Here is a 106,500-nt window from a genome sequence, read left to right on the forward strand (position 1 = left end):
TTGTAGACAACTAAGCTCACTGTTCTTGTAACCTATGTGGTTTATAAACCAGAACATCAAGAGGCATAGCAGGCTTCATAGCAGCTGCTGTTAATCCTTTATGCCAAAGCCATTTGCTCATTGGATATTTAGGACCCAAAGCGTCCAACCTCTGTTCAAAGCAAGATCAGTGGTGGGGGCAGACCAGGCTGCTCAGGGTTTTGTCCAATCAGGACAAGAGGTAGGTAAGAAAGGAAACTGAGAGCGCTTTGGCTCTTGTCCCAGGAAGGTACCTGAGGTTGCACGTGCAGGAAAATATCTTTTTGAGCAAATGGATTAATTTTCCCTCAGCCTCAGAAGAGAACAAAAGAGGCATTGCAAATACTTCTATCATAGTTCATCCTCTGATAGAGCTTTGCAGCAGCGTAGCTATTCCCTGTTCCTTCTGTGGGGCTATGAGTATAGGATTAGCTGATTTCAAAGCTTAATTTAGTGAAGAAACAATGTTGAGAGAATTAAGAAGTATTGTCAAGTATTGTTCGGCCAGTATTACAGAACAAAACCCATTTTGCTGACCCAAGGCAGAAAAGCCATACCACACTACAACTGAAAGGGATGAGGAAGGGATGAACCTTAAGGGGAAGTCAGTTTAAATATAAGAACTCAAATGCAGTGATCAACAAACCTGGATTATCTTTCCAGATTCAGCTAAAGTCAAGTGGAGTTCCATGTAAGTGATGGATCTCCACTGCAGAGCCCTTAATGTAATAAAGCAAATTGGCCTGTAGAAGCATAGGGTATACAGAGCCTAATCTGTTAATCTCATCTGTTACACCAGACAGGGTTCTTGACTCAAACAGAAGAAAATCTTGTTTCTTATTGAGGTCTAAAAGAGAGATGCTGCTATCAGGAAAAGGAGCCTGGGAGACTAAGTTCTGGATGGACAACAACCCTTAAGTTGGATAACTAGAGCCTGGGAGCAACCGACAAGATGATTGTAGAAGTTGCATTTGCTGGGGCCCATCTACAGAGGACTTCAGAGAACTCAGGGCTGGATTTGGAGACTGCCATAACATGGACTTTTAAGAGTAAATAAGAATCAAAAGGAAGCAATAAATAGCCTGTTTCTATAGGGAACCAGTAAGGCTCCACAGGAATCTGTCATGGACCTGTGGTGTTCAACACATTCAGAAACCATCTGGGTAAGTGGGTGAGCAACAAGGTGGCAAAATTCTACAATACCAAATTGTTCAGAGTAGTAAAGATCCACTCACATCCGAAAATGACTAAGCAATAAAATGGCAGGTGAAATTCGACATAAATAAAGGTCAGTTTAAGCCCAAACTCGCAGAGTCTGAATCTGAAGGAGAATCCTATCCTAGCTTTTCAGAAGTTGAAGATGCCAGACATGAAAGTCTAGAAAGCCTGCTCTTTAAATTCATCCATTGCCCTGCATTTATCTCACTAATTTGAACTTACGCCTTGTTAGTGTTAAGAGAAGTATAGAAAATGGTGGGATCTTGCAGATGTGATAGTACAGAAAAGTCAACGCTAAAAGGGCTTGTGGAAAAGGAAATGTAGAATGCCTGTTTTCCCCAAGGCCTTCTCTTCATAGTGCAAACACCGTAACGCAAAGCTAGAGGCAAACCTGGGCCCACAATATCCATGCATTTGAAATGACCCACCCTGAAATAGTGTATTGGGGCTGTTCTCAGCTAACAGGTTCCTGAGAAAAGGAATACAAAAACACATGTATGAAAAAACTGAGAGCTCAACTAAAGCACAGAAGGGATGGGGAGAAATGACTTTAATTATTTATTGTCAGCATTCCCTGTTCTGAAGGAGAAAGCACACACATTGTTTGGTAGCAAAAACTTTCAATGAAATTTAGTCAGTAAACTGCAAGATGACTCATAGCATAATTTCTTGGACAGCATCTATCTTCAAATGCTCTTCATGTGTAGGAGGAATGGTAACCAAGGACTTTCAAAAGACGGCTTTTTAAATGACATGTCACACAAAGAAGAAAATGAGAAGATGAACAAATTGAAAGATAGATGGAACAAATTGTAAGGCAGTATAGATGGACTACCAACCCTGAGGACTGATTTTCCAGCTTTCTTGTTGGAAAAGTCAGTAGGTTCCCAGATCAGTTCTGTACCTCCAGCTTTGTTTGAAAACCTGGGTGCAAAATCTTCAGGCTTTTCCTCATGGATTTTAAAGAGCACAGAAAGAACACAAAGACAACTGGATTAAGCTAACTGAAATCAAGTACCTATGACTTGCTATAGGAAATCTGAGTCTAAGATTTCCAAAAGTATGAGTAATTGGGGGGGGCAGGCTTCATCATGAAGTCCACTGACATCATTCAAGTGGGAAAAGACTATACAGGAGTCCATATTTCAAATGATGCTCAGAATTCCTCATAATGGAAGAGAGTGGTGAGGATGTTCACCTAGCACGATGAATGGCTAAATGACCAGGAAAACATGCCCAGTGCTCCAGAGTTAATCACTGAACTCAGAAAAAAAAAAAAAATCTCTAAATTTAAAGCCTCCTATTCTGAGCAAGTATAACAAATACTATAAATGTATTGCAGGATTTGTATCTCCATCACCAATCTTCCCTATCCCAAAACCATCATCATAAATTCCAGGAGGATAAGAACATGGATAGAATCTCCCAAGCGATTGTTGCTACATATTTTTCAAAGAATTATGAAGAAATTAATAGTTTTTATTTACACAGATGCTTTATAACTCTAGCTTTAATGATCTCAGATGTATTATTGTCATATACATATGACTAATATATGCCAATTCAAGCAGAAGAAGGTAGAATGACCATAATAGGCTTAGAACAGATAACAGCAAGTGTTCAAAACACCATAATTGCAATACTTTTTACCATTATCATCGTGTAAAAGTTGGCCATATGTTCATTATTTATTCCATCTGTGTACAATAAGGAATACACATTAACTTGTTTTTGGTAAGGGGACAAAGAGGGCGTAAAGAGACAATATGTTTAGAGAATATGCAAACCATCTGTGATCCTAAGACATCTAGTTCCTCTTTTGAGAAGAAAGCATGGTTCCAAATTGAACACTGAGATGCCTTTGTAAACAAAGGTTCACATTGAAGTAATAGCCATATGCTGTTTCTCTCCCACCACAGTATTATGATAAGCAAGCTGAAACCCCCACACAGATAGGTAGACTGTGGCCACATTCTTCAGCCCAGATGTAACCTAACCTGGAGGTAGCGCTGTGGGAAGGTTGTAGGCCCTCCAGAGGCCAAGCATAGCACAGGTTACTGCTTAGGACCGAAAAGACATTTCTGCCTTGCATACAAGGTATTTTGGGGAGTCTTCAGGCAGGTCATGACTATGCATTACACCACTCTTGAGAGGTTAGTTCTCCTCATTCCAGCCTGAACTGACATGGGAAAAAAAGGCACTCAAAACAGGAGTCCTGGTGGTACAGACTAAGAATACAGCTCAAGTGTTAATCTTTCATTTTCTATAGCCAGACAGTGAATAGTTCAGAGTAAAGCAAGAATCTTTTCCACATAATGATAATCTTTTTGTGAGAATGGACAGGAAAATGTGTCATTAGCTATATTAACTAAGCCTTTGGATAGGAGGTCTTATGAAATGCGTAGCTCTCCTGCAGCTACTCGGGTTGCCATTTCTCCACTGTGAATCCCTGTGGGACTTTATGGCATTCAGCACATTGGCGCAGAGCTGCTCTCAAAGGCTGCACCACACAACCCAACCGAAGGCCTGCTCAGATCGACACTGAGCAGTGACAGAATGTGCAGTCAACTAAGGGTTGGCATCGTGGCCACCAAGCTAGACCATGGCAACAAGAACATGTTGTCAGTGTGTGGATCCCTCAAAGGGGATGGTGATGTTGCTGGGCAGAAAGAGGCTGCCTGATTACCCCAAGTAAAATATAACAGAGTTCAAAAACACAGGAACTTTCTGCACATTGCCACTCTGGTGGTGAGCCAACGCTCCACAACGTTGCTCTAGGCATCAGATTAAGCCGAGATGAAATGAGATTTAATTTATGCCGGTATTTTGCTATGTTCAACTCTGACTAGTCATATTAAAATACAGAAAGTTACAGACTTAAGCAGGAATAAAAAAAATATAATTAATCCTCTCAAAACAAAGCCTAGCTAACAATTTACCACTCTCACATTCCCAGTGTTCTTCAGTTCACAGAAAAAAGTGACCAAAAATGGCTTTCATAATGACAATTATGTTCTCATAACTTTTTTAGTTACTGCGTAATGTGAAGCAGATGGCATACAACACAGAACTATAGAAAAATTTAGGTTGAAAGGTAGTCCAACTGCCTGCTCAAAGGTGGGCTAGCTTCAAAGTTGGACCAAATGCAGCTGCAGAACCACTGTACCATGCATCTATTAGGTGCCTGGATGAGTCCAGGAAGAACTGCCATCTACTCCTGGACCAGGATGGGATCATGGTCATCTCTTCTCTGGTGTTCAGGAACAATGTGGGCTCCTGACAAACCATTAAAGTAGCCTTTCACATGCTGGAATTAGGTGCCCATCTTGTTTATCCCCACATCTGCAGAACACTGATCCCATCAGAGGTTTTTACTGTATGTACTGAGAACCTCTGAGAGACTCTAGGCATCACCAGCAATTATGACTTCCAGCATTTTGGCTATGCTCTGAGTGTGAGGTGCAGAGGGGCTAAGAAGAATCTGGTGCTGAAACCGAAACAGTGTCAGCACCAACAAGATAGAGTACCTGGGTGGTCCTACAGGAAGCACTCCAGCATCACTCTTTGCCCAGAGCTCCCTGGAGCTCCCCATGACTAAATTTCCCTGAGTTTTCAAGTCACCCCTTCTTAGGACATGTCAGTACTGTAAGGTTAACAAACGCATTGAAGGGTAGTGTTAGGTGTGGTCTTTCATATGGGCCTGGCTGCTGAATCACAGGGTAGCACACTTGCTCATTGCTATGAACAAATAAATTGTGACTCAGCCAGAAGTGCTAGAAAGGTCTGGGAATAACAGACAACAAGTCGGGTAAGTGCTGTGCCCAGGGACAGTATGTGCAATGTATAGTGTAGATGTGTCTGGGAGAGCTTGGAAATACTTAAGAGTATGGATACCAGGAGCGCATCCCAACCAGGAACCCTCCTGCCAGGATGCCCATAGAAGCAACCCAACACAGCACTGTAGGCATCTCATATGAACCCAGCAGTAGTGTATTTTAACCACACCCTTTGACTCTCCTTTCCATGCTGAGGGATGATGAATTTAAAATATTTTCTTTCCCAATCCTTATGATTTTAGGAATACAAATCCTACTTTAAACTGTTTTCCTAACATGATGATGTTTCAATCCTTTAGCACAAAGATATTTTATCAAGTAATCCGGATATTTGTTAATCTGTAACATATTATTTAACTTTACTTGCAGACAGATCTGATCATTATTAGACAAGTATCTGCAAAGGCAATACAGGCATTATTTAACATCTCTGGAGGGAGAGGTCACAGAAAATTTCTTCTCAAGCTGCCTCCAATCCCTTTGTTGTCAACTATGTAATTAAAAGAAATTTCCAATATGTACATGAACATATATATACCAAATCTGCTGTGCAGTTCTGCTTTATTTTGTCTGATTTTACAGAAAATTGAACATTCCATAAAAAACGAACAAACAAACAAACAGACAAATCCCCCAAAACAGGCAGTCATGTTTTCACTTTACAAAGAGCAGGCTTTTAATGCAATTTCAAAATTAGCTTTTATCACTTCAGACTGATGGTTGTTTGCATAATGATCTGATGAATCACCTAGCAGCCCTAGCAAGCTAGCCAGAAGCAGCTGCTAAAACACTCACAATAATCTGTTACAGAGAAAAGAGGCTTAAATGTTCCCGGTATCATTCTTTAGAATAATTCCTGTATACCTGAAATGGGAATTATGAAAATACAGAGCATTTTGACTGAGTAAAATTTACATTCAGGCACTCAGCTTATACTAAGCAAAGCTTCCTCAGCCATGTGTCCACCATACCTTTCCCAACTAATCCTTCTTTATCCTTGAACTGCTGTCACACCGCCCACCACCCAACCTTTCCTCTCTGCCCTCAGAGAAACCAGTTTCCACAACGCACTGCTGCCCGGGAGTCACACATCAAAAATTTTCAAATATCCTTACGACATCCCTGAGACACAAGGAAACCTATTCAGATCTTCACAGCGGCGTTAAACCTTCGGCCTGCAGAGGTATCCAGGCACTTTACCACCACTTGGACCACGATCATCCCGCAGCCACCGCCCGCCTCAGCCGCCCCGCCCCGCCCCTCAGCGCCCAACCGCTACTCCTGGCGCGAGCGGGGCCCGCGGGTCGCCCGCGAAGGGGCGGAGCTTAGGAGCCCGCCCTCCTGTCTCTATGGCGACGGCGCGAGTCGCTTCCCACCCTTCGTCGCTAACCCACCTCGTCGCCATGGCGACTGGCCCCGCCCCTTCCGGGAGCGACTCGGAAGCGGCGGGGCGGAAGCGGCCGGGGGCGCCGCGGTGGGCTGAAGCGGGGGCGGATGAGCGGGCGGCGGGGGCAGCTGTGCGGGGGGCAGGGCCCTGCGGGAGGCCGGCAGGTAACGGCGCTCGGCGTAACGGGTCTCCCCCGCCCGCATCGGGGAGGGGGCGGTTGGTCGGGTGGCGGCGGCCCCCTGCGCCGGGCCGGGCCGGGCCGGGTGGGCCGCGGGAGCTGGGGGCCTGGCCTGCGCCCTTCGGCCCGGCCGCAGCGCGGCCTGGCGGCTTGGCCCGGCCCGGCCCTTTCCGGCTGGCTGCTGCGGTCGGTGGCTCCGTCCGGTCGCTCTCCGCCCTCGCAGGTAGGCCCGTGACCGCGGAGACGGCGGCAGCCCCGGCGGGCGCGGAGGTGCCGTTGGCCCGTCTGCCCGCCTGGCGGTGCTCGGCGGATCGGGCTCCCCGCCCCTCGCGGGGCTTGCACCTGCGCCTCGCTCGCGGTCGGGCTGGGTGCTCTCTCGGTCTCCCACTTCTATGACCTGGCTTCAGCGTGAGCTGGGGCGGCGGCGGAGGGGCTGCTCGGAAAGCAGCTGGCCTGTAGGATGGCGTGGATGGACGCCCCCCTGGGCCGTCCTGGGCAGGCTCCTGTTCGCCCACCACCTCGCCATCTGCCAGAAGCCAGCAGGTTTCAGCCTTGCGGGGAGCTCTGAGTCATCGTCTGTGTTTTTTTTTCCCTATTGAAATTGGTTCCACGCTGAAACAGCTGAGTAAGGTTTAGGGAGGTGTGAGGTAGCAGGCATATGTCATCTGAGATCTAGGAAGGTGTTTGCCAAAGCCATGGCTGATGTGGAATGTAGCTGCAGCAGAAGTATTTCCAGAAACTAATATTATTTGTGGTGGAATTTCTTAAGTGAACGTTTGAAGTATAGTGAGGCACTGTAGTGTTCAAATGTGAAAGCAAAATTAACTTGAATTTTCACATCTCCTCACTGGGAATGATATTAAGGACAGGATTTAAAGATGGGAGGTGTTGAGCTAGGTTTTTTTTCAAACAACTATCTAGCTGAGTTTTAAAATGAAATGGCATAGGGACATGGTATCTGAGGGCAAGGACATCTAAGGAACATGCTAGTGCTGTGCAAATTTTATTCACTTCATAATTGACAGCCTACTGTGAGTCAGTATTAAACTAACATCTCAAAATAGTGCTAGAAGGCACTGCTAGTGGAATTGTTGTCTGTGGAATAATACTTTCATAAAAGCAAAACAAAAAACCTAGTGGCGTATACTAAATGTTCTGACTGCTTGTCATTAAATATTCTAGCCTTTTGTGGATGTGATGTTTGGGGTATCTAGGTAGACTGCTGCAATAGAGAAGAGTATTTGGCAATATAATTTCAATTATATGCTTATTGTTACTTTACTATTTAATATAACTAATGTAAAACGATTGTGCAAAGTAGTAGTAACTAGAATAGGAACCTCTGCACTTACATTGAATGGAACTTTCTTGTTTCTACTTTTGGAGGAAAGGACAGTATGCAAGTTAAATTTAAGTACAGTTAACCACTGAAAATATTGTATTTAAATAAAATGCTTATTTAGTTTCTTAGCGATATTTTTTTCTGCTTGATTTTTTTTCAGTACCCCAAGTGTGACCATAAAATATGATTCTTTGCCTACTGCACCAAATTTCTTAAGTACTTCTTTTGCCATTTGGTCACCTGGCTTCAACTACAATGGTAAGTTATGATTCAGGTAATGTATTTTCATAGAATCATAGAATAGTTTTAGTTGGAAGGGGACCTTTAAAGGTCATCTAGTCCAACGCCCCTGCCATGGGTAGGGACATCTTCAACTAGATCAGGTTGCTCAGAGCCCCATCCAACCTGACCTTGAATGTTTCCAGGGATGGGGCATCTACCACCTCTCTGGGCAACCTGTGTCAGTGTTTCACCACCGTCATTGTAAAAAAATTCTTCCTTCTATGTAGTCTGAATCTACCCTCTTTTAGTTTAAAACCATTCCCATTTGTCTTGTCACAACAATCCCTGCTAAAAAGTCTGTCCCCATCTTTCTTATAAGCCCCCTTTAGGTACTGATAGGCCGCAATGAGGTCTCCTCAAAGCCTTCTCTTCTCCAGGCTGAACAACCCCAACTCTCTCAGCCTTTCCTCATAGGAGAGGTGTTCCATCCCCCTGATCATTTTTGCGGCCCTCCTCTGGACCCGCTGCAACAGGTCCATGTCTGTCTCGTGCTGAGGGCTCCAGAGCTGAGCGTGGTACTCCAGGTGGGGTCTCACCAGAGCAGAGTAGAGGGGCAGAATCACCTCCCTCGACCTGCTGGCCATGCTTCTTTTGATGCAGCCCAGGATACGGTTGGCCTTCTGGGCTGCGATCACACACTGCTGGCTCATGTCCAGCTTTTCATCCACCAGTACCCCCAAGTCCTTCTCAGCAGGGCTGCTCTCAATCCCTTCATCCCCCAGCCTGTATTGATACTGGGGGTTGCCCCAGCCCAGGTGCAGGACCTTGCATTTGGCTTTGTTGAACCTCATGAGGTTCACACAGGCCCACTTCTCAAGTTTGTCCAGGTCCCTCTGGGGGATGACATCCCGTCCCTCAGGTGTGCTAACCTCACAATTAATCTTGGTGTCGTCTGCAAACTTGCTGAGTGTGCACTCGATCCCACTGTCTGTATCATTGATGAAGATATTAAATAGTACTGGTTCCAATACAGACCCCTGAGGAACACCACTCGTCACAGATCTCCATCTGGACATTGAACCGTTGACCACTATCCTCTGGATGCGTCCATCCAACCAATTCCTTATCCACCGAACAGTCCATCCTCAAGTCCATACCTCTGCAGTTTAGAGAGAAGGATGATGTGGGGGACCTTGTCAAGGCCTTACAGAGGTCCAGATAGATGACATCTGTAGGTCTTCCCGTGTACACTGATGTAGTCATTCCATCCTAGAAGGCCACTAGGTTGGTCAGGCAGGACTTGCCCTTCGTGAAGCCATGCTGGCTGTCTCGAATCACCTCCCTGTCCTCCATGTGCCTTAGCATAACTTCCAGGAGGATCTGTTCCATGATCTTCCCAGGCGCAGAGGTGAGACTGACTGGCCTGTAGTTCCCTAGGTCTTCCTTTTTTCCCTTTTTTAAAAATGGGGGTTATGTTTCCCCTTTTCCAGTCAGTGGGAACTTCACCAGACTGCCATGACTTCTCAAATATGATGGATAGTGGTTTAGCAACTTCATCCAGCAGTTCCCTCAGGACCCACGAATAGATCTCATCAGGTCCCGTGGACTTGTGCACCTTCAGGTTCCTTAGATGGTCTTGAACCTGGTCTTCTCCTACAGTGGGTGGCTCTTCATTTTCCCAGTCCCTGCCTTTGCCTTCTGTGGCTTGGGCAGTGAGGCTCGAGCACTTGCCGGTGAAGACCGAGGCAAATCAGATCTCTTCACTCTAGTCTGCTAGTTGTCTGGCTAATGAGGAGAATGCCATTAATGTTTCTCATTTTCTTAAAAAAACATTATTTTACTTGTCACTCCTGAGTTCTGATAATTCTTTTTTCAGGGATGTCTTCCTTCATAGCTTGTAAATACTTCTAAACACTTAGTCACTGTCCAGTGCATCATAGGAATTATCATATTAAGCTAGTGGTGTGTTTTCAGTCATGACTGGTGTTAGACAGTTGAGTACGAAGTATAAATTCTGCCTCCATATAGTATTCTTCTAGTCACAAGTGACAATATTGCCATGGAGTTTTACCAATAGTTAAAATTAATTGAATGTCTGAAATCATACAATTATCCACTAGACCTCTATAGAAAGCATGAGTATTTGACATACTCATATAAACACCTAAACACTTTAAAATTTTAATGTTCTGCAGTGGCAGGTTCTAATGAGTAATAGCACGTCAAGTGCTTTTTTTTCCAAGAACAGGTAAGAAATTTAGAGACACTGTAGGTGAATGGTAAAAAGCCCAATTATTTTTGCTGTATATTTCTTTGTTGTTACTATAGTATGCTTTTCTCCCCTGAATTCTATTCCAATCTATGAAATAACTATTACTGCCATGTATTGCTCGTGGCTCATATGCCTTCTGTTCCTTGAGGTTCGAGTAAAGGTATTTGCTTTCATGAACAGCTGATAGGGATGGCTTAAACTGAGGAAACAACACAAATATATACGTGGAAAGGAATACCTATTACAAGTGTTTCTAAGCTTTGCTGAAGAGTGGAAGATTCTTCAAAAACACTTCTCTATATTTTTTTTGATTAATGTAGCCTAGATTTTCTATTTGTCATCTCTAATTGTTTTGGTTAATATGTGTTATTACTTTTATTAGGTGTAATTTCTATTCCTACTTTTAATTCTAATTGCCTTTCATTGTTCTAAGACTTCATAATTTAGTCAAAACCTGTTTAAACAGTTAATGTACTTTCTAAAAAAAACTTTGTAATTCTTGCAGCAACAAGCTTTAGAACTGGCATTGGATCGTGCAGAGGTAAGGAGTAGCTACGTTATTTTTTTGCGCATAATATATTGGTCTCACAGTTAAAAAATAACTATTGTATTTTTATATTTCTCCTGAAAAGCAGTGGAGGAGCATGTCATATAAATATATGTGTGTGTGTATAAATAATCACCCATATGTGTAACACTGGTTTTGCAAAATTCTCACTAAAATTGCTATGTCGCGTATTTGTCTCTTACTTGTACTGAGAACTTCATCAGGTGCAATGATGATAGACTCTGTAGGACTTCAGTTTCCCCTTTTAAACCAGCAAATCTGTGTGCTGTGAAATAAGCAGAGCTGTATAGTAGTGATCCAGGACAGCTGGCAGAAATATATGGCAAAAATCCTGTTTGTGTTTTTAATGGTAGCCCAGTTAGAACAAAGAGACAAGTGCCTTCGCATTCATGTTCTCTCATGCTGACATCTGATATAATGGTTACCTTGAACCCTATTCTATGGGAGAACCTCTCTTCATTGAAATTCTGAACTAAGCTGTTAATCAAAATACTTCCGACAAACAATAGAGATTTGGAAAAACCTTTTTAGAATATAAGCTACATTTAATGTAGGATGGTATCTTTCTTCTTCTTCTTTTGTAATTCAAATATTTAATGTACATGAATTGTATTTATAATACACAGCTCTATAGAGAAAACTAGTGTAAATGCAAGAAACAAGGGGAAAATTAAACTTCCTGAAGTTGGTTATGTTGAGTACTTGATTTGTAAATATTATCATAGAATCACAGAATCATTAAGGTTGGAAAAGACCTCTAAGATCATCGAGTCCAACTGTCAACCCAACACCACCATGCCCACTACACCATGTCCCTAAGCGCCTCATCTACACGTCTTTTAAATGCTTCCAGGGATGGTGACTCAACCACATCCCTGGGCAGCCTGTTCCAAGGCCTGACCACTCTTTCAGTAAAGAAATTTCTCCTAATGTCCAGTCTAAACCTCCCTTGGCGCAACTTGAGGCCATTTCCCCTCGTCCTATCGCTAGTTACTTGGGAGAAGAGACCAACACTCAGCTCGCTACAACCTCCTTTCAGGTAGTTGTAGAGCGCGGTGAGGTCTCTCCTCAGCCTCCTCTTCTCCAGACTAAACAGCCCCAGTTCCCTCAGCCACTCCTCATAAGACTTATGCTCCAGGCCCTTCACCAGCTTCGTTGCCCTCCTCTGGACACGCTCCAACACCTCCATGTCCTTCTTGTAGTGAGGGGCCCAAAACTGAACACAGTATTCGAGGTGCGGCCTCACTAGTGCCGAGTACAGGGGCACGATCACCTCCCTACTCCTGCTGGCCACACTATTCCTAATACAGGCCAGGATGCCGTTGGCCTTCTTGGCCAGCTGAGCACACTGCTGGCTCATGTTCAGCCAGCTGTCAATCAGCACCCCCAGGTCCTTTTCCTCTGGGCTGCTTTCCAGCCACTCTTCCCCAAGCCTGTAGCGTTGCCTGGGGTTGTTGTGGCCGAAGTGCAGGACCCGGCACTTGGCCTTGTTGAACCTCATACAGTTGGCCTCGGCCCATCGATCCAGGTCCCTCTGCAGAGCCTTCCTACCCTCGAGCAGATCAACACTCCCGCCCAACTTGGTGTCGTCTGCAAACTTACTGAGGGAGCACTCGATCCCCTCATCCAGATCATTGATAAAGATATTGAACAGGACCGGCCCCAGTACGGAGCCCTGGGGAACACCGCTTGTGACCGGCCGCCAACTGGATTTAACTCCATTCACCACAACTCTCTGGGCTCAGCTGTCCAGCCAGGTTTTTACCCAGCGAAGAGTGCACCTGTCTAAGCCGTGAGCCGCCAGCTTCTCTAGGAGAATGCTGTGGGAGACAGTGTCAAAGGCTTTACTGAAGTCCAGGTAGACCACATGCACAGCCTTTCCCTCATCCACTAGGTGGATCACCTGCTCATAGAAGGAGATCAGGTTGGTCAAGCAGGACTTGCCTTCCATGAACCCGTATGGCTGGGCCTGATCCCCTGGTTGTCTCAGACATGGCTCGTGAGTGCCCTCAAAACGAACTGCTCCGTGATCTTCCCCGGCACCGAGGTCAGGCTGACCAGCCTGTAATTCCCCGGATCCTTCTTCTGGCCCTTCTTGTAGATGGGCATCACATTGGCGAGCCTCCAGTCATCTGGGACCTCCCCTGTTAACCAGGACTGCTGGTGAATGATGGAGAGTGGCTTGGCAAGCTCCTCCGCCAGCTCCCTCAGTACCCTTGGGTGGATCCCATCTGGCCCCATAGACTTGTGAACGCCCAGGTGGTGTAGCAGGTCATTAACTGCTTCCTCTTGGATTATGGGGGGTTTATCCTGCTTGCCATCCCTGTCTTCCAGCTCAGCGGGCTGAGTACCCTGAGGATAACTGCTCCAACTATTAAAGACTGAGGCAAAGAAAGCATTAAGTACCTCAACCTTACCCTCGTCCTTGGTGGCAACGTTCCCCCCGGCATCCAATAAAGGATGGAGATTCTCCTTGGCTCTCCTTTTGTCATTAATATACTTGTAAAAGCATTTTTTGTTGTTTCTCACGACAGCGGCCAGGTTGAGTTCTAGCTGGGCTTTTGCCTTTCTAATTTCCACTCTACACGACCTAACGAGATCCCTGTACTCTTCTTGAGTTGCCTGCCCCTTCTTCCACAAGTGATAAACTCTCCTTTTTTTCCTGAGTCCCAGCCAGAGCTCCCCGTTCAGCCAGGCCGGTCGTCTTCCCCGCCCGTTCTTCTTAGGGCACATGGGGACAGCCTGCTCCTGCTCCTTTAAGACTTCCTTCTTGAAGAACGTCCAGCCTTCCTGGACCCCTTTGCCCTTCAGGACTGTCTGCCAAGGGACCCTCTCGACCAGTGTCCTGAGCAGGCCAAAGTCCGCCCTCCGGAAGTCCATGGGAGCAGTTTTGCTGGCCCCCCTCCTTACTTCACTAAGTATTGAGTATTCTATCATTTCATGGTTGCTAAGCCCAAGCCGGCTTCCGACCCCCACATCTCCCACCAGTCCTTCTCTGTTTGCAAACAGCAGGTCAAGCGAGGCACCTCCCCTGGTAGGCTCGCTTACCAGCTGCGTCAGGAAGTTATCTTCCACACACTCCAGGAACCTCCTCGACTGTTTCTCTCTGCCGTGTGGTATTTCCAGCAGATGTCCGGAAAGTTGAAGTCCCCTACGAGAACAAGGGCTAGCGACTGTGAGACTTCTGCGAGCCTCTGGTAGAATATTTCGTCTGCCTCCTTGTCCTGGTTAGGTGGTCTATAAGAGACTCCCAGCAGGATATCTGCCTTGTTGGCCTTCCCCCTCATCCTTAACCACTGTCGAGCCAGTGCGCATGAATTTGGTGGTATCTTGGCACGTTGACTTCAATATGTTACCATGTTAACTTCAGTAACATTAACTACTACAGTAGTTAACTAAATACAGTAGCGTTAACTGCTACAGTAGTGTTATTTTCTACTGTAATTACAAAACATGAATGTAAAATCTCGACTTTGTGTGCAACTCCTGCCATAGCCATGAAATGCTGTGTTTCACAGGTAAATTGGGATGTGTCCTTTTTGATGACTGTAACATACACCAGATCATGTTTAGTACACTTTTGACACAGTCATGTACCATAACCATTAATTACTTTCTGTATCCATAGAACACTGTCTGGTAATGAACTAAAGTTGCATGGTAGTTAGAATTAAGTTTCTTTGTAATATGTATGTTATTTTTTGGTTTACTTTTCTCTTCTAGTATATCATTGAAAGTGCCCGTCAGAGACCCCCCAAAAGAAAATATTTATCCAGTGGAAGGTAGTAAGAGTTTCAGTATTTAGCTTTTAAATAGCATTTCTTTGATTTAATTTTGTTTACATTTTAAGCTTTTATATTTTCAGGAAATCTGTATGTCAAAAACTCTATGATTTATATATAGAAGAATGTGAAAAAGAGCCTGAGATAAAGGTAAGTGGAAATTGCTGAGCAGCTTTTCATTGCTGTCTGAACAGGCAAGTTCAGAAAATAGGGTTTTTTTAATTTCACTTAATTCCCTTGTTAAAAAAGAATAAATTCTGGTTACTGTAGTAGTTACCTAAGGCTAACACTGCAGGAGAAACGATTGTTATGACTCTTGTGGACTAAACTGTGTAATTTAATAGCATCATCTTAGTTCAGCTTGAAATAAAAACAACGTGATGGGAGGGCCAATGGCTACCTGGTAACCCTAAATCTGTTTTTACAGGTAATAAGGTAGATGCTGGCAGAGGATTGTAAAGATTGTGCTCTTGAGATGCTTTTCTGTATATGAAAAGAGAGAATTTCAGAAGAATGGTCTAGAATGCAGAGGTGTATCTAAGAAGTTTATTAGATAACAGTACTACTAAAATAACTGCGTGAGATAATATGAATAGTAAGGCCTAGACTGGCTTGAGTGACCTGTTATTCTGACTTAATCCTATGTCACTGAAGTCAGTTGTGGTCAAGTTCAGGGCCAGTGTCAATGCCACGTGCATTGTTGTCAGGATCACTGTTTCAGAATCAATTGCTTAGCATGACTGCCATGGGAAAAAATGCGGAGAATTTTTTAGAATCTGTGCTTTATTGTAAATTCAGACTTATTCCTCGGATAACTGATGAACTGCTAAGGCGTTTTGTGAAATTTTTGAAGCTCAAACAGGCTTAGCAACAATAAATCTAAGGTGTAAAAGGCACAAGATACTTTGCTAAACTGTGAATATCAAATGGAATGAGAAGAACAAGTGTGGAATCTGCTGTATTGCTGCTTCCCAAGGAAGTAAAAACCTATGAGAAGACAAATGGGAATGATATGTTAGTTACTAAGCACCTGTAATTCTGATGTAGTTGGTTTTATTTAGCGTATGATGCTGATTCAAATCACAAACATGAGTAAGGTGTTAAGCAACTTACAGACTTTAAAAGATAAAAACATCAATAGTGAATGAGTAACAAGATATTTGAGCAGCAGGGGGAAGATCGGGCTTGCTAGACTGGAATCTGGGAAAAAAGTATGATTTCAATGCGATAGTTGTTGCTAAACTAGAAGGCACTCAGCAAACTTACCCAACTATAATAAAATTAAAGTAGTGAAGCGAGTTATAACATCACAGTAGATGAAGTGGATTATTGCTGATCTAGATTTGAGTAAAAATTTAAGTTCTTCTTTACTGAAGAATTGGAAGCTTATTATGATAGAAACATTTGTATTTAGAGCCCTTATTCACTGAACTAAGATGTGGGCAGTTAATAGATATCTTGGTCTTCTGTAATGGATTGTAATTATTGAAAATGAGAAGCTCAAAGATCGAGGTGCAAAGGTTAGGAGATACTGCTATTGTGAAACTTCATCCATGAGCATAGGACTGCTTATTTGTCTCTTAATTTGCACAATAAAACTGAAGAAGGAAATAGTATTCTGACTAGAGTTTGGCCAATGACTTGAATGTAGCTTAAAGATTTTAGTGTACAGAACTGTCGAAGCTTCTATTCCAGTATTGTATCATTTTGATGGTACAAGTTGTAATTATGTTGTCCACTCAGAAGCAATTTTTAAATTGAATCTGAATATTATTTTTCAGTCTTAACTTTCTCCCTTTATCTTAGCTCTTGTAATACTGCATCTCTCCCACGTTCCTATTTTCTACTCTGCAGTTTTCTTGGTCACTCGTATCCTTGTTCTTGGTGTTCAGAGGCAAGACCAGGTTTTCACCATAATTCACAAAGGACTAATTAATTATTCATCCTCTATTAGTCCAGCCTGCCCAGTTTCATTACTTCTCAGTGTCTCTTCTGTTTGTGCACATGCACACTAAAGAGAGAACTAACTATGTTGAGGTGATTATCTAGAGCAATTTGTTTCACTCTAGTGTGCAGCATTCCTATACCTAAAAGTTGAAAGAAATAAAAATCAAAACAATCATTTTGGAACCAGTCTTAAACACGAATGTGGAAGCAGACCTGTCTGTGGGCTGGAAGTATCTGTGCTAGGCAGGTAAATCTGAGGGGCTCCACTACACAAAAAAAAAAAAAAAAAAAAATTAAAAGTCATGCATCAGTCATGGATCAGTTGCCTATTCTCAGTTGGTGCCTTCTGGCAGCTGCACATGGTAGCATCAGTGTGCGAGCATGAAAACATCTCAGAGTAATGAAAGTTTCAGAACGCTGTTAATGAAAGTCATTTGAGTTCCACGTTGGACTAGTGCAAAAATACTAAAGCACATATCTGCTGCTTTGCTGTAAAAGTGCTTCTAAGAGGTACATTGGTAGCTGTGGGGAGTGAGTAATTATGATACATGAATAAACCAAATGGTGCCAGATAACAGTGGGATTTTTGTTTGTTTGTTTTGGTGGGATTTTTTGTCCTTGGTTAATCTCTAATGGTGATGAATGATATGCAGGGTTGGATGTATTTGGGAAACTGTATAAAACATCATCTTGCATGCATCTTTCTGTTCTTGAAGAAAATATAACTAACTTGCATGTGTAAGGTGGGGAAACAATTGACTGTAAGAATGCACTTTAAAGTAAAGCTAACCTCATTAGGGTGAAACAAGCAGACTTTGTTCACACCACAGTATTCCTGAAGTTTTATCTGCAAAAACTTACCTTAGGTGTTACTTACGAAACAAATGTTTTCTTGCCTCCACTACAGAGGCTGCATGGCCCTTGTCTTTATGAGCTGCATTACTACTGGTCTGTATTAGAATGGCAGCCTAAAGATTGACACAGCCAGTTACATCCTAGAGGAAATTACAAGTTGCAGTCTTCTCTTAGGATCTGATTTCGGTTCAGCTAGGTCACATCTTTAGGCTTCTGTTTATTCCTTATATTTTGTAACAGAAAATGATGCTTCCTCAAGTTGTTTTATTGAGTTGAGTTTTATTTTTCAGTCAATATATATAAAATTTGGCTTTTCTTTTTCTGCTTCCTGAAAGAACAATGTTTAGCGTTGTTCATGAAGTTAATTTTCAAATAGTTAATAGTTCTATTGAAGTTGAGACAAAATTGCACCTTCCAAGGTGCATTTCTATGCATTTGTAAAGTGGTGCTGGGATTAATGAAATGTGTCCGAAGTCAAGGGAAGAACCTGGGGTGATGGGTTTAGATTTCCATTTCACAGAGATATAGTAAATAGCTACAAGAGCTTTTTTTAATGGAGGTGATCTGTTTATTTTATGGTTTTTGACCAACTTTTGAGTCATAAAGGTAAGTGGGAAAATCGATTTAAGATGCTACAGTGAGGGACAAGAAGAGCAGTGATAACATGATAAAGATAAAATCATAATTTTGTGTAACACCAGTGCACTGCTGGACAACTAGGTATTAAAGTTAACATTTTGCTCATAGGTAAGGACAGAGGAGTAACAAACAGAGCATAAAATCACTACTTCAGTCTTGTTAGGCAGGAGTACTCAGTATTCTTTATTCGGTGGTAGTCATCAGAAGTCACTGGGAGCAAAAGGAAGCACCTGTACCTTCTCTGTACTGCTTCCCAGCCATCCCGCAGTCACTGCAGTGCGTGTTCAGGAGGGAGGAGTGCCGCTTTTCTGTGGCTGAAGTCAGAGAGGGTTAGGAGTTTTAGCTGATGTAACAGAGCAGTTGGCCTGGTTGCTTGATATCTGAACTCTTGCAATATACTGCGATGAACGCTTAAGAAATGTAATACACCTCAGGCCACTCCTTCATCTTTAAAATCTTTCCAGACAAGACCTGAGCTAATGCTTAATATCAGCTCTGAGCTGGTATTTCTTAATAGCCAGGTCAAAGGAGAAAGCTGATTTTTGTAGTCATAAAAAATTTTTATGCTTCGTGAAATGTGACTTTACCTGCTTATTGAAATGTTTGCAATTAAAATGCTAATTTATTCCAATGTCTTAGAGAGGCTTTATATTTTAATATGTGCTTAGAATATGTCTTAAGAAGTTCAGGTCATATGAATGCAGTGTCAAAAATGTGCTTAGGCCTGTGTTATTGTTCTCTCCTCTTTCCTTTACTTGTTTTCCCCCTTCAACATCCTAACGCCCAAAAAAATGAAACAAGCAAAAAAAACCGCAAGCTATAACTGGCCAACTATTACTGAACAAAACCTAAAGATTAAAAAATAAAACTAACATGTCATTCACCAAATAAATTTAAATTAGAGAGTAATGTGATTAATTCAGTTTAATTACATTTACAATTGAATTATCATTATAGATTTTACTTATGAGATGTTTAAGGAGCAGAGGCCTTTCATAAAAATACATCTCATGGCTATTTCTTGCATGCATAGACAGATTTCTGGGGGAAAAAAGATGAATTGTTTATTTAGGAATTCAATGAGTGGTTACTAGTTAGTATAAATTATTCAGTACCTGTGTTTTGGATGGAGTAATGCCCTTGATTGATCCTTTTTCTTCAGGTCATGAAAATAGTAAAGTTCAATTAGAAATGTTAATAGTATTATTAGTAACCACTTCTAGAAGCAGTATTAATTCTGTCCCAATGATAGAGGAATAGAATTGGTTTTATTTTTTTGATTGCTTTCTTTTTTATTTTTAAATATAACTTTAGTAAATAATTAATTTCTTCTTAACCTCTCTTACATAACCTGATGATCCTTTTTTAAATCAACTCTTACAGAATTCTCATATTCCTTTCTGTCCTCCTAATGCCATTGCATAACTAAATATGAAAGTGTTAATCTATCCAACACTGAAAAAGAACTTTTCCTTCAAAAGATGACAATATCTCAATTCTTAAGAGAAAAGATGTCAGAGTAGTTGAATGTTGACTTCGCTCTCCAATGGCTGTTACTGTACCCCGGATTGCTTCATACTGTGTCTAAGTGAAAGCCCAATAGCTATATCCCCTACTCAGCAATGTGTCTGAAAATTGAGGCAGTGCATGTGCAGTCTCTTGTTCTGGGGTAGATGTGGGGGGTGGTTAAAAGGAGTTTTAACTGAAGAAGGTTTTGCATAACAGGCTGCGTCACCAGAGTCCTGTATGAGGAACTGGCTTTCCTGAGTAGTCTCTACCTTTACTGTTGCCATGACATGTTTTCCCCCATTCTTCCCTGCTCCTCTAGTTCTTTCCCCATTAATTCTCCAGGATTTATGTGCTACTTTGTCCTTTTCTTTGTGTTAGTTTCCACAATTTCTAAACTGTAAAAAGCAGTATATATAGTCACTGTCATTCATTATGCATAGGGAAGAGTTAACTTCGGGCAATGGTTACAAAACTACATAGCAGGAGGTGAAAAAGATTTTCCTTAACAATACCTGTTAAAATGATTTTTTGGATTATATTGCTGTGGGATTTGGAGTTTTGTTTTCAGTATTTTTCTCTTAGGAACAGTTTCTCTACAAGTAATGATTCTGCTTTCTATCTTCCCAATATCTCTGGAAAGATAAATTTGTTCAAAAAGAGATAGCCCACTACTACTTAGTTGTATGTATGTGAAATGAATAGTTGGGCAGTCTGAGTGCTAGGGTTGACTTCCAATGAGTGGCTCCACCCAGACCTGGTATTCAGCTATGAAATCTACCCTCCAACCAGAAGGTGTAAAATTGTCTGAGGTTTAGAATTCATTGTTCTAAGTTCTCAGGGGGCTTTTAAAACGTTTAAATTTGTAGGATATATAGGATATACATGAGGTCTTTGAAACATGCTAATTAATTTTAAGAATCTGTTATACGTGGAAAAGCTCATTCTTACAATTAAAAAAGGGAATAGCCTCTGCAGCTGCTGGATCAGATTTCAGCAAATACAGACAAGGCAATGCAGTTAAGAAAGCTTCCAAAAGCTGTAATTCAATATTTTAATCCTGGAAAGAAATATCTGCTTCTGTTAGGAATATTTGAAAGTACTAAATATTTTGTTGTTGTTATCAATGTGTAGTGTATAAATAAGGGTATAAATGATGTTTATAGAAATGATTCGAATAATAGTGCACTGTAGATTTACAACATTGTAGCATAGGGTCATTCTTGTTGAATGTCATTCTTTACAACTGTGTTGTCTGTGGACTTATAATTCAAGGATTTTTTAATTTAAATGAGTGGTTTTTTTTTTAATCTGTGCGTATAAGTATGTATAATAATATGTAATGAATATACTCTGCTGAATATAGGCCAATTAAATTTAACTGGGCTTGTTTAGCTATATACTTCAACATTAATCTAAATAGTACTCATATTCTAGCAATTGTTTTTATTGCTACTAATTATTTGATAGTATTATGTTCATAAGCAATGTTTACTTTTAAAGCAGAAGCTGAGGCGAAATGTGAATTTACTTGAGAAGCTGGTTATGCAGGAGACGTTGTCGTGTCTGGTAGTGAACCTCTATCCGGGAAATGAGGGTTATTCACTTATGCTCAGGGGAAAAAATGGTTCAGGTAATATTTTTGCTATTTACTTTTACAAATACTCAGAATGCTCTATAAATAGTTAGAATGTGTTGTTGCTTACATCTAACTGTTTTGCTTCTAACATAATCCCTGGTGAGGGGAAAAAAAAAAAACAAACACAAACAACTGTACTTTAACTAAAAATTTGCATAAAGCTGTGAGGTGCTCAGAAACAGTCTCTAATGGTGCAGCGTAAATCAGTAGATATGAGTCTTTTTGATAGCCTTCCATTCTTTTATTTCCCCTTAGCTTCCCGAGTTGCTTAGCGAGTTTCTCTTGCTTCAGGTTCCTTCTGTGAAATTGTTTCTTTCACTGCTTCCTAAATCTAGGTCTGACTAAAGGCATCTGTCTTCCAGTTTAGTTGCATCTTCATGCCACTGGTACTGTGACATGCAATAGGAGCATACAGTGTATCAGCTGGGAGCAAAAATTTCATCCCATTGAGCTGTAAAGGCATGTTGCCTTTTGGCACAATAAGAGCAAAATCAAGCTCTGGGAACCGATATGGATGTAAAAAATTATTACTGTGCAAAAAAATTGCCTATTTGGATACGTTTCCACTGGCCCTGCTTTTTCCTGTGGCAAGCTTGTTTTAGATTTCACATTGTTGGAGTTTGAACTTGAAAGGCAAAAGAAAAGCAATATATTTTGTTTAAATTCAGATTCTGAGACCATTCGGCTGCCTTATGAGGAAGGAGAGCTGCTTGAATATTTGGATGCAGAGGAGCTGCCACCTATTTTGGTTGATCTTTTAGAAAAATCTCAGGTTTGAAAGTTTTCTTTTCAAAAAGAACTTATGTTTTGCACCTAGATAGACCTTAATTTCTTGAATGCTTCACATAAGTGATTCCAACGAAAAGACGTAAAACGCTTCTGCATTTGGAACTGTAGTATTTAATGCCCCAAATAAATAATTTATTGATATATAGGGAAAAGAAAAATAAATATTGGGGAGAAAGGGATAGAAGAGAGATTGCTATGGTTAAGGCTGCCAAACAACTTCAACTCTGTGCTCTAGGAAAATATCCTTTGTTCTTTGTCATTATGAAATATTTCACATGGGAATTTCTTAAAACTACATTGCTGGCATATGAAAACACTACATTTGAAGCTTGTGTTTTCGGTATGTCTAGGTATGTAGTAAAGACCACTGGTCTGACAAAATTAGTGATCAGTTTTATTCATAATATCACTGAATATTGTATGATATATCACAAACTTGGTTTTGGAGGCAGGGGCTGAGGCAGATTGGTAAATATTTGTTTATTTACAAGTTGGTTTTTTTGTTTCAACTAGGTTAATATTTTTCATTGTGGATGTGTCATAGCAGAAATACGTGACTATAGGCAGTCTGGTAACATGAAATCTCCAACGTACCAAAGCAAGCACATTCTTTTGCGTCCTACAATGCAGGTAAGAAGAGTTTTAAGTCATTCCTCACTGTTACAGTAGTTCCTAGACTGGATATGAACCATTACTGAACATACGTTAAGAAATCTTATTATTTAGTTGAAAGCTAATTACTATTATGTCTTCTTCCTCAGACTTTAATTTGTGATGTGCATTCTATAACAAGTGACAACCACAAATGGACACAGGTGGGTTAGCAGTTGTTTTAAAACCTTACAGTGATATGGTAAATACACAATAAAATAAAATTTATTTAAATTATTTATTTGTTTAATAAAATCTGATAAACAAAACTGATTATGTTTTTGATTAATTCAGTGATGTGCATAGTGCTGCATGGGACACACTCCAGAGAGCTGCCAAATTAACTTGTTAATAGCATCTTCCCACAAGATGCCATAGAAGACAGTAGGATTTGCTAAAGGTTTTGTAGAATCAGACCTTAATTTTTGGTTTTGCAGAATGACAGTATTTGAGTTACTCTAACTAGTTTACCTTATTTTATTCATCTTCAGCAAAGATCCCCAGAACAGCAGTTGGAGTCTAATGACACAATTGCTTCTCTAGCATCATTTTGCTATTGATAATGTTACAGTAAAGAGAATCCTAAGTAACTACGGTTGTACAGTTACAGCTAGTTAAACGCTGAATATCGTGGTGTACTCAATGTGGTCGTTTGTATTTTAGAGCCACAATCGTGCTCAAATCCATTTCAAATTCTAATCTGAAGTCCCAGGTAGATCATCTGTATGGCACTGGTTGCCAGTCCATCAATATAAATCACTGACAGAAAATGGATTTCATTGCCACAAGTACTGTGTTTAAAACAAAGAAAACACAAACAAAAAAACAGAACATGCCCTCTACTTTTAAGAAGGATTTATTCTCCTATTGGAAACCCCACCCAAAGCTGTGTAACTCCTAATAATGGTTAGTGATACTGAACTGTTGAATATTTTCTTTTGTTGACTATCCACATGCAATTTTTTCAGTTTTCTTTAACATAATGTGCACATATGCATAGGTATGTATCAACTTAATTAATGTAAAAGTCTTCATATTTTTACATTTATTAATAGCTGTGTATATTACAGGAGGACAAACTCCTACTTGAGAGCCAACTTATTTTGGCTACAGCAGAGCCTTTGTGTCTTGATCCTTCAATAGCAGTGACCTGTACCACAAACAGACTCCTGTACAACAAGCAGAAGATGAATACTCGCCCCATGAAACGGTACTTTTCAGTGTGAAGCAAGTTGAGACTTTCTTTGAAATTTTATGGAGTGTTTCAAAGAAAAATATAAGCAATGCTTTACATGAAAATTTTGCTTCTCATATGCAGTGCTCAAAGTAATATCTACTTAAATATTAGGAAGATGAGGAACAGTCAAGAAATTATATCTTATTTTTAAGTGCTCAATATTATACTGTATTTCAATTAGTACTAGATACTGTAATATGCTTATTTTTGTATGTCAAAAGAATGTGTGTATATATATTATTTTCTTAACATAATACGTTATTGCAGTTTTGATTTTGTCCTTTTTTTGCATAATTCATATGGAAGCTGAGTCAGATGGCAGCTCAGTAATGTAAAATATATAAATGGATATCTTGCATATTGGTCTCTGATTTGTTAAAAGCTATGTGCAAGTTTAACCCTGAATGAGGAAATCAAGGGAATTATTTATATGCTTGGCATTTAGGCTAAACAGAAGCGTAGGCATATTAGAATCTTAGAAAACTTAAAAATAATGTGGAATGCACTTTATACAAAATGTTGAAATTGTTTCACTTTTGTGCATGGTTGTTCACTTTTTCCCACAAAACCTTGAAATGATTCACATTCGTTCTACTAAAAGAGTTGTATTCACTCTGTAGAATGAAAATGTGCTAATGGCCTGTCAGAATTACTGAAATATTTAAAACTAGATTTGCATTGAAATACTATGCTAATGTACAACCAGTGGTAATGTCTAAAAAAGTATAAATAATGAAATTGATCAAGCTGTCCTTAAAATTAGAGTTTGGTGGTTAACCAACTTTCCACTAGAAAAATAGGCAAAGGTGTTAAATGAATGTCCAGAACAGCATTAATGTACCAATGAGTTTGGCATGAGATAAAAAATGGAGGGTTGTTACTGTGTTTATAACTTTATAGTTACATAAGCAGTACACAGATCTTTTGATAGAACTGAAATCTGTGATAATATACAAATATTTTAAGCTTGGCAACTTTTCAGTTAGTTACTCATTTTGACAATGTACTTCAATTATGCATTTCAAAAATAACCCCATTCTTAATGCTGAAACACATGAACAGAATACTAGTATTTTTAAAAAATATGAAATCAAGAGTTTGAGTTGTAGAGTATAATCCAGAACAGCAATTTTAAATTAGTATCTCAAAACCTGTCTTTTAGTCTCAATGTAAGTAGCATTTCCCTGCATATTTTGTGTTTGTGCCTGTTCCCCACAGGCAGTGGGGAATTTCATTTTGATGGTTTTACAAGTTTATCTGTCATTTTACCATAGGTGCTTCAAAAGGTACTCAAGGTCATCTCTGAACAGACAGCAGGAAGTAGCTCATTATTCAACACCACCTCAGCTCAGACTACTTGACTACTTACAGAAAAGAAAGGAGAGGAAAGGAGCCCAGCAGTATGACCTCAAAATTTCTAAAGCTGGAAATGTAAGTGTTCTGAGACATAGGTGGGTATACTTCTAACTGTTTATTTAAAACTGTCTATTTAATACATTAATGCTGCTTTTTCATCTTCCAGTGCGTAGATATGTGGAAACAGAACCCTTGCTACTTGACTGCACCTTCTGAAGTGGATGTAAGTCCAGTTGTTACCATTAGCCATTATTAGCAATTGTATTGAACATTGTATTCTATGAAGAAGTGACTAAAGAGTATCCAGTATCAAAGACTGACCTTTAAGAAGTGGGAGTGACTTTAACGTTTAAAATGATTTTTCTGTACTGTAAGGTATAAACACAAGCTAAAGCACATTGGAATACATTGCAATTGTAACATGACAGTGCAAACAGACCGTTAGTATTGTTCATCTTTGGGTTCAATGTGCACATGTCTATTTGAAGTTGTCTGGTAATATAAAAAATAGAAAAAGAAATGATGTAAGAAAATATTTAAAAATTAGTCATTTCTAAGCTTGGTAGAAATTCCTCTTTTTTTGACATGTTATGATACTATGGGACGTAATATTTTCAATAGTTTAATTTTCTATATGAGAATTCTAGTTGGGAATTCTTCTGATCGCTCTGTGTGCATTCTTCTCTCAGGGACATTCATATTCTCAGTTTCTGGCATTGCCAAAACACATACTACTAGCATACAGAAGGGACTCAGTAGATTATACAGGATTGCAGCTTTGGACTTAATAGGGCTGGCAAGAGTGTGCATTTCACATGAAATGATACTGTAAGTTTGTACAAACCTTCTCTGCTTTGGCACTTCAACAGTGTTGTACCTGACCTAATCAGAGTCTTTAGGAGTTACTGGTATTGTGAAATTTCTTAACCATTCCACATTGCAGGCAGTGATTTCAATCTGTGGTCTTAAGCCATGTTTCACACTTTTGTTAAGTTTAACATAGCAAATATGGTGTAACAGAATAAATGTAAAGTTCTGAAGGCTCTCCAATTCACTTTTTCTGAATGCATAACACAGATGGGGGATGCTGTACAAAGTATCAAGCTATCCTTGTCTGTTTCTTGCACTCGCTTTTAAAAACTATCATGCTAAAAACAAGAAATTGTGCTAGATTGACTTTAACTCTGGCCCAATATGACTATTGTTCTTTCTTTTCTGATACCTCCATTTTCTTTAAGGTGGAAAAATATGCCAAAGTGGAAAAGTCTATCAAGCCTGATGACTCACAACCAACTGTCTGGCCAGCCCATGTGAGTAGCTTAGACCTTTGGCCAAACTTCTCTGTCTCTAGTTAAAATGTCTCTTATTTCAACAAAATCTAAGTAATGTAGGAATAGTCTTCCCTCCCCCAATTTAATTAATCTTCCATGTGTTATATAGACACAGAAAGATTACCAGAGATACTTGTAATTTCATACAGTGCAGCATGCATGTGATCAGTCTTGTAATTTACTCAGGTTTTCCTTTTACAAGGAAAAGCAACTTTAGTCTCCCAAGTAACATGTGCTGTTGCTGTATAGTAAAGAAAGTATAATAAGTTACAGAGAGCAGTACTCTGCTCAACAAATTGGTTTCTTCACTCAGATACTCAAAGACTGATGGAAAAGAGCTTCTGTTAAAATCAAAATGTTATATTTGGAAAGAGATTAAGTAATATTAAATATCTCTTACAAAAATCTCTTTCTGCAATGTTTAAGTTGAACCTTAAGATTTTCGGCACAAATTACATGATTTGATAAGAAGTAATCATTTAATATAAGTAGCCATAAATCAATTCATAATATCTTGCCTCTGAAATTACAAAGAATTAATCTTTATTAACAGCATCTATCATGATGTTTTTGTAGTTTCATACTAGCAAAAAGTAATACTTTCCCATAGAACTTAATCTTCATCTCCAATGTTTTACTTGGAACATTTTTTTGCATTGTTATAATTTATATGAAACTTTCTATATATGTTTACCGAGTCTGCCTTTCCATATCTAACACGATTGTTTAGAGTTTGCAATATTTTTATATTTTTAAGAGATGATAAACTGTTTTTCCTCTCATCCCTTTAGATAACTTCTCGAATCACTTTCATTTTAGATAATGCACCCCTTCTAATAGTGTTTCTTACTGTATTGTATAGAACTGTCGTGTTTTACTAACTGTTTCTGTTATCACTTGTTTAAGACTTACTTGGTTATTTTCTTCTGTCTTTTTAGGAAATAAAAGATGATTATGTGTTTGAATGTGAAGTTGGTAATCAGCTTCAAAAAACAAAACTGACCATTTTTCAGTCTCTTGGCAATCCCTTGTACTATGGTAAAATTCAGACACTCAAAGGTGATGAGGAAAACGACAACCTATTAACTCCGTCACAGTAAGTTTCACGTTCTTTTAAACTGTGCTGTGATCTGATAGATGAAGGAAGACAAACATCACTTATCATTTCCAGTCGCAAAAATACTCTAGAGCTAGAAATCTGATTTGAGAGTTTTGTTTTAAAAATTCAGCTAATGAATCTAAAATTTTTTTAACCAACCATCATATCTTAAATGTACTTTAATGTTAAATCTACATTAAAAATATATTGTAAAAAAAAAAAACAAACCCCAAAGAAAAAAAAACCACACAAAAAAAGAAAAAAACCAAACCCCTCCCCAAAAACACCAAAAAAACCACCAAAAAAACCTCCTGACACCTCAAATTTTGGAGACACTGTGAGATATTGTTAGCATGCTTTTCCAGTGTTACTTACAATTTTAATTGTTCTCAAAATTTGCCTGATGCTATGAAAACAAAAGATTTCATTATATTATGTTTACCCTTATGCAAAGAAATTTAGGCTAAATAAATGATGAAGAAAAACATGAGCCCCTAAGAAGACTTGTCATTTTGAATTGTTTTGAATCTGCTGCTCTTGGCTGTGGTTCTACAGAGGTTCTCTTTTCTTGGCTCTTTTTGTTGTGTGTACCAGATTCTTTGTATGGAGGAACCTGTGGAGCAGAATAGACCATATAAATTTCAGAGGCGAGGAGCAGTGAGCCTAAGCAAACTTTAGTCCTGTTAATGAAAATTATTTTTATTGTCTATTATATAATTCCTATCTTTTTTTAATTAAAATCTTAAAATCTTCTTAATACTTAGGATGTTTTATCCCTAGACTGAGCTATTTACTCAGTCTAGTTTAACCCCAGCCGGCAACTAAGCACCACGTAGCTGCTTGCTCACTCCCCCCCGGTGGGATGGGAGAGAGAATCGAAGGGTAAAAGTGAGAAAACTTGTGGCTTGAGATAAAGACAGTTTAATAGGTAAAGCAAAAGCCACGCACACAAGCAAAGCAAAACAAGGAATTCATTCACTGCTTCCCATCGGCAGGAAAAGCAGGGCTCCATCACCCATAACGGTGACTTGGGAAGACAAACGCCATCACTCCCAACATCCCCCCCTTCCTTCTTCTTCCCCCAGCTTTATATGCTGAGCATGACGTCATATGGTATGGAATATCCCTTTGGTCAGTTTGGGTCACCTGTCCCAGCTGTGTCCCCTCCCAGCTTCTTGTGTACCCCCAGCCTGCTCGCTGGTGGGGTGGGGTGAGAAGGAGAAGCACTCTGTGTAAGCACTGCTCAGCAGTAACAAAAACATCCCTGTGTGATCAACACTGTTTTCAGCACAAATCCAAAACACAGCCCCATACCAGCTACTATGAAGAAAATTGACTCTACCCCAGCCAAACCCAGCACACATACTTAGTACTGATCTTCCTGGAACAGCAGTGCTACCTTACAGTTGTGTAATATGGCTGGGAATTAAAAGGATTTATGGGTGTTAGATGCCTGGGATTTTTTGGAAATCACTGCTCTAGTCCATTATTTTTAAGACATTACCAGTTGAAGTTTATAAACATTTGAATACTTCCTCATTAGAAAACTACGTCATATGAATTAAAAGGTGCAGAAGACTTTTTTGTTGTTCTGCTGTAAAATAAAACAATGCTTTTTTTTTTGAGCTAGGGAAGCAAAGAAAAGGTCTGTAGTGTTAGAAAAAAAAAAAAATCACTGAAATAATAACTTTGCAAGCCATAAGTATTACGCAGAAGAGAAATGCTTATTTAGGAGTTTTGGAAAATCATGAGGAATCAGAATTTGCATAAGTGAAATCAAACAATGGAAACTAAATGTTTGTTAAAATATTACAGGTAGGGCTGGTTTTGCCATACCCACAGGACCCTTATGTTTATATTTCAGTGAGTGTATTGACATGTTGATTTATACATAACTTTTCCCTTGTACTTTTTACAGTAGCAATTCTGTAGCAGTTACTCACTTCCATTTTTTGAAAGTATAAAATACAAAACTTCCATATTCTGCCTTTTGCTTTGTAGGCAATTCACTCTTAAAGGAGACCGTATTAGACCGTGTGTTTATAGTTGTGAAGCCAAGTTTGTATTTCAAGTACTAAATGATACCCAGTCCATTAAATGGATACGGTATCTCTTGTATTTTCAGCAGGTCTGAAAAAAGAGCAGCATTAACATTCCTTCGAAGTTTTGTGATTATAAAAACATGTTATTTTAGTCCAGTTCATGACTGAAAATGTATTATACATTTTACATTTCAGGTTCCTTATTGGGTCGAAGACTGATGCTGAAAGGTAAATTAATATAGTATGTACAACCATTTGGCTTCATGCCAAATAATGAATTTTGTTTCTTTTAGGGCACTATGACTGCTAATGTTGTGGTTATGGAAACAGACGCAGAACAGATGAGGAAAATAAGAGGAATTAATCATCATAACAAGAAGTAGGATATAGTGTGCAGTTTCTATATTTAATAAGCAAGGAAGAATAGAGGAAAGCAAATATGTGAATACAGCTTGTCCCACTACCTAGATTTCAAGCATGTTGTTACAGTTATTTGCACAATTATTCTTGATTACATAGGTAATAATAAAATTCTGAGAGCACTTAGCAGGAATTTCATTGTGACATTTTGTATGGTAAATTAGCAGTCATGGAAATTGTTCATTTGAACTTTTAAGTGTAATCTAGGACTTGTATATATACAACTTACTTTTGTGCATTGTGCATTGCTTGATTCAGCTGTTTTGTTACTTGCTTCTCTAAGAAAGTTTTCCAGTATATATTAGTTGTAGAATGATTATGAGTAGCAGTTCTGGGATAACTGAGGCAGCAAAACAAGTATTTCTTCAAATGTTTGTCAGTGTGCATCACATTAGATACCTGTGTTTCTTTGTGCAGATGAGCACAGAACCTTTAAAAAGCAATCTCTGTCAAAGCGAGTTGTGTTTTTGTGCCTTCATAGGAGACCTCGAGGTGATGTACATGCCATAGCTCTTACCATCCTACCCTCTTCTTATGTGCTTGGCAGGGAGATGAGTCCTTGATTTGATCAAAAATCAATAAAAATATTCTTTGTTTTAATCGATTATTTTGATCAAGAAACTTATATTCTGTCCTGCCAGTGTTGTACTGATAGAGACTTTTGCTGTTTGTGCTGTAAGCTGAATCGGGGGATTGGTTGGCGGAAAAGTAAAACAACAATAATACAGTCGTCTAGTTTAAACTGAGATTGCTTTCCTGATCATGTTTGCCACTGGGTTGCACAAATCCTTCAATCAGAATAAGTAGCTGGGTTTCAGGGACTAGGACAAGAAGGAGCAATAGAGGAGGAGGGAGGACAGGACCACTTTTTTGAGTACATGGCATTTTATTACTCTGATTCCAGTGTAATTTTAAGGCAGTCTAAAACCTAATTGCTGAAAAAAGTACACTGCACCCTTTCCTCTGCCGTGTATCTCGGGGCCCTTGCTTATGTCTGCATTAGTCATGTAGCAACATATTGAATCAGTGTTATACCAAAATAAAGCGTAGTTCATAGCATTTAGGTGTAAGCTAATGGAAATATTCCAGCAGTTTTTCATTGAGGTTCAGTCTGCCAGAATGTAAGCTACAACAGGTCTTCATTTTCAAGTCTGCAAGGTCACTTTGTATATTCTGCTCATGTTTGTGAAACAGTATTCCCTCAACTTAGTTCTCACAAATTAGTAGAAATGTAGTATTTGATTTAGTAGAACAGTATTTTAAACTTGTTTGACTGATGCTGTTGATACTTTAAATTCCTGGATACATCACTGCTCGTTAGTCTCATAGAATAAGACCTGGTTGTCCTGGTGCTCAAAGAAGAGTGATCACTTTTGATGTGATAACTGGTTCTTGGATGTACATTCAGTACGGACCTCTTAGTTCATCCCTTGCATTCAGAGTCCTCCTCTGACAGAACCCAAGTTAAAGGAGGATTGTCTGTTCCCCAGGGAGCATAAGCAGAAGACACAGCTTTATAAAAGATTCTGGAACCATGTGAAGAGAATGGGAATCCCCATTGACTGACATCCCAAAGAACTTCAGTTGCTTTTGGGAAGGGAACTGTTCTGTCTACTGTTTTCCATATTCCTCCAAAAGACTGTTTCTTAAACTTGTTTCTTAAACAAACTGTATTTTGCATTAGAAAAAAAGACAGTGATTAAAAGAAAAGTTAAAGCGGAATAAATTTAAGATAAGAGCCCAGGAAGATAAAGTAGAAAGATATATAGAGATATAGATATGTTTTTTATATGTGCATCTCTATTTTCTATAGATATATACTTCTATAATATATACTTATCTATAAAATAAATAACATATGACTATATAATATATACAATTATGTGTTTACATATACATATCTACTTTAGAAGGTCAAAGTTGTTAATCTTTTTGTGCCCTTATTGTTTGTTTCAGAGTGGTGAACCAGTATCAGGAGTTAGTACAAAGTGAAGCTAAATGTCCTGTGAAAATGTTTCATAATTCAGGTGGATCAGTCAATCTTAGTCATCTTTCTCCAGGGAAGGAAATGGAAGTGAGTTTATCGAGCCATACATTTCTTTTATTTGCACTTGATTACTGAATTATTAGAATAATTTTTGCTATCCACATTTAAAAGTAAAATAACATAAAAAATTCATTCTGAATGAATTTTTAAATGCTTTATTGTCATAAGCATTCAGAGTGAGTATATTGGAAAAGTTAGAGGAAAGCACTTTTGTTTTCACTGGTCAAATGTTGTGTCTTTTAGCCATGTCATTTTTTCTTTTTTTGTAGCTGTGTATAGTATAGTTAGCTCCAGGGCTTTGTTGTAGCATTTTCCCCTGTTCAGATGAACCTTTCACAGAGCAGTATAGTAAAATGCAGCCATGAATTTTATTTTACAGGTCAGTAAACACAGCAGATGTAGTAGCTGAACTGCTTTTCTTCTATCTTAAGAAATTACTAAAAATATTTTGTCTTTAGTTTGAAGATGAAAACTGAAAAAAAAGACCCAAAACCAAACAAGAAACAACCCAAAACCAAACCAAAACAAAAAAAACAACACCCAAAAACCAAAACATCAAAACCTTTAAAGTGCATATGTTTGTATGCACACATCCGGTAGAAATTCCTGCATTCCCAAATTCTCATGCCTGTTGGCATTGCCTTGTGTTTTACTTGCTGCTTCTGGCTTTCTTGGTCAGATTCAGTACTCTGGTGGTGAACTCGAGGCTCCAACTAGTAAATGAATTTTGTATCCGTTGGGCTATTTCCTTTGCTACATCTTTCCCCTAAATACCTACTTTTAAACTGCAACAATGTTGCTCTGAAATAGGTATGAACAGTATGCGGAGGCCAGGAGTGGCAAGAAGGAGCATGAGTGTATGCATACACGTGTGTGTGTATATGTATTTTTTAATATATATATATATTTTTATATATATAAAAATACATAAAATAAATCATAGAATAACTTAGGGTGGGAGGATACTTCTGGAAGTCATCTTGTCCAGCTGTCCAAGCCCCCACCGAAAGCTGGATCAGTTACTCAGGTTACTCTACTTAATGATCTAGTCCTCTTTTAAATGGGGCATTAGTCTTCATTTTCAGAATGAAGAAAGCAGTTTTTAATAGTAGAAGTGAAAAGTAATCCTCAGAATTTTCCTCAAAAGATTCTTTTTTATAAGCAAGCAATTAGAAACGTGTAGAGGGAGAGTCTCTTATTACTGAGAATCAGTGGAAGCTAAGCTATCCAAAAAGGTTGATTCTGCACAATGGTGGATGCTCTGATTTGTTAGCCCATGCACATCTAATTTAGGCTCCAGCACTGAAATACTCCATTCAGTATATTGAGAGCCTTATTTTCTAGTTTCGGCAGTTTTTTAACTGTATGTTTGTTTAGACACTACTTTCATTTATGGGATACCTGCTTTATAAGTAAAAATATATAGACTATAACTGTAAATGTGTTTCACCGTGGAGTCTTTTGACAGTGTCAGCTATTGGAATTATGGATTTAGGGTCTGGTGTGAGTAACTGAGAACTACAGACTTGATTAGCTGAAGTTTAATTTATGTTCAAACAACCTGATAAGTAGGCTGTAAGAACAAACAGGAAGGGAGCACCTTTCCTCTAAAAAGATTAGTGAAGTTCTGATCCCACTGAAGTCAATGGTTCAATGGGATTTTCCTGAACGTATTTAAATTCCTGCTCCCAGAATCAGGAAATCTGATCCTGTTCTCTAAATCCTTACTGGTTGGAAATGGCAGATGTATACGGATGGTGAATGAATGAAATGATGTAATTTTTAAAGTAAGACCAAATTGTCCTTTTATTTAAAATATATCTGTCACTCTTGCATTTGTGAAAAGTTACTAAGAAGGATTTCAGAATTGCAGAGAAAATTGAAACTCCTTAATTTTTTTTCTTATTATTTTTTGGCTCAGTTTAAATTTTACTGGCACTTGCAAGCTGCTTCTTGATGGTAAGCATTTTACCTAAAGAGAGTTGGTCATAGGCTATGTTTTTAAAATAAATAAATAAAAATCTGAAATGTTTGAAGGAAATTTTGTCATGGTTTTGAGAAGTCTAATACAAATTAATTGAATTGTCTTTTCTATCAAATATGTGGAAGCTCACATTATTGCTGTGGTAGTGTTAATTTCTCTTTCCTCCTAGCAGCCAGAAACTATATCAGGCTCTGTTCAGTCTTCAGTATTGGGGAAAGGTGTAAAACACCGACCTCCTCCCATCAAATTACCTTCAAGTTCAGGAAGTAGCTCTTCAGGTAATTATTTATTGACATGGGTGTCTATTTTCTATGTGTTCTGCCTATTGTAAAATGACATGATATCCCTTTAGTAAAGATGTAATTTAAAAAAAAAAAATCAGTATCTTCTCTGTGAAAAGAGCATCATTTTGTTGATTTCTGATTACATTGTTCACAAAATTGTATCCTAACAAATATTTTGGTTTAAATGTTTTCAGAGAACAATAATGTATTTTAATTATGCTTTTTCAGGTAATATTTTTAGTCCACAACAGTCAAGTGGCCATCTAAAATCCCCAACTCCTCCTCCTCCTCCTTCTAAGCCTCCTGGTCTTTCTCGGAAACAATCTATGGATCTTAATCAAGTTAGCTTGCTCTCTCCAGCTGCCATGTCTCCTGCGAGCTCTTCACAAAGTGAGTCACGACCTAAATTCTCCATTAAATCTTAGGCTTTTGCATAAATGCTTCCTGAGATAAACTTCTTAACCTGTGGAATGATGAAACTTAAGTGTACAGTGTACCCTAAATTGTATAAGTTGTGCAGCTTTAGGCAGGTCTCTTGTTCACTGTATGTATTTTATGTTTATTGTAAATGTGTTTGTTTTTTCTGTATATATGTATGCACCCTCTGTGTATACGTTTTAATACATTTTATGCAATTAGTATGATCTCCTCATTTATGAAAGGCTGGTAGATGATGTGATGAGATAAAATTCCAAAGTGTAGATTTTTTTCCTCCAGTGTAAAAACAGTATGTTAGATCAGTTTGCCTTTACATAATTTAAGCATCTGGTTTTTTAAATGTTATAGGAGCTGGTGCAGTTGTATATCTATGTATGTATATAATCTGATCAGTCCCAAGGTGGTGATACAATAAACGATAAGATGATTTTTTAAAACACTCCTACACTGTTTTACAAATCATTGCTGATTGCAAGTGTGGTGGTGATGCTGATGATAGCACCATATTCTCAGGTGTTAAAATGTAAATTTCAATAAGTGACATCCTAGTTTAAGTATTTTCATTAACACTGACAGGATCATTGTAATCATAGCTATAGATCATAAATATTTTTTTAAAATATGTATGCGTCTTGAGACATTTCATGAACAGATTTGTACAAAGAGAAATCATAGCTGCAGTTTTTCCATTTTTTATGAATAATTGTATACTGCACATTCCAGTATCCTGCACAGTATTATAATACGCTTTTTGCATTAAATAATTTAAAAATTGGATAGCTCAAACGGTGTAACTTTTCTGCCTTCTTGTTTTGCACAAAGAAACATATTTACTCTGTTTTTATGTTAGTGCTATGAACTGTGTAAATCTGCTGCACACAGTTGTTACTTTAAGGCTTTGGTCACAACAGCTGGACATTCACATTTATTTTCTTTCTTTCTGCAGGACATGAAAGCTAAAAAGAAAAAAAAAACAACCAGAAAAAAACAAAAAAACACCTCAAGCTTTTTGGGGTTTTTGTTTTGTTTTTCTATTGATAAACTGTGTTTACTGCATCCAAAACAAATATAGCTATACATGCTACATTTAAGTAGAAGGCATTACACAGTAACTTCTAAAGATGCAGTATTATCCTCTGGTTCTTAAATATTAAAAAAATATTTGATGAAATTTAGATCCACCCCATGATTATTGAAATAGTATATGTTCTTTGTTGAATCTGTTGTTTTCCATGATATGTTTTTAACATGATGCTATCGTGCAGGCAGTGCCTATAGACTACATGTTTTACATTTTAGGACAAAAACGTTAATTAGGTTAAAATGGTCACTAAGAAATTGTTTTATTTTAAGTATTTCTGAATGGAGTTATGACTTAATGTACGATAAATTATGGATTATCCTTAATGGAGGATACAAATCGGTGTATGGCTTAAAGAATTAAGCATGGAGAATGGATTTTCTGTGTGATTATACTGCATCCTTAACAATGAGTGCGTGCTGCAACACTCTTGTCGTGTAGAAATTAACACTTGCAGTCTAAAAAAATGGAACAAATTGTCAGTGCTAAATAAGATTCCATTAACCTTTTTATACAAAAAGGACTGGCCTTTTATAACAAACTAGTACTTTTTATTTTTCTCAATGAGCAGGGTCTGGAACTCCTAAACCATCTACTCCTACTCCAACCAACACCCCTTCATCGACCCCACACCCTCCTGATGCTCAGAGCTCAACTCCTATTACCCCTTCTGCCACCCCTACTCCCCAAGATTCAGGCTTCACCCCTCAGCCCACTTTGTTAACCCCATTTGCTCAGCAGCAAATGTCTCTGAGCCAGGCACTGCCTGTAATGACCATTCCTCTTTCCACCATGGTAACATCCATTACTACAGGAACAACCTCCACCCAGGTCATGGCAAACCCTGCAGGACTTAACTTCATCAATGTAGTGGGCTCTGTGTGGTAAGTTTTTGTTATGATAGTTTCTTAATTTGCCCTGGTGGGTTGGTTGGCAGGGCGGTGGGGTGGGGAGGGTGGGAGTGGTATGGGACTGTCCAGCATCCATTAGGATAGGTATTTTTCAGGATCTGCAATGCAAAAAGATCATTCACTTTGTAATTGTAAAGTGAAGAGCCACTAGAAACTGTTTGTATTTCTCAAATCCAAGGTACCTATATCAGAATATTGAAATGATCTATTAGGAAAATTGTGCTTTCAGCTTTTTGGATGCATATAGTTGAATTTCATAAGGCTTAACCTCAATTTAAATGCTTTCTGAGGTTTTGCTCTTTAAGTTTGAAAACTTTTTTTATTAATCAGAGAGGAAGTGGAATACCATACGCAGACCACTCTAAATGAAAAACGGAAACAGATTTTGTATTAAAGTGCCTATGAATGAAAGGTTGTATGTAAAATACAAAAAAACAACAAATCTGTTTTTTAACAATTTAATCAAACATTGAGGTTAAACATTCTTTGATCCTTAAAACTCATTTTGTGGTTTTAAAAAATAATAAATGCTGCTGTCAAGAATAGATTGTGTGGTATAATGTGAACTGCTTTTTAGACTAAATGAAATTCTGTGATCAATATAAGATGGTCAGTGTAAGACACAGCGTGCTTCAGTGCAAGAACCAGACATTTAAATTACTCATCCAAGGCGTTCAGCAATTGATCACTTGATTAATTAGAGAGATCTTTTTTTTTGTAGTGCAAAAAGAAAACACAAACTGTTCCTTAACTTTTCTTTATGATAGTACAACCATTTTGAAGACTGTTGATCTTTCAGTATTTCTAGAACAAAAGAACCACTTGTGCTTTATTTTCCATAGATTATACCAAAGACAATAAATTGTATCTACTGAGAATATGGATTTATGTATTTGTTATACCCTAGGCATAACGATTTTTTAAGCTGCCTTGGTGCTTTATCCATAATCCCATTTACAGCAAACAATTTATTTCCGTGTCATGAGACAGAAGGCAAAAATTTAGTTACTCAGATTTGCTTGTACCGCTTGGGTTTGATGTGTTGTCTTTCCTCTTCTACAGTGGGGCACAGACACTGATGAGTGGTTCAAACCCTATGTTGGGGTGCAACACTGGTGCCATAGCCCCTGCAGGTATAAATCTGAGTGGCATTTTACCATCAGGAGGTCTGGTACCAAGTGCGCTGCCCGCTGCAATGCAGTCTGCCTCTCAAGCAGGTTAGTGTGAATAAGTTGAAAAGCCACTCTTCAGATAGGGACAGTGTGAAAACATATTGTGAAAACGATGGACGAAAGTGACCATTGTGTGAATAGATTGTTTATTTGATGGCTGGAGCTCGGGAACAACATACATATTTTTGCATTCAAAGTGTAGGCTATGTTTGTTTGAAATTGATTTTGAGGAGCTAGACTGGGGAAACATACTCGAAACCTGGACTGTTGGGTATGGTTAGTAGGAAGTTTGAGATAAACTCCAAATTCAAATGCAACGTTGATAATGATGACTGCTAGAAAAAAGGCATGACTGAACTTAGAAAAGAGGCATCACTTTTTAAATCTGCGGGGCATTTTATTCTATCACTGGTACTGCTTTATTCTAGTAGGACAATTAATTAGCTCCTTATTGCCTTCAAATATGACTATATAAATCTGCATGCCTCAATATTCATTAAAGCAGCATTTAAATTCTTAGTTTATTTTTTCTGAAAAAATAATAAAGACAAATAAAAACCCTAATATAGATATGGAATCAGAAGTATAGAAGAGACTTCAAAATATCCATCCCTTACACTGAGGCAGAGTCAAATCTGTCTAAACCTGAACCAATGATTATCTAAACTGGCTTTAAATACCTTCACTAAAGAAGATTCCAGTCTCCCTTGGTAGTTGTTTGAAGTAGTTCATTATGCGTACAAAATGTTTCCTTCTAATTGCAGTCCATCTCCTTAATTGTGAATTAATTTTTTTTTTCTCCTGTTCCTTGCAGACATGAAAAATAGTTGTTCACCCTTTCTCTTTACCTTCTAAGTATCAAACATGCTGTCATGTCCCACATTTGTCTTCTCTTTCTGATAGGTCGTATTTTTCAAACCTTTCATAATCCTGTCACTCTCTTCTAGACTGTCCAATTTGCTTACATCCTTCTTAAAATGTGATAACCAAAACTGGACACAAGCCTGAGCTTGGCTGATTTACCACTGTGGAGCACAGCAGAATAAATGCATCTCATCTCTTTCACAACATTCCTGTTAACATTTCCCTAAATGAGGTCTGCCTATTTTTTATTTGTATTTTTCGCAAATACGGCATTACATTAACATAAGAATGGCTTTACTGGTTTAGGCCAAAAATCCGTCCAGTTTATATTCTATCTCTGACAGTCACCATTAGAGGATAGTTAGGAGAGAGTTTAAGACAAGGCAAAAGTGTGAAGTGAAACATCTCTTGTATACAACTGTATCTCTTCTGGCAATCTACAGCTTTGAGACTTTCTCAGCTGAAGACTATCCACGTGGATCTTTGTGCTTAATATTCTGTGCTAGACTTCTAGTCTGTGGATTTATCTAACTGGTTTTTGAACCCGTTTATATGTTTGGCATCTACGGCATCTTGTGACAGTGAGTTTTATAAATGTAAACTGTGTGAAGAGGTTCTTTTCTTTTGTGTGTTCTATAGTTTGTGATATGGATGATTCGGATATGTTTGTGACTTGCTGTAACTTCTCACGTCCTTTCTTGCTGTATAGACACAAAGCTAGTTACTCACAATTTTGTACTTGTTCATTTGTCTTTTTTTAATTCAGTGTTACCGATTTTTGGACCCTTTCTTCAATTCCCTAGGATTACTTTTAATTTTAATTCTGTCCTTTCAAGCACTATCTACCTTTACCAGTTTAGTGTCTCAGATTTTTACATGCTACGCTGTCGCCCACATAACAGATGGGAGTGGTGAGCTGAGCTAGGTCGGTGGCAGACCTCTGGGGGATTCTGTTTGACAGCTGCTGTTTTACTGGAGCGTTTGTATCAGTTCTGTACCCAACTCATAGCGTGCCACATGTACGTCTTTTTTTAGTATAGCTTTGAAGAGTGCCGTGTGGAATAATGCCAAAAGCTCTACAAGTCAGATACATCTTGCCAGAAGCCCTTGGGAGGGTTGCTAAGACTTTGGATGGGATTGTTTTCTGTTAATGGAGAAACTGAGAGCCTGTTATTTCACTGAGCCCTTGAACATTTCTGGATTTACTGTACAAACAGTAAAACTTTTTAAAGCCAGAAGAATCACTGAAGAATAGCTGCTATGATATTCTCCACATTCGCCTTTGTGTAAATGCGTTAACAGGTTATAGGTTTCAGGGTACAGTGTTTAGTAGCGATACCATTTTCTTTCTGTTTAGTCAGCTTTCTTTAACTTTGAATCTGGATAACTACGAACTTATCAACATTATGGAAAACGCAGCATTGTACTAAGTATAAAATTTAAACTTGCCAGTTTTCCAACTTCCAAATGTTTAGAAATGATCCCAGTGGAAAGGTGTATTAATTGCAATACACATATATAATTAAGTAAAGACTTCCTACTAATAAAAAGATGTTTTCTTTAACAGGCAGCCCCTTTGGTTTGAAAAATGCATCAAATCTTCGGCCCTTAAATCTTCTACAGGTAATTGATATACTTGGACACAATAATAATGATAATTTCTTAATTTTCTTTAGAGACGTGTTTAGTGCTGCTTACTGCATTGCCCCCCACAGATCTTTGAAGCCAGTTGATCAGACAAACTATTTACTGCAAATTTTAATTGCTTATTTAAAACACTTAGAACAAGAGAAGAAGCTACTTCGTTAAGGATACCAGGTGGAAATTAGATTCTTAGCTCAGAACAAAGCAGCTAGTTCTCAGTAACGATCTAAAACTGCTGACATTTGAATTCAAGAGATTAATGCTAAAATACAATCTTCTATTTTCAGAATTTGCCTAAGCTTTTATTGCAAATCATTCTTTAAACTGAAGTTAGGATTATTTTATAAGTACAAAACAGTATAGCAGGATCACTCAGGAGTTACACATACAAGGCCTAAAAGCTGAGCTGAACATGCACAGGCAGATGCAGTAATAGCTTTAAAGAGCTTCTGGTAATGGAAATAGAAGTTCATGTAAGATAGGGAGTTTAGAAGGTCTGTGAATGTTTTCTTTCCACTAAGCATACATACAAATACCAACATGAGCAAAAGTTGCTTATTATGTCGGAGCTCCATTTAAAAGCAGAACAGGGAGTGTTTGTGGAACCGGGTGTAGTTCCTGGATTTGAAGTCAGCTGCAAGTTACAGGTGCAGAAGTGCAGATTCAGTGTTGCACAAATGTTGCACCATGCTTCAAAAAATTAGCTCCAGTAAAAGATGAGCTGTAGCTCTGCTACTTCCTCCTCCCACTCCTGTACACACTCCAGAAACATGGAAAAGGGCAGGCACAGGAGGCAGTTATGCCAGAGTAGAGCTCTTCTATAAAATTTAATGCTTGTATTTGTGTGATTCCATGTTGAAGTACATCCTTTCAAGCTACCTCTGCCACTCGTATAAGCCAAGAATAATTTGGCTGAAATCAGTGCAATTAAAGCTGGGGTAAGGGAGAGGAATCAAGACTGTTTAACATTTTTTTGCATCAGACGTTTTTGATTGGAAGCATCTATTAAAATTCAGTGGAATATTCTGAAAGTGAAAATAATATACAGTGCTTTTGAAGACTAGCTTTTACATTTCCAGTATCAGTAGAACCTCTACTATTTTAATTAGAATAATAAAAATGTATTTTTCTGTGGAAATATCTCACTATAATTTAATGCAGGTTTGTTTTCTGAGCCTAAGGCTTTTTCACAAACAGCAGCAATTGTAAACTCATTCATTTTAAAAGGATTAAAAAAAAAACCCCACAAAACAAAAAAAAAAAAACACCAAAAACAAACCTCCAAGGAGTACGTCATTATCAATGTCATGTTCATCCTAGGACAGTGGGAAACTCAGCAGTTTGATTGAATTATGCCTTTTGTTTTTAATCTTCAACAGCTTCCAGGTGGTTCACTTATTTTTAACCCACTCCAGCAACAACAGCAGCAGCAGCTGTCACAGTTTTCTCCACAGCATCAATCTCAGCAGCCTACAACCTGTAGTCCTCAGCAACAGGGAGAACAGGTGTGTGCTAACAGCCCTCAGTCTGGGGTGCATGGATGAAACAGTTTCTCCTATTCTCCCCATCTCCACAAGTAAATGAGCCTTTACACAACAGATCTGAAGCAGAGGGGGAGGAAACTCTTCCTCCAAAACCTTCTCAAACTGCAAAGACTGCAGTGGCTTTGTTGCCATGGCTGGAGCTGGGTTATACTCCTTTATTTATATCCTATATAGAAGAGCTGTAACAAAACAACTAGCTAAGCATTATCTTACTCTAGCATGAAGAGAGCCAGCCCACTGTATGAGTGGTGTAAAGTCAGCTTAGTGTTGTCCTGTTTGTCATAACTAGCAGATACATCAGATGAACAGAGGAGAAACACAGTCAGGATTACTAGAGTAACTAAAACTTCTTACTTTCAGCGCTGTGAGTTGGCTTATCATCCTCACTGCTGTAGTTCAACAGAATTGTTCTCTTTGCACCAGAGAAAGCATCAGTTGGCTTTAAAGCTGTAATCTTAAGACACTTGCTCTACTGCTGCCTGTAATTAGCATTAAAGGCTTTAATCAGTGAAGAAGTCTAAAGTCTTGATAGAGACCAATCTGTCTGTTCTCAAAATGACAAATATTGAGTGGTTGGTTCTGTCTGTGCCTAAAAATCTTACCAGCACTAATGCAGCAATTTGGGAAAACTAGCTGCTCTGCTTTTGTGTTCTTTATCTTTTGTCTTCCCAGACGTGCAAGACTTCTGTTTACCAAATAGTCTCTACTGTATACTCAGTTTGTCATAATAATTTTGCTTGTGCTACCATAGACTGTTCATAAATAACATGCCTCTTTAAAATGTTTTTATGGTGTATGGTCTCCTGTGTCACAGGCCTTGTTCTGGAATGTGGGACAGTTTAATGGGAGACTTCCAGATTTATTCTCAGAATCCAAATGTCAGTTACTAGTTGAATTACTAAAAAAAAATTCATGCAAGCTCATACTATTGGGTTTTATTTTCTAGACATTGAACTTTAAGGGCATTTACAAAAAGGCTGATGTAAGCCTAGTCCTTCTTGTGGCAGAAAGTTCTTCTGGAGGAAACCAGTCTCTCTGCATTGCCTAACTTGCCCAAAGGAACACTCTCCTATCACGCGTTATAGAGTAAGACTAGGGTTATTAGCTAAAATGAGCTATTATGAATACCAAATTCCTTAGCTTTCACTAAGGACAAGAATGTATATGTTCACAGTGCTGTAATCCAAGTGCTTAGTGGAAAAAATCTAAGCCCAAAAAGACCAACAATTTTCTGTGCTGCCAACAGAATGTATACATTCTCATACTTAGGGTTTTTCCCCAAATGTTGGTTCTATGACTTTGTAAGTCAGTCTTAGTCGTCTTCATTGAGATGATGATGTCTTCTTAATGTGCAGTCTTTTGGTCAAGTTCACCTAGATCTTCGTGGCATTATTTCATATGGTTATTCTAAAGAAGCATTGCAACCCCTGGAAACGCACCAGCTCAAAAGCTTTTCTTTTCTGACTCATAAACCGTGTAATTTGCTTGAATCACATATATAATACTTTATTTCCCCGCTTTATGAATCAATGCATAATTGCATAAAAGTTCTGGAAAAGGTCATAATCCAGTACCCTTTGACTTCAGTAGACACTAGATCAGACTCCACTAATCCCGTTTGAGTGAGAACCACTGTTTTGAAAATAAAATTTTAAAAGCAGGGTTTGCATTTTTTATGAAATTAAAGAGTGCATGGCACAATATGAATATGTCAATGTAAGTTTCAGACTTTTCACATTTTGATTGATTAGGACCTTTGCACATGGATGGTTTCAGGTATCACCTGAAGACTTTGGGGTTGGGAGTGGGAAATGTCGTAAGATTGCAACCATAAACTGTAGACTCTGCTGACTGCAGGGAAGTTGACAACGGCATGGGACTTCTGCTGGGTAACAGGCATAATACCATTTCTGCCAAAACAGAGCTGTTTTGGGGCATTCAACATCTGTTCGTTCTACTGTAATAGTGACTACACTATAGCCTGTATCTACACGCACTGGAAGATGTAGAATTAAATGTTTTTAAATGGCACTTCAAAAGTTTGCCTTCACTGGCTTTATTTACTTATTCATTGATACCAAAGTTTGGTAATAAGGATCAAGCTTTTCATTTTTGCTAGGGCTCTGACCAAGGTCCATCCAGTCAAGATCAGGCATTATCTGCCCAACAAGCTGCTGTAATTAACCTGACTGGAGTAGGGAATTTTATGCAACCTCAAGCCACAGGTATGTGCTTGCTGAGCCTCCTTTTGTAGTTAAGTGTGTATCTTGATAAATTCACACTGAAATGAAGTTTGGTCTTAAAGAAGTCTTACATTAGATCAGAACAATTTACTATTTATTATCAGCACATGAATTATACAAGAAACACTGGACTTTCAAAGCATGCACTTTTCTGCTTTCTTTGGCAATTAAGTGTAGTAAATTGATAATATCACATGAAAATAAGTCACACTTGATACAAAAAGAAAATACAGGGAACTTCTGCGCCAAACTTCATTGAGGAATGTTTCTTTAACTGTGTGCTTAACACCCAGTACAAGAAACCTCTTTGTGTCTCCACAAGCACTTCATAATCTACTTATGTTCTAACTGAGTATGTATATCATGTATACTTTATTCTGCACTGTTTCCAATTTGACTCTGAAGCTAATTCTATTGATGCCCCTTTTCTGTTACACTCTATTCCTATGTCTTCCTTGCCTGACCCTGACAAACTCGACCTGACCTCTTTGACCTGCCTGCTTTCCCCTTCTCCTCTCTTAGTGTTGTCTCAGCTTGGCTCTGCCGTGAACAGACCTGGGCAAAGCCTTCCTCAGCAGAGACTCCAGCTCTCTTCTGCCTTACAACAGCAACAGCAACAAGCCTTGCAGCAGCAGCAGCAACAGATACAAGTAATCCAGCAACTTCACTCTGACCGTTTAAAAAAAAAAAACCAAAACAAAACAATCAATTTGCAGCTCCAAAAACAAAAATCCTGCCCCTTTGACTTTTTTCTTTTTTTTTTTTTTTTAAAAACTGATTTCTTTATGGTCTCACAAATGAAAAAAAACCATGACTTTTGGCAAACTGTATCATGAAAGATTTGAAATCTATGGTTCTCTCAGCTTGGAGCACTGAATTTATTTTTATTCATTTAAGCCATCCACCTTCCTGATTTGCTAACATTCAAGGAGTGCTTGTGGCACATATCTAAATAAGCTCTGCCAGATGCCAGTAGATTTCAAAATAGCATGAATGTAAGCACCTGTAAGTTCAAATGTAGCACTGCTACAATCAGTACATGGAGGCAACAGCTGTGGCAAAGCATTCCTTTAGCATTCTGTCATTCAGATGCTTTATGAAAATATTTTAGTATTTTTTAGCACACAGTCTCCTCTTTGTGATACATGTACAAAATACATACAATGCATACGCTGAAAAGGTATTATGTTAAAAATGTACTATGTAACCCAAACATTCACTGAAGTTGCTGAGTTACTGCAGTTACTGCAATGGAGAGAAAGGGCAAAGAAACAAAGCTGTCTGAGTACATGTGTAAAATGTTAGATATGCCCTCAGCAGGCTTCTGTGCCACTGGTGCTGCTTGACTGTACTCATTGCCCCAGTACATGGTGTATGCCTTTTGTCAACCTGGTGCGTCCTCATTTTTTTTCCTTTTCTTTTTTTTTCCCCCACCTTCCTCTCATTCTTCCTGACGTGAAACGTAGCTTTAGAGTCAACACTAACAAGCTTTTTCTCCCCCTTCCTCTTCACGGCAGCAGTTGCGATTCTTGCAGCATCAAATGGCTATGGCAGCAGCAGCAGCAGCACAAGCAGCTCATCTGCGTCATCAACAGCATTCAGGCAGCCACTCAAAAAGTAAAAGAAAAAGAGGCACACCGGCCCCTCCAAAATCCTGAAACTTGCTTGCTTTTTTTTTTCCTCCCCCCCAAATAAAAAATTGATTCAGAGGGGATTTTTTTTTTCAGATTAAAAAGGAGAAAGCTTAAAAACAAATCAGTGTTTTACATTACTGGTGGAAAAATGAACTTTTGACGTTACACTGAAATAAATAAACTGTTTTTGGAAGCCAACCTTACAGAACTTAGAGATTTCATCTACAAAGCAGCTAGGGTCTGGTTTCCTTAAGTCACTTAATTTTTTAACAGAACGTTTTATCTTGTATTTTTTACCACTCAGCAGCATTGTATATAGTATAAGGGTGAAAAACATTTTAGAAAAAATGAACTTTGTAAATGTAGTATTGGTATTTGTTTATTTAGTATAAAAGGTTTGTGAACACTGTAACAAATACAATTTTTACAAATCCATTTTTGAAAAGATCTCTCCTTTTGTTCACTTGGGCTTTATACTTTTTATTACTTTGTCTATCAGCTTCTTTACTTCTTTGTGCCTTGTAATTGCTCTGCTGATACAGTCCTGAAGCTTGGCTCCCGTAAGAGGACTTCCACCTAAAAGTTAAAGGGAACAATTTGACTTTCTATTTATACTTCACTTAAGTATCTCTAAATGTGTTTTCCAAACGAGAGTATTACGTAATACAGTAACTCTCATGACCAACAAGTTTCACCTGGGGAGCATACACCTTCCCCAACTCTAGCCTCAGGCAAAGAAAACAGAAACAAACTAGAGATGTAACAGGAGACATGCTCAAATTCTGTCCTTTGCTGTACGTAGGTCAAGATGTGACTTCTTTTTGAACTTTGCATAGAATAGACTATTTCAGTTGGAACAGACCTACAACTTTTTCAAAATGAATTTCAAGAGCAAGTCATTTAATAGTAAGTACTCAGGCAGACAGCACCCACATTTTACAAAGAAAATCAAGGTCAAGAAAAATTATCATCTCCATAGGTTCCTGTGTAGTAAACTTGGAAGTACCTGGTTTATGGACAGAACATAGTCTGCCTTCATCATCAGTTACAATAGTTACTGTTCCAGTTGCCAAGTCTTCTTCTTCAGCAGTTGGATCAACAATGAGTAATGTGCTTGTGAAAGAAGAACATATGCAGACACGTCAGTCTATGTTGCGCCGTTAACATTATTGCAAAGTACACATATAACTTAGTAATTTTTACTGTAGTCTTACAAAATACTCGTAGGTGGATTTGGTGCTCAGGCTCATCTGTTTTCTTACCAAAATGCACCAATTTAAAGAAAGAAAAAGCAACAAAATGAAGTGGGAGATTCTACATATTCAAGTGCGTATGTCTGTTAAAATACTAGCTGTTGAAAATACAGCTTTTATGCCTAAGTTTCATAGATTTGTGACAGTTGCGTATTGCAGGAAAATGCCATTAAACTGCCATTTGCAATATGCAGTCACTTATTTCATAGTTATGCAAAGAAAATGGCATTGTTTTTAGGTGTAAGCTGCACTAATGTCTACGAGACCTTAAGGCAAAACTCATTTCCAATAGTAAATTCACCAAAGTAGTTCTCAGTTTCTTGTCAGAGAACTCGTAACACCACTCAGACTAGGAATAGTTCAAAAATGGATTTACTGGGTTCCTTAAGGCAGCCAAAATAAGCTGTCGTACATCGCATGATGCAGATCATTAAAAGAGATTAAATATTGTTATTTTTAAACCATTTAATAAGTTAAAAATAGAGCAAACTAATGGAAAAAGAAAAAAAGGGGATCTAAAAAACTTTGCACAACAAGAAAAACTTGAACTTAAAAAAAGCTGAATAACCACTGTTCAGCCTTAGTTTCTTTAAAAAATAATAATAAAAAAAAATCACTACCATTACAAACATTTGGCTGAAGTGCAGGTATCATGACAGGAAAGACTTTAGCTGAAGTTTTCATGAAGCCTCAGTTTATGTAGTTAAATTAAAATTTAGTATCGATGTAATCAAACTCAATTTAGCAGCTGGAATACACCTATGCTAAGTGATGTTTATGACAAGTTTGCAGGGGGGAAGTCAGTAGCAAGGCTATAGGAGCTGATTACGCAGAATAGATGGAAGGATAACAGAATTTTTCAATTTGAACTCATATGCAATGCATACTTAAAGGTTTTCTGGGTAATTTAGAACTTCACCAATAGTTTCAGATTGCCATTTAACAGCAATAGTGTAACGAAAACATCAGTCCATAGCTACACTACTGAAAAATGCTGCTTTATTAATTCTACCCACACTCACTGTGCAGCATCGTCCCTTTGCATGACACAGGGGCCTGGCACACATGGAGAGTTCGGTGCATCAGAATTATTATTTACGTACGGGTTGACTCCACAGGAGCCAGCTGTGGAGCTGCGCAGTGCTCTGCACCAGCGCTCCTCGCCCATGGCCGCACTATCCAGCAACCCAGAAGTTTTATTTATTCAAGGAGGGCTTTTACACAGAAGAAAAATGTCTCTGGAAGCCAGAGTATGTAAAGCATATTATTTAGAGTGCTGTGTCAACAGCTGTAGAAAAACTAATAAACCAGAATTAAAAAAAAAAAAAACAAACAAAACCCCAAACCACACAACACAGGCACACACCCCCTCAATATTTCATTTTAGGAGCTAAAGGGAGACTTAAGTAACTTGTTTGATGCAACAGTCGGTTTCAGTGAAGGGAACAAAGCCCAGTAGACTGTCACTGAAAGCTTTCTTCCAAAGGCAACTTTTTTGTCTATTGGTAAGCATGTGTGATTTGTGTGCAAATAATATCCTACCGACAACTGCCTATCATGCTATCTAAACTCTCTCACTTTCAGCCTACATCAAACTTCGGACCCACAAGAACTGGTATTAAAGCAGTTAACAGAAGCACTCTAAAGTACTGATAACTTTCTGCTTCGATTCATTTTGGTAATCACTTGGTCAACATTTGAGTTTAGTGCTCCCCCCACCCCATCTCATATTTAAATGAAAGGGCCTATTAATCATTTCTGCAAATGCAGATTAATGTGCCATAAACCCCTGACATCTCTATGTATACCTAAATCTTAAATCAGATTCATAGCACAGTGAGCATCATCTTACTTGTCATTTTCTACTTTTCAAATGGATATCACCATAAATAACTGCATTTCTTATAAACAGCATTGGACTAATGAAGGGCCAGTAAACAATTTCAGGGGAGGAGTCAAGTTATTGGATGTGATTATCCTGAATTCTCATAATCAGATTCTTTACCTACATGAACAATGACTTAAGAGTGCTGGTCAGACTTCATTTTGGGTAATTATGTTTTCAGTTATCCAGAGGTTCTGTTGTTCTAACTGGACCATTACTTCTTACTTTCTCTGTTGACTAAATCCTTGGTATAAGCTGTTCAAAAACTACCTACCATCTTTTATATCAGTTATTTACACAGGCTTCTAAAACATTAATTGCAGTGGTAACATTCTTTTGTCTCAAAGATACTGCAAAAACATAAAACAATACCTATTCCCATACTTTTAAGCATATCTTTTAGGTTGGGAACCAGTTCTGCTTTAAGTCACAGGAAGAAGTTGGACAGACTTCGTTTTGTTGTACATACTCATTCATATCACAGAACTACAGGTCAGTTCAACAAGAGAGGCGGGGGCTTTAAGGTCAAGTGGAACAGCATTGCCTGAGACTGCACGTTCTTCACTAGCAGAAGTGCATAAGAAGTGCAGAAACATCATTGATTGCATCCTCTGTCTTTCACTTCTTTAACATACACAGTTGTTTTTGTAAGTACAAAACAGTTACGAACTTACTCATCAAATATAGCAAATGATGTGGCAACTGGATGCTTTCTGATAATCAAAGGATTCTTCTGTTTTAAATTAACTTCTGATAAACCAGTTTCTTCATTCATAGTAACAGATGGCAATTGTACTGAAGAGATGAAAAAATGACAATGGTATAATATTAAACATTGCTGGTTTTAGTAGGCCTAGAAATGTCCAAGACTACTGAAATGTAAGCTGTTCTTTTACCATATTGGTAAGCCACTGCAAACAGATCAGGATAGAGTTTTGGCTACATTACTGGTGTTCTGTACAAAAAATTTCTTGAATTTGAGGAAAGTATTTAGCTTAGTACTACCCATTCAAGAAAATATTCTCCTCAAGCTAACACTCTTCCTTACACAGAAGCATTTTCCAAAATGCCATATAGTTATAATACCTTTAGAGTCATATTTTACAAAAAGTGCTTTTCCCCAAAAAGCCTACTGGACACAACACAAATCCGTGCAATCTGATCTTCAGATAACACTTGCTCTGACAACCCATACAGTGTTAGAGACAAGAAAATCAAAAGAAAAGTAGCTATAGGAATTCAAAAGCAAGCAATTCAGTTAGAAAAGGAGGCCTTGCTGTAAGCTTCCCTTTATACTGCCTCCTATGTGCATTTATAACCCACATACCTGTGAATAATCAATCCATATGTTGCATGCATGAAAAGCAGTTTTTTCAAACTACAATGCATTAAGCTAGGAATATTCTGTTGTGACAAATAAGCAAAGCCCCCAACAACTTATTCTGCCTACACAAAATACATTACCAAGGTAAGACCCTGATCTAGACATTGAAGTCATTTATAACCACTGCTGAAAGATTCAGATCTCTGACACAGAGATCTGACACAGATAGAAGAACACATGACAGAATAGCTATTAGTCTTACTACACAGCAATAATACACAAGCAAAAGATCCTACTCCCCAGGTGTTACACATCTATGGCATCCATACCATCATTTCCACTTTGTATTTGCGTTTTAGTAATCTGGCATTCAAAAGACAGGAAAAAAGCAGTCTTAAGGAATTGTGAACCAGTTACCTATTCATCATGATTCAAAACTAACGTATTTCTCCAAGGAACGCTAATCAGAGTGTGTCTCTTGGTCTAGAGAAGACTTACCATTTTTTAATGCTGCTAACAAAGCAAAGGCACTGGCATCCAAAACGTTTCCATCATAGTCCAGACATATGATATCACAGTATAAGACCCAAGCAAGCTATCAAAAAAGGTTTGCACATGTGAGATGTTACAGCAGCTAAGCAAATGGTGCAATATCTAAGAAAATGCTGGCCACGTGAACAAAGATACTTATTTCTATCATACGATTTTTACACTTCAGATGTAATCCAAGCTATGAAGACTAACAAGCAAAAACAACAACAAAACAAACTATAACCCCAAATACCTCCTTTAACATCTCAACATCGTGATCTTGTTAGTATGTCCATCTTCATTTTGAGATACAACTCACCTTGCCGTTTGCAATACATAGATCTTCTTTCGCTATTATCTGTGAACTAAAATAAAATGAGAGAGTAAACCAGGAAATAGAAAATTGTCTTGCAGAGTTGTTTGTGTTTTAAATGCATTAAGATGATTCTTACTTTTCAATCACATCTGCAATGAATTGGCTTGCTGCTTGAGCCTCTTCACCAGGTGGTCCAGAGCGAAACCTCGTTGAACAGAGGGATGGCAGTTCTACATTTGGAACTAGGTAGCAAGAATCGTTAGTCATAAACTAAAGAAAGCAGGCAATGGGATATCAAAAATAGAAATAAGACAATACACGCTCTTAATACCATTTTATGTACTTCAAATGAAAGGCAAGACCAAGAATTTTTTAACCAAGCCTTCCTACTTCTCCCCTCAAAAATAAAGTTATGCATGAGTTTGTATTAAAGAACTTGTAGTACTCTGTACTCGGAAACTATATATTCCATGGAGAAGCACATACTCCTAACTACCATTTTCTGTTTGTAATCCTGCTATGAATATCATGACCCCACACAAACTCTTCAAGTGTTAAGCACTCTTAAGTAGATCAAGAAACAACAGTATTTTCATCCCACTGCCTGGCTTTACTGGTGTGCCGTCTGCTTTTCATCAACCATTAAAACCTGATGCTTTAGACTTGAAGCAAAAATATGCATAAACATTTGTGAAAAACACCTAAGCATAATCAAGTTCACTGAAAACAACATACTTTGGAGATGCCTTATAAAAAGGTGATTTAGTCTAAGCTCTCAGTTCCACAGAATTATTTTATTTCAAAAGAAAATCCAAACAGGAGTGAGGATGTACCCCTGGGACTTCTACAGTTCTCCGAGAAATAAACAGGGTTTATTTCACTGTTTTTAAGGGTTGAATTTTTTGCCTACTGGGACTTAAAGACAAAGTTAATGCGCCTTTGCACAACCTTGCGTGCCACAATCTTTTATAGATGAACTCCCTTCCCCCTCTCAACATACGTACTACCCCCTGCTGCAGGTTTGTTTTCAGCCTGGACTGGAATCAGCAATAGGAAGGTAGCTTTACATGGAAAACTCACAAGCAGAGCAGGGGGAATTCTGGAATTTCTGAAGTACCACTGCCTATATGCCAATTTGGAAACTGATTTTAAGGAAAGTAATACAATTTTACCCAAATTCATTCTTTTAAGAAGTCTTCACAACACATTCGATCTATCCCATCGTTACAGCCTTTTGGCTGAAGCAATACAAGTTCTGAGTAAGATCCATACTGAAAAGCTTACCAATATATCCCTTATTAGCAGAATCTACTGCGGGTGCAGCAAGTTCCTAGAGAAAAAAAAAGACAAAACTGAAGAGCTGAATTTTGTACAAAAATATTTTCCAGCTATTCTATATACGAATGGTCATTTTCTTGCCAGTTATCGTGACAAAGAGATTTACATGAGCCATTTTTAATCAGTCTCTGTCTGTATTTTTCTTGTGGGAAAACTCAATACAGGGACATGAAGTGATTTGTCACACAGTTCATGGCAGGCTAGCAGTAAAGTTAGGCTACAAGGCACTTAATAGTCCATCCAACTAATTACCAATGCATTTATTGATCAATATTCAGTAACTCTTCAATTACACAGCTTTTATCTAGAAATAACAAAGACTTTATTTTTGTATATATCTTTCCCCATACAGAATACACACCACAAAAATACATGTTCTCAGACTATACAAGTAGGATTAGACAATTAAATTATATATTAACTTTCACGTCTGAAAGTAACTCAAGTGAAAGACTGTAATTGTGTCTGACTAACATATTATTGTAACTCTGCAGGAGATACGAATGCACAAGTTCAGCTAACCGCTAAATTAAAATAAAAAACAACCATACCGCTTTAACTCCACAAATCACTGTAGTATTTCCTAACTTCACCAGGGCAGAACCATCAGCAGTTGTAATTGAACCTGAAGAGAGAAAGTGCTGTTCTATAAAATCTATTTTTCCATTCAAAGGGCCTTAACTAACATCCACCTTCACAAAGTGTTTACTTTCCATCATTTTATACTAAATACAAGCAAAGTCTCAATGAATCCAGCATGGGAACAGAATCTCTGTATTAAACAGTCAATCATGCAGAATCACACAGAATGGTTGAGGCTGGAGGGGACCGCTGGTCCAACCCCCCTGCTCAAGCAGAGCCACCTAGAGCTGGTTGCCCAGGACCGTGACCAGACGTATCCTCCCTCCCCAAAGAGGGAGACTCCACAACTTCTCTAGGCAACCTGTGCCAGCGCTCGGTCACCCTCACAGTGAAAAAGTGTTTCCTCATGTTCACAGGCAACCTCCTGTGTTTCAGTTTGTGCCCACTGCCTCGTGTCCTGGCACTGGGCACCACCGAATAGAACCTGGCTCTGTCTTCTTTACACCCTCCCTTGAGGTATTTATATATTGATAAGATCCCGCCTCAGCATTCTCTTCTCCAGGCTGAACAGTCCCAGCTCTCTCAGTCTTTCCTCACAGGAGAGATGCTCCAGTCCTTTCATCATCTTCATAGCCCTTTGTTGGACTCTCTCCAGTATGTTCATGTCTCTCTTGTATTGGGGAGCCCAGAACTGCACACAGCACTCCAGGTGTGGCCTCACCAGCGTTGAATAAAGGGGAAGGATCACCTCCCTCGACCTGCTGGCAATACTCTGCCTAATGCAGCCCAGGGTAACATTGGCCTTCTTTGCAACAAGGGCACATTGCTGGCTCATGTTTAACCTTGTGTCCACCAGGACTCCCTGGTCCTTTTCTGCCAAGCTGCTTTCCAGCTGGCTGGCCCCCAGCATATATTGGTGCCTGAGGCTGTTCCTCCCCAGGTGCAGGACTTTGTGCTTCTCCTTGTTGACCTTCATGAGGTTCCTGTCAGCTCATTTCTCCAGCCTGTCGAGATCCCTCTGGACAGCAGCACAACCCTCTGGCATATCGGCCACTCCGCCCAGTTTGGTGTCATCTGCGAACTTGCTGAGGGTACCCTTTGCCCCATCATCCAGATCATTAATGAAGATGGTGAACAGGATTGGACCCAGTATTGATCCCTGGCATACTTTTTAAAATCAGAAATCATAGATGGTTACTGTAAGTCTACCTTCTGGCTGACTTACAGCAAGACCTAATGGAAGGCAGCATCGTACAACGGAAGAGACCTGCAGTGTCAAGTTTGAGCAATAATCAGCAACTATTCCATGCTAGTACACTAACCTGTATTTTACTTTTAGAAATTATGAGGTGTAAGAAAGGCAGGTAAAGTGCTGCTGCTGCTCACTGCATAACAGGTATCTTGCCTCAAGCTTAGAACAAAGCAGAAGCCAGGAGTCACTGCCTCTTTCAAGATGCTAGGGCATCAATTTTGCACCAGTCAGTATGTGCTTAGACACTGCCTTCAGCATCTATAACATATGCTGCTAATCTTAGAAAGAGACAAGCTTCCATGACCACATAAATTGTGCTGTGCAGGAGCCCAGGAGCAGGACTGAATAACAATGCCCAAATACATTACCATACCATGCAGTCTCTTTAATGCTTGTTGAAACTATAAATAAAAATCCTTCCTCTTTCTTGTTTCAAAATGCAAGAACCAAGAAAACTGATTAGCAAGTCATTAAGGTTACTATTATCATATGAGATTAATAATATCCCCTTCATTATTATTATTCCAAATAAGCACTTGCCTATGTTGACAGTGGTTGCCCGGAATTCGCCTAACTCCCTTCCATCAGGTCGACAGTTCTCTTTCTAAACAAAAATTACAAATTTCAAATTAGAAAACATGTTTTATTAATAACACACCAGTATTTATGCTATAGGAGTTCATATAAAATAGTATTCTCTTCTTTTTAGCAGAAATATGCAGCTACAAAAATGCTAAGGAAAACTCAATCACATTCTAGACAGTTTTTCATCAACTAATATGTAGTTCATGGTTGTAGGCCGGCAAAAAACGTATTTTTTAAAATTTATTATATTTTATTTAAAAAACAAATATAATACTAAATTGATTGTCTCAAGAGTAAGTACTACAGGCTAGATTCAGAATATCATCCAAGAATGAATACTCACTGATACCTTAAAATTAGAGCTTTTTCCTGTCTGCATTGTTTAGATTTTGTAGGCAATTCCTCTCCCCCATCCCCACCTAGTGGAACTCTTCAAATTAATGTCAGAGTGAACTAAAAAAAAAAAAAAAAACCACCACAAAGCACCCCCTCAAAAAAAACCCGAATGTTCAAATACTGTCAGTCAGAAGCTGTGCAATACCTGAACCTTAAGTTAGAAATTGCACCAATTCAGATCTGAATTATTATTCAACACAATTTCAAGCTTCTCAAAACCAAAGACTTTTGGTTCAATTATGAGAACCAAAACTGACTGCAATAATACTGGTCCCATTTTTAAGTCGATACTACCTTAGTAATGGGTAGACTAATTTAATATACCAAAAAGTCAGCGGTTTTCCTTCACAGTTATGGTGAGCATCATTAGCAGCGATATTCTCTATTTATTTTTTTTAGTAGCCTGGTCTGACATAATTTTGTACTAGACACAAACTTGCATCACCAAATTTAACTCGCGTTCCTTTCAAGGCCAACAGAAGCATTTACCCATCAAGTGAACAGGGACACAACCTGCTGCAGCATCAATGCCACAGACAGATGGAAAAACTTGTTCTGAAGAGTATGACCATTTTTCCCCTGCTCAGTGAGCTTTTTGTTTTTCCCTTATAGTTTCAGATTTCCATACAGACAAATTAGAAAAGCAGAAGCAAGCAAGAAAAAATTAATTACAAGCAATTTATACATGCATATCATGTTTTACTCACCAAAAATCTTCTATAATATTCCAATGGTTCCACCGTTCTAAAACAAACAGAACGAGAAGTTCACATGCAAGCTCCCAAGTAGGGAAAAGAGAGCAAAAAAAGATAAGCAAGCACGAACCTACAACAACAAATAATTTGAGAATCAAGATAACCGGCAAAGCTGCTTAGCAATATGGTTACAGATAGATGAGGAAACTTGAAACTGATCTAAGAAAAAGATGTTTTCCTACATTCACTTCCAAAATGCTTCTTCCTTACAAGGAATCTGCCTCCACATACATCTGACACAAACTACTAGCTTTCACCTCGATAACCTTGACTATTAGTTTTAATTCAAAAGGAGTGTTTATTGAGACAGGGTGTAGAATATTTTTGAAGAAATGCAGAAAGGGTAATTTTATTACAGTGTCTGAAATATTTATTAGTTCAAGGACTGCATCCAGATGTCCAAAATGATTTAAAACAATATTACAGTCTGGAAATGTTACAGTTTTTCTTAGAATCTTTAAGAAAATGTAAAATTAAGAAGTATGCTTCATGCAGTGCTTCAGTTGAGAAATAATTAATGCTTATTTTTAATTATATACTACTAACAGTGCTTGTGTATTCATATTTCAAGCACAGAACATTAAAGTAAAAAATACTCATAAAAGTGTCGTTAATATTTGAACAAAGCCTTCTCAGTTTTGTTAAAATAAGCACGTCTGGGGAAAAAAAGCATAACTGGGAAAGGCAAGTTTTCCAAATGCAAACTAACATATAGACGTATCAGAACTCACAATGGCAAGCATGAATTAACCCCTGTTGGTTCCCCATATGCTGGTCCTGTACTACTGGTTTTTAACCCCAACACATGGCCTATTGTCTTCCAATTCATGTAAAAGCACTTATTAAACCTTGTTTCACATGTTTAAGCCATAAATTTGTAAGAAGCAGGGACACTGGAACAGGTTTCCCACAGAAGCTGTGGATGCCCCATCATTGGAAGTGTTCAAGGTCAGGCTGGATGGGGCTTTGAGCCCCCTGATCGAGCAAAAGATGTCCCTGCCCATGGCAGGGGGGTTGGACTAGGTGATCTTTGAGGGTCCCTTTCAACGCAAACCATTCTACAATTCTAAAAGGAGCACAAACTCCCTACTGTTCTAAGCTCCTTGTAATGCTTCACTAACCTTGTTCTTCTGCCTGTACCTCTTCCCTTCGACAGAGAAGGCTGCCCTCCTCCACTTCTAATGCCCCAGGAACCATGGGACAGTTCAGGCTGGTGGGGCCTCTGGAGGCTGTTGGGTCCAACCCCTCACCCAAACCAGGTCCACACAGCGCACATACATCGCTCAGGGCCTTGTCCAACTGCACTGGCTGTCTCCGAGGATGGAGACACCACCGCCTCCCTGGTTGACCACCCTTCGCTATGACCTCCCCCCCCCAGTATCTATTCAGAATCATGTTTCAACCTGTATCCATAATCTACCTTTTCTGTTTTCTCCATACCCAATTAGGTAGCTCAAGGCCTTACTGATCTCTGCGGTTTGCCATGCCTTTTCAGGGCTGAACAAACCCAGCTCGCTCAGCCCCTCCTCGCACGTTTCGGGGCTCCAGCCCCTTCAGCATCCCGGCAGCTCCCCGCTCGACGTGCCTTCGCCTGCCCACATCCTTCCCGCACCGCCATGCCCCAAAGCGGAGCCGGCACCCGGGTGCCCAGCGCCACAGGCATGAGGCGTCCTGCGCCGGGGTGTCCAGCGGGAAGCTCCACGGGGAGCCCCCGACACCCATCCACGACCCAGCGCCGCCGGGCCGCTCCCGCCGCCGGTAACGCGGGGTTACCTCAGCCAGCGCCGGCGCCTACCGCAAACCGGGCGTTGGAACGGGCGGCTGCCGACCCTGCCGAGCGGATCACACGGCAGCGGGAAACAGCATGGTAAGGAAAATGACAATCGTTAAAGAGAACAAGGCGGAGCCCTCTCCCCTCCAGGCGCACGCTGCTGGGGACGGCGCAGGGCCGCGGCGGTAACGGAGTAAAGGCCCCAATAGTCCCCGCGGCGCCGCTGCCTCGGCCCTCAAGAGCGGACGGAGGGGCGCTCGCCCGCCACAGGGACGAAGAGAGGGCGGGACCCCCCAGCTCCGCGCAAGCGGGGGACAACGGCCACCAGGCCCGACACTTACTTGAAAGCCGTCGCCATGGCGGCGCCGCTGCCCTCCCGGATGTGCTGCCGCCTGGTGACCCGGCCGGCCGGAAGCCTTTGCCGGCGGCCTGGCGGCGGCGGCGGCAATAGGGGCGGCGGCGCTGGCGGGCCCCTGCCGCCGGGGGGCGCGGGCGGCTTCCAGCGCCACTCGCCGGGCGGAGCGGCCCCTCTTGGCGGCGGGCGGTGAGGCGCTCGCTTCCGCGTCGCTGTCGCTGCGCGATAGGGCGCCGCCCCGCGCCGCTGCCTTCTGCCGGCCGCGGGCCATGGCGCTCCCGCTGCCCCTGCCCGAAGCCGCGGCGGTGCTGGCAGCCCTGGCCGCCCTCCTCCTTGTCCTGGTGAGAGCCGCGCCGCGGTCACCGCGGGGCCGGGGGGCCTCCAGGGCGGGGGCGGTACGCGGTGCCGCCCTGTCCCCACCCCCGCTGTGTGGGGCAGGGGCGCTTCCCGGACCCGGGCCGGCCGAGGGGGATCAGCGGCCTGCAGCGGGCCCGGGGACCCCGCCGCGCCGGCGGAGGCGGTAGGGCTGGCCCGGGCTGGCCGGCAGAGCGGGTCGCACCCGGCTCCGCTTCTGCAGCAGCTGGCGGGGCTGTGCTTGTGCGTGGTTTTATGCGGGGAGTGTGTTTTCACAAGGCGTGGGGTGAAACATCTTGCAGACGAGATAAAAATGGAGCATTTCGCCCTTGTAGTACGTTTTGTAAAATACCCTGGTAACGCGCTTTCACGGTAACTGCTTGGGAAACCCGTATGTTTGAGTGACTGAAATATAGTGCGAGTTTGAGAAGTTTGACACCTGGAAGGTGAAGTTCTGCTGCCCATCAACAGTATCGCGTGTATGGTGTTCCCAAGTAAAAGTACTCCAAAACCCAAGTTCTACAGATTTATTTTAGCCATGCATAAAAATGATCAGAGCCTCAGTTTTGCAAGCCCGTACAGCTGACTGGTCACGAGCAGTGCCATTGATTTCAGTGGCCCTGTGCAGGATCAGAGGCAGCACCAGCTTGTGTCGTAGAGATTACTTGGGAAGGGGCAGCGGGGCTTGGACCACAACTTTGGAGGCATCTACATGCTTTGCAGTTGAAAACAGCAACAAGCCCGTGATGCTGACAGTGGTCAGAGTAGGTGAAGTGGAGTAATCAAAGGGCATGAGGAGGTTTTGGTCCTGTGTGATTTGGTCAGTGGATGAAGTACTGCAGGTTGACCCACCTTGTTACTGAAATATAGTTGGTTGCCCCTTGTAGCACATTCAACAGCTAGGTAAACCTTTAATAGAATGTTCAACGATTTTTCTCATTTCTTTTTCTTTTTCATCACAGATTTGTATGATTGCTCATGTAACTGCCAGAAAAATGCAAACCCTTCACCGACACGAAAAAGAGAAATTCTTCGTAAATGCTGAAGGCAGGAAAGAATCTGTACCAAGTATACGTGATCCCCCTACAAAGGAACTCTCTGTTGTTGTGCCTTCATACAACGAGGAAGAGCGGTGTAAGATTTTTCTTGTTTTGAGAAAAAGAAGAAAATCTATCTGTTGTTACTCTAATAATGCAGAGGTCAGTTTATGTTAGCAGTAGATTCTGGCAGGCCAGATTATGTAGCTGATTCTGGACACAGTTTCCAGAAAACAGTCCAAGTACATTGAATTTCAAAATTAAGACACTGCGTAACTTGATTTCTGCTGCTAAAAATAGCATGGGACACTTGTAAGAATCCACTTCATCTTAATGAAGTCCAGCAGAATGGCTGCTCATTGCCCCTGTAAATGCTGTAAGGCAAGAAGTAGAAGACGACTTTTAAAATTGCTTTGAGAGCTTCCCACTCTGTAAACAACAGCAGCAGCTTCGGACAAGCAGAAAAAAGGATGATCTCATGGGTTTCTGTTTGACTTGGCCATATATATGAGTACCTGATACTAAAAAGCTTTCAGATGCGGTAGAAATAATCAAGCTCTAAAGCTGTACTTGGGGTTGACGTGGTAGCACACATTGTCATTCCTTTTTTTGGTGAGTGAAAATACTGAGACGTTTGGGATTCCATTAAGAGAGATGTCGACAAATAAAGTGTATCTGGACACAAGGTAGGCCTGGCCCTTTCTCAAGGCCAGTGCATTCCTCAGTCCTGATTCTCATACATACTGTTTTCAGTAAGCAAGGTCTTCTTACGCTTCATGTGATTTTCATTTAGTTGTCTTTCTCTTTGGAGATAGAATAATCACCTGAGATGTGCTCACGAATGAACATACACTGCAAAGACAACCGTAAGGTTGAAAGTCTTTCTAACCTGCAGATAAATCCGCTGCAAAAGTAGCACCTCTTCGTTGGCTGAAGCGTCATGGCCAGCAGCCTTAGTAAGAGAAGGCGTGTTACTGACTAGTGTTGGGGATTTCTCTTGTTGCCGTCTCTGTCAGCTTGCTTAAATAGATAATGTCAGTGCTGGTTTGCAGGGTCAATCATGGAGAATGATTATTTTTTTTCCTTTAATATTGTGTAGAGAATTACATATTTCAAAATGGGAAGTTGGTTCTTATCTTCAGAAGAAATATTTTTATCCTGTCGTACATGTGTGATTTTCTTCAGTGTTCTTTTTGCATTCAGAAAGGACAGAACTTAGAGTTGCAGGTGCTAAGCTTGTTTACTGAAGGTAGTGTTGTATGACAGGGGCAATTTGCTCAGCTTTGCTTTGTGGTTGTTTTCAGCTTGCTTGAGCAGGTGCTTTTTAGTGCTTTTGGTGCTTTGCCTGTTATAATCTACTAACCTGACCTCCTCCACCTTTTCTGTAGTACCTCTTATGATGGATGAAGCTTTGGATTATCTAGAAAAAAGACAGGTATTTTCATTTTGCATTCAAAATTCATTATTTTTCTATGTACTATGTATAATAACTCAGTGATCTATTCACTTTGTTATTTTGGTGTACGTTAAAACAGTATTACTTAGCCACTTAGAAGTAACGCTTCTGTCTCTTATCAGTTATTTGTAGACTGAATGCCGGAAGGTATTTTTAAATTAAGTTAAAATTTAATATATTACTATGTGATGAAAAGTCTTTGTATGCATGATAACTCTCTAAGACAGAGATTAAGGATTAACCATAAATTTAGCTTTCTAAACTAAGTCCTGGTTTGTTCCAACAAGTTTCTTAAGCATCTGTTCTTCATTAGAATTTGTTCTCTGGGTAAGAAGCCCATCGCGAAGGTTTGTGGGTTTTGTTTTGTTTGGGTTTTTTTAACAGTGATGTTGTTCTGAGCTTTCATCTTTTACAACTAAGTTGATTTTTCAGTTCTAGATGGTAGCTGAGGAAAACTATGACAAGCCGATGTAATGGAACATGCATCAAATATGGCAAAATTCTTTAATTATGTCATCTTAACAAATTTACTACATCATATTGATGTCTGTTGGCAACCATGAATGAGTTAAAAACTGCTAGGGAGAAAAGAATGATGATGTTTGAAAGACCTACTACCTACTTAAGAAATTGGATGAAATGCATTATTTCTGGTTTTATTTTCAAGAAACGAGATCCTTCCTTCACTTATGAAGTAATAGTAGTTGATGATGGTAGTAAAGATCAAACTACAAAGGTAAGAAAAAGAAGTGTCTTACCAAGTAATCAGAGGTATGGATTTTTGTACTGCATTTGTGGAATATGACAATGTTTTGCATTTATATTTTGGTACTTGAAGTAGTTGACAATTAAAATTCATGTTTCTGAATACTTTCTGTCATTGTCCTATATGCGTTATGGATGTCACATCCCCACATGCATACACATATAATTCTTTTGCAAATACTAGTATTCTTGATTGGCGGCTGTGACAGCCATTTTCCTGCAGCTGAGATTTAAAATTCTAGTCTTAACTTCAAGAAATTTCTTATGAAATACTCTACATGTTTATAGTGATGTGAATGTGAACTTGAGGAAGCTAAAAAGCCTTTCAAAACAGCTGATTTATACTGTCATTGACAGAACAGATAACATGTTATATAGCTCTTTCCCATACCCTTCATGGCATTGTTCGTTTAAAAATCCCCATGCCAGTAGTAGTATTTTCAAAATAGTTCTGCATTCTTCTGCTTCGACTTTGATGTATGGCACTGGAAAGGAAGTCTGACCAGCTTGAGGGTTTTTTACTGCTTGGAAGATGTTTGAGTTAGCTACTAAAATGAATGCTGCTTTTTCATTTACTTCCCTTAAGCTTGTCCATTAAGGATTGCTCGTATATACTTTTCAACTGCTTTGCATTCCTTCTAGCATCATTTCTAACTGAGCACACTATGGCCATGGGCCTTTGGACTTACAAGGACTTGAGACAACCTTTAGAAAAAATTAGAGGAGAAAACTCATTCTTTCCCTTCCCCACAACATGGAACAAAATGTGCACATCCCTGCAGTGTGAATGGGATTTTAGATCACTGTGAATTTTTGTTTAAAACCACAGATAGCAGCAAGACAAGTGAGAAATAGGTAGCAGTAGTAGAAAATTATTTTTCTTTGATTAACTATTGGTGTTGGTATAAAAGGTCTGTAATAGTATCATATAAATTACATCAGTATTGAGTTTTTGGACTTGGGTGAATGGGGTTTAGAATTGCTTGGGCGGATATCCTGTTCTTACTGAACATGACTAGCTTCTTCAGTCTTCTTGTATTGACTATGAACTGGTTTTTATTTTCCCAAACAGACTCCAGCAAACACTGGCAATGTGTTTGTGCCGACTGAAGTGGTTATAGCTCTGTGCTATTAATTTTTTTTTAAAAAAGGGTGAGCAAATGTAAACTTCTACCTTGATTCCTGTTTTTGTTTTATGCTGGTTTTTTGTGTGTCTATTAGGTTGCAATGAAGTACTGCAAGAAATATGGAAGCGACAAAGTGCGAGTGCTTTCTTTGGTAAAAAATCGAGGGAAAGGAGGAGCAGTGAGGATGGTAACTGATACTTTCATCTCCTTCTCTGTCTGAACAATCTGTGCCCAAATATGCAGAAGATAGAGCTGTGCTGATTGACATTTTGAATTCAGTACATTAACAAAATGATTATCAGAAAACTAAGTACAGGTTCTATAAATTAAAGTAAAAACTCTTTTCAAAATAAGCTTGTTTTAGATCTTGGAAACAGTATTTTCTTGCCAGGAAGATCAATAACAAAGAATTTTTTTGTATAAGAATTCAAAAGAAAAAAAAAGTTAGACTTGAATTTCATGTTCCTATTAGTTCCTCTTAGAAACAGGCTTGCATTTAAAAAAAAAAAAAAAAGCAACCAAACAAAAAAAACACCCTTTACAGATTAAAATTAAAGCTTTTGTAGAGAAAATACAGCTAAACTTGCAAACATTGCTTTCCAGGTCATAGTTCTGGTTTTAAAAATGGCTAATGAACAAACACGCTCATCTAGCAAAGTTTGAGTTTACTGAAGCCCACTGCTATCACCCACACTCGGTAGTAGAACCACCACAATTTATGCTTTCACATATTAATTTTCAGATAGACATTATCATAAAATCATCATGTTCTAAAAATAAAATAGCTGTTACACATTTAGAAGGAACATTTTTTTGTAAGATGAATGACACCTTACTTTTATGAAAAAGGGTGCTATCATTTATGGGTTATCAGTGACTGTCTTTATCTGTATTTTAAGCTCTCTCTTTAATATGTCAATTTTTTTTATGAAACGGGAGTAACTATAGCAGATGGAGAGAACATTAAATTAGAACATACGGAGCTTTTGTAAGGGATATAATTTTGAAGTTATTCCAAGGGAAAGACAACGATTCTCTGTGCGATGTATTTTTGCACTGCAGAGTGTAGAGTGGATGTATATACTACTACTTCCTTGACAGGTTTTTCCAAAATCACAGATGCTTGGTTACGACAGTACTTTTGGCAAACCCACTGCTAACTGTTTTCCTGTCTGGACCCCTTCAAAAATTGTCAAAGATGTCTGACCAAGAATATGGCAAAACAAGCTGAGACCTGTGTATCGCAAATGTTTTGCAGTGATACTGTGACTTAAGACTTATTTCTCAAAACTAATTTAAGATTATCTCTTGAATTCTCTTGAAACAGTGCTGCATCCTCCTTTCCATAGCTCAAACGACAAAGAAAAGCTATCCATGCAGTGGCAGCTGCTAATCACTGCTTCTTTGTGCTCCCCTGTATAGCTGACTGTAGCAACTTGTTGTCTCTCGGGATTTTGGTTTGTAAAGCTTTTAGTTTGCAAGCTTCACTGGAGAGGGATTGTTAACCTTTCGTGTTCATGCATTATGTCAGTGTGGGACACTACTCAGTGTGTGAAGTCTCTAGATGTTATTACAATATAAATTGATAAGTTGTTGTTCGTAGCAGAATATTAAGACTCACCTGTTGTGTTGAATCTTTGAGATACCACTGTTCTAGTTACTGCATTAGGTTTTTGGAGTGTCTTGCAGCTAGCCTAAGACAAATGCTGATTTCAAAGGTGTTGATTTTCATTGACTATGTTGATTGCAGGGTGTCTTTAGTTCTCGGGGGAAAAAAATTCTTATGGCTGATGCAGATGGAGCTACAAAATTTGCAGATATTGAAAAAGTAGAAGAAGGACTAAAAAATCTTCAGCCATGGCCTGTGAGTATAAATTCTCGTGGTTTTAGTTTATTACACATGCATACAGGTGGATTTTTATAGTTCTCTTCCACTTCAGTTTTTTGGCATCTGGTTGAAGATCTAGGTGTAAGTCTGAAGACCTAGGTGTGAGCTTAGAAACTGCAAGAATGGGCTGTCAGGAGGTAGCTTCCACAGAGTTCTTACCTCCTTTGCATGCACTGTGCCTGTTTCAATGCAGTACATAATGTTCTGTTTACCATTCTTCCTTTGAAGTTGTTCTACTCTGTATAAATACCATGTGTTGCCTACTCAGTTAAAAAACATTTTTTTCTTTGTTAACTGTTTTGTATTTTCTTTTTATCTGATGTCATCCTATTTACCTTTAAGGATGCATCTTAATTTCACCCTATTTTATAGAGGTTCTCTTTTCTCAGAGTTGTCAGTTTAATGACAGTATTTGGAAGAACTTTTATTGTAAATAAAAATTCAAAAACCTGTGGAACAAGAGCTCCTCCCTGCATAGTCATTCTCTTTTGGGTGCTTGACTTGAAAGAACTGAGGTTTATTTTCCACTTAAATGCGGATGAGTGAGGTACTTGTATCTAGTTTCCCGAAGTGCCAGAAGCGAGGTGCAGCCTTCCAGCGGGAGCTGCGAGGGATGCGCCTGTGCGAGCGCAGGACCGCCAGTGCGGGAGCCGCCGGGCGGCGGTGTTTCCCTGGTGCTCTCCGCTACCAGGGCGGCGGCAGCAGCTGCTGGTTCTCCAGCTTCAGTCCCGCACTCTCAAGTATAGTAGATTTGAGAGATTTCGTGTGAGAAGTAGCAGCGTGAGAATAATTTTAAACCTTTTGTTTTGATCACGTCTTTTGATTTAATTTGCGATTATATTTTTGGCTGATACCACAGCATTTTACTTGTTTGAAGGTACATCAGTGCAACAAGTACTTTACTCTGTTGCACTTCCACAGTGCGATATTTAGGGGAAACACACATTATAACATTAAGTGCCTAGGAATGCTGAATGCTTATCTGTGCTGTTTAACGCATTTATTGTATGCACACCGCAGAGGACCGATGTAAGCTAAACCAGACCTGAATAAATTGCAGCAATTTGTATGCACCATATGCAAAATGTAATAAACTTCAGATGATCTGTTAATTGTAGAAAAGACTGATTTTAGCCTCAGAATCTAGCAGTAGAAAAAGTGCAGCTACACGAAGCAGAAAAGTATACTGCTTTGAAGTTTTTTATTATATAGTTCTCAGCACAAGATTCCACTGATTCAGAAAATGTTGCTTTAAGTAATAACTCTTTAATTTGTATTCCCGTGCAGAACCAGATGGCTATTTCCTGTGGTTCTAGAGCTCATCTGGAGAAGGACTCAATAGCAAAGGTTTGTTTCCATTTTCTGCTGTGTACTAATACTCAAATAATTCCATTATTTGATTCCACTCCATAGATTTTACAATTAAATAATAAATATTTTTTAATATTTAAACATATCTAAAACATACAAAAAGCTTGTCGTAATTGTAACATGTGCTCCATCATATGCAAAGGATGTGTTCTAGATTTCAGGCACTTTGAACTGGTGTCAGTTGGTGTTCCAGTTTACAGATTTAATTTTCCTACTTGAGAACATCTTACAAGCAGAGCTTCTAATCCCTGACAGAATTGGTAGGTAGTAATCAGTACTGGGGCTGGAGTGGAAGGCAACTGATGAGTTCATTTTTACCGGTTCTCTTCCAGTGCGAGAGCTTGATCTGCAGATCTTGAAACCTGTTTAAAATGAGTTAGGGATAATTAGCAGCAAACTGTTTGAAGAGTATCTCAGTTCATGGGAAAGTACTGTAATTTTTCTGTATTAGAGTGAAATATTTGAGTTTTGAACGCGCAGACAGTACTGTTCTGCGTGTGGCTGTTGTGGAATAAACAGTGATGCATAGGCACATCTTACCTTATGCAAGCCTTATCTTGCATCTGGTTTTCTGATGTCTTGGCAGACAGTAGTTGACAAAGCACAGGCATGGAACCTGTATTGCAACAGCCGCATTGCTGGACTAATTTTTTCAGCATCATTGGATGTGCTCATCATGTTGAATGTTCTCAAGAGTAAGCTTTGTTTATACTGATGTTTAATACTTGAAATGATTCTAAAATTTATACACAACTACTAAAATAGTTACAAAACTTCAAAAGAAGTTACACTGGTAATGTTCAGCCCCTGGTAGATCTTTAATTTTTTCTTCTGGTTTATCAGGTACTGTTGGACTGGTTCACTGGAAAGACTTCTTGTAAATACTGCTGCATATATGTTAGCATCCTCATAAAAAAAACCAAATCCAAAACCTTCATCATTATCACAAATTAGGATAAATCTTTGACATGGTACTTGCATACTTGTATAGGAGAGAGAGGGGGAGAGAGAGAGAGAAAGAGAGAATGGAGACCATGTAGCTGATAAATTTGAGCCCAGAAAAAATGCTTCATTGTGTGGTCAGGTACTGAATATAAATAAGCTTTCTTCAGTGCATTCGTATTTCTTTTCATCTTTGAAGGTCTTGCTACGTGAAGGAGAAGAATTGGAACAAGACTTTATCTTTTAATGCAAAAGTACAGTTTTTAGGATGTGTCCATCCTTTGCTTCCTGTTTCTCCCTGTATTTCTGACTTCTTGGTAAAGGAATCACCAGCTGGTTAGCTAGTACTGCTCTGGTTGAAATAGGTAGCCCATTTCATCACCCAGCTGTCCCTAGACTGGAAAGGAAAGACTGCCCTTACCACATTGGGAAGAGACTGTTGTGTAGTGCAATAGGTATTAAAAAAATTGCAGAACAGTGTTTGAGAAGTTGGGATTTCTCTCTGGGCTTAGTGGCACCTAAAACAGTAGAATGAAGCTGTGAGAAGCAACCGTATGAGATTTATTATTAAGACCAGAATTTCACTCTTAAATTCAGTCTCAAGACATCAAGAATTCTGTTCTGCCTCCAGAATTGTTAATGTACTTTAATGAATCCCTAATATGACATGCCTAAGTAGTCCTGGGAGTGATGAACATAACTTAGGAACTCCTCTTTGTGAAGTAAGTGCACAGTTTCACAGTCATGCAGCCTCTTAGAGCTTCCCTTTTGGGACAGTAGCCTTGTGTTCTTGGTCACACAGTGGTTCACCTTCACCAAAAGAGCCAAAGAATCCACATCAGATCCACCATTAACCTAGGGCTAGAGCACTTTTCTGAGAGGCACAAGCTATGAATTTGAATTTCCTTAAGCCAAAGGCTATTACATAACAAGCTGAGCATCTTCTCATTTTTCAAGTGAGGTTTGAAATTATTAGCTTTAAAGCATCTCTTATCACCCAGAGATGCTTAGCAGTTAAATTGTTGGCTCCTAAAGATTTTGCATGGTTTTTGGCTTGCAGTCTTAGATACAATCACCTAAATTGAGCTTAAGACCAGCAGTGACTTCAGAAGCTGTTTGTGGATCAAAGTTCTAGTTGTTCAGGAGCTGTCTTGAATAAAAGACTCAGAGGGACCTCCGCAAACCCAGAGTCCAGCCTCTGGATTCCATGGACAAAATTGCCTGTATGATTATCATGTCAAGAACAAAAGTGTAACCAAAGAGTAGGCTGGGAGAACGTTTACCAGGAACATGAAATACATTCGTGAAAGCAAAAGAGCAAGAGGTGACTGTGTGACATTGCTGGAAATATAAAATGAAGTATTATCTTGCACAGCAGCTGTTACTTTAGTCCTGTTTTTACTTGGTCCATCATATACTGCAAAAAAGTGCATTCATTAATTGCATTCCCTTAACATGGTGTTAACATATGTGTGCAAGGTCTGGAGATCATGCAGTCTTGAGTGAAAGAAGTGGGTGCCAAACAACAAGAGCTGCTTCCATTTGGGTTTTTTTATAATATAAAACTTTTTTTAAATTATTTTTGTGTCAGAGTAGCAGCTGGAACCTGTTTAGTTTTTAGTGTATATTCTTAAGAATAGCACTTCTTATGCAGTCCTGCTGGCTTATTCTCCGTTGTTTGTCCTGGTAACTTTTGCATTTGTTGGACCTGTTCAACCAATTTTTAGGAAAACAAGAGGACTAGACAGAAGCAAAAAATAGGTTGTAAGTGTCCAGTGGAATAGAACATGTAGCATGCCATCCCCCTCCACCTTCACTCTTCTTTTCCTGGGGAAATTCCTGGAGAACCATGCAGAAGATACTATGGTTGTCACACACTCATTAATTGAAATCCAGGTGCAGGTTCCTGCTCCACTTAATAAGGCATTATCGAGAATGAAAAGCTGCTCTGAATTAGGGAAAGCACAAAAAAGAACTTGGACTTCTCATATCCTAGGCCAGCGTCCTAACCATGCGCTTGACTGGCAAGTCTTTCCTTTTCAGCTGTAATTTTGTTTCACTGTAAAAAATGAAAAGTTCTGGTTTTATTCCAGTGCAAAACAAAAACAATTTACAAACTTTGAAAGCTACCACAAAACAGGATTATTGTCCTGTAAGCCGACACTTCACTCATCACTTAAATGAAACCATCTAACTTTTTGCCTTTTGTCCACAGCGCTCTTACTTTCGAACTCTTCTTATGTATGGGTTCCACTTCCTTGTATGGTTTCTCTGTGTCAAAGAGATCAGGGACACGCAGTGCGGATTTAAACTTTTAACCAGAGAAGCTGCCTCGCGGACCTTCTCAACTCTTCATATAGAACGCTGGTAAATTCTTTCTTTTTTTGTTGGTTTTTTTTTTTCTGATTGGACATAGTTCTGAAAAAGTAATTTCAGTATTGCAGCTACTATGAAGCATGTGATGTCTGTGTATAAATCCTAGCTGCTCAGTTTAACCAATTATAGTACTATTTGCCTGGCAATTTAGATTTCTTGTTATGCTAAAATATCCTGGTATTTGCTAGGAAATATATTTTATTATTCAGATACACTTTAGGAAATAGTTGAGTATTTAATTTTATTCTTTCTACTCGTGATGATAAGGAGAAGGGGAACAGCTGGCTTACTAAGTTTTAATTTTTAAATAGCATCCAACATAAATTGCAAGAATGATTTTAAGACTACATTGCTGAGATTTTGAGTGGCAACAATGGAATCCTTGACTCCTTGCAAATCCATTTTACTTTGGCATGTGGTATAGAAGGAGTTGTGTAATACTGAGAAGTAGGACATTTTGGTTTTGCCTTGTCAGAGCAACTGGTAATTGATTAGGGAAGCAAACAAAAAGGAAATCCCAAGAACTCTTCTCTTCTCTCTTCACCTCTAAAAGAAATCCCAAGCAAACCATTTTTGATTGTGTTGTAATCCACTCCCTGTTTCAGAGCATCCTTCTCCTTTTACAGTTATGAGCCATGCAAGCAGAGTAAGAAATAGAGAGAAGCTCTTACTATGATAGGGAAAGTTAGAGTTATTAATCCTATTCAAAAATTTTATCAGTCTATTTTTATGCATTACCACCTCACATTTCAGTGCTGCTTAACCAAAACATTTTACCTAAAATCCGTATCTGATTTTTGTAATTGCTGAAGGCTCAAAGTGAAAGGAAATACCTACTCTCATCTTATTTTCTTGCTAGAATATTTAATGAGAGAACTACTGATAGATCTCATTGACGTAAGACAGTAGAAAACAGTGTGTAGTCTTTGAACTACATTAGAGCTCTCTTTCATTATAATTCAGCTAGAACAGTTCCCTTATGAGAGTGATACAGTCATGACTACTATTATGGGACTGAAACACTTTTTCTGCACAAATACCATAATTTCTGTAAATTTCCTACGCCACAATTATTGCTGAAAAGGATGGTGACAGTCCCCAGGCTTAATTACGAGTAATCAAATCTTTTCAAACTATTGTCTTCATCCAAGAAAATCTCTCACGGGCTACTGCTTGCTGACAGGGAACAGAATTACTGAACAATGTTCTCATACGAAAATGTGTGTAATCCCGCAGTCCTAGTCAATTCCAATACATCTAGTTTTAGCTTGATTTTTGGCAGTGATAGTTGAGCTATACTGCTCCTCCAGAACAGGTTGCAAAGGTAGTGTTTGGGTTGCACAAATCTGATGTAGAACATGGAGCTTCTGTTCAACTCAATCTGGAATTGTGAGCCGTCGGCATTCGCAAAATCACTTTCCTAGCTGAGTGGTTTGCTTATTGCCTTAAAGAAAACTATAGCTGAACCAGAAACATGATTTTTGCTGCTATCTCCAAAACAAAACTTGATCTACAAAGTTCTGTAAATTTCATATGCAGGAATTTTCTAAATACATGGTTAAACATGTATGCGTAGCCCAGAAGTGCACATCTCAAAATTATTCTATTTAACTTCACTCTCTAAATGAAGGACTTCAAGAAGAAATACTGAAAGAAATGAATAAGGATAATCAGTTTAATCTGTAAATTGCAATCTTCAGTCTTCTGTTGTAAATGGAAGATTTTGAATATAATTGTACTTACTGTCTGCACATATTCTGTAAAGTGTTCAGTTTTTTATTAAAAAAACATCTTAACAAGCTTTCTCCTTCTACTCAGATTCTCTAGCAACAAAGGAATGAAAGAGTAAAAATAATTGTGCTGTACATTGTCATCTGTCATCACCCCATTATCCAGGAATAGAGGCAGTGAAAAAGGGATATTGCTAACTTATGTTATAGTAATTATATTGCTGGTGTGGAACACACCGGATCTTCAGGTCTTGGTGTGTTAATTCATTGTGCTTATATGTGCTGCTATAAAATTAGCCTTCTATTCGTGCTCTTTTATTTAGAATAATCCATAAACTAATCCCGTAAGTGTTTTCCTATTTGTGTGACATTTACTCGTTAGTGATGAAGAATGTTTGTTTTGTCAGTCAAGAAAAGAATAACTCAAATTCTTCCAATACACAGCTCTTCAGATACTTCCAAGTCGCAAATTTGCCTAAAACAAGAATAGAGGTTTTTTTATTTGGTTTAATTTTCTGCCAAAACAGGCAATATATTGTCTGCTTTTATCCTCATCTGTCCTTCAGGCGGTCCCTGTACTTCCCTGCCTTTATTTTCATACTTACTGGCTAATTTCAATGAAATCTGACAGAAGATTAGAGATCTCAAGTTGGAAAACTTTGGCAAGATTTGTGGCAACTGAAACCCTAGTAGAGGAGAGAAACTCAGATTATTGCCACTGCTGAAGAAAAAAACACAGTATGAACTCAGAAGTTGCTTATCATCAGCTTCATAGATAGCCGTTCAGCATGTGTATCTGGAAGCTAACATTTCAGTGCACAAAACAGAGTACTGTCCCTTTCCCAGTTAATATTCATAAGATCTGGAAAGAAAACTGGGAGATGGGGAGGTATAAGCACGCGGGGAAACTGGGTATATTAACGGAAATGGTAGTCATAAGTGAAATGTCTGTGGTGTACAGACAGTTAGGATAATCGCAGTAGGAAACGATAGAGGGGCATCATTCATCCCATAGAACCATACATTGGATTCTTTTGTATGTGGTAATGTAAGAATCTGAAATAGCCCAATAATGGAAATTTTTTATTTTGAACAAAACTGGCCCCTGATATCTTTCCATTGCATAGCCTGTGTGTAAAAAGAAAAATAAAAACTGGTTGGACATTGTGCCATGGGGGTTTTGTACATGTCATGAGAATGAAAATGTAAGAGGAAGAAATAGTAGCCGGTATTATATTTCTGCTGACTCAGAACAACGGTGAGTCCCTAACTGGGTCACAGAACAACTTATTCATACTGAGACCATAAGCAGGGGGTCGCAGAGAAAACACTATCTTGATATTGGACAAAAGGCTCTGAAATCTGGGTTTATTACCACCTCTGCATCACTGCATTGGGGCTATTTGACATCTGAAGAAATTATTTGATTCTTTTTGAATCTTAAAATCCCATTAGTGAAGTGTAGGTCTGTTAGGTATTGAAAGAAGAATTCAGTTCAGTGTGGTCAGTGCTCAGATATTCTGGTAATAATGAAGGAGAGTGCTGGGGAATATTCAACAAACAAGCAGCATTTAATAGGATAAAAGCTGTCTGAGAGCCAACACCCTAGTCATTGAGTCTGTTGAGGGCTCCCCCGCTGCTGAACGGGAGCGCGTGGTGAGCTGTTGAAGAGAATGAACATGATTCGGTTTCTGCAGAAGCCTCATCTGTCCTGTCTGCTCAAGTTTTGTCAGGCTCAGATTTTTTGAGGTACTACAGTGTTGAGTGAATTCTTATGTGAGGACATAATATTTAGACTAAACATTAATATTTAGACTAAATATTAATACATAACATATTTACTCATTATGTTAATATAAAATGACTATAAAATTGGCTGTCTAATAATTCCTGTCCTGAACTGTTAAGCTTACTGCTTGGTTAGAGTATAAATACACACACACAATGAACAGGATTTGCTTCATCGCATCTAAAGTGCATCTCCTTGTCATCTAGCCTTCCTTCTTAGACCAATAGAAGGGACAGTTTTAGAGTATAATTCATTTCATCCTAATATAGGCCTCTAAAATATGGCAGATGAAGTGCAACCAACACATGCCTGTTTCCTGCCCCTCAAATATAAATGGACTCTGGACAATTTGTACAGAAGGAGTTATCTCTACTGTAGATGGCTGAAGTTCAGCAGGGTAAATCTGACTCATAGCATAGTAATATGTAGGAAAAAACACGTGTCAGGTTGCTGGTGTCTCAACTGCATCAAAAGGATAAACTATTCAGTAAATCCTGAAAGTAGTGATTTAGAAGAAAAACTACTGAAGCAATTTTGTATCAAAGGCAGCTCAGTTTCTGGGCTGTATAGGCAACGCCAGTTGTTTCTGTAGACAAAAAGCCCAGAGAATTCTTCCCTTCGGATAAAGGACTCCAGTAGTGCCTTTGCATACAAGAGAGCACCAGTGCTGAATTAGCACTGGGCAGTAGGAGACTGCCCTGAAGTGCTGGATATTGTCAATACTGCTCCAAAAGGCATAGCAATACATACTCAAGAAATAATACAGGTTTTATTTCTATGTCTCTCAGCAGGCTGATAACATAACTCAGTCAAAGAGCAAGTGTTAGGAGCACAGTCTGTTTCTTGGAAGCTGAACATCTTACACTCTGGTAATAGATATGTCAATGTAAACAACATAGCGATCCTGTTGCTAGATCGGGCAGGCTGAAAGATTTCTAAGTTTCCATACTTCAATAGCCATCAGAGACACCAAAAATAAATGCATATGGTGTTTTCAGTGTTTCACCAGCACCACCAATAAAATGGAGTCTTTGTTCCCATATTCACCTTTCATATGAAAAAGAAGGGGAGAACATCAAGATCATCCTTTATATGATCTTATGTGCATCTTTGACAGTTTCAATATTAGTTTAATCAAAAGGAAATAACCCAGTATCAGCTGCATTAAGAATGAAAAACTAATTGCTTAGACCTTCACTTTTTTCTGCTTTTTTTCTTTCTATTCCGAGGGACATTGAATTGAATATCACCTCTTCAATGTTAAAAAATACTAGAAAACAGACCACAGTTTTCTTCTTGGTGTGCTGAATCTGATTTATAGATGCTTATATTTAGGAAATCTTAAAAGCAAACTGAAATATACAAGGAAAAATACTGTTTTATCATTATGGCTATAAGGATCATGTAACACTTTTTAAAGAGAGACCAAGATATTTCCTGGAATATTTTGTTAATCTAACCCTAAAGTTTGGAAAGCATTTGAAAATTAATAGGCTGGAATATACTGGAAACTGTTTATATATTTGATACTAAGAAATAATGCTTACATCCTAAACTAGTTTTTTTTTTGTGAGTGTTCTCATTGACTTTTTTGTTTAACTGTCGTTTGGAGAGCTGGCTGTGTATATACGAATACAAACCAAACGTTCTTGAAGTTTACTTTCTAAATAGCAAAGTTTTGACATTGGTTTGAAATGAGAGCAACCTTTTGAACAGAGAGCATATGCTTTGCATTTTAGGTTCTGAATCTGATTACACCACTAATCTATTTTTCAGAAATGGATGGAGCACATTTTTTAAATTAAAACTTAAAAGAAAATTAAAAGGGATATTTTAAAAACGTAATAGAGACAGTTGGAATTACTCACTTTCAGACTCAAAAAAAAGCCCTAGTTCTGTATCTACAGTCTTGACCTGAGAAATGTAACTGTTTATGTTAAATTATAATGCACAGGAGGAAAACTGGAAAATTACATGGTCTCACTGGCAGAATTTTCCTATCCTAAATTTGGTGATTGATTTCTTCTGACTACAAAAAAAATCATAAATTTTCTTCCAGACAAAAAATGTCTTTCCTTACCTAGGAGAACTAGACACAGCAGCGGTTACTGTCCTACCTGGAATATTGATAAAATGAGGGGAAATTCAAAACGTAGTTCTACTCCTGGTTTGATTGACATACTTTTGTAAAGTGGCAATTTATAATGATATTACGCAACTCTGCAGATCATTGATTAGATCAAATTGTTGCTTTTACTTTTGTCTATAAAAATTGCCCTGTGCAGCGAACAAGCCATGCGGTTTCATATCTAAAACTCAAAAGCTCAACATAAAAAATTAATATTTGTTGCTCCAGTTTGTCACTAATCTCTAAATGCAAGTCTCGATATAAAAATTACAGAAAAATAAGCATTCGTATTGCTACAGGGATTTTTTTTTCCGCTTCTTTGGCATTGTAGACCAACACGAGCAGTGGAATGAATTGTTTTTTCCTGGTTTTGTGCATGATAAGTAGAATTGTTTCTGAACGTCAAAAATATTTTGCTGTTATAACTATGTCTGTTTTGTCATGTAAAAAATCCTGCTCCTGGCAGACATATGTGGACATTAAAAAGCCCCAGTACAGCTAGAGCAGTACTAGCAGTCTAACCCTCTTGACATCCTATTTCATTCTTAGACCTCTTTGACCATTGAAAGTTTTCTCTGCCCATTAAGAGTTTGCTGGAACAACATATCTTGAGTGTAGAAAAATCCTAAATTCCAGTTAAAACAGTATAACTGAAGGCCTAATTTTGATATTTGAAACACTTAATATTGGACGAGCAAAAAAAAGAGTCCTAGTGCAATTTTAAAATGCAGAATAATTTTGCAGGGTAGATATTTTATAAGCTGAAGCATTTTAAGGGTTCAGTTTAAAAGGGTTGAATTCAATTAAACACCTACCAACTTGGTGTTCAACTGAATTTTAGCCAGCACCATCTTACATTGTAACTTAACCAAAAGGACTCCTTAGCATAAACACAACCACATGGAGAAGTTTTTCTCTTTCTGTATTTTACACTTCATGTTTGTGTTAATTAACACATAATGGAGCCACTATTAGAAATAGATGGGGAAGTTGTTCGCACCATATATTTTTGGGTGTCTAACTTCGGGTACTTAGACTGGAGCTTGAATTCATTCAGGCTGGAGCAAACTTAGGTATTCTGAGCTGTGTCCCCCCTCGCCAGCAGCACCTACTTTCACTCTCTGCAGCAGGATCCCGTGAAGTACATGGTGTGAATAATTCCCTGCTGTTTCTCAGAGCGGTTCTGTCACGTGCTAACTAGTCACAAATGGCTTCATGTCAGAACACATGTATTGCACTCACCAATTCATCCACTGGTCTTGCTTTGATCTCCTCTAGGGTAGGCTCCAGCTAACATACCCACACTTAAATCATGACTATGGAAACTTCTGTATGGTTCTTCTGTACCATCTGGATCTGGTGATCTGCAGTACGGGTGTAATACTATTAGTGTATGGAATACACTGGGATCTATATTCCCCAATTAACTATTCTACTATGAGCATGAGGTGTACTGAAAGGTGGTAGGGAACAGGGGAAGAAAAAAGGTATCCCAGCAGTATACTACGGAAGTCATTCTCCCTTCAGCTTTGAATAGGGGTTTTTTAATTTCAGGGTATGTTCACTGTTACACAAATGGCAACCACATGTAACAATATTAGTGTTCAACCTGATTAATTCCTGTGCTTTTAATCCTTTACTTTGAGGGCTGTAGCTCACCGGACTATTTAATGTTGTTGTACTGTGATGTATATGCTGACATTCCAGTAATCAGTTGTCCATAGGAATTGTTGCAAATAACTATTAGTTCACTAGGCTAATACTTTATGTAGTAATATTTTAGAGCAGCTCATATAGTATAATTCATCAGACAATTATTCTCTGTCTCTTAAGATTTTTAGTCAGTTAAGTAGTAAGTATTACAAAATTAGATTTAGTCTTAATACACATGACTCATAAACATTCAAAGGTGAATGCATGGGGGTTTTGGCTTACAAATGTAAAATGTCAGCAAAAAATTAAATAATACAACTTCAGTAGAAGAGACCATGGCATAATTAATAAAATAATATTCAACCCTCATTTAAAGAAAGCAGTGAAATGGCAAGGCTGCTTGGAGCAGATTCAGTTCACTGAGGTGAAAAAAAAACCCATTTATTCCTGTAACTTTTTTTGTGACAATTAAAAGGCCTGTGTCCTAATCAAAATCAGATTTACAAAGTCGTTCTAAATTCTTTATACAGAATAACTGTAGTCTCTGTAGATAACCTCTGTTTATGCTGCCTCTGCATGTTTTAATGCTGTCCAGAGTGATATCAATAGCTCTCCTGTAACATACACATGCAGTGCAAGTTCAGGTTGATGCATGTTTGGTAATGATTTCACCAGCAAGCCAGCGTGCTGTGGTCTGTACTTCAAGGGGAACCTACACGTATGTGTCATACCTAAGTGCACATTTCAAAGCAGACTTCTATTGTTGCATTCATTAATAGTTTTGCAGAAATGCACTGCACTTCTTAAAAGGAGAGGGTGACTTAAAGTAGAGAAAATAACATCTGAACTTGGCTAGCAGCCTGCTAAAGTATGTCTTTTTGCCTGTTCTTGATCACCTGTCTGTCCCTTTCTACCCTTTTTGTAGTGTTAAATGGGATTTACCAATGGCTTGAATTCAAGCAACCCTTGAAGCATGAACGAATAATGTTATTTTTTTATTGCATACATTTTCTCCAGCGGCAAAAGATTTTTTTTTTTTCCATTTCAAAAGAAAATTGTCTTGGGCTTAGCAATGAGAATTTAAGAAGATTCTAAACTTCTGAAGTTATTGAGAAAAGATGTGGACTAGTGTTGAACTGTGCTTGACTGCCTCGCAGCCGCATTTTCAAGACCTATGTAAGCTGGTTTGGAACATCTGTTCCATTGACTTCAAACTGGAAACCTTACCAACAGCTTGGCTAAAACGTTTCCAACTCTTTAACGTTCAAGGTTTAGTTCCCTGGGAAAAAACCTCTGTGTTTCAATATGTATTGAATCTAGTAGAAATCAGATGTGGATGGCCATTGACAGTTTTTTCCAATACACAGTAGTATTTTTAACACGCTTTTTTTTTGGGGGGGGGGGAACCTGTTTAGCTTAAATTCCAATTACTAGAACTCATTTAAGGAACAAGAACACTCCTACTGGCATTGGAAGACTACAAAGAGGGGGATAAAAAAGACCCAGCAATCAATAAATCTAAGAAATTTAACCAAAATCACCAAAATCTTCATAATTGTGATTTGCGTTCACCCTTGTCAATAGTAGCTACTGGTAGTTTCATTTGCTGATTTCTACATGAGCATTACGAGCTGTAGTTGCCAAAACACTTTTCTAATATCAAAAGCCTCAGTGTCTCAGATCCAGAAGGCCTACATGAGCATGCAGTTGCAAGAATGAAACACAAACAATTATCTGTGCAGAGAACTGGGAGGATTAAAGCATATTTTGGACAAACTGGGCAGGGAGGGGCGACTGACTTAGAGTAGGATTACCTCCCCAATTCATTTTGCTGCACAACCTGCAAACAATTGTGCCAGCAAAAAAGACAGGTCTCTCAAGAGGGTTTTTGTGTTGTACATTAAATGGTCACCGGCTAAAGTACAACTGTTGTTCAGGTTCTGTTATGCACAGTAACATAAATCATTTCTCACTTCCTCAAGTGAGAAGATTCACTTCCTTGAAAGTGAATTTTATTCTTGACTTAGAAAGTACAAGGAGAAACCATCAGCGTAAAACTGCGAAACTGCTAGAGATGTAGATTGACATAAAGCCACAGCAGGTAGTTGTCCCCTTTGATGAAACTACTAGAGATGTAGATTGACACTGCACATTTGACTGGTCTTTAAAAATGTTTTAATCATGTTTGTGGCAGAATGAAAAGTGAGCAGTGGTCTGAACACGGCGTGACCTATACCTTCAAAAACAGGACACAGTGAAGTATTGTTGTCTGTATATTGGCTATGTTCTGAGCCGTTCAGTCAGGGAAATTAATTTCCCTTTCATGTGCATCTGACCTGTAGAGCATTGGTATCAACTTCATAACTGAACACCAACCTCCTTAAATCAGGCTGGGGATTTAATTAACAGTGCCACCATCCTTCTTCTGGAAATAAGCGTGACTGTATTTGCTGTTTCCTGTTCTTCTTCAGGGCATTTGATGTGGAACTTCTTTATATAGCTCAGCGCTTGAGAATACCTATAGCAGAAGTTGCTGTCAACTGGACGGAAATTGAAGGTAGGGAAATTGTTTATATTCTTGTAAGATTCCTTAAGTGTCAATCCAAAATAAAATATCAAAGGGTCTTCCCATATTTTACCCGGTTTTGATAACACACAGCCTTCTTTCCATACAAATTTTGAATTTCGTGTCCTTGCCAGCCTTCTGCCATGGCATGGTCCAGGAAGAGTAGGTGAAGGGGTAGCAAGGGAGAGAAACTTCTTCACTCTCACTGGAAACAAAAGTAGGTAGTTACACTGCTAGGACAATGCACTACTTTGGCATGTCCTCTTGCTGTAACATGTTCATAAAAATATTACAATTGTAAAACACTGCAGGAAGTCTGACCGTCATTGTTTATTGATTCAACTCCATTTCACTGTGTCTTGCCTTCCAAAATTCTCAGCCCACCTATTAAGGCCTCCTCTAGGGCACCCTCTCTTCTTAAGATGTGATGTTCTTTCAGACCTGCAGGGAGGTCTTTCTTACTGGGTTACTGGAAAGTATAGCTCCATACATACTTCTTCATAGCAAAGCCAGCTTAAGAGGTACTGCTTGCTTCTGTTCACTTCCTCCCTCCCATCAAATGCAGTTCCTTCTTTTCTTTCCTTTCTTGTTTTTTTCTTTTTTAATCTGAATCTCTTCTCAACACAACCCCTGAACAACAGAAAGTATAATGAACTGCAACGGTGATGAAGGATGCAAGTAGAGAACATCCTAAGCCAACTTTACTAGAAAAGAAATGTTTTCTTTCAATGCGGTTCCACATGTATATTGCACCTAACACAAATGTTAGCAGAGATGGAAGAGGGCTTGGTTTCATAGTGTGGGTTCCTTACCTTGCCTGAAGATTGGCATGTTCATATTATTGCTGTAAGACAATGTGGTGGTCCTCTTCTCCAGAGTCGCTAAGAAATCATTTGCTTAATTATTGGTGTTCAGGTTCCTATTTACTTGAACAAAGCCTTGTCGCAAAGAAGACTATGCATCTTGAGACATACATGGAATTACTGTGCTGCTTGCAAACTAGAATCTCCCACCTATGGTATAACGTAATTACTATAAAGCAGTAACTTTCGCAATATAAATTTTTATTAATGTTAAGGTCTAGGTTATGGGGCTGAATGTGCTGAGAATGCAGAGGTTCATGACTACTTAAATGCGTGTCTTGCCAACACTCGTTTTTTCTAACACCATCCTTCTGATTTTCTTCTTCATTAATCACAGGTTCTAAGTTAGTTCCCTTTTGGAGCTGGCTGCAGATGGGAAGGGATCTTCTTTTTATACGACTGCGATATATGACTGGTGCCTGGCAGCTTGAAACAAGAAAATGTAATTAGGTTATTTACATTTTCCAAATGTATTATTATACTTAATGGAACATGAGAACAGTTTCAATCAAGTGGTGATGAAAGCTGAGGTAATTCTTCGTTGCTCCTTTGTATGTTTCATTTTTGCAGTATGTATATGTTTTATAAGATTGTCAGCAGGGAATTTGTACAATGTTTTGAAAAGAGAAAGCATTTCCAAAAACATTTTCTTATCTGGTAATCAGGTTTTTGTTTTATTAGATAGTAGCTTTAACATGTCTTATAAATTCAGTCAAATAAATATATCTGCTCTTGTCTCACCATACATTTGGAATTTCCTTATACATATTAAAAAGAGGCACTCTATTCTATATTGTGCAATATTGTGTTGTGAATGACCACAACCATTTGTTTCTGTAGCATCTGGAAATACATGGCCGTATTGCTACTTGGAATTATCAATCATGGTTCACGCTGATGCATGTTTAGATTCAATGTTATGGGAAACATTAATGGGTTTTACTGAGTTATAACAGTAATGTTCATAAGGCTGTTCTAAGACCTTTCAGTAGTCTCTTGACATTCCAAATGTTTTTGTCTGAAGCTGAAATAGTTTGTTTGAGATCAAACTGCAGATCGTCTCCAGACTGTAAAAGGTCCAAGAGAAAGCACATTTCGTTTTAAAATGTTGTCTTTTTGGTTTGTTCACATGTACTAATTAATACTGCATGCTCAAGGCTACGAGTCCTTGGCGTCTACAAATCTGTAGTGAAAAGGGTATGGAAAGCTAATTCAGAGCGTACAAAAATAAGACCCAATGTACACTGGGGGCCTGTGCATTAGCAATGCCAATTTGAAGTTCTTGTGCTTCAAATGAGATCAGAGAGGGAGGGGAGGGGTCTTGAGTCTTTCTTAGTAATGTCAAACTCTGTTACAGTACACAAGTTTCAATAGTGCTTTCAAAACAGTTGTGGATTGCCAACAAACTAAGCCAATCTTTCTTTCGGAAACATGTACAAATTTGAACAGATTTAAAGAATGAACGGTATATGGTTGTACTTTCACATGTGATTTCACTGGTGGTTTTTCTTATTCCTTCTGCAATATTGAGTTGAGTTTTGCTCCTGTTAGGGTTACCTCAGTTTTCTATAAATTGAAGTGTTGGAATAAATTCTCAAAAAGTATCTTCAGTTTGATTTCGCAGGCTTTATTGTCTTGCCTAGTCCACATACATCTCAATCACTTCTGCAGAATCAATCACGTAAGTCCTCGTTGCCATTGCTAGAATAAAATACCAGCTTATCAGTTTTTGTAAAGTGAATTTCCCTAACCAAACCTGGACAATGATAGCTCTGCCTATAATTAATTAAAGTTGCCAACCAGTTCTCAAAAGCAAATTCCTAAAATTTTCCTCATGTCTTACCTTAAAATTGAGCTTATTAGAAATTTTAACCAAAATAGTTCACCTTTTTCAAATGATGAGGCTTAGGTCATGCATTATTTTCTGCTTGATAAATAAACATCTGGTGACGTCTTCTTTAAAATATCTGCTTTTGAATTGGATGCCAAAGCTTGGAAGGGGAGTGCTAAATTTACAATTTTTTTTAATTAATTTGTGCATTTTCTACAAAGTTTTTTCAAAACTCCAGCAACTCTCTCCTTATTGATCAGTCTCCTTTAACAAGCGTGCATCTGTCAGTCCAACAAAATACTTGATATCTTCCACCTCAGAGATGCAGAAATAAGGCTAGCTTTACCATCTTTGAGCTTTGTGCGGTTGGATGCTGGAACTTGTTGTTGGGGAATTCTCTTATGCTTTCAGTGGATTTGAGCCATGGATAAAGGTCACTACACGTCTTCATAGTCCAGAGTCTGCTCTCTGGCTCTTAGGTTGATAGACATGGCACTGGTCACATCCGTATCCCTACGTCTCCCTTCTCAGCTGCCTTTCAAAGCAGGCTTGCTACATCTAAACTATCTGTTGGAGATAGTCCTTGACCTGCACTGACTGCCACACTCTGCCCACAAATATTTTGAGAGCAGGGATAGGCATCTGTGGGACACCTGACATAGTGTAGTTTACTTGTATAGGTGTGGCCTGACATATTCTGTTGCAGTGGGGATAAAAGCTGAACTGGGATGAAAAAACAAAAGGAGTAAACTGGGACAGAAGGAGAATGAGGAGAAACAGAAAAGAGACTTGATCTGGGGCTGAGATTGCAAGCCAGAGAGTGAAATGGAAGATGGAAAGTACTGGGACTGCCTGAGGAATGGGGGTGGAACAGCAATGGACTCGGCAAAGAGACTGGAACAAGGGAATGGGGAAGCAGACAGATCAGTTCAGGATAGAAAAAAGGAAATGTTGCTAATGAGGGAAAGGGAAGCTGAAGGGGCTCTCTTAAGCCAAGTCCTCCACAAGAATGGGGTTAGGACAGAAATTGTCTAAAACAAGTTGGGACTGAGGATATAGTGATATTCAGAGTCTGGGCTGGAACCCAGGACCCCTTTATCAGTGATTCTCAGTCATTTTTTAACCTCTACAAAATCCTTTGGCAAATCATCTCTCATCTTCTTTCTGTGCCGATCCATAAAGAGAGTAACTGGCTGCCAGTATCAGTTATTCTTCCAGCCCTGATCACTGAAATCTGTAGTAGATCTACAGGCTCCAATCCTGAACCGCATGAAGGAGAAATGGAATCTTTCACAAATAAGTGGGAGATTACACAAACGAAGTTTCAATGAAAGCTCACTTTTCAGAGTTAGAAAGCCAGGTATGAAGAGCATAGGAAACAAAAGTAGCCTTTCTGACTCCTTCCCACATTGTGTATATGTGCTATGAGAGGAGTTACTTGCTTATGTAAGGACTACTTTTCCTAAAAGACATATTTTTAGTGTATGGGACTGATTCAGGAATCAGTGAGTTATATGGCAAAGGCAACTTTATTGATTGGCCTTCTGTTTAGAAAATGCAAGTTTGGATAAAGTATAAATGAGAGAAAGGATTAAAGAGAGGCAATATATTCTCCTTCATCAGATAAAAGTTAAAATAAGACAGACATACGGTTCTTTTCCCTCTTGCCCCAATGGTCAACACATTCAAAGAGGGCGTTAGAGGTACAGGTTCAGTTCCTCTGTTGTTTAAGCCCACATCCAAGCCCACGTCTTAAGAAATGGTGAAGAATTCCTAAATCCTTCTGCAAATCACTTCAAAGGGATATTTGGACAGTTCAGTGATGCAGATAGGGCAATATCCCTATCTTTCAGCAGATCAGAGTTAAAAAAATTGAGTTCTAAGTCTGCCATAGTGTGTTCTGGGGTTGAAAGATTATTGGTTGCTTTTCTGAGAACTGTTTTTTTTTGTGTGGAATGGTCTCAGGTCTGGAACAGTTACCTGCACTTGTTGAACCAACTGCTTCAAGCTTTCTCTGAAGCAAGGGCAGCAAAGGAGACTTACTTTAGCTGAGAAGGATGGTTGGCTTTGCCTTGTCACTCATATAGTCATCAGAAGTCTTCTGGGTACCATACTTAAACTCCTTGTATTTGCAGATTATGGGATACAAGACACACAGGCTGTCACAGGAGACAAGGACTCCACCAGGCACATGCTCTAACAGAAGGTTAGACTCATACTTGATTTTAGGTTTTTGCTCACAGTCAGTTATCAGCATTCCTCTAAATGTGTTTTGGGCAGTGTAAACATCACACTCTAGAAGCAAAGGTGCACCTGCTTTGTGGGTCCCAACAAAGAGCAAATACAGTATTAGCAAAAAGTGGCTTTCCACCGTCAAAACTAAAGTGCATAAGAGCCTGTCCCTAGTGAAATTCAGTACACCTGAGAAACTTCAAAGATTTTAAAGTCTGTGGCTTTTACATGTCTTCAGGTCAGGCCACAGCAGAGCAAAGATTTTGAACATTGACAAATTTCAGTTTGGGGTCAGAGGTCTTAAGTCCACTTGTCTTGAGCTCTATATCAATATGTAGGTCAACATTAACTTAATCCAAGTATTTACTGAATGCAGAGAAAAGGAAGCACAATGACAAGTACGCATGGAAAACTATTAAGCAAATGTGAAGGATAATAAGATACTGTGAAAAGCAGCTACGCAATGGCTATGAATTATTTAAATAAGAGATGACCACATGGCAGAGACCCCAAATTACAGTATTAATTACACAAGCAGCAGTCTCTGACACCAAAACATTTTACACTAACCTAAAAGTTTTATAGAAATGTCAGAGGCAGAGTGATGTGAAATATAACTCATTTAGAATTGCCAGAAATCAGATCCTTTAGAAGTTAAGAACACATCTAATAGAAATCCATAGCTGTCAGAGATCAGAGATGCCCTGTCTTTGTAAGAAATATATATCCTAACAGTCATTCACATCCTGATGTTCCCCAAGCTTTTACCTTAAAAGGAGGAGTTAGCTCTTCTTGTTAAATCCATAAATTTGTAGATACTTACTAGTTACTCAGTTTAGTTTATTTCCAAGTTTATTTAATTTATTACCATTATTTTTCTGTGTAGCTATCTGAACCAATGGGAAGTTTGGAATCATGTATCTTGATTTTCCCATGAAGATCACATCAGGTGATAGAGGTTTTGGACCAGACCCAATATGTGACTTCAGAAGTTAAGCATCAGGTTCCCAGGTGCCTACGATTAAGGTTATTGGAATCCAGAATCCTGAACGAGGCACATTTTACCTGTGTGAAATACTACACGTCCCAGGCCAACCTGCTGGCTTTAGTCAGAGTTGTCTAAGATCAGCCTGTTCAGCATACGGGGAGATCTCTGTCTGCTCATTGCACAGCCCAGAACCCTTTTCGTAGGATAGGAAGGAGTAGAAGCCTTTCAGAAAACAGGTCTAAGCTTTCCCTTAGCAAAGCAGGAGCCTGCTTACTAGTCTACCGATTCAAATCTGTATCTAAGAAATGGGAGACCGAGAGTAGATTCCCACACTGGAGGGAGATCAAACTTGTATGTCCCATGGGGCGTTCTCTAACTGCTTTCTATTTAAGTTGTTCCACTGTGTACTGATGTGCATAAAGCCTAATAGTGAAACATAACTCCGCCTCATTTATCATGGCACTTACCTGAGGGTGAGGAAACCTGGGTTCCAGCCCTTTACTTTGGGATATTTACTGTCTGTTTACTATATATTTACTTACTTAGGATATCAGGTGATAGATTTCTTGAGAGCACTACTCTCCTCTGTGTTCCTTCAGGCCCAACATGTCTCAACTGTTGCACAGCAATCCCAGAATCAGTGGAAGATTCTCCTAGGTACCATTTCAGAAGCAGCTGTGCTGGTTTAATTGCACAAAGCCATAAAGAGGAGCGTTCCTGCTCCCTCTGCACTTGTTCTGGGGCTGCTTGGAGTCTCCCTCAAGCCAGTTCAGCTCACTAAAATGGCAGGATGCCATCTTCCACTTGTTTGGGTTTTTTCCCTTTCTTTTCTTCTGAGATAGTTTTCTGCCATTTCAGTAATTTAAAATGACTCACTGAGTGGTCCAGCAGGCACAGGGTGCAGCAGCAAAAGGAGGACTTCCCCTTTTGGCAGCTGTGAACTCACCACAAGCGTAAAGAATGACTTGTCACCTGGAGGCTAGGACACTTTATAAGGTAGGGAATGTGAATTTAAATTCCTCCTTTTTTTAACCCTAGGCAGTACCTGAGGTCTTGTTGCCCTCTCAAAATGAGACCTTTAATTACTAAGCTCCAGCAAGAAAGTCCTGGCTCTGTCCCTTAATGTATTCCAGAGCCCCCACTGGATTTTACAGAGTGCCGCAACACGGAATGGGAGGCTCGGTGGAACATTTCCCGGTCGTTCCTATTAGAAGAAAGGCTGATTGATTCATATTTGATGCAATCCTACTTAACTACAGAGACTGTGTAGAGAACCAAGTTTCTCTGAGCATAAGTAGACTGCTTCCCTGATCACAAAGCCTGTCATTCAAACTAGTGCTCTGCCTAACTTGTCCTCACTCTTCATAGACTCGCAGAGATACAAAAGGTCTCCTCATTTGTATTTCAATGGAATCTTAACCTTTACTATTCCCTCCTACCCTTGCATTTGCTAGGGTGACTCCTGCAGATACAAGTCGTCTAGATTACTCACTGCCCTGCATAGCCCAGCCCTCCAAAGACAAATAAAAAAAAAGTAATTTCACAGACTTTGAAAAGGACATAAAAACAAGAAAATCTGCATGGTAATTTTGCAACATTCTTACCAACATCAATGCCTGCATAGCTAGTGCTTTCATAAATTTAGATTTCAATTTAAAAAAAATAATTTTGATATCTCTGCATAAAAAACTTACTTTTCTGCACCACTTTACTAACACTTCATAAGAGACTTTTTAAATAGGCTGCTAAATATCAAAGAGTTCTCTTTGAAAAACATGCAAAAAAACAAGTTACTGAAAAAGGTTCAGTAGTTTACACCAGTTTTCTTCACTGTTACCATTTCTTTAACACAAAGCAATAGCAAGGCAAAATCCCCTGATGCACACTTAGTTTTTATCCTTACAAGCCATTTTTTTACTCATGTTTCAAATATGGATTGGAAAAGACAGTAAAATTTCTTTCTTTTTACTCTCAGACATGTCCTGCTGATGCACAGTATGTTTTCTGTGGCAACTCTAGCAGTTAGCTCAATATCCCTAACTGGTTTCAGTGATACTGCAGCATTATCACAAAGCAGGGTAATTCTTAAATGAGTAATAACACAGCTTTAATCAGTTTTAATCTATATAAAGCACTCAGAGATCACTGCTATGAAGGGTAAGCAGCCAAACATAGAAGACAGCTCCAGTTCATTCTGCAGAATTGTGTTCAGTACCACATCAGTTTACAACTCTCAAAGCTTCTGTGCAGATCTTTCCACCACCACCAATGCAGAAGGAGTCCAGGTTAGTTTTTCACCATGGAAAATGAAATTGTATTGATATGTAAAAGCACAGCAACATCTCCAAGCCATTGAATAGTTCCAGCCGGTATTTAACTTGAATCCTCTGCTAACATTTAAGTCTCTGGAGACCTATCCATAATTATTTATGTACCTATTGTCCAAGTGTTCTTTGAGTTCACAGTCATAATGCTGACTGCAAACTAAAAATAGTCGAAATTAACAGACAAGCAAAGACAGAAGGCTGCAATGAAGTTTCTGTATCTCAGTGTTTATTACTTAAAATAACATCTAACCTTATTTATGATCCGTGTAGGTTTCTTAGGGATGCAGTGGCATGTCTGTTATAGCTCAAGGGGCATGAATTAAAGTAGTGTTCCAGCATTGTTGAAGGCTGCACCCTGCCAGCTGAACCGTAAGTTATCTACCTCTTTGGGATAGGGACTCAGAGGTTAAGAATTGGATGCTCCTATGTCGTGCCTATTGCGTTAGCCAACAGCACATAAGGGAGTCTCGAGCACACTAGCCCAAGGGGTCATTTAGGCTCAGGGGAGAAGCTACAGACAAACCTTTGTTTCTTACTGAGAAAAGAGATGGTATTTTTATATGACCAAGCTTAAGTAATAGTTGTGAGATCATAGCTGAGAGGGGTGTGCTAGAATATGATTTCATTTAATAGATCCATCAGAAAAGAAAGAGCTAACTAGCCTCCATTTTCCTGGATATTTTTTAGTCCATTTTTCTTTATACTATTCATTGATCTGTTCAGCTGCCCTAACTGCATAATTAGATATTTCCCTGCTGTAAAAAAAAAACAACAAACTTTTCCAGTCCTGCTTGCTAGGCGCAGTCTTCCAAGTACCAGTACACTTTTGCAGGTAACAGTGAATCAGTCTGTAAGTTGTCCGTCTAATTGCCAGATTCTTGTAATACACACATACACACACAGCCTTAATACGTGCACGTTAGTGCAAAGGGTAGATCTTTATTTGCTAAAGCAATGTTCTCCGTGTCTTCCTTTCTGCAGAAGATGAACTCTTGCTGGATGTGGAATCCACTGGTAATAGCACTCCATACCTGACAAATGTAGGACACCCATTTTAAAAGAAAGAAGTTAAACTGTTTAGCCCATTTCAGACCAGCAGCCAGGTCAGCAGTAGCTCTTCAATGCACTGTATATGCATGACTGCAGTTATTAGAAATAATCTGACTTACTTGAGGCAAAGAGCAGCAAGCAAGCTGCAGCAGTACAGGGTGTGGGTCAGCTGGGTGTGTTGGCCAACTGCAAGGTAAGCATTATTACAGCAGTTCACCAGGCCCAGGGGAAATGCTTCCAACTTCTCTTGAGGAAAGCCATATTAGCAGGGATTACTCCTCTTTGGAATTCCTGCAGCTTCCAGGTATTGCATTAAGGCCTCCTAATTCTCATACCTTTTCTGAGGACTCTACCATCAGTGAGCAGTATTCATTCATAAGCTCTCTAACAGGCTGTGGCTGGTTATCCTTTGTTTACATTTACCCTACCACACTTCCCAGCACTCCCATGCAAGCAGCAAATTATATAAATAACTTACTCATACTCACAGTCTCTTTCTACATGTACACTTAGTATTCAAGGAACAGCTGCAGACCAGACAAACATCCTCCCAAAATGGCTTAGCCACAGGTGATCCTTCTTGCCTACATGACCTTAACTCCCTGTCAGGTCCATGCCTCTGCATCAGTCAGGCTCTACTTTCCTTGAGTCTTCGTGTTCTGCTGTCAAGATCACTTTCCTCCTTTGAACTTTCAGCAATTTGTTGTTTCAGTAGAGTGAACTTCAATATCTAGACTGAATCCAAGCCTTTGTCGCTGGCATGTTCTATGCAATATTCTTTAAGAATGAGGTGACATTAACTCTGGAATTCCCATCTGGTTTTTGCCATGTTCTAATGTTTCATCTGGGGTTATTCTGAAGCTGTATAAAGATCCCGTTACAAAACAAAGGGAAATATTGAGTGTCAGCTTTTGGACTGGAGATCAGAAGAGCTGTTTGAGCCACAGGATGATGAAGAATCATTGCGTTCTGCGAACAGTTTTGGCAAATTCACTTTGCATGGTCTCTGGAAAGCAGCCTTCCACATGTGGGACAAATCTTTATCTTCCTATCTTTGTAGAGTAGAGAAAGGTTTAGCTCATTATGTCAAGGACAGGCTTCATCCTGTAGCCACATTACAGCCTCAGTTGCACAGGCTGTCATAAACTACCCCACTGCATACTCTCAATCATCTGCTGTCAAACCAGGAACTAGGTCAAAACCACAAGGAATTTCTAACTCTTTTTGGCTGACTAGGCCTGATGCCATTTAAGGGCTCAACAACAGAACTGCTGATAACTTTCATATCTTGATGCCAAAAAAGAAAAAACCAAAACCATATCCATGGCCATCTTCCAGTCTTTAAGCCAAGTCATAAGTTTTGGAAACAGTGTCAGCTCAACCGTCAACTGTGTCAGCTCTTTGGTAGTTTTACAAGTCTGGCTAGATTCTGCCTGGTAGAAGGTTTCGTGATAATGCTTAAGTTTAAGCACATCTGAGGTTAGAACAACCTTTACTGTTTTCTAATCAAACAATAAAATTCTGGTCTCACAAAAAATGTTTTCTGATGTCATGTCTAATTTTACTGTTCATGACAATTTATTTTCTCAATAAAATGCTTCATAAGAACAGGAACAGAAGAAGAAAAACAGTTTTCTGCAGGAGTACTGCAATGGGACTACAAAAAGGACCAATTATTCTCATAAAGGAGACAGCAAGCGATTTCATTCCAGTATTTTCTAGAAAGCTAGAAAAAAAAGGTTGACTGCACAAGAATATTAGATTTAAGCAACTTCTGTGTGCACTATTCATGTTTTCATGCATTGCCTCAACTTCCGTGATACCTCTGAAATTCTTACAACCACACCCATATCTGCATATAGTGCAAGTGATCTCATGGCAAAAAAAATCTGGACCTTTTCAGTTCACTTATCAAATGAATTAACTATTAGGAAAGACTGTTTACCAAAAGGAATAAATACAGCTAGACAACTTATGAGACCCATTCATCTTTAAGTGGTAAACAAGGAATAAGGAATGCTGTGATTTGTCAGACCCTACAGAAATACTGCAGAGTGGAGATGTTACTCACCATTTTGTCTACATGTGTGATGTTTGTCTTTCACATACTTGCCAGTGCCATCCTAAGCCTGATGCTAACCAAGGAAGAGCTAACTTCAGATCCTGCATGGTGCCCTCTCCAGGCAATAGAAGAGGATCATGGTAAAAGCCCAAATACAGGGTCACTGCTCAGGTACCCTAAAAATTAATTACACCTGAACAGTCATTCAAAGGAGAGAGAATGTGGTCACATCTTACACTGAGAAAACTGAAAGAAGGAAAATCCAGTGCAAGCCCCACTCCATTCCCTGAAACCATGGATGCTGTGCTTCCAATACTGAAAAAGTAGTGAGAGAAGGTTGATCTTGCTGCATTCACCCTCCCTCATCATGAAGGAATTTCAGGAGTGGCTTGAACAGACCTGCATGTTTAAGGGAATCTAATTTTACATGTGCTGATTTCTCTGGGTTGTAAAATAATGAAGCATTCTTTCTATTCCTGGCCACTTGTGATTTACTCAAGATTATACAATACATCAGTCTAGCCCTAATCTGGAAGATGGGCATGATAATTTATTTATCCTGAAAAAACCCCTACTGAATTTTCCATTGGTAGGGGAAAAGATTTTAATACGTTAGAATAAAAGCTCCTCACTGTGAATAACAAAACATTGATGGGGGAATATGAAGTGATTTTGTTGATTTTCTAGGACCCCAACTACCCTGCCTGCAGGCTGCTCTAAAAATCCTGGGGTTTTAGCTCCTTTCCTCTTAAGATGTTCTCTATTAATGTAAGCATTATGCATGCAGCTCTGTAGGTGTGCAGTCAACATCAAGCAATTACATTCCCCGCTTTAAAGAAGTTTTATTACGCACAGTGATTACTTTGGGGAGAATACCATCTTTGCTATTAAGTGCAAATCTAATGCATAATATAGTTGCACAAGTTTGAGCAATGTGCAAGAGCTTTTATTTTTCCATCAAGCAAGATGTTTGGGAAAAACATTTGCAGAGTGGTCATTCAGAAAGCCTCTACTGCGCTCAGTCAGATATTTAAGAATTAGGAAAAGTCATCCAGCATGGAGACTGCTATTCTCAGCTGTGCCTAGATAATAATTTACAAGGACCCTAGAAGTTTCTTAGGAAACTCACATTCCTAGCTGTGCAAAAGGTTCATTCTTTCCATGTTTCTGCTGCTGACTTGTCAACATTTTGCCGCTAGTTTAATCTGCATTTATATTCACTCACAGTTGAATCCCATACAGTCCTTCTAGATAGGTCTGTGTCCTGTATAGATTAATTCTTCGTTCTTGAAGAAGAGGACAGATCAAAGTGAGCAATGTACCTAAGATGGCTGTTGCCTTTGTAGAGAGTAAGACACTAAAGAACTTCAAAATAAATTGGCTCACATTTCCCAGGACTTTGCTTAACATAGCAAAAGAGCTTATAGGAAACATTCACTGGATGTAACGTCAGTGGCAAACATTATCTTTCATATCTGAGAGATAAAGTAATTAAAAAAAAAAAAGATGATGTATTTGTCATTTTGCTAAGATGCAAACCTGACATCAAAATGTTATGTGGCAACACACCATTTGTGTTTGATAAGCACCTCTAAGTCAGAGGGAACAGACCTTCATGTAGAAGAAGGGTTTGCAGCATAGAAGTTGTTTCACACAAGAAATTCACCAAATGCCGGAACAGAGCCACAACATGGTAGTGCTACCAGTATTTTGTTTTCTATTGTGAGGCATTATACATGCACACGGTATTTCAAATATAGATGTCATTTAGTAGATTGATTACATTAGTGCAAGGCTTCTCAAGTTTTATGATGCCATGGCTTTCCCAACAGCAGGGAACAGTCACTCTTACAGATCTACTACATTTTTGCCAGAAAATAAAAGGCTAATGACTTGAAATATGAATGCCACAGTAAGGCACATGATTAATAGCCACTGAGTAATAAAATCATTGCTGACAAAATATGTCCAATGAAAAGTTTAAATCTTTTCCAGTGAAAAGTTTAAATATCCCCTTGGGAAAGGACTCCTCGGTCTTGTTTCCAGTGCTGTGGAGGCATTTTATTCAATGGCTTGTCAGGCAAGTGTTGTGAAGCAGTTCCCAGCACATGGACAAGAACCAAGACTTCCCGTTCTCAGACACATTCCTCTGTAAAAAAGGAGGCTGTGTACCTCTCCACTTAGTCTGTGTCCTCAAGAGTCTTGCACTCCTTGCTGAACAGCAGCCCAATTTCAACAAGAGTTCAGTGACCTCATGCTAGACCTTTCCATACCTCAGTGGCTATTTCAGAAAGGAGGCACCACGGATTAAATTCCTTTAAGCTAAGGAGGACCCAGAACACCTTCTGCTCCATTTTGCTGTAACCATCATGTTGCTGTGGTAACATAGTCCCTACTTCCTACCTTCCTCAGAAGATGGACTGGTGCTCACTCTCCTACAAAAAAGTGCAAGTCCCTTGTGAAGCCCTGAGTCAAGTGCCTCTTGAAGCACACATTTCAAATGTATCGTGTGTTTTCTAGCAGCTGACCCCAAATGGCTTTGCTCCCACACAAATAAAAACAAAACCAGAAATTGCCATACAGAGGCATATGGAGCCCCCATACCATCGAGAGACAGCCATGTCACTAAGCCTACATAAGGTTCCCCTACTGCTGTAAGGTGTGGTCTAGATCTTCTTGTCTGTCATCCTCATCTCTCCCTTCATGTCACCACTGCACAACCACACGTACATCAGCGTGTTGTCCAGCTGAATGCTAACACATTTGAAGCGTGCTTCATGTTCAGCTGGACCTGTTACCCATCAAACTCCCCACATGGAAACCCAGTTATAAATGCCTGTACAAAGGAAGGGACAAGAAGGCGCAGACAGGGAACGTGGGACAGTCCCTACTGATAGCAGCCCTGCCTTGATCAACTGAAGGCCATCATGGAGCCGCACACACACTGCACTGACCCCACTGTGGGACCACCCAGTCTTCTCCATTACAAAGAGCCCAACCGCCTGCCTTACACTGTGAGAATCACCCTGCTGTGACCAAGCACCCACTCTTACGCTCAACAACTTTCAACTGAGGGACTAAGGTAGGCAGGGAGAACTGTTACAAGTGCCATCAAAACTTCACCAGAAGGGGATTATATAGCCATGTTGTGGAAATGAGATCCATTCCCAAACTCTTCATTAAGGCCTAATTAATTGGGAAACCATTGTTTTGCAGCATAAGGCTAAAAGCAACAGAATGATCAGTTACTTCTGCTAGAGAAAACTAGATTGGGAGTATCATGGGAAAAGTAAACAAGCTGAGCAAGGAAATTTTTCCAAAATATGCTCAGTCTGTGGTCTCATTTCTTCATCCCCTGAAGAACCACTGTGCCATAGCTGTTTATAGTAGTCAGTCCTAAGTCTTGCCTTCCCAAGGTGCACAGTACAATACCCCAGCAAACGGCACCAGCCCACTGGAAGTACCAAATAACATTAAAAAAACCTGAAGGAAGAAGTTGCTTCAGCCAAGGGGAATATGGGCCAGGTGGCAGACTCCATCCTATGTGGAGTGGCTGCCCCCACCAGCAGACTCCTGACACTGTCCATCACATAGTCAGCCAGAACACAGCCCCCTAAGCCAAGGCAAAGATCTGAACTGACATCTACAGATGAGGGGTATCACCACCACAGCCTGGCCCCTACCTCACTCTTTTCATGTTCGTAGCATCCTTGATCCGGTGCCACCCCAGTCTAGGCCCAGCTAACTGGGCTATAAAGGGGAAAGTAGCATTCAACTTTTCTTCTAAGGCTTTTGGTCATTCTCCTTGCTCACATCAGTCGGCCTCCTGGACCAGATACAAGAGGGTACAACAAGCACTAAGTGCCTGCCCCTCATCTTCCCTATCCATCTCTCTTCCCAGCAAAGCCCCACAAGGCTGCACTCATCCCACTACCTGTTAGTCGTAGTGCAAGCAGCCCAGACAAGAATTACTGCTGGCTCCTCGTTGCTTTCAGCGGACCTCTGCAATGACTGTAACTCTCATTACTGGACCGAAATTCACAGCTGCTGCTGCTGCTCTTCACACATCAGGATCTGAGTCCTTGTTTCCCTAAACTGCAACCTCTCAGCCTGCATTCTCCACCACCTGGAGGCTGCTAGGCAGGACAGCAAACGCCTCACACATGCTGGTGAAGAAAGCCTTCATCGATTTTATCTGACCCCGCAGGAGAAAAGGGTAGCCCCATCTGAATATCAACAGTGGCACAGCAGACCCTTGCCCCATTCACATCAGAAGTGCCACCCTTCTAGGCAGCTCTCCATGTCCCAGGACTTCCTCACGCAACCTTCAAAAACCAAGTAAACCAAAAATCATTCACCCCCAGAAGCCTTTAAAACCTGCCAGCTAGGACATAAATTCCTGTGCCGATTCCTTAGCACCGGCAACCTAGTTTTCCTACACAGCTGGCCTGCCGGTGGTCTAGATCATTAAAGGACCTAGATGGCCTATTTCAGGCACATGTCAATACAGGCTAACATACAAACTGAGTTATACATACAGCCCTTAGTACAGCAAAGGGTAACTGAGTTGTGGCACTGCTGCAGTATATATTGAATATAAAGCATCTTTGCCTGGGACCTGGTATTTTACAGTGTTGCGATTTGTTATCCACACCAAGGCAGAGATGCCCAGGCCACATCATATTTTCTCTCTCCTAAGAGCTTAAGAACTCTGGCTTCCCTAAATGTAAATGGAGAGTTTGAGGAAACACAAGCCTTTGATGTGTGTGGGTAGATGTAATGCATTTAGGCAGAATATTTTAATTATGTGAATTACAGCAGGGCAGCCTGCTCTTTTTTCTTTTTTGCATGCTGAGTCATTTCCACTTGGACTCTGCAAACATGGACCCATGCACTGAGTGTTTAAGTATTTGGAATAAACTATTAATGCTGTGCTCTAGCTTTGGCAAGCCTTAAGCAGGAAAAAGAAATCGCTCCTTTTCTTCTTTATTTCCCTGCGCTTGTTAGTGCCTCCTTTGGAAGGGACTGGAGCTAGTAGAACATCCCAGTTTGAGATACACAGTGCCAAGGGCCAGTATGCTGAAACTATCTCACCCAGTTCCCAGGGACTGGAGTTCTGAAATGTCTCTGAGGCTTTCAGTTGCCATCCAGTCTCATTTGTGTACAAAATACGGAGAGATGAGTCAGAGTAATTTCTTGCCCTTTATGAAGAAAACCTGATACCTTGTGCATAGTTGTGGTATTTCTATACACGGTTTACATACTTGCCACCAGCCTAGTTTTATTTTTCTTTTGAGTCTTTTGATTTTTTTCATACAGTAATTGTTCTGCTGAAGTCTGTAGCTAAATGAGGTGTTTATTCAGCATCTGTGCCTTCTAAATACTTACTAATGAAGATCTTTCTAAAAACTTTTTCCCTCAGCCTGTTCGCTAGGCAGTGTAACTTTTTCCATTTCTTTGATCCTGAAGCCCCCCTTATTTTTAATTATTCCTCCCTTGGCAGCTGAAGGAAAATGTGGCAATATATACCAAGCCCTTCCCCACCCCTCCAGTTAACAAAGATACCGGTTGAAGATCAAAGAATCCATCAGAACAAACTGCTTCCTATGCAATAAGCCCTCTGTCTCTGGAATAAGCAAGTTTATCTTCATTGTGCATTCCGATAAGATGTTATTATAGTAGTGACTTTAATTACATTTCTCATTATTACATTAGTGTGCAGTAACATAGGGTTTCACTGAATCTAAATGTGTTAGTTTGTAGAATATGGTGCCTTTAAGTCTTGTGATGGAGGGAAGTAAAACTTCGGAAGCCACAAAACAACAAAAAAAAGGTTCATTTTATATTCAGTTGCGCAGATGTCCCTGTGGAAGGAATGAGGAAATTCTTCTGGAATATGGACTGGAAGGTGGAAAAAGATCAAGAGACATCATAAAAAGGCAACAGTATATGCACCCGTGTACATGCCTGTAATGCAAATGTGGTAAGATTCTAGAAAATAAGTAGCTGCTTTATGACTTAAGGAATAAATACTTTTTGGTTCAAAGTGATATACTAGAGTTATATTTTATTGGCACATCTTTAGGTATATTTTAGTGGCACATCTTTAAATGTTGCTCTATTTTCCTCCATAGGAAAACAGCTTCTTCTCTCCCCATTTCTTTTTTTTTTTATGGTAAGACTAGAAGTGTAGGACTAGTGTGCTATCTCGAACTATTTCATCTTAGGCGTTGAGTGGGTTAAAAAATGTTTGTAGGTATAAAAATATTCTTTAAGATTTGTACATTTTGGATATCTAACAAATAGTCACTGAACTGATACCCAGTTAAACAGATTTTCCTGTAACTCAGCTTCTCTGATAACTTGATTAAATGTGAGGCCTGGTATTTGGTGCCAGGTGATTCCCAGGGGAGTGAATTTATCACATGCTTAGTCTTGCAATCCTTACTCAATAACTGCTTGATCTATAACTTATGGAAAATGGTGGTAGTTCCCATGAACTGCAGTCAACTTTAAATCAGGGCATAAATTACCAAATGCATCTCCCTTTGAAAGGCACAGACCTCCAAACAGACCATTGCTACTGGTCCTACGGAGTAGTAATAACTTCATGATCTCCAAGACAACTGCTATTAACTTATTTGCAAGAGTGAATTGGACTGCAACGGTTTTCTTCTTGGAACCCCTAGGCAAAATATTCAGTCGGTCCCCAACTTGTTTTAAAGCAAACACATAGTAAAATGATGCATTGCTTGACCCCTATTGCTTGAAGCAACTATAAGTTTATGAGGCTCTTTTTACTTCTGCCAGATAGTGAAAATACAGATAAATCTGATCCATATAAATCAAGTTTTTAATTAAAATACAGTGAGTTTTCTAATACAAATGGCATTTTCTCTTCTACTCACTACATCCTGCTTTAATGCCAATACTGAACAAATAAGCTGTGCTTATCGGTACAATGTTCTTGTCTGTCAAATATCACTGAGGTTTTTTTTTTCCTCTCATTATATTTTGAGTTTTAAATAGTCTAGTTTATAAAGATGTCTTCTTTCCCCCCTGGAAGGCATATATACTGTCTTTGTTTAAACCATGGGAGTGTTTTAAAATAAAACATTATTAAGATGTTTGCCATCAACATTAATTGTGAACATCTTTTCATGTTTTCATCTGGAGAGGGAAGTCTGAGGACACCATTTAATGAAGAGAGTTTCAAATAACATTCCAAGATGGGCTTTCTCAGAAAGTGAAACATATCTCTACAGTCTCTGTTTTGAGACCTTTGTTAATGAGGTAGTCAGTCCCTGAAAAAAAGGGGAAAAAAAACCCAAAATGTTAACTGGCCTGTTGTTGTGACCGTTATTTTCCCCTTTCTACAGCAAGAATATGAAGAAACCACAGAAGCATATGAGGATCCAAATAACCATACCTTCTAAATAAACACAGCACGCAAGCGCTTTTTAGGGATCACTGCTGCACTATGGCTGGTTTATGAAGATAAAACATGGTGAGAACTACTAAGAAGTTCACAGGCGACTAAGGTAGTGATTCCATATGCCCATCCCTTAATATTATAAAGACAAAAGTATTTTGTTTCTATTTCGCACCAAACTGGAACTGTTTAAGCTAAGTTTCAAATGGAAAAAGGCCCACAAGAACTGAAATTAGCACGTTAAGATGACCTCACTCTTAATATTTCCAAAACATGCTGATCATCTATCATCTTCTTCATACTTCTTCTTCATCGATAACAGGGACAAGTGAAAAACCTCTCTACGGACTCCCTTTTAAATGTAATTTTAGGAAGGGTCAGGATAGGAAGGATATCCTGTCAGGTCAATAATTTCTTGTGAAAAGTTCTGCTCACGAAGGATGGCTTCCCTACCCCCAAAAAGTCAGCATCTAACGTGAAAGGAATATGTGTTAGACTCAGTCTTGACTGGTAGAGAAATCTGTCACTAAATTAAAGAGATTGCTTAAGTGCAAGGTATCGTGACTTGATTGCGTTTGTGATGTGTCACCAAAAGATAGTTCAGACAGCTATGCATGTTCTTGGTAATTTAAAAAAAACAAAGCAACCCAGTCTCACAAAGCTGAAAACAGTTAAAAGCTAAATCAGCTGAAAAGAAAGAAAATAAATAGAAAAGGGAATAATAATTAGGAACTGCTTAAAACATTCTAGGAGACGCTTTAAAAACCACAATCCAACTGAGAATGGAGGCTATTCTGGTTAACGGAGAACAGAGGGACTCAGAAGGGGTATGAATGCAAATATATTCTACAAAACATGGGAGACAAAAAAGAAATAGAGATTTTAGAAAAAATAATAATAATGGAAACAACAGGAGGAGAAATCCATAGCTGGCAGAATTAACAGTAAGAAAGGAGTTAAGCATCCCAGAAATTAAAGTCATTCAATCAATGATTTGTATCATTACCAGGTGGAAATGAGAGAACTGTGAACAATAAAGCAAAGGCAGATACTTCAAAAAGTATCTGGAAAAAAAAGTTACATGATACATTACTTACACTGCAAGGTAATAACATATTTTCTAATTTAACAATAACTGAAGATGATGTTAAAAAGCAAATCCTAACTTAAGACATTTTTTAATCATCGCATCCTGACACCTTGACTCTCAAGAATTTTAAACGTAAGCGTCAAGGAGCCCTTTGACCCTCGCATGTTGTTTCAACAGATTTTGGAAGGCTGGGAATGTTAAAGTGGAAGACAGCTAATATTATGCCAGCATTTGTAAAGAGATATATGGTATGGGTGGTATAATTAGAGATATTTCAGAGCTAAAAGCAATTTCAGGTAAACCAGTGGAACAATTTACACAGGTTACAGTCACTAAAGAATTAAGGGAGGACAATGTAAGTACCACCAGTCAACAAAAATGTCTGGTGAAATTAAAACTGAATTAAAACTTTAGCTGGTAAAGGAAATGGGTTTGATATTACAGACTTTTCAGAGGTATTCAGCTTCACGCTACCTGACATTTTAATTAGGAAATTAATGTAAGCTGTATTGAATTTGTATTATTCTAAACTGATTAAAAACTGACTAGTTCCTAGGTCTGAAAATGTCACCATAAATGCGGAAAATTTTATCAACTTGATGGGTTTTTAATAAGGGCCCAAAGAGATAATTTCTTGACCTTGCAGTATTTAACTATGTTTTTAACAGTGACGCAGAACAAACTATGAAGTTGATACTGAGAATTTTGTCAATGATGCAAATTATGGCATTGGTAAAAAGGGGAGAGAAAAAAATCAAGGGGATTATATAGTTAGATTGTCAATAGGACAGGTGAGGACCTCAAGGTCACTCCATCCCTCCCCATTTCCAAGGAAGGACCAGCTGTTCTGACAGATTTTTGCCTAATCTGCTCTTCAGGAGGAGAGATTCCCCTGCCATCCATAGGGAAGTTACTCTGGTACTTGCTTGTAAGCCTGGTGCAAGAAAACAGCACGTGTCTGCATGTTCAAAAATAAGGTGACATGCAGGAGTGAAGAACATTTGCAGGCAGAGGTATGAGAAGATGGGGAGTCTAATCTGGAATCTAAAGAGATCTTGGGCATCATCTCAGCAAGAGCCAAAATTATTAAAATGCTAATGTGAACTCTATAGGTTGAAATACAGACATAATAAACAAGGCTAACAAAGTTGGCTGAGCTCCATGTATGTCCCCTGATGTCTGGTAGAACTGGAGAACCCGGTATTCTTGATGTTCACAATTCAAAAAGATGTTGAGAATTTGGAAAGGGCTTACAGGAGAGTCCAGCAACTCTTAAGATGATTTAATCACCTGATACTTAAGGGCCATTCTCAAGTGTATGAAGGGAAAGGTAGCATAAGCACAGGCTATAAAGGGACAGACATGTAGTAATAATGAGCTTCGTGTGTAAAGATATAAGATCAAATTGCTAGAAGCTGAAGCTAGAAAAATTCAGAGCAGGGAAAACCATTTTTTTTTCACAGCAAGGATAAATGTAACCATGGAACAACACAGCAAGACTTGTAATGGATTTTCCATCACTAAAGATTTCAAAATCTATGTTTTTCCAGAGATTTGCTCTAGCTCAACCATAGCTATTGGCTTTGATGCCAAAGTTCAGGGAAATCCTGGGACCTCTGGTTATGTGTGAAGTCAGAGGACAGTGGTTCATTCTTACTGTTTATGAATCTTTACATACTGTTTCTTTTCCATACTGTTTCTTTTCATCCAAGCAAATCCTCAACAACAAGAAAACTGCTCAGGCTAGTAAGATAAAGAGTGGACTCAGATGAAATGGCTGACAGTTCATCTGATTCTTCCTAATGTTAGGTGTGAAGTTCAGAAGGTGAATTGAAGGCAGGGGATTACAGCGGTTCTTGAACCAATGCCAGCTGAGACTGAGGCACATAAATATTTCAGCCAGGTCAAGCAAACAGCAGGGAAGTGATTTCTTATTACACATTTCAGCCAGTGCTGGCTAAAAAGAATGGAAACAGAATCCTTCTGGAGTTTACCTTCTAAGGTTTACTAAGTCATCAACATTGTTATGCCAAAGGAACAACAAGTGCAAAAGTAGGTTGTCTCTGTCCTCTTCCTCCACATGGTCTTACAGTTTCGAGGAGGAAACAATAGACTCTGTCAATGGGAAGATCTCATGCTTCAAACTAATATCAGTTAGTCTGGGTCAAACCACATCTCTTGGAATAAAAAGACATCCCAACAGTCATATTGTTCTGAGCATCTCAGAGTCTTATTCTCTGCAGCAGACAACAAACTCATCACCAATAAAAAGACAGGTAGCTGGATCTCAATGTATTAAAAACTTTGGTGGATTAAAGTCAAGTCTTTGTACGTGGATCAAAGAAAAGGAAAAAACCAACGGAGTCTATGGAGTTTTGGTACAAGAAGATGATGACAAATTTCACTGGAATTACTTAAAATTTGTGTTCCTGCAGCTCAGAGTAGAATTTGACCCCAAAATCTTTAATCACAAATAATCTGACTTTATTCTTATGCAGCTGCTTCAGCAGGTACTTACATACACACAATAACAAAAATCTTTAGCTCAATTACAGTGCTGGGTAGAAAATTATCCTTTCCGATTCTAAAAACTGTAGTCACCTGGCCAGTTCAAATGTTTTCCTGAGTCTTCTTTGGTTGGTAATTGAAAGTTACCAAGAATGTTTTAAGTTCATTTGTCCAAATCACAGTGTGCTCATTCACTTCTTGACAACTCTTTCAACTCTGGACGAAAAGCGCCATGAAGCTAAATGATAAATTTTAGATCTCACTGGTCATCCGACCCAAAAGGGACAGAATCCACATTCTGGTGACAGTACATGAAGCCACTCAGCCTGCTCACCTCTGTCTCCCAGTATTTCTGAACTATTGCTTTACAGTCTTCTCAGGTACTCCTTTTACATGTCCACTCTACTGCTGATTCCCTTTTTTCCTTCTCTCCCTTTAGGCATGCATCTCCAAACCTGCCTGCCTACCTCCTTCTTCTTCCTCTCTGAATTTATAGCTTCACTTTTAGAGTCTGAAGCAAAGAGTAGTGAGATGAGCAATTCTAATGCCTTTGCTGTGAGGGAACAGAGAACCCAGCTGCCCAGCACAGTCTCTGCAATGCTGCATTCACCAACATGTTGCACAAGATTGCAGCTGCTTTTTCCACCTGCTTTTCTTCGCAGAACTAGCGTCTTAAGCCCCAAACATGCAGGAAATTCATGGGAGTAGCATGAAACATGTTTGTACGGAGCAAATGTTTTATCCTGCTTGTACTGGAAAAGATGTATGACAGAAGACTCCCTGATGGTTCAAGTGTTTATTGTTAACTCACAGAGTAAATCCATGACACTGTGGCTAGAAGTCTTCTAGTGCCCGCACCAGCACACTTGGAGCTGATTGAGGTATCTCCATCACGCAGCAAATGACACTGCCGTTGTAACAGCTATTTCTTCTAAACAGTACAAGCAACATCAAACTTAGCCAAACCCAAGAGTGAGGGGTTGGGGCTGGCCCAGTCCTACCCTGGAAGGGGAGCAAAAGGTGTTGAGCTAGGCATCCTGGCAGGGTTTGGGCTTGTCGTTCATGCACCCACTGAGGGAATGAGATGGTGATTGCGGCTGCTTGAATAGTCAGCTTCTCCTTCTCCGCAACACTGCCCTGCATGTCTGACTCCACCCGGCGATACAGGAACAGCCCTCGCTTTCCAGGCCTCTGGCACCGGCAAAGCGGGCAGCAGAACCACAGCTATGTTGCTGTTCCCAAGAATCTGCTGCCAGAAGCAAGTGCCTGCTGTGTCTTTGCCTAGAGAAAGCCCATGAGGAAAACGTAACTCACAGAGTAAATCCATGACACTGTGGCTAGAAGTCTTCTAGTGCCCACGCCAGCACACTTGGAGCTGATTGAGGTATCTCCATCACGCAGCAAACGACACTGCCATTGTAACAGCTATTTCTTGTTGAGTGGTGGACAGTGCCAGTACTTCACTGGAGCCCTGGAGCAGTACATACATAGAGTTGATGTATTTACAGCTCTTAGGAACTTGCAGTTCCCTCCAAGTGGAAAATTCATGTTATTCTATGTGTTTTGCACAGTTTCAGTGCTAAAAGAAATTAGAACCCTTCCTTCCCTTTTGCAGCTACATCCAGTCTTTACTGTTTTCTACATATTCTTTTACTGATGATTTTCTTTGCAGAGCTATCCAGCGTAAAAAGACAAAATACATACCAAAAAAAAAAAAGAATACTCTCAGATCAGGTTTTGGGTTTTGAGTAAAGAAGGTTGGTCCGTGTTTTACAGGATGGGATTTGAGAAGGAAAGTTACACCGTGTGCAGGCTAAGGGAGGGCGTTTGCACTTACAAGGGGCACAATGGGAAATGAGGCACTCGGGAGGGATAATGGCAAATGAGAAATGGAATTAGCAGAGGCCAGGCGGTGCAGAGGAGTGACAGGTGATGAGTCACGCCGGCAGGAGGAGGGGAGAGTGGAGCCCTACAACGAGGACACAGGCTTTGAAAGCCACACGGATGAGGATTTGGACTCGGGGATGGATCTGAAACTGTGTGTGGAGAGAGGGGAAAGGAGAGGTGGGATATGTGAGCCCTGCTCCTGAGAAGATACATAGTTCAATAGGTTTAGCAGATCCCAGGTAACGCCAGCATATATTCAGCTGTTGTAATCAAACAGCTACGCGCACATGCCACATGATCTGAAATACAACTGTATGGAAAAAATTGTTCCCTGCTGTGTAATGTAGTGTATCAAACTAGTAATATATATACACATGTGATCTCTTCTAGCTATACTTTTTCCAAATGGTGCAGTCAAAATTGGCACCACACAAATATCAACACAATTCAGTCATTTTACAAATAGTTTATGCCTATTTAACTTGAAGCTACTACCAAAGTAAAGATTTAGGAAATGACTGATAAACCTAGGCAGTGGCTCTGCCGCTATCCCCCACTGGTTGGGATCACTCCAGTAGCAGAATTGGCATTTTAATTCACCCTGCCGATGAAGATGGGCCGGAGATAGCACAGCAGGCTGTGCACCAGAGAGGCGAGAGTATAGACCCACCTTGTCCCGCCACCTCTTCACTGGCAGCAGCGGCTGTGAACAGAGGCATGAGAAACTGGAGGTTTCAACACCTGAAAGAGATGCAGCGAGCCCCAGCAGAACTTGGGTGTGAGAGCCCTCAGATTCATGATCAAGAGCCGTGCCTCAGTAAGTTACACACCACACCTCAGCCGAGCCACCCTAACTGTCCGCGTGTATAGCATTTGCAGTGTGATGTCTTAAGGGCGTAAGTTAAAAATAAACAGCGTTACGGATATAAAATCTCAAGTCATGCTGAGTTAGAATGTGTGATTGGCACTTTATAAATGTTTACAGTGATTTATAAATAACAGCATCTCTTCTGCCACTCATCTGTCAAGAAGTCTCCTGTAGGAGACGTGAGACAGCAGTGGGGAAGCCGCTGGTATTTTAAGACGTTTCAGGCCAAAGTGGGAAACAGAGGTATTCGGGGCGTTACATTGTATCTCCCTGTTCCACCACACGCCTCACACACACACATGCCTGGATAAATTTGCGCTGTGGAGCTGTAATTCCATTGTGGCTTTTTGATGTCTACTCAAACAATATTAGCTTTTCTGTCATGTTTTACAATGTAAAAAATTTTGGTGAAAATGTCAGCAGGATGGTATCTTTAATCATGTTTATTGATTGACCTCAAAAGGCTCCGTGCAATTTAACTGGAACCTCTCAATGCAACCAGGATCAGGCTCAGCTGGTACCTATTCCTAGCACTGCCTAGAGCCCCGGTTTCAGGAGTACCTTTTATTTCTAGTGTCCTTGAAGCCACTTGACTTCCCCGATATTTCTCTTTCAGCCCCTCCTTATTACAGCTAATACAATACGCTACGTAGCTAGAAATGGTTACTCATATGTAATATGAGGGTTTAATAGGTAATACCTAGAGCAGAAAATACATCTGCTCACCAATAATGGCTGCAGTTTGCTGTTCTGTGACCAGTCCCAGAATGGGACCATTCAAAAACCCTGTGCAGGTATTACTAATCCTATTTACAAATGACTTCTGTTTTTTTGCATTGCAGTTAAAAGCTAAATGGAGGTCTATAAGCCCAGCTCACGAAATTGCCAGGAAGATTTTCAGGACAGCAAGTTCGAGACTCTGACTCTGCAGCTGGCTGCCGTGGCCCCAAACACTGGTGTGAATACTGGGTAGGACACCCCATGCAGATGTGGGGACCAGGCAGAGAAGCCGAGGGCATGCCTGGGGAGAGCCGGTGGCCTCCTGTGAAAGCCCTGTGTAGGAAGGCACAGCCTGGCCCCCAAATCCCTCTGCTGCTGTCCAGCCGTCCCAGAGGGGCATCTTCCCAGTCTCTCTCCACAGCCAGAGTTTGTCCCCTGTGTCCAAAAGCCGGGTCAGCATCACCCGGAGTGGTGCAGGACGGAGGTGAAGTTGCCCCACTTACCCACTGTGGCCATCCTCGGGTGCTCGGAGGCTTGTGTGAGGGGCCACAGGCGAAGGGCTGGCTGTGGAAGCACCGGGCAGAGGCTCTGACCCGGGGCGGCCCCGGCGGTCACAGACAAAAGCCTCGCCGACCCCACACAGCCCCAGGCCCGGCCTCTGCCGCCAGACTCGCGTTGGGCCCTGGGCCGCGCCGGGCCGGGCAGGGACCGGGGCGCCCCCTCAGCGGGGAGCCGCGGAGCGGAGAAATGGCGGCGCCCGAGGCGGCTGCCCTCCCGCGGGACGCCGGGCTGGGGGCGAGTGTGAGCGTGTGTGCGTGGGTGTGCGTGTGTGTGCCGGGGGGTGAGCTGTGTGTGAGACAGGGGTGTGACGGGCGGGTTCCGTGTGCGGGGTGTGTGTCTCTGTGCCGTGGGGTGAACCCCGTGAAGGGGGTGACCG

General features: G+C 39.5%; 3 protein-coding genes across 23 annotated transcripts; 2 read left to right on the forward strand and 1 right to left on the reverse strand.

Annotated features, from left to right (window-relative positions):
* Positions 1–6,527: 6,527 nt before the first annotated feature.
* On the forward strand, positions 6,528–46,615 carry SUPT20H (SPT20 homolog, SAGA complex component). 17 transcript variants are annotated; one of them, XM_075139750.1, is made up of 24 exons: positions 6,535–6,623; positions 8,140–8,237; positions 10,979–11,014; positions 14,765–14,823; positions 14,907–14,973; positions 21,274–21,403; positions 22,078–22,181; positions 22,712–22,828; positions 22,960–23,013; positions 23,920–24,059; positions 25,361–25,517; positions 25,609–25,665; positions 26,681–26,752; positions 27,712–27,869; positions 30,110–30,142; positions 32,291–32,408; positions 34,538–34,643; positions 34,878–35,039; positions 36,740–37,052; positions 38,142–38,296; positions 40,683–40,738; positions 42,139–42,264; positions 44,423–44,528; positions 46,064–46,615. In XM_075139750.1, the coding sequence occupies exons 2-24, from the start codon at positions 8,235–8,237 to the stop codon at positions 46,165–46,167; spliced, it is 2,433 nt and encodes an 810-aa protein (XP_074995851.1). In that variant the 5' UTR covers positions 6,535–6,623; positions 8,140–8,234; the 3' UTR covers positions 46,168–46,615. The 17 variants fall into 17 exon arrangements, with proteins under 17 accessions (XP_074995858.1, XP_074995851.1, XP_074995863.1 ...); XM_075139762.1 differs by having other exon boundaries at positions 36,983–37,052; XM_075139748.1 differs by having other exon boundaries at positions 6,538–6,623; positions 34,535–34,643.
* EXOSC8 (exosome component 8) lies at positions 46,542–58,659 on the reverse strand. 3 transcript variants are annotated; one of them, XM_075139771.1, is made up of 12 exons: positions 58,510–58,659; positions 58,171–58,227; positions 56,350–56,386; positions 55,202–55,265; positions 53,379–53,452; positions 52,774–52,819; positions 51,626–51,731; positions 51,493–51,538; positions 51,141–51,237; positions 49,993–50,113; positions 47,187–47,293; positions 46,542–46,756 (listed from the first exon to the last, which is right to left on the reverse strand). In XM_075139771.1, the coding sequence occupies exons 1-12, from the start codon at positions 58,524–58,526 to the stop codon at positions 46,641–46,643; spliced, it is 888 nt and encodes a 295-aa protein (XP_074995872.1). In that variant the 5' UTR covers positions 58,527–58,659; the 3' UTR covers positions 46,542–46,640. The 3 variants fall into 3 exon arrangements, with proteins under 3 accessions (XP_074995872.1, XP_074995869.1, XP_074995871.1); XM_075139768.1 differs by lacking the exon at positions 58,171–58,227 and having other exon boundaries at positions 58,510–58,611; XM_075139770.1 differs by lacking the exons at positions 56,350–56,386; positions 58,171–58,227; positions 58,510–58,659 and adding an exon at positions 55,596–55,694.
* A 63-nt stretch (positions 58,660–58,722) lies between these two features.
* ALG5 (ALG5 dolichyl-phosphate beta-glucosyltransferase) lies at positions 58,723–82,172 on the forward strand. Of its 3 annotated transcripts, XM_075139767.1 has the most exons (10): positions 58,723–58,864; positions 59,840–60,011; positions 61,303–61,349; positions 62,038–62,106; positions 63,357–63,449; positions 65,013–65,126; positions 66,438–66,497; positions 69,679–69,830; positions 79,611–79,696; positions 80,906–82,172. In XM_075139767.1, the coding sequence occupies exons 1-10, from the start codon at positions 58,793–58,795 to the stop codon at positions 81,016–81,018; spliced, it is 978 nt and encodes a 325-aa protein (XP_074995868.1). In that variant the 5' UTR covers positions 58,723–58,792; the 3' UTR covers positions 81,019–82,172. The 3 variants fall into 3 exon arrangements, with proteins under 3 accessions (XP_074995868.1, XP_074995867.1, XP_074995866.1); XM_075139766.1 differs by lacking the exons at positions 79,611–79,696; positions 80,906–82,172 and adding an exon at positions 72,136–72,378 and having other exon boundaries at positions 58,730–58,864; XM_075139765.1 differs by lacking the exon at positions 63,357–63,449 and having other exon boundaries at positions 58,732–58,864.
* The last annotated feature ends 24,328 nt before the right edge of the window (positions 82,173–106,500 follow it).

The sequence above is a fragment of the Calonectris borealis genome, chromosome 1, assembly GCF_964195595.1.
Source record: "Calonectris borealis chromosome 1, bCalBor7.hap1.2, whole genome shotgun sequence".
Lineage (NCBI taxonomy): Eukaryota > Metazoa > Chordata > Aves > Procellariiformes > Procellariidae > Calonectris > Calonectris borealis.

Excerpts from the sequence above, each read along its gene's own strand:
- ALG5 (XM_075139767.1), top strand. The coding sequence starts at position 58,793 with ATGGCGCTCCCGCTGCCCCTGCCCGAAGCCGCGGCGGTGCTGGCAGCC. Across the intron at positions 62,107-63,356 it reads GTAAAGATCAAACTACAAAG|GTTGCAATGAAGTACTGCAA; the intron begins GTAAGAAAAAGA and ends TGTGTCTATTAG. Across the intron at positions 69,831-79,610 it reads ACTCTTCATATAGAACGCTG|GGCATTTGATGTGGAACTTC; the intron begins GTAAATTCTTTC and ends GTTCTTCTTCAG.
- SUPT20H (XM_075139748.1), top strand. Across the intron at positions 11,015-14,764 it reads TGGCATTGGATCGTGCAGAG|TATATCATTGAAAGTGCCCG; the intron begins GTAAGGAGTAGC and ends TTTCTCTTCTAG. Across the intron at positions 27,870-30,109 it reads AACCTATTAACTCCGTCACA|GTTCCTTATTGGGTCGAAGA; the intron begins GTAAGTTTCACG and ends TTTACATTTCAG.
- EXOSC8 (XM_075139771.1), bottom strand. Across the intron at positions 51,539-51,625 it reads ATTGCAGATGTGATTGAAAA|TTCACAGATAATAGCGAAAG; the intron begins GTAAGAATCATC and ends ATTTTATTTTAG. Across the intron at positions 46,757-47,186 it reads ATGTTCTGTCCATAAACCAG|GTGGAAGTCCTCTTACGGGA; the intron begins GTACTTCCAAGT and ends TTTAACTTTTAG.